We start from the raw sequence: 141,004 nt of genomic DNA on the forward strand, positions 1-141,004 counted from the left end.
CCAGTAGATCTGGAGATAGGACTTAGCCCCCTCTCTCTGAGACAGAGCTGTGCCCTTACACTGTTCTCCCCCATCCTGAGGGTGTGTTTCCCAGGTTTCAAATCCCATCTTGGTTGTCCCCTCCTGCCAGCCAATGGAAGAGCAGCCAGCTCCGGGTAACATGCGGGTGCCTGCCAGACTGTGAGCAGCAATGTGCTGTTCTGGGCTCCCCATCCCTGTCCTCCACTGGCCAGGCAGGCCTCGGGCTACGGCACAGAGGGAGACGGGCTACCAGGAGACCATCCACCCCGACACACTGGCACGGCTTTGGGGGCAGGGAGAGTCAGATCCAGGACGAAGCTTAGAGCTCATCCCATTACAGAGGAGATGACGGGGCCCCAGAGAGGGGAGACACGCTGCTTCAGGTCACACAGCAGGTCTGGAGCAGCCCCAAGCCCCCACAAGCAGGCCACTACACCCCCACTTACCCGTGGTTGGGGATGCCCTCACCTCCCTGAGCAATCCGGGCAGCCTCAGGCGGGCAGCCAGCCAGCCAGCCTGGGCAAGCAGTGCCTGGCTTCTGCAGGCCCCCCTAGGGGGGTCCTCGATCTCTCCCTGCCAGCCGGGGGTCCCCAGCTTCCTTCGCGCTAGGAGCTCCCTGGGAATGAGAGCTGCCGCCGCCGGGGCGCACGCCTGCCTGCCTGCCTGCCTGCCTGGGACTGCGGCCACTCTGGGCCCCGGGTGGGGGAAGAGGGGCGGTTCCAGGGGGCTGGGGGCCTGCCAGGGCGCCTAATGGAACACAGCTGGGCCGGCCTGCCAGGCCCGAGGAGGCGGGAGGCCGGGAGGGGCCTCGGCAGCGGCAGGGGCGGCCGGAGCGCTGGACCCGCCGCCCAGTCCCGCTCCTGGCCTGGCCGGGAGCCCAGGCCCGCCCCTGCCGCTTGGCTGCCAGGTGAGCGAGCAGCGCGGCGCGCTAGGCTCTAGGCGGGACCCTGCGTGCCTGGAGCTGCCCCGGAAGGGGGTTCCTGCGCGGAGCTCCCCCTCTTCCCCTTTCTTGGCTGGGGGAGGCGGATAGGGACCCTCCTCTTCCCCAGGAACCATGGAACTCGTGACGTGGCTGCCAACCGAGGCTCAGTGGTCAGCTTTTTCCAGTTCCTCGGCCTAGCATTCCCGGGCAGCCTGAACCTCTGTCTGCACCAGGGATGGGGGTGGGGGAAAAACTTAAATGGAGCCCTCGTGCTGTGGCCTGCTGCCCAGAGAAGTGTCCCCAAGCAAAGGACTTGACTTTAGAAGGGCTCAAACGTCTGAGCCAGCCTCCAGCCTGTAGCTCTAACTAGCCTTTCTCATCTGTGGACTAGGGTCACCGTGGTCTGGCTGGGCATGAGCAGACAGCGCCTGAGGGTGCCCAGAAGCCGGCTCTGGAAACGCTGGCTGCGAGGTTCATTCTGGTTGTGATCCCAGGTGGGGCGTGGGGAGAGGATGGGGCAGGGCCGGTCTGAGCGGGAGGTTGCCTTCTATTCAGGGTCCAGGTCTGCAAGCATTGGTGCAGGAAGGAAGGGTGGGTTTTCCAGAGAGGAAACTGCAGGTGATCCCCAGAGGCAAGGGCTTGACTGAAGTGACAGCCTGCCCCCACCAGGGCTTCCCCTTTGAAGTCCCCAAGGCTGAGGCACCCCAGCAAAGCTGGAATCAGGGGTCACCAGGGCAGCCACAGAGTGCTATCATTGCCAGGGGGTGGGGCGGGAATGGAGAGGGCAGTGGGGGGGGGGAAGGGGGTTGCTTCCTGTCACCCAGCCCTTTGGCTCCAGTTAACCCAAGTGGGGTCCAGGGGCAGGGCTGGGGTTTCCTCCTCCAGACCCAGAAGCGCTGAGTCAGTGGAAACCCCAACCATGCCACTGCCACGGAGGCGCCCCACTGTGGTCCTTGCTCAGAGCCGACCCAGATGCTGCTGTGGCTGCGGTGGTGGGGCCTGGGAAATGCTGAGCTCAGCAGGCAGGAAGTGCAGGGGGTGGGGCTTTTTGGGCACTTGCGACAAATAGGAGACACGTAGGTCAGGCTGGGTCCTCAAAACTTCACACGTGTGATTTTACATCTTCCACCCGACTCTCACCACAGGAGACAGACTTCCCTGTTTGCCTCCACCTCAGTGGTGGGGAAGCACAGGATGGCACAGTTGCCGTCACACACAGCCCAAGTGTGGTAGCCTCCAGCATGCTTCCACGCACTCACATGTCACAGCAGGGCACTTGGCTGGGCCACAGTAGCCAGAGCCACAGCCACAGGCACCTCAAAGAGGGAGTCCAGGTGCCTGCCCCTAGCACCCAGGGTGAACATGAGAGCAGCCACGCCTAGGACACATGCTCTGTCCAGATGCAATATCACAGACGTAGTCTAGAAAGGAGCCCTTGTCTGTTCCTCCCTCAGCCATACCTGCATTCCCCCAGGAGCCGGTGGCCAAGGGCATTCTAGCTGCATTTGGCTGTGCAGGGTTCCCCTGTACAGAGGCACCCATCTTCACACAGACACACCTGACTCTAAAACCGTTTCCACACAGACACATGCAGTACACACTACTCCCTATGCACACATATACATAACAGGTCACATGTAGGAGCCCGGAGGTGCTGCAAAAGGAAACCTCTCACTCAACTCACTGCAGGTTCTCAAATGTACACACGTGATCACATGAGTATACATACACTCAGACACGCACACAAAGCATAGCCGTGTCCCTGAAGGCATGACTACTCGCTCACAGAAGTGCCTACAGCCACAGGTGGTCACACGCACTCAGCTCTGTGCCCACAATCACAGCGTTACAGGTCCCTGTGCACAGTGAGGCTGGCGCACTTATATGCATTCAGCCTTGGGAAGCCTTACATGCCAGCAAGCTGGGTATCCCGTGGGGCTGGGCTGAATGCCCTCACCCCAGATGGCATCGCCACGAGGTAATCAGCGCTGCTAATCGCCACCAGCTGCCCTGGAGCCTGCCTGCTGCTGCTGGGTGGGGCTACGGGAGCCTCCTGGGCCCGGATAATGTGCCCAGATGTTGGCAGTGCCCAGGGCCTCCCATCACCCTCGCTGCCCACTAGGGAATCCCCATCTGGCAAAAGCAGCCCCTGGGCCCAGGGAGGGCAAGAAACTAAGCCCGATGAGCCAGGATAGGCCCAGGAGCTCCCACACAGGCAAGCCAAGGGGGTAAGTGCTGAAGCCTTGCAGGGTAAACATGGAACCTACACATGTCCACGCACACCCAGGCCCTGGCATGCAAGCACACAGATATGCACACAGAGACAGCACTTGATTCATTATTTTGCACAGATCTGCTCCTCCTGGACTTCCTCGTCCTGCTAAGTGTCACCCTTCCTTATCTAGGTGCTCGGGCCAAGCCCTCAGCTGGACTCCTTGTCCCCACTTTGAGGTGTCCCGTCGATCCTGTCCCCAGTCCACATTTATTCACCTCTCCCCATTCTCCCCCGACCTCCCCAGCCACCACCCTGGTCCAAGCCTGTGTCATCTCCCCCGACCCCTGCTTGTTCCCCACCTGGCAGCCACAGAAGCATTTTTCAGCCTGGATCAGTTTGCATCTCTCCCCTTCTTCAATCCTTCATTTCTTGTTAGACCTAGAATAAAACTCAAAATCTTCCCCTTGACCTTGCCGGGTTCTTCAGAGTCTGGCCTCTGCCTTCCTGTTCAGGTGCCTCACCCCAAAACCTGTGTCTGCCCCTGACTTCATCACGTTGGTTTTCCCCATTTTACATCAACTCTTTCCTCTGCCTGGGAGGATTTGTCCTTTTCAGATCCATGGTCCACCTGCTGAGTCACCTCCTCTGGGGAACCTGCCCTGATCATCTGTCATCTCCCTGGAAACTGGTGTCTCTAATGCTGCCTCCACGTCTCTCTGTGCCTCCCTCATATCTCCAGGTGGCTCCCTCAGTTGGCCCTTTCTCAGACCCTGCATAGCCATTATAGATAGATAGATAGATAGATAGATAGATAGATAGATAGATAGATAGACTTTATTTTTTTATTGGAAAGTTAGATATGCAGAGAGGAGGAGAGACAGAGAGGAAGATCTTCCATCTGCTGGTTCACCCCGCAAGCAGCCATAATGGCCATAGCTGAGCCAATCCGAAGCCAGGAGCCAGGAGCCTCTTCTGGGTCTCCCACGTGGGTGCAGGGTCCCAAGGTTTGGGGCCATTCTTGACTGCTTTCCCAGGCCACAAGCAGGAAGCTGGATGAAAAGCGGGGCTGCCGGGATTAGAACCAGCACCCATATGGGATCCTGGCGCATGCAAGGCAAGGATTTTAGCTGCTAGGCTACTGTGCTGGGCCCCACAGCTGTTATCTTTCTCTGCTAATGAACGCTGAGCTTGACGAGTGAGTTAGTCTACCATGATTATCGCCACCAGCCCACCTGGCACCACACAGGCACCCACCAGGGACTGAGTGGCTGAGTGTGTGTGAGCAACCGCCAGGTTCTGACATGCTGGTATGTACCTGCCAGAGGTATGACAAAGCAGCACACATGTGTACACACATGTACATATCTGCACACACATATGTACACATGCAGCTTCTGCAATGTGAATGGATGGGAGACAGAGACCCCAGGACCGGCTCTCTCTGCCTCCTCTGGCCTCTCTGGGCATCTCCATGCTGTCTGGCTGGGTGTCACATTACTCTGCTTCTCCAGCTCTCTGCCCTTGTTCACAGCACTGCCCTGCTCTCCTCTCTCAATTTTCTCCATCCTGACTCTCCTGTCTCCTTCAGGCTGAGGCTCAGTGGCTCTAACCCTGCACCTGCTGTGTCGCTGGTGCCTAGCTCTGCCTTTTTCACACACTCTCTGCATCTTGATGCTCCTGTCTCTCCTTATCTCTGGCATCCCTGCCACCATTTGGCCTCGCCTTGTCTGTCTCTATTCCTGTTTTGGGTTTTCTCTCTCTCTGACTCTCCATCTTTCCTTCTCTCTCCATCCTCCTCATTGCCCTAAATCAGCCTTGCCTCTACGTCTCCTCGGGCTTCAGCGTCCCTCTGGCAGGGAACTCAATCTTTCACCTCTGGCTGGCAGCTTTATGGCCCTGGCGAGAGGGCCAGCCAGCCACTCTGCTAGGTCTCACTTGCTCTGTGGGGCCCTGGCCAGCTCCTCAGACACATGAGCCTGGCAACTTCCCCCAACACCTATGCCCAGTCAGGACATCCTACTTCAAGCAGCTCGTGTTACCAGGCACTGCTCGGTCTGACCACCCTGGAGCAGCAGGGTGGGTGAGCCCAGCCCGTGCCGGCACAGCTATGGATGCAGCAATGGCCAGGGGGTGGATGTGGGGGGAGGGAGATGCTGGCTCCAGCTCAGGTGCCCCAGCTCTACCCACCTGTTCCGAGCAGTTCACAGAGAGGGGGCAGATTTCAGGCTGGCTGTGTGGTTCTGGAACTGTAAGGTAAGCAGAGAGGTCCCAGCTTATCTCACTGGCCAGCTATGTTGAAGCACCTGGCCAGATCACCCCAGTGGTTCTCAACTAGGGCCAGGTTTGCTCCCCCAGACAACACCTGCAGCCATTTTTTTTTAAAGATTAATTTATTTGAAAATCAATAGGAGATAAAAGAGAAAGATCTTCCATTCACTGGTTCACTCCCCAAATGCCTGCTACAGTCAGGCTAGGTCACACCAAAACCAGCTGCCTGCAATTCCATCAGGTTCTCTCATTTGTGCAGGGGCCCAAGTAGTTGGACTGTCCTCTGCCGCCTCCCCAGGCACATTAGCAGGGAGCTGGATGGAAATGGAACAGCTGGGACTCACACTATGACATGGAATTTGTTTTTTGGGATTTTTTTTTTAGATTTATTTATTTTTATTGGAAAGGCCGATACATACACACACACATACACACACATAGCAAGAAGGAGGGACAGAGAGAAATATCTTATGTCCGATGATTCACTGCCCAAGTGACCACAATGGCTGGTGCTGAGGCAATCCGAAGCCAGGAGCCAGGAGCCAGGAGCCTCTTCTGGGTCTCCCACATGGGTGCAGGGTCCCAAGGCTTTGAGCCATCCTCGACTGCTTTCCCAGGCCACAAGCAGGGAGCTGGATGGAAGTGGAGCTGCCGGGATTAGAACCGGCGACCATATGGGATCCTGACACGTTCAAGGAGAGGACTTTAGCCACCAGGCCATGACACTGGGCCCATGACATGGGATTTGTGTTTTGCAGGCCACAGCTGAACCTGCAGCACTAGAAGGCTTGCTTCTGGGGACATTTTTGATTGACACAAGAGGAGGGCAGTGACTCTAGCATCCAGCAGGTGGAGGCCAGGGGTGTGGCTACACATCATGCAGTACACAAGGTAGTCCCCTCCCAATAGACAGTCATCTGCTGGCAGGTGTCAGTAGTGCTCTGCCCCAGGGGACGGTCTGTTCCTACAAATCCTCTTGCTCATTCCGTGGCCTCCAGCATACCCTCTGATCAGAGCAGAGAATCACCAGAAGACTCAAGACAACACAATTTGATCCTAGCTCCACCTGACCCTGGCCAACAGTAGCCCGTATGGATGGAGCCCATCATCCATGAAGCAACCCATTGTAATTTGAAAACCACAGGAGACCAGACACTATGACACTCCCATTCTAGGGATGGGGACCCAGGCAAAGACAAGGTGAGGAGTCAGCTCAAGGCCACACCATGGGCGCAGCTGGAGCCTAGACTGAAACTGGGCATTTAAGGCAGATCTACAAGATGGAGTTCCCTCCAGAAAAGAGCTTGCAATGACAGGTGCTGGCCAAACCTTTTTCCCATTCTCAGCCTCCTTCTTCTTCATCTGTCAGAGGGTCCACACTCTCACTTACCTTCACAACAGTTCTAGGGGGTGAGGTCCTGGCTTCAACTTTGCTTCACGAGGATACAAGATTAAAGTTTCAGGGCTGGCGCTGTGGTGTGCCAGATCAGGCTGCCACTGCAATGCCAGCATCCCTAAGGGCACCAAATCAAGTCCTGACTGCTACACTTCTGATCCAGCTCCTTGCTAATGAACCTGGGAAAGCAGCAGAGGATGGGCCAAGTGCTTGGGTCCCTGCACCCACATGGGAGACCGGGCTGTTGGGGCCAATTAGGGAGCGAACCAGCAGATGAAAGATCTAACTCTGCCTTCCAAATCTGAAAAAAAAAAAAAAAAACAAAAAAGGCCTGCACGTATGTATGTATGCCGGGATCCCATATGAATTGGGTGCCAATTCATGTCGCAGCTTCTCCACTTCCAATCCAGCTCCTGCTTGTTTCCTGGGAATATAGTAGAGGATGGACCAGGGCCTTGGAACCCTGTATCACATGCGAGACCTGGAAAAATCTCCTGGCTCCTGGCTTCGAGTCAACTCAGCTCCAGCCATTACTGCCACTTGGAGAGTGAATCAGAAGATGGAAGATCTTTGTGTCTCTCCTTCTATCTGTAGACCTGCCTTTCCAATGAAAATAAAATAAATCTTTAAAAATTATATTCAGGTCTTGGTGCTACAGTGCAGGGGAGGAGCAAGCAGATATTTGCATTCAGTTCTGCCTGACCCCAGGCCCAGAATCTCAATCATGTAACCTGCATTCCCCAGGTACCATCAAGCAGGAGGGTGAGAATTCTGAAACTGGGGGAACTTAGCACATGCTGAAGGTGGGGCCCCAGTCCAGAGTTTCTGCTTCCGTGATTTGCTTTTCTAGCAAATTCCTGGGTGCTGCTCTGCTCAGCGCACCCAGAGTGTGCACTGAGGAAACCTATCAGTAGAAGCTATACCTGCACCTGGGTTTGAGTCCTGGCACCTGCTCTCACCCACCTGAGAACATCACTTAACTTCCTGTGAAAGCCCAGGTAAGAGCAATTGTCAGTCAAGTAGAGATGCTGCAAGGACTCAAGGAGATGCTAAGGAAGGGAAAGCCCCTCTCATGATGCTGGTCCTTCATGAACAGCTCCAAGTGTTTGCCAAGGACCAGGACCACCGATTCTCCCAACTGCCCAGTCCCCAGATGCAAAATCTCCCAGACAGTGACTTTTCTTCTACGCACTGGTCATCAGGACTGCACAGAGAGGGCACAGGGAGGATACCTGGAAACCAACACACAGAGACAGCGGGAGGTAGCCCTCCAGCCCCCAGGGTCTCCCCGGGGCCTTCTGGCCCACGGCACAGTACCTTCTGGGGCAGGAGCAAGGGTGGTGCACAGGCAGCACAAGGGAGCTCCACGCTGGCCTGACCTTCCACCTTCCTCCTTGACCTGCCCCATTCCCAGTGACCCCAGCCTTTCAGGGCAAGAGCTGACCTTGCAAGGACTGATGACGTGATTTGTGCCCCCATCCCCACAAGTCACTCTGGCTGCCAGTCCACTCAAGCCAGTCCTGCTGGGCTGTGTTAAGCTCAACTATGGGCATCTTGGAGCTTTATTTTCTTCACCTGCAAAATTCAGTTGCAAGCTTAACCTAGTGATTGGGTGACAGCTCCAGCCCTGGGGTAACTGGGTTCAAATCCTATCTCCACTTCCTAGCTGGGCAAGTCATTTAACAAATTAACTCCACTTTCTGGAGTGAGCTTGTCTGTCTGCTGGTTGTAAAATGGAACTGTCACTGCCCCCCAGGGGCCTCAAGCGTCACCTGAGCAGTGGCTGGGATGTGGCCTAGCGGCCAAGCTGCCAGTTACAATGCTCGCGTCCCATATATCCAAGTGCATGGGTTTGAGTAGCAGCTCCACTCTCAAGTTCAGCTTCCTGTCAGTGCACACACTGGCAGGTAGGTGGGAGTGATGGCTCAAGTAGTTGAGTCCCTGCCACCCATATGGGAGATCTGGATTGAGTTCTGGGCTCCCAGCTTGAGCTATACCCGGCCCCGGCTCCTGCGGTTAATGGGGGACTGAACCAGTGGAGAGGAGCTCTGTCTGCCTCTCAAACCAACGAAGTGCTGAGTAGGGCTTCTGGAACTCCAAAAATGCCAGATTCCAGACATAAAACGAGTATGTGCAATCCTCTCTACCACAAAACAGCCAAGCTTTTGGCTAGCTTCCTGGCCCCTCCTAGTCCCCAGGAGTTAGCTTTGAGGCTATTTGCCCTCCCATTTGGAGCAGGGGAAGCATTCAGGAAGGGTCTCCCCAAAGCAGTGGATCTGAGCAGGTGGAGGAGAAAGGGGGTACACTTGCTTATTTGTTTGAGTATCTTCATGCCATGCTAGAACTGAAACCCCTGAAGAAGCTGCTTTTGCAGCCCTTCCAAGAGCAGGTGTCTTGCAAATCTTCATTTCCTGCACCCAAGAGGGACCCACAGCTGGGCTTCTGTGAGGCTCCATGGAGTCTTCCAGTGGAGACCTGGTGAGGAGAGCGGAGCATTCAAGGACTCCCAGGTCGGTCTGTTGCATGCAAGAACTTCAGCCAGTTGGGCTCATAAATTCTTCGAATCCTGGAACTTCTGGGTGGAGAGAAACTTTGGCTGCTCCACAACTCCACCTCCTCCTGGCAGGAGAGACCAGACAAGCAGGCTAGGAAGAGGCGTGGAGAAGTGGGCTAGGAAGGGAAATCCAGGTGAGAACCTGACTTTTTCACCCAGGTAGAAAATAAGATCTTAAGATCAGGCAGGATTGGACTGCTACTTCCTGGCTTTGTCTTACACACATTCCTGTACCTTGCTGAGTGACAGTTTTCATATCTAGAAAGTGGGGTGAGCATAATCATACTTGACCCCACAGAACTGATGTGGGGATTAAATGAGATAATATATGAGATTGTGCTAAACCCCCAGTAAATACCCAGAGATGATTTATTAATGGGATTGATTCGAGAAGGCGAGTGAATGAGCCAGGACACCTGTGTCCATTCCCCCATTTCACGTAGCTTTAAGAGGTTGGTGTCCAACACCACCACCACCCCTATTGAGCCTGCCGGCTGGTCCAACAAACATACCCACCATTCTCCTGTGTCACTAACCCTCCTCTGTACAACCTGCAGGGAGGCAGCCCGGTGCTGGGGGCAGTAGCCAGGAGTCCTCTGGGCTGTATCACTACCGCTCCCTGAATCATCAGGCGTCATTCATCCGCTTCCATCCTTGACAACAGGAAGCAGTTCCACAGAAGTGAAGCAGGGCTGACCTCTAAATCCAGGGTGGTCCCCTGCACACCTTCTTGTGTGATGGACCTCCGTCCTCTGTTTGGACTTACTTTTCCCATCCACAGAATGGGGGTATAGAACTTGTAAAATCCACGTCGGGGCTTTTGGCTACTCTGAGCTGAGTCTCTGCCCAGAAGTGAGATGGGCGGGGCTCGCCACGGGCAGGTGTGGACGTGACTGTTCCACTAGACACAAAAACAATGGAACAAATCGGGCCAAGGAACTCCTAATCCATCCCGGCTGTGGCTGCTACCGCTCTCCCGGCCGGGGAGGGGGCACAGCCAGCCAAGAGCACAGATGTGGGCCAGCAGACTCCGAGTGATCCTTGGCCATCCGGCCCAAGGGGAATGCCCTCCCAGCAGGGTGACTCAGGCCTCCCTGACCCCCTCCTGGGTGGGCACATTCTGGTGCCTAAGTCTATTTTTAGAGTGGCTGGAGGCCTGGGCACTGAGCTGCAAGCAACTGGGTGGGAGGGGTCTCTTAGGGTCCTAATTGCCTCATCAGCTACCTTTCCCCACCGCATCTTGGGGGCTCCAGCCCCAGGCTCTCCAGCTGCACACCCAGAGAAAGATGAGGGTGCAGGAGTGTGTGGCAGGGACCCAGAGAACGTGTCTCCTCCATTCCCAGCAAGGTCTGGCAGTTCCAGGGATCTGGGCGAGGCCTCCCAAGAAACGACTGCTATTAAGTGCGGCCAGGAGCCTCCCGCAGCTGGATCTGTCTGCCCACTGGATTGTTGCAAGCCAGGGCAGCGGGCCCGGGCTCCCGCGACGCGACTGGCTAGGATGGGAGACCGGACCAAGCTGCCAGGTTTGCAGAGCCCAACGCCACCCAGCCCCAGGCCACGCTGCCCGCCTTGGGTCGCCGCCTCCGGGAGATCCCCGCCCTCTCCCTGGCTCCGCCCAGCCCTTTCCAACCTTCAGCGCTGCCCTACGTCCCAAAGGGCAGCCTGCTTTTGGGAGCTGGGACAGAAGGGGGAAGAGTGGTGACTCCCGCCCCCGCCGCGCATGAGGTCCAGGAGCAGAGTGGCGTGGGCGCCCTTGGCGGACAGCCTCCAGGCTGCAGGAAGCTGTGGGAGGAATGTAGCATTGAAAGAATCCTGCAAAGGTGCGCAGGAAGAGGCCCAAGCGGGTATCCAGCAGTGTATCTAGATTGATGCAACTGCCATTGAGCCCCAGAGGCTGAGACCACGGGCCTGGGGGAGGGAGCAGCACCTTCTGGCCCAAAATCTAGGTGCTATCCTGGCGAGGTTGGAGATGTGGGATTTGGGGAGACCCAAGTCCAGATCCAGGAGTCTAGGGGTGAAGGCGCAGCTGGGTCACCCGGCACCAGCCCTCCATCTAGTGGGAAATTTGGGAATCGCGGGACACAGGGGCTGGGGGAGGGATGGGGACCTGGCTCGAGGAGCTGTTCCTCCCCTGAGCTTCCCGCTGGCGCCTACACAACTCACCCCGCCCAGTGGAAACAGGCATCCCAGGCAACAGGCATCGCCCTAGTGCCTGTCCTTCCCTGTCCCCCATCTCCCAATCCTTTCTTCCTCTCATGAATAGCCCTGGAACCTGGTCCCCGAAACACCTGCCAACAGCTCTCCCTGTCTCCAACGTTATTCCTTCTGCTGCCTAGCCAAGCGGTACTTCTAAAACAGAAATCTGGCTGTGTCACCTATGAGAATATTTCAGTGGCTTCGCACTGCCTAGAGAAACTCCAGACCTTGACTTGGTGCTGACGAGGCTCTTGAGCTACCGGACCCACCTCGGACAGCCCTGGACTCCCTCACTGGCTGTCCACCTTCCATCCGCTTGGGTTGACATGCATTCAGACCTCTGTCAGGACGGCTTTGCCCTGGCCTCCTCCCTGCTGTCTCTGAGGCTCTGTCCCTAAGCCCTCCCTGTACCTGAGTTCCAGGTGCACGGCAGTTACGGCTCAGCCCTGGTACACCCACGTGCCCCTCAGTGCATCCGCAGCCCGGCTCCCTAACCACCTACTCGCTCCGGCAGCAGGACATTTCATTGAGACGTGCTTTTGTGCCCTTGTATTCCCCCTCCCACTTCCAAGCTGGCCGCCAAGCACTTTGATTTTCTCAGCCTCAGGGAACTGGATAGGGCTGTACACAGAAGCTGCTTGAAGTCCAACGGCACAGCTGGACTCATCAAGAAGCTGCTCTTTTGGAAGCAAAGGTGCCCGGGTGCTCCCAGGGGCCCCGAGAGAGGAGAGGACAGAGAAAGGGGAGCTGGCAGCTGCCTGTGGAGGAGGTGGGGGCCTGTCAGGTGTGTACCTGCCGAGCCCCTGCAGAGGATGGGAGCTGGAGGGATGAGGGCCAATACAGCTGGGGAGAGGAGAGCCCAGGACACAGGAACCTCAAGGGACCATGGGGACTGGGGTTAGGTGTCGCTATGTGGCCAATGTGGGAGAGGACAGGAGGCCCCTCCCCCATGCTTAGGTGCAGGGGAGGGGGCCCAGGAATGAGATGGAAAGGGCTTGGAGTGAGTCAGATCAGAGGTGGTTAAAAGAGAATACAGAAACAGGATACTTCCTGTCTCCATGCCAAGAGTCCTACCTGCCACACTTATCTTGGTGCATCTCGGAGACCAAGGGTTCCTCGTTCAGACGTGAAAGCCTCAGGACACCAGCGTGGGGCCTGGCACATGGGTATACGCTAAGAAAGTGTTTGCTGAATTCACTTGTCATCAATCGCTCTGGGAACCTGTCTACAACTCAAGTCTGCTTCAGCGCCTCCTCTGCCTCGCCTAGCCCCGACCTCAGTAAGTAGAATGAAATGCAAGCCCATACCATGGCCCACCATGGCCCACCAGGCCCAGGGTGGTCAGCGCAGGCCTCCCTCCAGCTTCCCCTCTGGAGCCTCTGCTTGCTGCCCTCACCTCTCTCCACGAGCCACACTATTTGTAATTCCTTGAACTTGCCAGGTTGCTTCATGCCTTCTCCCTTGGCTCAGGAGGCACCCTTGCCCAGCATGACCTTTGTCTGTTACTGACCTTCCCATTTTGTCCCCCAAGTTCAGCGCAAGCATGTTCCCGAGTCCTCCCTGAACCCCCCACTCTGAGGCAGAGGCCATGCCCATGTCTGTCTCCTCTCCCCCAGGCCTGGTTTCCTGGACAGCAGCCTTCCCTAGTGTGAGCCGCCACACCCGGCACTGCCCAAAGAACACCAAAGCTACTCCGTATGTGCTTACTGTTCATGGAGCTTCAGCCCTGATCCTCCACGGATTTGTGGCGTGACCTCAAGGGACCTCTACTCTCTGGCCTTCAGTGCTCCTGGCAGCACAATGAAGACGAGGGGACTTCAAGGCTCTCTCATGATCCCTCCCTCGTTCTGCTGAGCTTGAACGTGACAGCAGGTAACACGGCATGTATTTGTTTTGCCCTAAGATCAGCAAAGCACAGAACCCTGCTCAGACACGCAGCTGCACACACCACACCCAGCATGCCCACTTCCCCCTCCCGCAAGCAAGCCCCCGCCTGAACAGCTGCCTGTGTCACTGTCACATGAACATGTGTAGGTGGCCTTCTGGGTATGGAGGCTCTGTCCTCCTCCCTTCCCCCAGTCCCACTCAACCATTGGCCTTGACAGTGAAAAATTCAGCAGCAGTCAGGGCTGCCAGTCCAGCAGCGAGTTAGTATTCAAGGAATGAGCCGTCTGCAATATGCATGCCCCGAGGCTGCTGTCCTCTGGGGCTCTCCCCTTCCCAGGCCTGCCCGCACACCCTCCCCGCCTCACCCCACCCACCCCAGGCAGGAACAGACACAGCCTGCCTATGGCAGAGGACTGAGGGCCAGATCCTCAGCTGGATTCTCTTCCTGGACACCCCTCTCAGTATCTCCTCATCCATTCATTCCCTCATCATTCACCAGTACCCACAGGTACCTATCATGTGCCAGTGTGTCAGTAAAGACAGCCCTGTTCTGCCCTCAGAGGGGACTATGAACCAGTGGGAGAGCCAGCCTAGACACGGCGCGAGGCAATGGGATTTCCAGTTGGGAAAAACACTGGAAGGGGATGTGATAAAAAATAAGCAAAATGGACGAGCAGGCGAGGGATGGTGAAGGAAAGCCTTTCTGAGCAGGTGGTGTCAGAGCTTCCATCTCTACAGGAGGAGTGCACGTGGATAACCCGCTCAGAGCCTTTCAAGTAAAGGGCACAGTGAGTGCAAAGGCCCAGGGAGAAACCATGAAATGTGTTCAAGGCACAGCCAGGAAACAGAGCGGCAGGAGGTATAGACGGAGCAGCTGCAAGGGACAAGGTCACCCCCGTCCCCCTAGGTCAAGGTGGGGAGCCTGAGTTTCATCTAAATAGCCATGGGAGGTCTCTGGAAAGAGAACCCATGCCTCCACCCCTAGCTCCTCAGCCTTGGTATCCTTCTCAGAGATGCCATGTCTTTATATTCACCTTTAAGTTGTCAGTGCCCAGGAGCCAGACCTGGCATGGAGTTGGAACCAGACAGTTTCAACTAGATGAATGAGTGATCCAGTTAAGTTCTCCTGACCCAAGGCTTGGCCAGAGTAGGTTAGCTGGGTCACTGAGGACACCTCAGGGAGCTCGGGTGAGGACCTGCTTGGGCCAGGACCAGCCGTTCAGGTGCCCCTAACCCCTGAGGGATCTAGCATGCCCATACAGAAGTCACAATGGCCATAACCTCAATTCCTATAGTCTCATACTTACATGTATAAGAAAACAACGTGATTTTTAAAAATGATTTTAATGACAAACTCTGGATGCATTCATCAGAACACTCGCTCTACTTACATGGAGCTTGTACCTTGTGTTGTGGTCCTCAGCTGGACTCAGTGTGCCCATCGAGTCACTCAGGACAAGATGCCAGGATTTGCATTTTTTTCTAATGTCCCCGTGTGGGCATATAAAATGAGGAGCACCCAGGCTGTCCCTGTGGCCCAAGCCTCTCTGAGGATGAGCAGTCCCACAGGTGTAATGGGACAGTGGCATCATGCACAGTTTCTTGAGGCCACACCAGGTCTGGCAGCTGCTCAGGGTGAGAACTCCCTGGAACCTTCCCTGCTCTAAATACTATACAAGGTAAGCAAGGTAGCTAACTAAGGCTCAGTTACTTATACCCACGGTTACTGAGCAAGTTGGGGATAGACCCAAGCATGACTTCCCTTGCTGAGGGCATAAGGGCACAGGTGATGAAGAATGCCAAAAGGACAGCCCATCTGCCCCGGGTCTGGAGTCCCAGAACTAACACAGCAGTAGAGCTAGACCCTGTCCCCAGCTTCTTCTCTCACAGTCTCACTGGGCTGGAAGTCCTCAAGTGCTTCCTATTAGCCATTTTCTGGGGCTTAAAGACAGAACCTCAGGACAGGGTCCTTAGCAGGTTGCATGGCATCATATCAGACCCAGACACCAAGGAAGCTTCCAGAAGCCTGGGCCTGCACTGTGCCTGGACTTGGGCTCACACAGGCTCACCTTCCCTCTCACAGGGGTGCATTTTATAAGCTCCGTTCTTTTCTCCCTCACTCAGCCCCCAGCCACCCTGCTCTGGGATGGGCCATGAAGGGAATCAAGAGCCAGTTCCCACCTGGGAAAGAAGTTGCCCTCCCCTTCACACAGTAGGGACAGGGCTTGGAAAACTCAGACAAAGCAGAGTACTGTTCTTGGGGACAAGGTGGGGCAGGGGCGTGGGGGTGCCTGGAAAGCTGTGTGGCTGGGATCAGCACCCCCACATGCAGCCCAATCTTCCCTAGTACCTCCAGACTAAGCTCGGCAGCCTCTGCTGGGTTCCAGCCACACACAGCACCCCCTGATGAGTGGGAAGTGACAAATGAGGCCAGAGATGTAGGGGGAGGGGGCTGGCAATCGATGGCATTAACATGGTGCCCAAATTAAATATTGACTTTTCTGGTTGACACTAGGGATCCTGGATTGATGGCTGGGGCTGTGCCACCACAGGGGATAAGAACATACAAGCCTGGAGCAGGCTCAGTGAGAAGCAGAGACCTCCATGGAGGGCTCACCCCTGCTCCTGCCTGCTCAGGGATAACAGGGTGAGGACTGTGGGGGAGTCCAGAGTGCTATGCCTGCAACTCCAGCTGTGCTCAGGGGGCTTCCCCTTGGAAGGCAGAGCTACCCCCTCCCAGGTCTTAGAAGGCGCCCCCCTTCAGCACCCCATCATACCTGCAGTTGGCCCACAGCCCAACCAGTGAGCAGAATCAATCTCTGAATGATATCCATTCCCAGATCTCAGGACTGAATCCCAGGCTGGTAAGGTGGGTCTGCCATGGCACAGGATCTTGGGGAGAGGGTTAAGAGAGACTCTCCAAAGCCATCAACACCTACTGAGCTCTGAGCTTCCATCCCTTTCAAAGCCCTCAAGGCAAGAACTATCTACACTGCTGGCATTTCCTCACCACCACCCCACCCCTCTCACAACAATCTATTCTAATCTGGCCATGACTGTAGCCTGTCCCTCTCCTGCATTCTAGCCCTGTGCAACCAACCACCTGCCTCCTACTGACCTCTCCCTTTGGCAATCCCAAAGTTTACAGCTTAATGGTCTTTCCCGAGGTTGGTCTCTTCCTGCAACCCTAAGCCAACTTCATGGTCAGCCATCCTTGGCCTCTCTCCCATAGCCCATCCTGCCAGCAGCTGACCGGTCTACCTGCTCCACACACGTGCATTCCTCCTCCCCCAGCACCCTTCTAGTTTCCTTTCTGTGGAAAGCCTCCTTCCTGGTCTCTGCATCCACCCTTATTCCCCAGTGCCCTCCCATCTATTTCCCAGCCACCCAAGGATGTCCTATGGATGTGGAAATTGAATCATGTTTATTTTCTGATGAACACCCTTGACTTCCAACTAGTTAGCTGAAAGGCCAAAAACCTCAACAAAGTCTCCTCTGCCCTAAACACTTAGTGTGTATTTTGAGGGCCCAAATGTCTTCCTGGAGTATGGTAGCCTGGGAGGAAGGAATATCGGAGTGCACTGGATACTAATGTAATAAAAAAAAAAAATGCACTGACAAGGTAGGCAAGAGGAAGCCCAAAAGGCAATGAGTGGAGATGCAGACAGCAGCATCCCACCCCCACGTCCTCTAAAGGCCACCCAGGCCACCCAATTTCCTTTTAATTGCTGTCTAATGAAAGTAAATTAAACCCAATTGAGTTTTAATAAGTTTGTTCAAATGACAGCCTCACCTGCTCCTCTTCTCCCAGGGTTTGAGGCTTCAAGGTGGGCCAGAAGACAGGCTACGTGGGCTGGAGTAGGAACAAGGGCACATCTTTCCCTCGCCCCGCTGAGGTAGGCCTGGCACCTTTACCACCATCCCCACATTCCTTCCCTGTATCCCAGCAATGTCTAGATTCCAGGAACAGTATTGTAAGCCCCTGCAGGAAGCTCTCCCTACAGCTACCCTCCCTCAGCCCCCAGAATCACTTCTCCACAATCCAGGAACTGGGCTGTGGTTGAAGAATCTCCTGTACACAAAGACACTGAGCTGATACGCCCAAGGTTACTGCTCTGTTCTGCTATCCAATATGGGAAGCACTGGCCACAGTGGGTACTCAAGACCCAGGAATGTGGCAAGACCAAACTGAGATATGGCTGAGTCTAAAACACACTCTAGATTCCAAAGATTTACTATGAACAAAGAAATGTAAACCACTTTGGGAATTCTTCATATTGACTGTCCAAATGCTCATTTCTTCACACATACTGGGTTAAATGTATTACTAAAATTCATTTCTCCTTTTAACAGCTTTATGATTTCTCGAAAAACCTAAATTATACATTTTTATACACTGTATTTTTATTGGACATCCTCTGCACACATAAGAACTGCTCCTCAATACCCCAGCCTGCTCTGGAAGGCAAGGACAGGTGGCAGATTAAGTGTCCCAGGGGCCTCTGTCTTGTCTCTCACCTTTGGCAGGAAGGACACATCCCTTTCAGCACCCTGGACAGCAGCCAGGATGGCCTAGAGCTTGGGAGCTTGGCTCCCCAGGCTAGCCTGGAGGCCTGTGAAGGAATCAATGGGACATGGCTCGATAATGTCCACAAAGTGTTCCTGTGACTCCTCAGACAGCCCAGCCACTCCTTGAGGAAGACAGGGTAGGGATTAATGATCAATCCCGTGTTGCAGGTGAAAAGACCAATGAGACCATACATGTCATTTTCACTCAGTGAAGATCGAGAGACATGGTTCCCAGTGGGCCTTGGCTCAACACACACACCTGAACCAAAAAGACACAGCTGACAGGCAGGCTGCATGGTCAGCATGGCAGGCAGTGACAGGGCATGCTAAGGGGTGTGTGTACCTAGCAAATGCTGATTGCTGGACCAGGGGTTCAGGGACGGTCCTCTGAGCTGGACCAGGAAGGATAAAGGTGCTAGCCAATCTGCTTGCCTAGGAAGGAGCAGCAGGCAGGAGGAATGCCAATGCACAGGCAAGGAAGTGAGAGATGGCAGGAATGGAGGCTGGGGCCATGTCATCAAGCCATTTGCCTTCTAGGTTAATGCTAGGATTCCCAGAAACTGGCAGGACAGGGCAGAGGCCTTGCTGGATCTGCATTTTGCCTGGTTCACACTTGGGCCATGTGGATGAAGAACTGGAGACTGGATGCAGAGAAAACAAGGAGAGTTGATGGACTAAGAAGGACAAGTCCAGGGAAGAAAAGGCGGGAGATTGGAAATGAGCCCAAATGGAAGGGTATGAGGCCAAGTCCTCTTACAGATAAGGAAACCCACATCAGACAGCTAGTGCCTGGAAGAGCGGGCAGTGAAGGGCAGGGAGGGACAGAGCACACAAGGTTATAGAAGCCTGGCCTCTGCCCCCAGAATTGGAGGGTCTCGAGGCCACCAGTGTTCCCTGCTGGTGACTAGGCCAGGTCAACAAGGGGCAAAGGAGGAAGGTACTTCACAGCTCAGCCCCGGGGAGTCCCAGAAGTGGTGGCAGGTGGAGCCTGGCGCTGACAGCAGTGTCAAGGGCAGGGAAAAAGATATTAAGGCCTTTAGGTGGGGCTGGGCTGGGGTGTAAGGTAAGGTCTGTTGGCCAAGACCAGAAAGAGTGGCTGTTTCTGTGGACTCTAGCCTAAGAATAGGCCTCCTTTAGGAAGACCTGCTCCCTTTCCCCTGTGGCTCCTGCAGGCACTGTCAATTATACTGCCCTGTCACCTTCACCTGCCTGGGGCCAATAAAACTCCTTCTTTCCTTTGGGTTTTCCAATCGGAATTAAAAAAAAAAAAAAAACCTAGTCTCTTCCCCTCTGGAGGCAGGAAGAAGTGACAGGAGTGGAGGAGGAAGGCTGCTGGTCCCCAGGGGAGGGGAAACCCCCTAAAAGAATGAGCAGAGAGAGCAAGCTTAGGGGGAAGAGCAGGCAGCTCTGGGAGCCCAGGGCCTTTCATCCAAGGCCAGCCCTGCACTTCAGCCTCCTCGCTGCAGCCTGCTCTCTAAGTACACAGTTCTCCTGGCCTCAGCTGGCTGGGGTTGGCTTCTGCCACTCTGGTCCTCAAGTCCCAGTATGGTCACTTAGTGTCCGGGGATGTCATGGCCCACTGGAGCCTCCATTTTCTCACCTGTAGACTGGGAGACACACACTTGCCTTAAAGCATGGCAAGAGCTGGTACACGAGCCAGCACTTGGCATACTTCCATGCAGGGTTGCTAGCAGAGGGGAAGGAGGGGAGACGCAGGTGTCCAGGTGCCACAGACCTTTACCCACACTCCTGCAGGCTGGACTCAAGAGAGCCCCCAGAGGAAGCCTGTGTCTTCAAGAGCGGCCACACCCTGAAGGGGCCACCACCCTTCCTCCACCTCCTTCATCAGCTGGGACACTCCCTGCCCCAAGAGATCAGTCTCTTTTTAACTTCACCTCCATCCAGGCTCCCCTGGCTCCTACCTCTCTCCTCCAGCTCTCCAAGGACCTGGGAGAACTGTTTTTCTCCTGGGTGGGTCTTAGAGCAGCTGGAGGGACCCCCAGAGGCACCCGTGCTCCTAAACAAGCCAGACAGCAGCAGTTCTATATTGCTGCCCCCATAGAAGAGCCACCTAGGCCATGCCAGGGGTCTTCACATGCTGCCCTGTGGCTCTCCTCCTGGGTGACCAGGAGCTGAACCAGGGTCTACTCACTGGAGCCCTGGCGCTGAGTCTCTGGCCCTGAACATGAGGCTCTACCACAACCCAGCTCCTTGCAGTCACAGAGTTCAAATTCCAGCTCAGCCTCTGATTGAGCAAGTCACTTCCCATCTCTGGTTTCATCTCCCTGTGCACAAAACAGACAACTGAACAGCTTTTCCAGAGGGTTGCTGGAAGGGACAGAGATCTTGCCTGAGAAGCTCTGAGTAGTAGATCAGGTGCCAGGGACCATGGTTCTGCAGCCTTTCCTCTGGCTCAGGTGCTTTACACACATGGGTTGGTGCCATCCTCATGGGGATGCCCCATTTCACAGATAAGGAACCAATGTCTTTAAGCTCTGCCCCAATTCTACCCAAGCAGCCTGGCTACTGAGGTCCAGTCAGCGACAATTATGACTACCAAAGCCACTGGGCAAGGCTAGCTGCTAGGAGTTGCCACCTTAGGTTTCCAATTTGTTTTTCCCCAGCCCAGGTAGGGGAGCCAGGGGCAAAGATGAGGTCAGAGCCCAGGCCGCCTCCTCCTAGTCAGGGCAGGCCCAACCCCAACACACAGTGTTGGGACCGAGGCAGGGAGCAACCAAGGGCTAGACTTCCACGATGAAAGGAAACAGCTCAGTGGCCAAGTCCACAGAGTGAAGTTTATTCCCCACAAAGTTCCCTCCCCCCTCCCCAGCCCGGGACAGGGACAGACAGGCTGGGGCAAAGACAGGCTCCAGTGGCAGCGGGGCCTCTGAGAAACATAGAGGGGTCCTGGCCTCCCCTCCACTGCCCCTACCCAGCCATGCCGTGTCTGGCCCCCACCCCAGCCCACCTGAGTCCTCTGCACCTCTTGCCCAGCCCCCGGGAGAGGGGATGGGGGGCGCTGGCTCCTGGGCAGTTCCAAAGTGGAGTGTGAAAATAGAGAGATATATATATTTATATGCAGTGGGCAGTCCAGCGTGGCACTCACACTTCTGTCTGGAAGTCGCCATCTGGCGGTTCTGTGGGTTCCCAGGCTGCTGCCCGGTGCAGGGCCAGTCGTTCTCGGGGTTTGGGGGGCAGCGAGCCCAAGGTCATGGATTTAAAGGTGCTCCAGCTCTGATGTCGCCGCTGTGGGGCCAGGCCTGGATGCTCCCCGGGGCTGGGCTTCTCCTGTGGAGGAAGTATAAGATGTCATGGAAATGGGTCAGTACCTTCTACCCACTGCACTGAAGAGGCCCAGGGAAAGCCAGGGATGCCCAAAATTATAGAGCTAAGGAAAGCAGAGTTGGAGCACAGGCCCTTTTGGCTCCAGAACTGTGGCAGGACCATGTCTGTGTGCCCACCCTCCCAACAGGCCCAGAAATGCTCACTGCACATAGGATCTTCCCCAACTCCCACACAGCCTCGGGGGTTGAGTGAGCTACAAGACTGACTCCTGGCAAATCAGACTCAGGGTGTCACGCAGGAAGGGAAGGTATCCTTCAACAGCCCCTCTCCCTGGCCCACGGGGACAAAGACCACCCTGTGGCAGCCCAGGTTGGACCCGAGGCTTCAGGGCAATGCAGTCAGAGAGGGAGCCCTCACCTTGGCTGAGGACTGACTGCGGTAGCGGTCAAAAGTGTGGAACTTCTGGTTGAGCTCATGGTAGAGTTCCGAGTGCCGTTTCCGCGTGTGCATCACCTTCTGGGAGCCACAGGGCGTCAGAGGACTGGGCCCTGGGGGGCCTGCTAGCCTCCCACCCTCCTGGGACACGCAGCCATGCTGCCTGCCACTGGCCCTCCTGGGGCTAGGGGCTTGGGCAGAGAGAACGGGAAGAAGGGCCCAGGGAATCCACAGGTTCAGCAGCATGGCCTGGGCTGCCTATAAGAGTGGACTGTCCAGGTACTGACCAAACACGCTCCACACCCCCAGAGCGCTTACCTCAAAGTCCAGGTCTGAATATCGTAACTTCTTGCGCTAGGGAAGAGTGGGAGCAGCAAAAGAGAGAAAAGCTTCTTACCAAAGGCAAGGATTTTCCAGAAAGAAAGCCATTCCTCAGGGCCCTGGCTGCTGCACCTGCTCCTAGCCCAGGCCCAGGCCTAGGGAGTCCTTAGGAGATAGCCCTTGGAGTTGGGCGAACAAGACTGATGCCCAGAATGGGCACACACAAGCGGAACCTCTGGGCAGAAGCCTGTGGGAGTGCACATGATGACACCCTGTGTGTGACACAGCTCACATGTCACAGGACAAACTTCCGGCGTGGCTGGGCCACATTCCCACACAGAATGTAGAGCCACGCTCATCCCCTGCACCCGGGGCACGTCCCTGTCTGGCCCTGGCATGCTCCCCACCACCAGCCCATGCCCTGACTCTCCAGACCCTCCCTTCCACCCCTCTCTCACTCCTCCTCCAGGGCCCTGCCCGGGCTTTGCCATGTGAGGCCCTGGAGCATCCCTCCTGGCCTTGACCTGTAGGTGTCCTCTGCATACCAGGTGGCTGCTGGGGGCCCTGCCCTGTGCTCTTGCAGCCCACCCCCCCACTGATACCATACATGTCACTGGCACAGTTCCCCCAACCCTCCATGGCCCCACTCCTCAGCCTCTACTGCCCTAATGCACTTGCCCACATGATTCCAGACATCATCCTTGACCTCTGTGAACACAGCCACATGCCTCACTACCTCCCACTCAATGGGCCCACCCTCGGTGCTCCTCCCTGGTGGCCCAACCATGGGCAGGTGTCCACAGAACAAAGCCTGCCATGACGCTCAGCGTGCCCCTCTCCAACGCAAGTGTCAGATTGTCTGTCTTTGTTATACCTTCCTGTTTGACCATCTGCGACGGGAGCAGGCACCAAATGTTCAAGAAACATTTTTGGAGAAAATTTGAATTTGCAAATCCTCTCACTGCTAACTTGATTTTCTCTGTGCAAAGGATGGGAGCAGGCTTTTGAGGCTTAACAAGAGCCACTAGCTATGCCTGAGCCCTGACTCTGGCCCCCTTTATCCTGATGCACAGCCCCACCATCCACCTAGAGTTCTAAAATACGCTACCATGGGCCACTACCAATGGGTTCTTTCCAGTGATCTGCTGCAGGAGCAGGTCCAAGAGAGAACAAGTAGAAGACAGAACAGCCACAGAATCCACACGGGCTGGGATACACAGGCACTTCCATCCCAGATGGGGCTGGAGGTGAAGGGCAATAATCAGAACACCTGCAGCTATTTCTGGGAGAAAGCAGCAGCAACTCCTAGTTAACCAGACTTCCTACTCACTCCACACAGACATGAATGCTTTCCATCACTCACTTAATGCCCTGGAAACAACCCTATCAAGGGACCATGGGGTCCCTCACTTTCTACCCAAGGAAACTGAAACTCACACGAACAAGGGAGGCACTCCAGGCCTCCCCGTGACCAGCAGCCCTGGGCTATGGCTTCGTCAACAAGACAGCAAGCAAGCACCCAAGGGAGGTGCCAAAGCAAGTGCAAGTGATCTAAGATGAACACACTCCATGCCTGAAGTCCAAGACCACTTGTGCCCACACTCCCAGGGACTCAACTAAGACGCTGCTCTAAGAAGATTGCTTGCTGAACCTGCCCGGTTGCAGCTGGTGGCTTAGTCAGTCTTGGACACACAGCAGTGGCAGCCCTCTCTCCTTCCTTCCCTATGCCCTCTGGTCCCTCACCTCCAGGGAGCCCAGCTTCATGGTGGATCCAGGCACGGTGCGCGGCATTGTCCGGCTGCGCTCCCCGGGCTCGGGCACTTGGCGGGCACTGGGCGTTGGTGGTGGTTGGAAACTCATCCCATAGGGGTTCTGCAGAGATCCATAGGCAGGGCCCAGCCCCAGGCCCGAGTGGTCCACAGACAGGAAACTGGGGTAGCCTTCAGTGTGGGCCACGGTCTTGGCAGCCCGCCGGGGGGTCCCCTCGGGCCGGGTTCTGGGGGCATCCTCGCCACCCCCGCCGCCACCACCGCTACTGCCACCACCAGGTTGCAGGCTCAAAGTCCGCCGGGGCAGCACCATGTAGTCCCCCTCGGAGCCCGGGTCAGCAGGCCGTAGCCACGTGAGGTCCAGCGGCCGCAGACCGCCCTCCCCACACATGTACACGGGGTTGGTCTCCTGTGGGGGTGGTGGCTCCCCCAGGCCTGGCGAGGCGGCCATGGGCATCAGGATATTCCCCGGCAGCGGCGAGAAGCTGAGGCCACCCTCGGGACCCACGAGGCAGGACTTAGGCTCCTCATCCTCATCCAGGGACAGGCGGGAGAGCGTGCCGGTGATGGTAGACGGGTTGCAAGTGTTGACTTCTTTGAACAGAACTGAGGGTGAGGGTGGGCATGAGTCTCATGAAAGAGGAGCCTTGGGCCCGGTGCCTGAGTGGGAACCGGGGAGGACACAGTCCCGGGTGGTTGACCCTCACTTGCATGCCAGGAGGGTTAAGTTGGCAAATGACCCAAGGGTCCACAACAAGGCAAGAACCAAAACCAAGGACCAGCTCCTATAGTGCCCTGGGGCAGGTCTTGACTTCTAACCCCACAGCCCCAAAGCTGTCAAAGGCCTTAGTTTCTCCCCCTCCTGAGGCAGTGAATCCCTAGCACACAGAATCAGGAAGATTCTGGTAAGAATAATGGAAACGCAATGATAACTTGACAGTTAACATGTGCTGGCAACATTCTTGCCAGTCCCCAATTCACCCTTCCCACCATGGGGTTACTAAAGGCCAGGGAGGGAACATGGTGTCCCTGTATCACACAGCAAGTGGCCCTCAGAGCCATACCTCTGCTCAGGGTTGTCTGACCACAAAGCTGACCACCAGCAGGGCCTCCCAGGACGGGCTTACCCACCCCACTTCCTGCCCATCTTGGGCCCGTTCTCAGCTCTGGTCAGCACACTCACCTGTTTGACAAGCCAGATCCACATCCTTTTCAAAGTCTGACTATAGGCGGAGAGAGAAAGAGGGAGCGGGCAGAGGAGGGATCATGTACAGGAGGGAAAGGGACTCTGGACCCTCCCACCCAGCTCTGCTCAGTGTGCTGGTGAGTGGCACTGCCCACAGCACCTGCCTGGTCCAGCATGGACCCTGGGAGTAAAGGGGGAAGGACTTGTCCAGTGCCACCCAACTGTCAGCGGCTGAACCTGAATTACTGGCTCTCTGTCTCCTCCCCAGTGGGAGGGAACAGGCAAGTGGCCTGGGGCAGGAGGATGCAGGGGTGCGGTGCCCAGAATCTGCCCAGGCCCTGCCCTGGCCTCCACACTCACCAGGATCTGTAGCTGCCCGTTCTTACATGAGTCAGGGGAGTCCTCACTCTCATCGGCCCGACATGCGCCCATCTGGCACTTCACTACATCCTGGACCTGGCGGCAGTGGTGTCTGCTAGCTTGATGCCCCCAAAAGGTATCCCCATCACCCATCCTAGACACCCAGGCAAGTGTGGCAGGAGACAGGCGCAGCTTGGGGGAAGGTGAGATAGCAAGAGCAAGACCAGGGAGAGGAAGGAGGCCCAAAAAGCCAAGAGACCAAGGGAAAAGCTTGGCTAGAGCTGCCAATCCCTGCCCCCTTTCCCTATCCCCCACCTCCCGCCCGCCAAGCTGTCAGCAACCCCACCACAGGCTGCCCTGGGCAGGGCTTCAACCCCTCGCACAGCCTGCAGGTGTGGCCGGCCCAGCCCACCTCTCGGCGCAGGAAGCAGTGCACGGCCGTGATGACAAAACCCTGTGCAGAGTTGAAGACGGCGAAGAGGGCCTGGAAGAGGACGGAGCGGCGGTCCGTCATGGCCAGGACGGCGGACATCCAGGTGAGCGCCAGCAAGGGCAGCACCACACACGAGCTCCAGAGGGAGGCCCTGAGGGGGACAGGGGCCCAAAGCTCATCAGGGAGACACTCCAGGTTTGTGGGAGAGGGATGACGCCTCAACCTACACTCAGTGGGGGACCCCGAAGCTGCACCGGCTGTGATCCCAGGCAGAGAAGGGGAGCGGGGCTGAGGAGCAGGAGGTGGAGAAACGCAACAGAGACTCAGCAGAGCAGAACACCACGGGGCCAGGGCTGGGCTCAGTGCGGGGGGAGGAAGGCCGCAGGGATGTAGCCAGCATGAGCTAGAGCCGCAGGCGACATCAGGGGACACAGAAGGTGGGAAGGAAGGGACGGGGAGAGCAGAGGCAGCAGACACAGGCAGAGGCTGCACTTTCAGCTCTAAACTTGCACACATTCACCTGGGGAGCTCAGCAGAGAGGCACGGGTCTGGGCCGCCTCCCCAGAGAGTCTAATTGGGTAGGCCAAGGAGGGGGGGGAAACAAAGAGGCAACAGCCATGGAGAGAAAGAACACAAGACAGACAGAAAGATTACACAGGCAGAGCGTGCGGAGGATGCACAGAGCACAGAGCCCAGGGGAGGTGGGGAGGGGCTGGGGCCCACCGAGCAGGCTCCTCCCCAGTTACTCCAAGAAGATGCCAAGCTCCCAGTGGCTGCTCAGAGCCCCAGGTGGAGGAATTGCAGCTGGGGTACAAGCTGGGGTCAGGGTAAGGGGCAGCTTGCAAATCAGCATATCTCCAGTCCCCTCACTATGGGAGAGCAGGGCAGAAAAAAGCAGGTGGGTCCTGGTGTCCAGGTTTGTCTTGTCCCACATCAGCTATGTGTGAGTCTGGGAGGGACAAGGCCACTATGCCCCACAGGGCCAGATGGCACACCCAACCCCAGCGGGCAAGTCAGGCCTAGCTCTGCAGTGATGGCTCGGGGATGCTGAGGCAGAGACATGGGCAGAGGGCCAAGCCGAGTTCCACGAGAGTGCTTCGGGGCCGTTTAGCCTGACAGGGGCTGGGCGCAGTGAACTGTGCAGCCCCCGGGGGTGGAGCTCAGACGGGGAGAGGGTCTAATCACAGTAATAAGAGCCACCACTGATTAACCGCCGATGCGCTGCCAGGCCTTCTAGCCACACTTTACATACATTATTTCAGATGGTGATCAAAACAACTCCAGCCAACAGGCACGGGGATTATTATCCCAATTTACAGATGAGGAGACTGGAGTGCGCCCAGCTGGGCAGATGGAGAAGAATTGGGACACAGACCCGAGTTGGCTGACCACAATGCCCGCACTATTAACTGCTGGTTCAACAGGCAGGGTCTCAGGCAGCCACCGCCCCGCTTGGTGGGAGCTTACTGCCATTCAACAGCTTCAGGGTGAGGGTGCCAGCTGCCTCTGGTGGCAGCAGGCTCCCTGCCCCTGGAGGCGTGCAAGATGAGGCAGGTAAGGGAGGCCCCCCAGGGGGAGGGGCTTCATTCTGCTCATGTGCGGCTGGGATAATGGGATTCCCAGTGGCTTCGGAGGGCATGGTCAGTGCAATGAAACCCTGCCTTTGTGACTCTCACCCACTGATGCTGAGAGTCAGTGCCTCTGAAACCCCAAGTCCTATGACATGGCTATGACTCACTCATTCTAACAGCCTCGGCTTCTGATTGTCTTATTCCAAGATCCCATCACTCTAATTCTAAGGTTCTACTGCTCAAAAATTCTAGGGGCCTGGGAGTGTGGGTTTGGGACACTGAGGAGAAGGAGGAATCTGCGGCTGCTCCTGGACGAACATTAGCCAGGAGTGGGGGATGGGGCAAAGGTGGGCACAGGAACACAGCACCTGCAGGAGGCACAGATATCCAGACCCCATGGCCCTCTGCCACCTTCTCACTGGGCCCTTGTGAGCATGTGGTAGCTGACAAGGCAGGGCAAGCACTAGGGGCACTGGGTTGCTCTCCCTCCCCGCCCCCAACCACAGACATCGCCCCCAATTCCTCTGCCCCTCCCCTGTCCCCACCGCTCCCCACTCCCAGGGGACATGACTAACATGGCGTTCCTGGCCGAGGCTGAGCTGAGCAGGGGGCTGGGGACCACTCCACACGCTGAGCAGGGGAGGAGCAGGCCGGCCCAGGGGCACCGCTCCGACCTCGGGGGGGTAGCACAGACACGGGAGAAGGGAGGAACACATGGGAAGCCGGGCAGGGGGGACAGAGGCCAAATGAGCCCCAAGTGGAGTGGGATGGGGAGGGCAGATGAGAGAAAGAGAGCTTGGGTTAGGGTGGGCGAGGGGCTGCCGCTGAGCTCTTGGGTGCGCATGTTGGCTGCACCCTTGAGGCACCAAGGTCGGGAAGGCCTGGCCAGGCCCTAAGTCTCCCGGCACCCTTGGGCCTCCCTCCCTGCACAACCACCCCCTGGAAGGCTGTATCACAGAGAATCTCCCCTTACCCAGCCCTCTGTTTCTTGGATTTGTCGGAGATACCATCACGTGCCATGAGCTTGTTGAAGACTATGATTCCGATGAGCATGTTCACCTGGCGACCCCAGGGGTCGAGGAAGGAGACAGGATCACCATGTGCGCTCCTGGCAATGATATCCCACCCACCACCCTCACCCAGGGAACGGGGAGAGTCAGAACCCCGGGAGCAGGTAGGGCGATGGACAGAATCATGAGCAGCAGGCACCTACCAGGACAATGACAGCCGCTGGACCAACGAAGGCGTAGAGCAGGCCACCCTCAAGGGAAAGCCAGCAGCTGGAGTGGGGGAGAAGAGGGGTCCTCAGACACAACCCTTACCCCCCAGTACCGCCCCTCAACCCTCCCAGGCTGCCATGGACAAGCATGAGCCACTGGCTCCTGCCTGGCTCAGTGTCCCCTCCAGCACAGATCAAGAACGTCAGGATGAAACCAGGCTAACTTCCCAGCTATAAGGTTCTTGGAATGTTATCCAATCCCAGCACCCCCTTTAACAAGGAAGCTGGGCCAGAGATGGGGAAGAAATTTGCCCAAAATTGCCAAGTGGCACAGGCCAGGTTGTCAGCCCGAGGGACCTGGGACCTCCAGCCAGATGCACTGATGCCACCCCTGCCACAGGAGGCCCACGTACTAGCTGGATGTACCGTATCCTTTGGTGCGGGTAAAGCCGACGGACACGGCCACCACCAGGGCAGGCAGACCTTGGAGGGAGGCCAGGGAACAGAGAGCCATAGTGAGACAGCTGCCAGGTCATGGAGACCCTCCCAGCTGACCCCAGAGTCCAGAGAACTGGGCCATGCCTGTTGCCCCTGCCAACCCCCACTCCCCACCCAGGCCCAGAGCAGAGGCCAGCACGGGCCCTCTCACCCCAGCCCAGGCAGAGGAAGCGCTTGCGAACCAGGCGGGTACGCATCCGCCCAATAACGGCCAGGTAGGACTGCCAGGCCTCAGTGAGCACCCAGCAAAAAGAGGAGAGGAAGAAGAAGTGTAGGAAGGCTGCCGTCATGGTGCAGACGCCCTGCAGAAAAAGGAGCGGGAGGGAGTAGCCCTGAGCAGCCGCCAAGGCAGGAGGTGCCAGGCTTCCCACGCCCACCTGCCCATTGCCAAGCACTGCCACACATGGCTGGCCGCCCCCCTCCCATGCCAAACCCCACCCCCAATAGAGCCCTGCCAGGCACCCCCACCTTCCTGCACCCACACATAGCACGACACGGGCCTGGTGACATGCACGCAGTGCTTGGCAAGAGGCCGCCCACACACAATAAGGCTGGCAGAGGGGGACAGACAGGAGCACCTGCTACGTCACAGCCAGGCAGGCCCCGTGCCTGACACAAGTGGTGCTGGCACCATGCAGAGGAGGCCAGAGGGTGCAGGGGACAGTTAACACAGATCGTCCTCAGGTAGGAGGCAGAGGGGGCCTCTTAGACACATGGAGGCCCAATGTCACCAGCCAAACATATGCTCCCCTGCCCCAGGCACAGAGCAAACACACAGGTTCACTAATGGACACCAATTCAACACGCACACCTGCCCCACCATCCACATTTACATGTACACGCATGGCATGCATGCACACACATACATACACATCACTGTCACCCACAGATACCCTTCCCCCATTCCCAGCACCCCCAGAAGCCTGCACCTGCCTTGCTCAGCACCCGGGACTGGCCCACAAGGATCAGGATGTTGGATGCCAGGATGGACAGGCAGAAGTTCAGCAAGATGATGGAACGTTCAGATTTTATGAACCTGATGGGCACAGCGGGTAGGAACAATGGCAATGGCTGCCCCCTAACCTGGTATCATTGCACCCCATCAGCCCACCACCTCACCCTGCCCGGTGCCTAACCTACCTCCAGAAGGCAGCATAGATGGCCAACAACGTGAGCAGGGCCATGCAGGACACTGCACAGCCGATCACCAGGGGCACGGAGGGGGAGCCTGCCAGCTCCAGGGTCTGGGGAAGGTGGTGGGTCACTGGCAGTGGGCAGTGGCAGTGTGCCTATCTCCCTGTGCCCTGTAGACTGGTGTACTCAGCATTGTACTCAAGTGTGCACAGAGCAGACTGGTCACACTCAGGTACCTGCATGCCTTCCCTTGCAACCATTTACACAGGTATACACACACACACATGCAACCATCCACTGCCACACCCTCTAGGCAGGTGTCCTAGACACACAGGTGACCATGGGACTCCACAGGTACACCTGCACAGACACACACTCAGACTCTCCCAAGTACCTCCCCACACTGTCACAAAGGACTCTTGGCAACCCAGGGGCCTCCTCTCTTGACTGGCCCAGTACCTCTCTCCCACTCACCAGGTCCTTGGGCGGCTGGGCCAGCACAGCAAAGGTGGACAAGTGCTGGCACTGGCAGCGGGTATGGGCTGCCTGGGTCTCTAGGGTCTGGCAGCTTTCGGTGTCCCAGTCCCCAGAGCTGGCATCTCTTGAGTGGAGAAGAGATGGAGTAAGCCCTGGGCCAAACTCCGCAGCCGTACTCACAGTGCTGGCCACTGCCCAGAGGGGTACAATCCAAGGCAAGTCTGCACCCCAAGGAAACGGGGAGCCACAGTCTGTGTTCTCACCACCCCCAACCTCTGCCCAGACCAAGGAGGAACCCTCTAAGAGCCCTTTCTAACAAGGAGGTCTCGGGGCTGCACCCTTCAACTCACGCTCTGGAGTAGTCCCAGCTGGCGCAGTGAGGATCCGTGGTACCCTGGGAGGTAAGAGACAGGAGTGTGTTCTGGCCACGCTGGGACCACCTCCACACAGGTCAGGGACTCAGCCCACCCCACTTGCCCGTCCCACAGGCCACCAGTCACCCGTGTTGAGATGTGTCCAGGGTGTCCTGCCTGGCCCCTACTCACGTTGATGATGTAGGAGAGCTCCACTGTGATGAGGGGCTCTGCAGGAGGCTGGGTGGGGGGCCGCACCGTCACTGTCATCACTCGAGACGTGACAGCCAGTGGGGGCCTAGGACGATGAGTCCCCCGTCAGCTCTAGCCAGCTTACAGCCAGACCCAGTAGGGAACCCTGAAGTTGCTTTAGCTAGAAGGCAGGGACAGCCTACAGCTTGAGCTTGGGGTTCCAAAGACCTTAGGAGGGTGGATTCTGAAACTGTCTAACACCTCCTAGATACCAATACGGCTTCTGGGAGCCGCCCTGATGTCTTTGAGAAACACCCGTGTTCAGAGCCAGGGAGGGGATCCTTGAATGCGCAGGCAGGTGCACCTCTGTACTCGGGTAACTCACCTGGGAGGTGGCAGGATGAGGCCGATGGTGCGGTAAAGCACAGCACCGATCACAAAATAGGATGACTCATCAGGGTCTGCTGGGAGGAGGCGCTGGTGGGAATGGCCGGGGCCAGGGGGCACAGTTCCAGGGCCCCGGCCCCTGCCAGGGCTGCCCGCTGGCCCAGATGTGGCTGGCTTCCCTGGAGAGGACAGGCTGAGCACCTCCTTGGGTAGGAAGAGGCGGTCCTCCGAGTGCCGCACCCAGTCCTTCATGCCCCGGCGGCCACGCATGGGAAATGTGATGTCACTGGACACGGCAGAGATGGGCTCTCGTTGAATGCTGATTACTATGGGGGGCAGGAGGGTGGGCAGACCCAATGGGCAGGGGTGAGGGGAGACACACACGAAGGCAGATGCAGGCACCGAGGTAGCGGGAATGCACACACAGGGATGGAGGGAGGAGAATAAATATGGAGAGAAAACCAGAATTCCAGGATTAAATGGTGGAAAGGAAGAACCCAAAAAATAAGAGAGTGAGGTGAGAAGGAAGAGACTCCTCAAATCACTTCCTGCCCCCCTGTCCAAATCTGGGGCCCCGCCCCTGCCTTGCCTCCCTTCTTGTACCCAAATTATCGGTGACAATCAGAGAGCTCTGGAAGGCCTTGAGGGCATCGCCCACCAGGTGGATGAAGTCTTCCACAACACGGAGCAGATGCACAGAGCCGGGGGACACCTGTGGACAGAGAGTGTGTAAGGGGTCCAGGTGATGGGGGAGGGGTGCATGGGAGACGTCCATTGGCCGGCTCCCCACCTGCTGAGCATCGTCCCACTTGTCCTTGTTCTCTGCATCCACCATGAAGCTCACCACCTGGAAGAAGCGCTGAGAACAGAGCAGGGAGTGTCAGGGGGCACCCTACAGCCACACTGGCTGCCCACCCACCTTATCGCCACAGACTGTCCCTGGGGTTGGGCCTCCCCTTTGGTTCACAGCTTCTCCATCCTCAGCCCTCCTCCCCCCACAGGCAGAGTGGCACCTGCACATCATCAGCTGAGGGCACATAAGTGGCCCTCTTGAAGGTGTCTGTGACATTCCTCAGGATGTCCACAGAGAAGAGCAGGTCCCCGCTGTAATAGGTACGCCGGGCCAGTAGCTCCTGCAGGCTGCGTACCACCTGTGACATGCCCTCACCCGCCAGCATGCGCTGCCCCTTAGCTAGGTGCTCCCGCAGCTGCAGGCAACATGAGGGGAGGGGCATGTCACAGAAATGCCAGGAAATGGGCACAAGACCCTGGCCCATTCCCACTCCCGTCCACCCACTGCTTGCATTTGGGGTCAGAGGAAACTGCTCGCAGGGGATACAGAGTCCAGGAAAAACAGAACCCCAGAGAGAGAATCCCCAAGGCAGAGAGAAGCTGTTCAAGTGGGCAGGTACAAGATGACAAACCTAGAATGGGCCCAGCTCCCTTCCCATCGCACATCTGGAACGTCACGGGCATGCTCTCACACACACTGTCCTGTGCACACTTGCTCTCTTAAACATAATCTCCAGATGCAAACCCACAACCAACATCCAGTTACCCTGAGACAAACAAGGCAGCCACATCCCGTTAATATCACTCTCACCCTGTGGGAAGCCCTGGGCTGGGCACTGGGCACCAAAGATGATTTCACTTGTACCCCTCCCTCCAGGGACCCGCCAGCCCAGCACTGTGCACAGACATCTGGGTGAGCACCCTGCGCACCCAATGGCCCCCAGGGAAGAAGCCCAAGGCCAGAATACACAGGCAGGTACACGAGAGTCAGGCCTGAAGTCTGGGTAGGAACTTGCCAGCCCAGGAGAGGCACAGCCAGGAGACAGTGTGCATAGTACAGGCCCAAGCTCACAGGAATGGGGGAGACTCGAGTTCTCTCCATCCTGCTGCCCACCCACCCCGGATCTGAGCTGACCCCCACAGAGCCTAGCCCAGCAGGGCATACTCACGGACAGATACAGGTAGCGATACTCATGGGAGATGCAGCGGGCAAAGCTGGGCAGTCCCCAGTATGCCACACCCTGGGCACTGAGCAAACAGCGGCGGCTGGCAGACCCTGCCAGGGGGAATAGGATATAGGGCTTGGCGTGGGAGCTTGGCTCTCTCCCACAACCTTTGCAGCTCAGGCTGGAGGCTTATGGAGGGGTCCTGCAGGGAGAGCCGCCCCACCCTTTACCCGAGGCATTGGGCGGACACTTGTTGTAGATGATCTCGCCAGCTGCTGCCTTCTTCCACGTCATCAACATCACATACTCATCCCTGCACATCTCGTGGAAGGCTGCAGGTGCAAGGCAGGGCTCAGCAGCACCCCACCCTGAGCCCACCCCTCCTCCATGCCTCCGCGGCCCTGGGGCCAACATGCAGGCAGTACCTGGACACCTTTTCTCACTGCAGGGCTTCACTTCCTCTCCGGTGCCCTCACAGGGGTAGCCCTGTGCACCTGAGGCCTGGCACATGCGGAAGCGACGCTGCCAACCTGTGTCACATGTCTTGGAGCACAGGCTCCATGCATTCCATGGTCCCCACTTGCCGTCCATGGCTACAGGCAGGACAGGGACGGGCATGAGCGGCCCCAGGTCCACCCCCTCCCCAGGGAGCAGGGCTGTGTCCCTTGCCACCCTTCTGCGGAGAACTCACCCGGGCACTCAAGGTTGCTGCATTCCCGGGTGTCAGTGAGGGCACCCGTGCAGGTGGCCCAGGCTGGGCCGGCCACACTGCACTTCCGGCTGCGCTGCTGGGTCCCGTTGGCACAGGACGCGGAGCATGGGCCCCAGGGACCCCACTCTAGCCACTGGCCTTCCACTGCATGGGAGATACAAGCAGGGGTGGCTGTTGAGCAGGACGTCAAGAGCTCTAGTGGGGGCAGAGCTCCACAGGAAGGCCGCAGGGCCTGCTGGGCACCGGGACCTGAGGCAGGCCAGACCCATGGGAGCCGGGTGTGGTGGGTGGAGGGGAGGCTGCAGGGAGCAGGTGGTGCCTGTGCTCCATCTTGTCTGCCTCAAGCCAGCTCCAGGACCCCACTGCACGGTGCACCGTGCACCGAGGCACGAATACTCCTCTGGTTCCGGCCATCGGCTGCAGGGCACCTGCAGAGCTGAGTCCTCTCCCAGCTTAGCTGGCCATGGCACCGAAGTGCTATCAGCAGCCCAGGCTTTGGAAGAAGGGGCGCTAGCCAGCAGCCCTCCTTGGTGGGGGTCACAGTTTGCCAACCCCCAGGGAAGACTGAGAGGAGGGTCACCACCCCACGCTGCAGGTTCACCTCTCCAGACTTCCGGGGACTTTGTCCAAGTTCAAGGGTTTCCCCACCCCCAGTCAGAGTACTCGAGCTGACTACCTCCCCGCCCTAGGTCTCCCGACCCCCACCCGGCTGGAAGCCCACGGGCGCTACTGACCCGGGCAAGCAGCCATACTGCAGAGCTTAGTCTGCAGCTCGGGACCCTCGCAGGCCTTGCCGCCGTGCTGGGGGGGCACGCACGTCCGCATCCGGCTCCGGGACCCCCGCCCGCAGCTGCGGGAGCACAGGCTCCAGGAGCCCCACTCCTCCCACACGCCGTGCACTGCAAGGAAGCACGTGGCCGGTGGCTGGGCCGTACCCTGGCCCCGCCCACTGCTGGCGGCTGCCCATCCGCCCACCAATCGGGAGCGCCGCGGCTCTGTGGCGGCTCCTTATTGGCTCTGCCCTGGGAGCTGTTGCCAGGGAGATCTCTCTCAGCTCCACCCCTTCCGCCCTCCTTCTTTCCCCTCCCCACCACCCTTTGACGAAACTTGGAAGACATAGGCTTTTAGTCTAATTCACACAAGCCAGCCCCTGGACACAAGGACAGGGAGACGAGGAGCAACCCAGGAGGGGAAGCAGAGGTCTTCTCCTGGGGGGGCGGGCACAAGAAAACCCAAGGAATGAACCCAAACTCCACCCACACCACCATTTCCCACCTTTCCCCATCCCGGCCCCTGAATCGAACATGGCAGGCCTAGGGCAAACGCGTGGACACACAGACACCTTCACATGGACGCTGACACAACCAATGAGCTCACCCCCAGAACCAAGTAGCCCCAGCCCCCTGCCAGCTCCCGCTACACCCCCCAGGGACCCAGGGCCCTCCCAAATAGGCCTTGCTCTAATTCCACAGCCAGGAGCTGGTGCGCCCCAGAGGGGGTGGCGGCAGGGTAGGAATAGGACCCCACTGGAACTTTCCGGCCCCCCAGTTACCACGTGTCCCATGCGTGCAGATACATGCATTCCCTTAGTATCTGCAGGAACCACTGTGCAAGGTTAGGAGAGTGTCACGAGGCTCCCAGGGCAGTGGGGTGGGGCAGCCAGAGGAGGCAGGGGATGATCAGGGCAGACTACGTGTGGAAAGGAAGTGGCACTGGCCTCCATCTTCAAGGAGAGACTGCAGCTTAACAGGCTAGGTTGGGGTGCACAAGAGGAGCTGGTGAGACCAGAGCGATGCAAATGTAGCAAGTGATGAGGGCAAAAGGATGAGGGGCGTGAGAGGTGTGGGCTCCACATCTTACTCATCTGTGTCCCCTAGTGCCCTGTGCTGGACTGGCATGGTGCACAGGGCTGGCACAGGCTCGAGCACCAGCAGATCTATGGAGTGGCACACTGTGGAAGCTTCATATGCTCCCAGTCCCAGGCAGGACCTAACCCTGCAGGTACAGGGGGCGGGGAGGAGGACCAGCCTACCTGGGCAGGTGGCAGAATTGTTGCAGGGCCGGGTCTCCCGCAGGGGCCCGCTGCACAGGGTCCCATAGGGGGAGGACACGCAGGAGCGGGTCCGCACCTGCAGACCCTGCCCACACGTCAGGGAACACACGCTCCACGGGGACCACTCCTCAGCCGCCGGGTCGCCTACGAGAGAGGGACAGCGTCGGCGGCATGGGGCGGGGCACCTTCCAGGCACTGGGTCTCCTGGGGGGGGGGGCGGGGAGGCTGGAGGAGCGCCAGACGGACCCTCTTACCCTGACCCTGGGCGGCAGGCCTGCCCATGGACCCCCCATGTGACACAGAGACATGAGCGAGTTCCAGGACACAGACGGAGACGGGCACGCGGTAAACACACATGCCAGCAGACGCCACATGGTCGGGCCCCGCCACGCAGGAAGGGAGGCGGGCCCGAGTTACCTGTCTGTGCCATGTATAGCCCAGGCTCATCAGCAGACCTTGGCCACTGGGTTTTCACCTTCGGTTCCTCTTCTGGCTCCTCACCTGGAACATGGAGGTGGTGGCAGGGGCTCAGCAGCAGCCAGCCCCACACCTGCCACGGTGGCACACAGAGGGCAGCCTTGCGTGCCCTTGGTTCAAGGGCCTGCAACTGCAACTGTGGGCAATGGCGAGAGAACATCGCATCCTGGCCCCACCCATCACCCCCATTTCACAGCTATGGAAAATGGGCTCAGAAGGCTGCCTGGGACTCACCCGCAACCATCCTGTCTACTTCCTGCTGGAGCCACACAGGGAAGGGTATGGTTGCTGGCAGAAATGAACTTTGGGAAAGCTGCTGTGCCAAGGCCTGTCTCTAACTCCTAAATAAATCCCCTTGCTGAGAGGGAGAGAGAGGAGACCCAGGAGTAGAGAAGGGAAGTGCCTTGTCCACGCACGGGTACACAGCTCAGCGAGCCCGGTGCCCAGCTTTGTCCCCTGCCTAGTGCTATCTCCTGAGGGCTGATCAGATAAGACAACCAAGCTGGGCCATTATGACTTTGTCCCTGCCTTCTGCCCCAAGCCTGCCCTGTGACTCAACCCATGCCAGGCCATTTCTAGTTCCCCAGCACAGTTCAGGATGTAGCATCTTTGAGACCCACAGGGCCCGAGGCAGGTACTTCCAGGAAGCTCTGGGCAGCCCTGACGACTGTGTGTGGCCCACATTTTTGAGACCCCACCTGAACCCCAGGCACAGAGAGGAGCTCCTCACTGCAGGCAGGTGGTGGCTGAGCACAAACATATGGGGGAGCAAAGGCAACCCAGCCCCTAGAGAGGCTGCTCAGTAGGTGGGTTTAGAACAGCATCCAGGGATCTAGCCCAGCCTTTGCTGCCTCCAAACTGGAGGCTGTCCTTCTTCCCCACCCCGGCCTTCTCTTCTTCCTGAAAAGCCAGGTCATTAAGGGACAGGCACTGGGCATTTGGAAGACCCCAGGGGGCAGTGCCTATCCTTCCCCATGCTGCCAAGCCCAGTCTCAGCACCTAAGAGACGGTGCCTGCCAGGCTTGGAGAGTGGTATTCAGGGGGCCCAAAACTGCCACCCGGCCCACTCCCAGCCTCATCAGCTCAGGGCCTTTTTCCACCCCATCAGCCACCTGTGCCAGGGCCTGAACCACTGCATCTCTGAGACTTCCCCACCGTTTCTACAACTTGAACCCTGCCCCCAACCCGGGGCATCCAGCTATGGAGTCGGGAGACCCTGGGTCCTGACTGCAGTGTGGACATGAGCTGTGTGGCCCTGCGTGTGTCTCCTTGCCGCTCTGGCCCTGCTGTGTCCCTGCAGAACAATTCTCTTGGTTGCCCTGTACCCAAAAACCACCCCCACCCCGCCCACCACAGGAGGCCAGGAACCCCTTCGTTCTACTGGCATGGAAGAAGGTCACGGCCTGGCTTACTTATCCCCTCCCTGGCCACCCTTGCACCCCTCATGCCTCCTCCCTTTGAATAGCACCTGCAGTCTGCACTTCCAGCATCACCCTGGACCCACCTTCGTGGGGACCACAAGGAGGTGGCAGAGCCATACCTGGCAGCCCCATCAACCCCTCACCAGCTCAGCTATCCTGAGCCAGGAGCCTGTGACAAGACTCATCTCAGGCTGCTCAAGAACCCCCAGCTGGGTCTCCAGCATGGTGACAAACACAGAGCCCACATCTGCTGGGCACACAAATGCCTCCACAGCCTTCTGGGCTCCACCTCAGCCATGCCCTTCTCCATCCACCCAGAAACTATGCCATGGCGACCCCAATATCTTGCCCCTGATTCTGCTGCTCCCAGCCTCTCCACAGCCCCTCTCCCCACAAACACCAGCCTCTTGCCTGGTCCTACACCCCACTTTCGCCATCTGAAAATATCTCACCACCCGTCCACCCCCACCCCTGGGCTTGCGATGGCTCCAGGCCCTGTCCGCCCATCTCTGGGAGACACTTCTTGCTCTCTGCTTCCCTCCACGAGTGGCCTCCAGTGGCCGCTCCCATTTCTCACCTGCCACTCACTTCCGGGCTCCGCCAGCTCCTCCCCCGGGAAGCGCTGCAGTCTGGCTGCCGCCCACATCTTCCAGCTGAAACTGTTCTTGACAGAGTCATCAGCGCCCTTCTTGGCGCTAAGTCCCACGGAACCCTGGCAGGCACATCTTGCCTGACCCCTCGGCTGCTTCTGGCCTTGCCAACACTTCCTGCCTTGAAACACCCCAGCTGACCAGCTCCCCTCTGCCTCTCTAGCTACTCTGCCTGGCCTCCCTCCCTGGCAGGATCTCACTCTTCTGCCTCATCCTCTTCTCCTTGCATGTACACCCCCAAGACCGAATGGACTCCCCTGGGTCAAGTTCCCAACCCCACCCTCTCCTGTGCTCTGCAGCCTCTGTCACATGGAACACTCCAGAACAGGATCAGCCACCATTTCCTCTAAACAAGTCTGTTTCTTGGCCTGGAAAACTTCTATTCAACCTTCAAGACCCACCTCAAATGACCACTCACCCAGAAAGCCTTCCATAGGTCTACCACCCACTGCCCCGTCAGAATGAGCTCCTCCACCTTCATCACAGACGGCCCCGTCTCCTGACTCACACCCCCTCCCCACCCTGAGCCCTTGGGGAGAGGCTTACATGAGTCCAACCCCTACCCCAGTGAACACAGCACAGAATGTGGCTCACACAAACACCTAGAAATGTACCCCGCTGAGCACATGGCTCTTAGAATCTCCAGGGCAGGGAGGGGTCCCTGGAAAGGGTTGCCAGCTTGGCCCACTGACAGCCCCTCACTGAAGGCACAGCTAAGGAAAGCTGGATGGCATGGCTCCTGGGCTGTCCATCTAGACTGCCTCAAGCCCTACACCAAGTTATCAACAGACACCCAGCAGCTACCCTTTGCCCTCTGCAGATCTGGGGGTACCCCCACCCCAGCGTCTGTCTCAGCATCTTGTCAGTCACTCAAGCTGTACGCACAGCCCAGGATCCTGGAAACCCACCAAGCAGGGACGTGAGGGATGTGAGCCTAGCCTGCTTGTCCCACGTCCTCCCCTCACTGCTGACCCACCATCTATTACACCATCACCAAATGGGGGCTGGCAGTTTCAGATTCCACCCTATTTAAAAAGTCAGCCCCTGGCTGGGGTCTGGCTTTTGGGTCCCTCTGCCAGCCTCCTGGGGCTGAGCCAGAAAGGATAAAGCAGAAGCCCCAGGCCACACAGCCAAGCTCTATACTGATTGCTTGCCCCTGTACCCCTCCAGGCTAGAAAACCAGCCAGCTTTCCTGGGAAGGAGACAGAACAGACTGGCAGGCCCAGGAAGGGGGCGAGTATCCAATCCAGAGAGCCCTGCAGCCTGCCAGACCAGGTCTTTGGGGCTTGCAGTCCACTCCCTCAGGGCTACACCCTCACCCACCCCAAGACAGTCTGAGTACAGTAACACCTGTTCAGCAATGCGCATGCTACATCACCTTCTTTGATCTTCCTGAAAGTCTGTGTTTTTTTTTTTTTTTTCCTAATACAGAGAGGTTGGGGTGGGACTGGAACCCAGACCTACCAGCCTTTGGAGGCCATGCTCTTCTCGCTACACTGTGCTGCCCTCAACAAGATGTAGCTTGGCCTGGGCAACCTTAGAGTTGTCTTGCCTTGGACCCTCACCTTCGTTGTGGGATCTTGGCACACCTACTCCTTGCTGCCCTCCTCCTTGGGGAGGCCATGCTGACCACCTTCCATGGCTTCCCACTGCTGAGCCTGGGGTACCCCAGCCTCTGCTGACTCTGCCAGCCCTGCTTACCCCTTCCACCAGACAGCAGGGTACACTGGTCCGAAGGACAGGGCCAGATGCTGGAGCCTGGTGGATGGGGAGTGGGTTTCTAGTTCTGCACCATTTTGCTGTGTGCCCTTGGGCAAATCACATTCCCGCTCTGAGCTCCAGAGTCTTGACCTGGAAATAAGGGTGGCACTTCTTACCACATAGGCTCTGTGAGACTTCTCAATGAAATCAGAGACATGGCCAACTCAGCACACAAAGAGCTCTCAGGGAAAAGATGCAGGTCCTTCTGATTTCCCCTTGAATATAAAGTCCTCTGCGTCACTGGATTCTGGTCCCTCCCCTTGGAATCTCCTTCCCTCCGTCTCAATCTGCCAAACTGTTCCTTAATGACAAATGCCACCCCCTCCAGGAAGCCTTCCTAGGCTGACCACACAAGCAGTTTTGGGTGAGCTGGCTCCCTTTTCTGTGTCTCAGGCCACTGCCACCTGCTGTAGTTGTGAGTATTCTGGCCTCATCCCCCCTGGGATCCTGAGCATGGGTCTCATCTCCCATAGCCCTCTGACACAAAGGGCACAGCCAGGCATTCAGTAAGCATGGACTACACATTACTGGGGCGTGGGGAGGGTCCCTCACCCCAACCATACTGTATCGTACTCCCCCAGTACCCATAGACATGTGGGCACAGGTTCCCTGGAAACATCCACTGTGCTGATGCCCCAGCATCTGCCATCTCCCTCCCCAACTCTGCCAGTCCTTTCAGCCTCATATGTCCTGAATGCCGAAAATACAGCCACTGCACCGCACCAGCACCTGCAAGGAGACAGCGTGCCATGTACACACCGTTCTTCCTTCCCAGGGCCACCCGGCTTTTCCTGCAGACTGGCCCAGAGCTCAGAGCAGGCACCAATCCACACACTTGATGCCCAGCTCTCTAACATTCCACTCGCCTCCCCGAGGGCTCCGCAGCCCCCACTGTTTCCTGATCCTCACAGTGCATCCCACAAGGGAGAAGGACACAGCTTTGAAACAGTCAGACTTGGGCCTGGCATAGCAGCCTAGCAGCTAAAGTCCTTGCCTTACAAGCACCAGGGTCCCATGTGGGCATCAGTTCATATCCCAGTGCTCTGCTTCCCATCTAGCTCCCTGCTTGTGGCCTGGGAAGGCAGTAGAGGATGCGCCAGGGCCTTATGACCCTGCGCCCATGTGGGAGACCCAGAAGAAGCTCCTTGCTCCTGGCTTCAGATAGGCTAAGCTCCAGCAGTTGCAGCCACTTGGGGAGTGATTCAGCAGATGGAAGATCTTCTCTGTCTCTCCTCCTCTCTGTATATCTGTCTTTCCAATAAAAATAAATAAATCTTAAAAAAAAAACCTTCCAGACTATCCCAACAGTCCAGTGCCACTGGAGATGGTACCAGGATGCCAGTCCCCTGCAGCAACTCTTCCCCCAGCTTAGCCCAACCTCCCCCATGTGGCCAGAAACTCCAGCAGGGGTGACATCTGGCTCATCCTGTCTCCCCACAAGACACCCCCAGATTCCTGCAGCCTTCGACGGAGACCTGGGCCAGCGGGATGTGCTTACGGTGACCCACAGGCACGCCCCTGTCCCAAGCTCCAGCCCCTGGCATACCTCACATCTGAACACCCTTGCACCTGCCATCTCCCCTACCTCAAACGCCCTTCCCCGAGTGGGATTTCCCAAAGCACAGGGCAGGAGCTGGCTCATCAAGGTGCTGTGAGGTCACCCAGGTCATCAGGAGCTCTCCCTGGTCTATCAGCATCAGGGAGAGCACGTGCCAGCGGGTGTGGACCAGGCTGCCCTGCCCTAGCGTAATTAACAACATCTCCCTCCTCCCCTTTATAACCTCGAAAGTGTCCCACTTTGGATGATAAATTACATAGCCACCTCCCTTCAGTCCTTCCAGCTGTGAGAAGGATCAGCTCCCGCACGTGATCGCTGCTCTTTCTAACAAACCCAGAGAAAGTAAGAGCAGCTCGCGAGAATCTCACCATGCCACGTTGTGTCTTTATTTATGTTCTACTTCAGATGAGTGATACCCCTTCCACATGTGATACAGAATTTCTTTGCAATCTATCAAACTTAAAAAGGGATTCCATTCAAAGAGAAATTTCACAGGCCAGGGAGTTCCTATTCACACCTCAAAACCCAGTTCAGAATCCACCCCTCCCTCACTCCCCTGCTTGTCAGGGGAGTGTACAAACAATGGTCCCTGGCACATGAAACTGTGACACCCCTGAGCTGTGTCCTCTGGCACGATGGACACTGTGCTGTAGCTCTGCCCATCTGACAGGTGCTGAATGGGCATGAGGCCAAGTCAGCACACAGAGGTGGGGTCAGGGCTGTGACACGGACCACCACTGGGTACTGGGGGCTCCCTGGAGGGCATCAAGTACATTTGTCTCTCACTTTATTGGCTCAGCACCAGCCAGAGGCTGGGTAACAAACTGCTCTGATCAAGACCTGAAGATACGTGCAAAGGGGTGCCTGGGGCATGAGCCCTGCTGGGACTTAGGGACCTGGTGTCCTGCTCTCTGTCCTGTGAGCAAGGACAGAGATTGGGGCTTTTGAGCACTCTCCTCCTCCCACCTGGAGGTCCCCAACAGGCAGACAGGCAGGGTCCCCCTTCCTGCTGCCAGAGCAAGCTGGCCAAACAAGCACACTAAGCCTCATTTTGGAAAGGAGTATGGCCACCTGCTTCCTGGGCTGGGCTGGGCTGGTGAGAGGCAGCTTCTGGGTGGGCCCTTAGAGGGCCACATATTGGTGCAGGGTCATCCAGGCAGGGACAGGGACAGCAGTGAGGAGCCCAGCTGAAAGGGGAAAGGAAGATAAGAGGAAAAGTCACACGGGGAATCGCTGCTGGAGGTCACGGTGGTATTTGAATGTCAGTTTGGGCAGCTTGGGCAGCACTGGGCAGGTGCTGGGGGTTGAATCACAGAAATGACATGAGAGAACCAGATATCCTAAGGGCCAGTACAGGCAGCATCTGTTCTAGTCACACAGCCAGCAGTGGCAGAGTGGGGGATGACCTAGTGGCCTCCCAGGAACAGACCCCAGGTTCACCTGATGGCCACAATGGAACGGAGCCTGAATGACGGGGCAGGTGAGCGAGCAACACCATCACACTGCAGGACAGTGCACCTGCAGGAGGCAGGCAGTGGCAGGGGGCAGGAAGGCACCCCATGAGGGGGCTATTTCTCCTGCATGTCACGGCACAGCCACAGCCAGAGCTTCTTTAGGGCGGGCAGCCACTGGGCAGGCACCATGGCAGGCTAGCAGCCAGCCTCAGGCATGGAGCTCTGCAGCTGGCACTGCCTCTGCAACCCACCTTGTAGCAAGCCTCCATGCCTGTCCTCTACCCAGCTCCTTCCTGCCTATCTTCCCGTTCTTCCTCTGCCCCCACTTAACAGATTGCGGCAGCAAGATGGCACAAATTTATGGCTCAACTCACCAAAAATAACAAGAGATCTATCAGAGGCAGTTTGCGTGAAATTAACAGACGCCCAGACCCTCTTGTCAAGTGCACTCAGCTCTGAGGCAGGCCCAGACACCCTGCTCGGTCACTGTCCACCAGTCCCCTGCCTCTCTGCTCTTCTGGTAGTAACCCAGACTGCCTTACTCGACCTCATCCCCAAGAAGATGGACGCCACTGCCTTGCCTCACCCAGCGCCTGGCATGGGGGTCTCTCCCCATTCACCACCATCCCATGCTCCCACTCTGTCAGGGAGCTTCAAGTGCAGCCCACTCTCCAGCAGCCCCAAAGGTTGGGCAAAGATGGTATGGCCACCAGGCACAGACAATGCCAGGGGTCCTCAGCCACACCCGGGCACGTAGAGCAAACAGCTGTGCACCTGGCATCTCTTATACCAGCAAAGTTGGGCAAAAGGGAGGAGGTGGCGAAGCAGAAGAGCCTCTGCCTATGGAGGAGAGAAAGGGGATATGCCAGTACACAGGCACCAGAGAGTGCCATGTGAGCCCACTTATAACAGCTGACGCCACATCGCCTTTGCCAACCCCCCACGGGGCCTGCCCTGCATAGTAAGTGCACAGAGCTAGGTTGAGGAGCACAGGAGTGAGAGCAGAGGTCATGCTAGGGACAGCTGGGAGCTCCAGCCCCAGGTCTCATGCCTGGGTACCAGCAAGGTATCCTACCTCAGGATCAAGAGACCCCTGCAGAGGTTCTAAGGACAGTACCCTTCCTGTCCTCAGCCCCCTCCAACCTCCAAGGATCCCCAGCAGCTACCAACCAACTCTTGCTTCCGGCTTCCACCAAGCCCAGCTGGCCGCTGCTGGCTCTGTGCTCCACATGGCAGCCTGCCCAGATGGTACCCGCCCATGAGGGCAGAGCCTTACTCCATCCCCTGCAGACCACTGGGCCGACAGACCTCAGAGAAAACCAGACAAAAGAACCTGCCCACAGCTGAGCAGGATGGGGGAGGCCCCTGCAGAGTGACAGGCAGCAGTGGCCATGCAGGAAGAACCATAAACCTCCTGATATACGCCCGGCACTCTCCACTGATGTTCGACAAAGAAGCGAAATCCAATTTCTTCCTGCAGGCACTAAATCCCAGGCCAGCCTCCAGGGCCTGTAACCTGCCCACGGCCTGGCTGTCACTCCGACAGCTTCATCGACCACTGGTAGAGGCCAAGATGGCCTGGGAGAGAGGCCATGCAAGGCCACTAGGCACTCACTGTGGATGGGCACCATGCCAGGTGTCTCACAGGAGGGTCCCCCTCCAGAGCCCTAGAAGAGGTTACTGTCCATGGTAGCTGTCACTTGCAATTGGTTCAGAGACAGTTCCCAGGCACACATGGACACACATATATGCAAAGACAGGTAGCTACTCAAGGTAGTAAAGACAAGGTAGCCCCAAGCCCAGGGTTGGAGACAGGTCCTATCCTCCAATATGCTCAACCACCCACAGACCAGTCCCTGCCACCTTGGAATACACTCAGTGAGATCCTGTTGAAACTAGGCAAGTTCCTGACTCCCCACCCAGAAATGATGAGGCCCAGAAAGGGACAGAGGCCTCGCAACTAGGAGCAGAGCTGGGGACCAGAACCAGCAGCTCCCACCACCACGGCCTCGGCCTCCACTGTTTAACTGCAGCCCAGCACCCAGTCCACAGCAGGCATGTGGACCCAACCAAAGGCTTGGGGCCTTGACACTGCAGGAGGCGGGGTCGATGAATGCAGCCAAGGGGGGCTGGGGTGGGAGCGGAGCAGGCAGGACTGGAGGACTCGCAGAGCTTTTTGCCCAGTCAGCAGGAAGCTCTAGCAGCTGGCGAACTCGGTCCCAGAAGACACAGGCCCAGAGGGGGGAGCGGGGAACGCTGGGAGCCCAGCCAGCACAGCCCTGGAGGGCGGCCTTGGAGCTCTTGCACACTCGGCTTTGCCTCCCTCTGACCCTGGGGCCACTGCCAAAATCCCTGACCCGAGTGGGAAGGAACATAGCCCTGCTCACTGCTTCCCTCCGGTCTCCGGCAAACTTGTCAGTATACAGTGCCAGGCCCTGCCACGATAACCCTGGCTTCAGCCTGTCGCTGCTTCCACTGCCTGGAAGGCCCTCACCATTCACTCCTTTGGCTCGCTCACTTCTGCCTGTCCTTCAGGTCCCTTGCTCTGACATCACTTCCTTCTAGGAGCCACTCTGGCTGTGGTCAAAGGGAATGGGTCCTCTCCCTGAGTTGGCACGTCATTCTACACCTCCTCATCTGGGTGACCCCATCCAACCACCCAGTCTGCAAACTCCCCTGGAGAGGGCAATCTCACCCCAACACAACTCAATGACCCCAACATCTGGAGAAGGCCAAGCACAGAGGTGGCAGCACCAAAAGTCCCCAGCCACCACGACCCCCTCCCTCCCCCACCTCCAGGCCCAGCTGGGTCCTGGTCAGACTCACCGTATCTCATCTCGGTGGTGAACAGGTCATTACTGCTCCCAGAGTGCAGATCAGCCTCAGCAGGCGGGGCAGGGCCCCCGGGCACCAGGGCATTGGACAGGGTGTAGGTGGCAGGAGGACCCGGCAGTGTGGTGGTAGTGGTGGTGCTGCCGCTGCCACTGCTGGAGCCAACCCCTGCCTCCCCAGGACAGCTGCAGCCTGGCTGGGCAAAGCCACAGGCCCTGCCAGCTGCCCGGCCGCACTCCTCGCTCCAGCGGCAGAGCACGCCGCAGGTAAACTGGCTGGAGTTGTTGTTGTTGATGAGCAAGACCTCCACAAAGCGGAAGGCCAGGGCGGCGGGTGCCAGCAGGCGTGGGGCCTCAGAGGGCTCTGCTGACAGGCACAACTGTACAAAGTTCTTGTCGAAGTGCAGAAAGGTAAAGGGGCCCGAGCCGCCACACAGCTCCAACCCCGCAGCCTCCTCGTCCGCTGCTGCTGCTGCTGCCGCCACCGCCTCCTCCTCTGGCCGCCCCACCTCTGACTCTTCCTGGGCCACCGCCTGCTCAGAGCTGGGTCGCAGGCAGGTGAAGTTGACCAGGTAGTGGTCCAGGGGCAGCAGGCGGGGGGCGAAGTGGGTGCACACCTGCTCCTGGCGGTTGAAGCGCAGGTAGAGGGAGTACTTGGTAGGGTCGGGGTTCTCCAGGGTCCAGGAGCAGCCCGAGGCGATGGTAGGAAAGAGGTCCTGCAGCGAGAAGGCCCCGTAGAGCACTCCCGAGGCCAGGGCAGAGCAGGCGCTGGGGGCGGGGTCGAAGGCAGCGGCCAGGCGCAGGGACAGAATCACAGACAGTAAGAGGGGACAGGCTGGGGTCATCCTATGTCCCTTGCCCTGTGGAGAGAGACAGAAGTCACGGCCAGCACAGGTAGCAGCAGGTGCTGCCCAACACAGACCTTAGCCTGACGGCTAAGAACATCTTCTTGTCTGCCACCCAGGCCCACCTGTGGGGTCTCAGACCTCTCAGAGCCTCACTTGCTCTCTCTGTAAAACAGAGCAAGCAGAGGATAGAAGGAGCTGGAATGAGGGCACAGGAAGGCACTGGGAATGCAGAAAGCCCATCAGGAATGTCCGCTCTTATCTTAGCCCATCAGTCTATCACACATTCAAATCCAGCCCCGGCCCCGCCACCTGGCTTTATTCCCTACCGGGGCTGCTCTCGTCCCAGTGTGTGACATTAGCTGTGAGGCGTGGCACGTGCCAAGCCCACGGTAATGGTCCAAGCAAGTAGGTTGGACGACAATCAGGGTTAGGCTGGAGTGATGTCATGCTCACTCACTGCACTGAGTAGGCAAGAAAGTGGTGGAGCCACAGCCCTGGGCTGTACCGATGGCAGAACCCTGTGGGCGGTATGCTGAACCTGCCTGGACCAAGACCAAGAAGCACAAGACAAGCTGTGCCAGGCTCGAGCCCCTGGGCAGCCAGTCACCGACTTTCCCTCTTCCCCCTGTGTGGCTTCATCCTGCAAGGTCTGGCTCAGGGCCTTCCAAGCCAGGGGAAGCCACTGGCCTATTGTGACCTTTGCCCTTTGTTAATTCCCCAGGGCTCAATCTTGGGAGTGGGTTTTCAAGGCTCCTAAGAGTGGGCACAGGAGTTGGTTGACTTCTGCCTTCCCTTCAAAAGTGACACTAAGCTGGGCTCCCAGCACGTGCCCATGCACTCCAAGTCGGGGAGGACAGCTAGGCCCTGTGCCCCACCCTGACTTACAGAGCAGTCAGGCCCAAGTGAAGTGGGCTGGGGAGGGGAGAGCGACATGGGTATCCCCACCCTCCAGGCCAGGGGGATGCCGTTGCTTACAGCAGACAACCTCCATTCCAACTCTTTAGGTAAGGGAGCCTGGCCCAGGGTCAGCCCCATGTCCAGTCCTAAGCCTGAAGGGACCCACATGGCCTCGTCTTCCTCCTCCCTCTACTGCACAAGCTCACAGCACTGGCTGGCCCTTAATGCCCAGCTGTTCAGGGACAACAGAACAGACCTCAACACCAGTTCAGGATCACAGGAGAGAAACCCGCTGGGACTGCCCTCTCGCCCACCTGGTCCAGGGTTTTCTCTCCTCCCTCCCTTCGCTAATCACTCGGGATTCAGGCCAGATGGGCAAGCTACTAGCTCTGGGAACAGAATCACAAGCATAGGGGAATTCACAGGTGTGGCTCATTTTTCCCAAGACACAGCTGCTCCCTGGGGACAGATTTCCCCCTTGGCTACTCAGGAATCTCAACAGTGGAGAGGAAGAAGGAGAGGACTGGGATCCCCACGTCCCAGTCCCTGGGCTGCAGCCACGGGACTCCCCAAGCCCTGGAACCCACATTCCCACACCCTGGGCGGCTGAGCCAGGCCAAAGCCGCAGGTGCAAGCAAGCGCCTGGCTTCCCAGCGACACATGCAATGGGGCAGATGATAAGGAAGGGAAGTAAGCTTAAGGCATGCCATTCAACCACTCAGCCACCCTCCCCTCCTCCAGAGGCCCCCTGGAGTTACTCAGCAAGGCTGCATTATGCGCCCCCTTCCTCAGCATTTCCCACCCCACATCACGTCTGTCCCACACTGCTCAGCTTGCCCAGCCTGCTACAGCAGCAGCAGTGAGCAAAGCCAGTGGCTGATGATGAGTGACATCCAATCCCCCCCAGCTGCCCCCAATTATTTTTAAGCAGGCTGCCAAAATTCAGGCCATGGCTGCGGCTCACATCGGGGAGGGGGACTCATTATAACTGGTCTCCCCTTCCCGACTCAGAGCAGAGAACTGCCCTCCCTGACACACACTCACTCTAAGCTATGTACGCCTGAACATCCTGGTGGCCCAAAGACCACCACACCCAAAAGTAGGCATGCGCACAAAGATGTTTACACACGTCCCACATATAGATACCCATGTGCACAGATGGGTGCAGACCACAGGCACGTGACCTCACATGCCCCCGGTGTCTGCACGTCCATGCACACAGGGCTAGAGTCCTGCACACAGATTCCTGAGTGTGAACAAACACGCCTGACCCTCTGAGGCTCAGCACATGACAGCCACCTGTCAGGTGTAATGTGCCCTGCTTGCTCCCTCCTCCACACCCCACCAAGAGGCCCCAATTCCCTGGCTCCTGCAGAACTGAGTCACCCGTAAACCCTGGCCAAGCCCAGGCCCAAGCGCCCTTGGCCAGCCAGCCTCTACCATGCCCCTTCCCTTCTACTCCGGAATTTCCCTCTGAGGACAGTGCCCCTCACAGTTCTGTCACTCAAGGCTCCCTTTTCTTGCACCCATCCACAAAGACCCAAGCAGAGTCTGAACGATCATTCCAAGTCCTCCTGGGTGCATGTGGCCAGTGCCTGTGCCCCTCAGGAAACTGACCCAGAACCTCACTCCCAGCCTCGACCTGGAAAGGCTAACGTGGATGGGGCACCTGCCTCCTAGGTGGCCCATGCGCAACAGCCACAATTAGCCTTCCTGTGCCTCAGTTTCCCTCTCTGAGTCTCCATCCTGCCCTGGGGACTGCTCATTGCTCCTGTGGACACGGAGTGCACTCACTGAGGGTATGTGAGGCCAGAGCCTGTTACACGTGGTCCTGCCCCCGCCCCTCTTCTCTCGTCTCAGACCCTCACCAACACCCCCTCTTGCCTGCTGAGGTCCTCCATGCCTCTGCCTCGGGGAAGTCCCTCTGGGTTAAGCTTCTAAAGGGGCTCGGAAGCTTCAAGCCCACTTGAGACCACAGACTCCTCTATGCACAAGAACCAGAGACAGACAGAGGGCTGCAGCCACAGCAGGCTGATGGGGTCAAGAGGCCAGGCTGTCTCAGGACCTCTCTTCCCTTGGCTCACTGCCCCCAGCATGGATGGAGAAAGGCCTGACCTTGGCCTTGACACACAGCATCACTCACTGAGCACTGCTGTGTGCCATACACTCCACAGCAGCTAATCTCATTCTCTTAACCATCATGTGAAGCAAGGACCCCCACCCACCCACCCATTCTACAGAGGGTCAACTGAGGCATGGAAGGGTTGCATGGCTTGCTCAGTCTGTCGCTGACCACTCCAATCACGCTCACTCCGGGACCCCTTCCCCTCAGACATCACAGGTCTGGGCAGCCTCTGGGCTGCCCATCTGCACCAAAAGAGGAAAAAAAAAAAAAAAAAAGGAAATCAAAGGCTTTCTGAGGGAGGACCCAGCCAAAGCTGGGGGCCTGTGGGAGCACCTCAGAGCCAGGGCCAGATCTCCCGGGTTGACTGCCATCGGTGGTCAGGCCAGCGGTGAGCAGGGACGCAGGGAGCCCAGGCTGCGGGCGGGGGAGGGGCGGTGGGGGAGGGGCGCGGCGACGCGCACATCCGTCGCGTTTATCCACCTGGCAGCTCCAATTCGCCGGCCCGTCACTCACCCTCCGCCTCCTGGGCGCCTGCTGCCGGGCTGAGCCTAGGCCGCCACGCAGGCCCGGACCCCCACGTGGGGCCTCCACGGATTATCGGGCGGTGCACCGATGGAGGAGGAGAACCTTCGCGGACCCCTCTTTCCGGAGCTCGAGCACCCGAGGAGTGTATGCGCTTCCATCGTGTGGGCAAGGGTGGGGGGGCTGGTGGGCGGGGCCGCTGGGAGGGAGCGACCCACTCTGGGGTCCTCCGTCGCTACATGGGCAACTCGGGGGGCTTCTAGCACCCCCCCAAGATGAGAAAGGGGCGGGTAGAAGCGAGAGGGGGCTGAGGGGCAGCCCCCGGCCGCTGGGGGTGGAGCAGTGCGGCCAACAGGGGAGGGGGCGGTGACTCAGCCACCCTCCGCCTGCCTCCCCGGAACTTTGCCGCAGCTGGAGCCGTTGCTACAGGAACCTCATGCTTTTGTTCCTCCGTGTCAGGGCCGTCCGGGGGCATGCGGGTGGCTGGGAGCCTGCCACACCACCGTGAGACCTAGGTCCGACCACACTGCCCGTCAAGGGTTCGAGCCCCATCCCTCCCCATCACCACACCGGCCAGGCTCTGGGGCAAGGTTGCCACCTACCTCTGCCTTGGAACCCAACCTGCCCTACAAAAGTCCTGATACCATCCAACCTTCTAGAAGGGGCTTCTCTGGGCCTCAAGGGACCGATTTCCAGGACCCCCTAACAGGCCACCTACCTTTAGGGGTCTCTGACTTGGGTTTCTTCTCTGTACTAATCCTTCCTCCCCAGCCCCTACACTTAAACCAAGACCTGGGACGGGACCTTGTCCCACCGGTCACTGATACCCCCTGGCCAGACCTGCTCCCACAGCTGCTGGAGGACCCTTGGGAGGTTGGGGGACTAAGCCATCCTGAAGGACTGAAGGGGGGGGGTTGAAGCAAACCCCCCCAGAACATGTTTCTCCTTTCTGTTCTGGGATGAAGTGTGGATGGAGAAGGGCCTGACCTTGGCTTTGACGAGCGGCAGCCGACACAGCATCACTGAGCGCTGCTGGGTGCCAGACGCTCCACACCAGCTAACTTCATTTTCCTAACAACCACGGGAGGCAAGGAGCCCCCCTGTGCCCATCCTACAGATGGTCAGCTGAGGCTTGGAAGGGTTACATGGCTTGCCCAGTCCACAGAGCTCAGGCACCTGCCCCAAAGCGGGGTTTCTAGTGGCCAGCTACATTGCTTAGAAGGTGGAGGGGAGGGTTAGAGGCCAGCTGGATCTCCCTTTGTGTGACAGAGATGTAACCCACAAACACATCACACAAGAGCAATGGGGGAGGGGTGTGCCAGGGGAGGAAGCGAAGGGGGGAAGAGATCTCTTCTGACAATCTTGGTGGATGAGACACCCCCCCACACCCCTCCTGACCACCATCATCGAGGTGACATGCAGAGTGCCCACAGGGGACAGTGTCCCAGGAGGTGGTTACCCCATCCCAGGCTCTGCAAGAGATAGAACTCACCTGGACCCCTACCCTGCTTCGTGGGAAATACCAAGGGGTAGACAGACAGGGGTCCCCTGGGGACACCTGCCTCTGCCTCGAAGAGTCCAAGCAGACTCAGCTGATGCCAGAGGCCAGTGCTGCTGGTCTGTGCCTCACGTCTTCCAGGGCGGGGGTGTCGGGACTTGCTGCTGGGATGACCCCCCCCCCCAGCCGCCCCTCAGAGCATATGGCCTGCCGATCAGGAGTGTCTGGGCACACCTAGCAAGACGGTACCCGTGCTCACCCACCAATCTCCTCTCTCCAGGGACTCCCCAGCGCTCCAGCGCCAATCCTCCAGCTACCGCTCAGGCTCGGGCTGCGGAAACCCGGGGCTGCCGGCGGGAGAAGGGGCGGCGGGTCCCAGACTGCGGCCAGGGGGCGCCAGAGAACGCCCAGGGACCAGGCTGGCAGCTGGCGAGGCGGGCAGGCGGGTGGCATCTCGCGGCCCGGGCACCCCTCCCCCCCACCACGACCGCGGGCAACCGACCCGTCGCCCGCTCCTCACTGGCCGCGGCGCGAAGGACTTCCCGCGGCTGTACCCTCGGACCGACCGACTGCAAGAGTAGCCGCCAACTTCACAGCCTACGACGCCCCAAATCATGCTGGCCCCCAGGGCTGCGGGGAGGGTGCGTATGGAGTCTGGTTCCATGCCCCGGGTGGGTGGGAGGAGAGGGGTGGGGGATGGACACGGAGTCCCTGGCCTGAGAAGGACCCAGGAAGTCAAGGGATGCGGGTCCAGCCGAGATTGGAGCTAGAGGGGAGGGGGCTTGGAGCAGACACGGGGGACGCGGCCCCAATTCTAGGCTGGGGGAGGGGTCTTGCAGCAGAGATGGGCGAGGGAAGGCGGGACTCTGGGCAGATATGGGGGAGGGGGCACTCGGGACAGAAATAGAGGGGAGGCTGGTGCGGGGGTGCTCAATAACTCTGGCTAAGGGGACAACAACGACTCCGGGCAGAGACCAAGTCGGGGAGAGGAGCGGGGCCCGGCATCCGGAGTAGGAGAGATGGGGGCTACAGGGGGTGCACAGCAGAGCCGCAGGTTGGAGAGAAAGGCTCTCCTCAAGGGTGGGAACGGGGAACGCATCGCAGGAATCCAGGGCGAGTTACGGGAGGACTTGAGACGGCGGTGGGTGCACGGCCTGGGTTAGGATTCCGGGGGGAGGGAGGTTTAGCAAGCTGGGTGAAGGGGGTCGGCCCAGGCATGGGGGAGGGGTGGGAAACAGGCTCGTCAGTGTCGAAAATGGCCTCATCTCTCCCCCCTTTCCCGCCCCAGGTTTGGGAGTTCCCTAAAGGATGGGGGCCGGTTGAGCGCTAGCTACACGGAGACTCAGTTCAGGCCGGGGGAGAATTCAGCAGAGAATTCAGCTGGGGGAGCGCCCCAAGTCCCGGCCGGTGCGGAAACTCAGGACGGCGGCGGGAGGACTCAGTGGCGGGGGAGCTGGCTCGGGGCTTGGGGCCCGAGCACTCACCTGGGCGCCGTCAGCAGCAGGAGCGGGGGCCGGCGCTGGCGGGGGCGGCCACGGGGCGCAAGTTTGCCATCCCTAAGGCGGGGGCCGGGCCGGGCGCTGGGCAGCTCGCTGCAGCCGCGCGCAGGGCCGGGGGCTCCCGCCCCGCCGAGCGAAGGGTGCAGAGAAGACGCCGCGGAGCGCGGAGCAGCGCGGGGCCGGGCGGGCGCCGGGCCGGGCCGGGCGCGGGCTCCTGCCGCCGCCGCTGCCACCACCGCCGCCGCCGCCTCCTCCTCGCCGCGCCGCCTCCCGCTCCCCCTCCCCGAGCGCCGCCCGCGCCGCGCGCCGCCTCCTATTCGCGGGCGGTGGCCGCAGCCCCTGGCTGTAAGCGCCGGTGCCGCATCCTCCTCGCTGTCCGAGCGCCGCCGCCGCCTCCACCGCGGCCGCCCCGGGCTCCTCCGGCCGCTCCGGCCGCTGCCCGCAGCGCGCGCCGGGCCGAGTGACGGCCGAGGCGGGACGCGGCGCCTGCGCGGGCCGGGCCCGGGAGGGGGCGCGCGCCAGGCCGGGCGCGGGGAGCCGCGGGAGAAGGGGCGGGGGGCGGGGGCGACGCGCGCCGCCTCCTGTTAAAGGGGGAGCAGCGCCAGCCGAGCCGATCTCGCCCTCCCCCCCGCCCCACTCCTCCTCCCAGCCCTGGGCCCCAGGTAAGCCCCCGCCCCGCCCGCCGCGGCCTCCTGGACCGCAGAATGAGGCGATCCGCGACGCTTCCCCCCCCCCACCCCGCCTCTCCAGCCACACTCCGGGCCCGGAGGCAACGCGCGCGCAACCAGGGTCTCCCGCTCCCCGCCCCCCAGTCCCTCCGGAGACGGAAGCGTTTGCCCCCTCGTTTGCATTGCATATCGCGTGTCGCTGTGGATGCAGGTGCCATTCGTGGGCTCTGAACTTTGCATATGCATACAGGTGCCCTAAGCGTGCCCTGCAGTGCTGCCCGGTTCCCGTACATGAAGAACTACATGCGTTCATAGAAAATTAGCATGTGCCCAGGTCCTGGATGCCTGTGTGCTCATTCCGGTGCTTAGAGATGCTACATGTGTCCCAGCTTACAGGTGCCACACGTGCTGCCGGGAGCTGCTATGTGGGAGCCATGTATGTACACTGCAGTGTGGCATGTTTGGTGCATTCTCTGCAATGTTGCATGTCCCTAGGCACGGGGATGCTACACGTGTGCATGTGTTACATGTATTCCCTGAGTCCCTCTCTAGTCCCACTAGTGCCTTTCCCCGTGCCAGGGGCGCCCCCATGTTGCATCTGTTTGTGTGGAAGCAGCGGAGATGTAGAGACCCACCCCTTCCCCATGCTGGCACTGTGCCCAGGAGCAGTAGGGTGGAGCCTGCGCCTACAGGGTTAGGGTGGTGCCCAGGGAGATGCCCATGGCTCAGAGCCCCTGGTCGGGCGGTTTGTGGCCTGGGCATGCTGCCACCAGCAAGGTGGACAGGCTGGGGACACGCCGCTGTTGCAGCCAAGACAAGTAGATTGGCTAATCGGCCGACTGTGGACCGAGAAGGAGCCGGCAGGGGGCAGCTTTGCCAAGAGGGTGGGATGGGTTCAAGACGGGACTTTCTGAAGGTGCTGTAGCCAGGAGGCTGCCCAACCTGCCACCCAATCCCGGAGAGCCCTAGAGACGGGGCTGGGAGGGGCCGATGAAGCAGAGTCCACCTGTCTCCAGGAGCAGCAGCCAGTGGAGACCAAGAGCCCTACTCCGTGTGCCCTCCCCCGGGCCTCCCCCCAGCAGTGGCGGTGACATTTGTTGTGAGTGATTGTGAGAGATTATCGACTTTAATGGAAGGAGGTAATAAGGGGCAATGAAAGAATCTCACCCGTCGCCTCAAGGGATTTATGAGGCTGTATGAGGCAGGGAGGAGGGATGGGCAACACCTCTCCGCCTCCCCCACAGGGCCTCTGGCCTCCTGGATTCCTGCCAGGCACCCTCTAGCACGCGAGTATCTTGGAGATCTCTGAGTTTGGGGATTCCTGGGTTCCTGCTGGGCACCCTCCTGCACACCCTCGCTTCTCAGAGTTAGCAGGTTCAGGCTTTGCCATCTGCAGAGGGTGCAAAACCACCCTGGACACTGGGAGAACCCACGACCAAGAGGAGTACCCCAAAGTGGGCACAGAGGCTGGGATGTGGCCTGCCCACCAGGATGGGGCCCTCAGACTCCTTTAGTATACCTTCACACACACAATCCCTCCCTCCCTCCGTTGCTTCAGCCCCTTCCCCCCTCCAGGGAGCCTGCCTGCCTCTTGATGAATATTCATGATCATTAGCATACTAGAGACCCAGAGCCCATAGAAAGGCAGGCAGGTCTCCTGCAGATGTGATGCAGCTGGATCCCTTAGGCCTTTTTCCCCTTCCTCCCCCACCCGCTCCCCATGGCAGGAGCCAGCTGGGTGAGGGGGTGCGATAGCAGGGGCTGGCTCCAGAGACACAGCAGTTTTTTTGTCTGTCCCTCTGTTCTTCGGTGGCCCTTGGAGTTCTCAGCCCAGTACACTCAGCCACAGAAATGTGCATCCTGGGAAAGACAGGTGTCAGATAGTTTGAGAGACAGGCAGAGTTGATATCCCAGCCCCCCCTGGGGGGTGCGGAATTCTAGAGACATGGGAGTGGGGGCTCACCGAGGCTGCCAGAGCTAGGGGAGGAGAGCTGGAGCTCCCAGGGTTCCTGTGGAAGGAGGCCAGATCGTGGCCCACCTTGTGGAAGGCTCCCCGCCACATCAGGGCTTCTGTGCCTCCTTTCCCAGGAGCCCCTGCCCTTCCAGACTCACTCCGGTGCTAATGTCGCCCGGGAGGACTTGGAGTAATTACAAATCGTTTCCATATTCAAATCCAGCTGGTTGAAGAAAAATTACTTCTGCTTTGAAAGGCCCAGGCGGGGGTGGGAAGAACCAGTCTTAGCCCCAGGAGGGACCTCCAGGGAACCTGGGACAGAGCCAGGGCATGGGCAGGGCTAGCAGCCAGCCACACAGCATCAAAGGCAGGAGCCACCCCCTCGGCACGGCACGGCACGGCACGGCACTCCTCTCTCCCTGGACAGAAGACAAGGACTCCAACCCATCCACCCCATTATGGAGTGGAGGAGCCCCTCCCAGCAAGAAACTGGATGCAAGCCCTCTGCCTTATTCTTTCCCTAGCACCCCCCAATGGGGAAGGGTGACCTTGGGAAGGCCTCTTCTGCCTCTTGGACCTCCGTTTCCTAATCGGGGATGTGGCATTGGTGGCTGGGCTCCCGTGGGAAAGAAGGTGTGGATTAGCCAGGGCCCTGCCCCCAAATGGGACCTTCTAAATATGATTTTATGGCTGCTTAATGAATACTGTTGTTAGCAATAACCAGCCCTGACGGCCTGGTCGGGAGGAGGCACAGCCCACGAACGAGGCCACAGAGGGGCAGCCCAGTAGGGGATGGTGGGTGGAAGACTGAGAGCTCCTATGGCCTCTGCTGCGTGGCCGCAGCTGCGTGGCCACAGCCTCCCGCTGGGCCAGCCGCTGCCATGCTTCATTGCCCTTTAAACAGATGAGAAAATGTTCGTCTTCCCTTCCCAATGATTTATTTGGCCCAGAGCCTAGGCAGTTTGTCTTCCAGCCGGTGGGATTTAGGGTGCCCCTCATCCCTGGCTACCATTGCCACTTTGCCAGCACCTACATCCACTTGTGGCTCTAGGCACCAAGGTCTCTTTGCAGATACCTGTCAGGTGCTTCTAATGCATCCAAGATACCCCACTCCACATGGCGATTTTCTCAGCAGGATCTGCCCAGAGCTCACAAGACCAACCCTTCATGGCTTTGAACAGTATGCATCCTGCAGGACCAACCCACAAAAGATGGGCAGCATTCTCCAACAATAGGCAATCCCTGCAGAAGGGTCTTGGGTGGTCTTCCCAGGTACATGTCCTACCTGAGGGTGTGTACAGGTGTTTACAAAGCCTGGTATCCAGAGGCGACTTCATTCGGTCATCCACTCATTCAACAGATAAATGTTGAACTTAACTGTGTTGCAGTTCATCAGTTGTTACTATCTCCAAAAGCATCCATTCTCCAAATTCCCCATGCTTCCATGGGAGCCCAGCCACCATGACCATGACTCAGGGCCCATCTTCTCCCTTATTTCTGGGCTCCCATCTCCATATCCCCATTGCCCCTACTCAGTCCAGCCTGCTGGGGTGCACGGACCCTTCATTTATGGAGTGCTCCTCCTTCATCCCCCCCAGCAGCTTCCCACCCCCCCTCAACATGGGACCCTGCCCACCCACCACAGCCTCACCCTTTCTCCAGACTTACTTTGCACTCTCCACCTCCTCCCTACCCCATGCTCGCCTTGCTGTTCTTGGGAAACTCCAAACCCTCCCCACCAGCAAGTCCCAAGCTGACTGCTTCTTACCAGGGAAGTCTCAACTTTGATATCACCTCCTTTACGAGGTCTCCCCTGACTGCTCCATCCCAGGCCCCTACTATATTTCCTTTTGACTACATTTATGACTCTGAAAACAGAGGTTGTTAGTTTATACACACACCACCCATCTCTCTCTGCTCTGATGTGTGAGTTGTATGAAGGCAGACATTTTGCCCATCCATTCATAAATACTACCTCCATGGAAGGATATACCGAGTCCCCTGGCACCTAGCAGCATGACAGGTACAAGGTAGGTTCTTCGTTATCTTAAAAAAATAGATTAGGGCTGAGTCAGTTCAAAGCCAGGAATTCCATCCAGGATCCCACATGGGTAGCAGGAGCCCAAGTGCCTAGGCCATCTTCTGTAGCTTTCCCGGGAAGTTCAGCATGGAGTTGAATTGCAAGCAGAGTAGCTGAGACCCAAACCTACATTTACATGGGCCGTCAGTGCATTACTGCCCCACGATGCTGACCCACAGGTAGGTTCTCAATCCATACTTGTTGCGTGACTGGCTGACAAGAAGCCAACCAGGCACCCTGTCCACATGAGCTTCTCCTTAGCAAATCCAGGTTTCAATTTCCCTTGTGATGCACAAGGAAGAGCCCAGGTTCTGGGGTCCCCGGGCCTGGGAGGCTGCCCCTCTCCTCACTAGTCGTGCCACCCAGGGCAGGGCCTCTGTGCTGTCTGAGCCTCAGTGTTCTGTGAGATGGGGACAATGGCCCCACATTGCAGCACTGATGTGGGTCATGTGGGACGATGAAGGGGATGTCCTCCCACAGGGCCGTGGCCAGAGAGGGTCACTTCCGTGGAGGTGAGCTGCTCTGGAGCTGGCTCGAGGCCAGGGGCTGTGCTGGGTGCTGGGGCCTTGGCCTGGATGCCAGCTCACAGCCACAAGAGGAGCCCAGCTACCACGAGCCACGTTCCTGCCCGTGAGGTCCTGCCTGGGAGCACGGGGATCCCTGAAACCAGCCCCGCCTTCCCGGCAGCCTGCCTCTCCTTACTTGAGAGCCCCCATTCCCTGTTTTCTTGCCTGCATGTACAGGTAAACACATCCCTGTGCACACATTGCATTGGGGTTCACATATAACACACTGACAGGCACACATGTGCACAAACATACACACGTTTTTCTGTTCCAATGGGGACTTGACTGGTTTGTTTCTCATTCTTCTCTCCTGCTCTAAGCTGAAGTTAGACACATTCCCTCCCCTGAAGCAAGCCACGACTGACTGTCCTTTGTAAGTTCTTCCTGAGGTCTAATCCCATCCTCTCCTGCTACAGGCCCTAAGGACAGAGAGCCCTGGCAGTGAGTCCAGAGGGTCGGAGATGACAGCACCATGCCCTGTATCCAAACCCTGCAGCTGAGGTGCCAGAGCAAACTTCCTAACGGGGAGAGGTGGAGAACTCAGCAGGCAGCCAGGAACTGGAGCACTCTTCAGCAGGTATGGGACACACTGGCTGGCGGGGACTGGGATACCCCAGGTCCTCTCACTCCTAGGCTCTGTGCCACCTGGGTCCTGCAGAGCAGGGCTTGTGCCAAGCAGCACACAAAGAGATTCATAGCAGGGGTGGGGTGCCCTGGGCCCAGCCCGTCCATGAAAACAACCCCACCATCCGCTGTACGCCCAACATGGGGCCAGCTGCTTCTCACTTAGTAAGTTAGTCCCCGAACAGCCCTGAAATTGTCATGGGGGGGGGGGCGGCAGATTTAGAGAGAGGCCGAGATAGGATAGAAGCTGTGGCCTCATTTCATTTGCTCCAGACCCTGCCTTAGTCTTTGCTTCCTCCTCCTCATCATCACCACCACACTACAGAGGGCAGCATGAGCACCTACTAGGCAAAAAAAAAAGTATTTTGGGGTTTTGCTCCCCCGCAAGAAGCAGCTAAGGCTGGAAACACAGCTCTGGAGGAAGGAATCGGAATAGAGGAGCAATGCACAGGACCAATGACCCTCCATGCCTCGCTGGCAGGTGCAAGTGCACACCTTCCCCTCGCTTGAATACACAGGACCTCAGGCAAGCTGTAAAGCCAGCACTGCTGCATGTGGAAGGAGGAAGGGCTTGCGATCTCCCCCACCCACCCTGGCACAGTTCTGACCTGGGGTACACCCAGGGCATCGGGCCTGTGGATGGGTGGGTGGGGGAAGGCTCCCATAAGGTGTGGATGATGGAGAGAGCCCCCCTGCTGCAAGTGCCTTGCAGAGCAAGTGTTCTGCGTGTCAGAGTGGGAGTAAGTGGGGCTGAGCCCGGGTACACGTGTGGGCGGCGGCGTGCGTCAGTGTGTAGGGGGGGAGTCTGTGTAGACGTGGTGTGCCTGTGCGCAGTTTTGCTGTGTGTCTGCCTGGGCCTTGGGCGGCAGGAGCCTGGAGCTGGCTCTGGGCTGTCTCCTGAGTGTGTGCTGGTGTCTTTGCCTGCAGGGCATGGGGCGTCTCAGTGCTTTGCTTTTCTATGTTGTGGATGTGCAGCCGCGCGGAATGCACACACGTGTGACGCTTGGGGCATCCTCAGTGCCTGGGTGACTGTGAGGTGTGTGGACAGGGTGGTGCTTGTGTCATAGAAGAGTGTGTGTAGCCAGTGCAGTGTCTCCCTGTGTTAACTGTGGCTTATGCCTCTGTGAATGTGGATGTGTGTTGATGGAGAGGTGTGCGTATGCCTTCTATTGTGTGCGGGCACAGGCAGTGGGATGACCATGTCTTATGTAAATAGTTGGCATGCACATGTGCATCTGTGGTGTGTGCCAGAGGGTGCTGGCAGGCCCTCAATTTCCAATAGGTTCTTATGTGACCCTGCTTGGCAGGTGTGGGGTTGGGCATGGGTGTGGGACAGCCTGTGGCACTGGGATTGGTCTTTAGGGATTCTGGGGATTCATCCTTCAAAGCAAGGTCTCTCGAGCTCCCAGGCTGTGGCCTTGGCAATGACCTCCCTTTCTAACCAGGTTGGCTGGTTCTGGGCCTGGCTTCCTGCTGGTCTCCTTCCTGTGAAAGCCTGGAGATTAACCAGAGCCAACCAAGTCAAGGTCACAAAGCAGGAAAAGACCAGGGGATCGTTCTGCTCTGGTCGCTGAGGCTGGCACACTGCACACAGGGATGCCCCGCAGGAGTCTCCTCTGAAATGAATTTTAATTTCCGTTGGGGGCAGACAGGTGTCAAGGGAAGAGCCCTGAGCTGGGCAGCAACCATCCAGCCCACAGGGCCACTGAACCACAAATCACAAAAGAGATCGGATTTGCATTTCAAAGGCATCCATGTGGCTGACACTGTGTCTGCTGTTTGTGTGCCTGTGTGTGAATGTTTTGTGATTTTCCTCTGTGTGCAAGCTCTCACATGGGTTCTGAGTGTATCAGAAGGCTTGAGGGTTCATGGGTCATTGCCACTGTATAAGCATCTCTGAGAGTAGGGCATGTGCCGGTGTGCTTGGAGGCATGTATTTGCCCCTGTGAGTATTTAAGAAGGAGAATGGGCCAGGATTGGGAAGCAGTGGGTTAAGCCCCAGCCTGCCATAGCAGTACTCCCAAGGAGCATTGGGTCAAGTCATGGCTTTCTCTGCTTCTGACCCAGCTCACTGCTAATGTGCCTGGGAAAGCATCAAAAACAGCCCAAGTGGTTGAGTCCTTGTCGTCCATGTGGGAGACTCAGATGGAGCTTTAGGCCCCTAGCTTTGGCCTGGCCCACCCCCAGCCATTGCAGCCATTTGGGGTATGAACCAATAGGTGGAAGATCTCAACTCTCTCTTTAGCTGACTTTCAAATACATCAATAAAAATGTGTGTGTGTGTGTGTGTGTGTGTGTGTGTATAAAGGAGCGAGACTGCCTGAGCGTGTCTGGGTCTTGTGTGTTGTGTTCCAGACCCTGTGCATGTGTGAGAGTGTGTGGGTGTCAATGTGTGTGTGTCTCCACTGTGTTTGCAAGGGTGGGTGTGTCTGTGGGAGAAACGGCTGTCAGGATGAGCGCGTGCGAGCGTGCGGAGCCAGCTGCTGCCCCCGCTGCTGTGCCGCTCTCTGCACACACCACCTTCCACTCACAAGGACCCCCAGGCCCGTTGCCAGCCCTGGACACTCCCTGACCAGGCCCCAGCAGCCGTGCTCGCAGACCCATGCTCGCCGACCCGCAGGCGCACAATGGGCTCTCCGGAGGCAATGGCTGGAGAGGATGGGCTGTTAGCAAGAAGGGCGGAGCAGCTGGATTTCTCACTGACACTCTGCTGAGGGCAAGGGGGCAGCCCATCCATCTTGGGCAATGGGCCAGCCAGGCTGTGAGATCTTCAACGTCTTGTGGAGATTCAAGCAAAAAGCAGCCCAGCCCCACACAGGCACCTGCACGTAGGTGCCCCAATCCAGGCATCCCTCCTGGTCATATCCTGACATAGGCACGAATGTGGAACAGGTCCTGGTCCACACCCAAAAGTACACACACACACACAATTACGCTGTGCTCACCCACTCAGCCAGTTTGGTGTGTAGTCCTTGCCCTCACTTGAACAACCTCCTTGCCTAAATCCAACCAGGATTCAGAAGTTCCATAGAATCAGGGTGACCCTGACTTCCTCAAGTCCCTTCAATTCTGCCTGGGCCCCCATCAGCCTTGGGAATGTAGAAGTGGTTAACCCCACCCTCACCTCCAAGGTCAAGGGCTGGAGTCAGAAAACAAAGACCCCAAATCTGATCATTCCCAATAGATGTAAACCACAGCCAGGGGCAGGCAAGTGCTAGGAGATGCTTCTTCCTGTCTCCCTCAACCCCCTCCTCCCAGGACCTGGCTGGGCACAAAGGTGAGAGCAGGATGCCTAAAGGACAAGAGCAACCAAGGAGGAAGCCGAGATGGGCCTTGCAGGTGCACCCAGAAGTCAATGAGATTCTGAATGCAGCAGAGCACCCTAAAGGGCTGTGGGCAGGAAAGCAGCGCAGCGGTGACTGTCCTAGAGGCAATGGGAGGTGGGTTTCAGAATTCAGGGGTGCAGAAGAGGACTGGCAATGGGCTCATTCATTTGTTCACTGAACAGGCACTGAGTGCTCACTGAAGCGTCTGCCAGCACGGTCAGAGCTGGGGACCCCCGAGGGACTGCCCAGGCAGGTACTCTGCTTCTTGGGCATTTACCTTCCAGGAGGGCCAGATGAAGGCAGGTGGAGCGTAGGCACCTATACAAGCACAGAGGGGCCAGCAAGGGCTGAGGAAGAGCAAGCAAAGGGGGTCGAAGCAGGTGTCTCTGAGGTGACCTCAGAGCGGACACATGGGGGAGGATGCGTGGAGGAAGATCTGTCCAAACAGGGAGGGGCTGGAGAGGGCAAGGCCCCTGGGGGGAGCGTGCCATTTACTCAGAGGGAGAGACCTGGGAAGTCGATGACTTCTATTTTGGATGTGCTGCACTGAGGTGCCTTCAGGACAGCCAGAGCCGGTGACCGGGAGACAGGATTTGGGTAAAGATGAGGATTAAAGAAAACGGCATCCTGGCACCTGATGTGGGAGATGACTGTGAGGAGCAGCTGGCGGGCTCAGAGGAGACTTGGGGACGCTGGGCTGCTGGGGACAGGTGTCAGGAGGGGCTGTAGAACTACAAGGGCATTCCCCAGGAGGGGGGAACGATTCTTGTCCCAGCTGCCCCTCTGGTCCATCCCAGGCTGCCACCTGAGACAGGCTAGACTGCTGACAGGTGCCTCCTGCAGTCCCTGCCTCCCACCACTATCCCTGCTTTTCCACCATTAGTGCTTCATTCCTTTAGCGCAGGACTGGATCCCTAGTCCCTCCCCTCCCCTCGCTGTGACAAACTCCAGAGAGTGAGGAACCTGGATGAGGTCTGGAGGCCCCTTAGACCTGGTTTCCACTGTTTCAGGATCGGAAGGGTAACATTGAAGCAGCGGGGTCTTCCAGCTCACTCAGAATCAGACTCTCGCGAGTTTTTGCTTTATGTTATCAGATGGGTTCTGTGGGAGTGGAAAGGTGTCACTCTGCCCCACACTATCTGCCATTCCAGTAGTACAAACCCCCTCAAGTGGCCAACTTAAATGAGCAAAGCTAAGTCAACTGGCCAGCCAGTATGATTCCTGAACATTTCCCAATCAGTTGGTCTGAGTGACTCCAGCACCTGCTCCAGAGGCTGCCCAGGGAGATAGGGAGAGGTAGGGCCGAGACAAGGATCCATCTGCTGGTGGGGGGGCAGGGAGGAAGAGCCTTCCCAGCCTCATCAGCTTTGGTCTCAACACCAGTGTCATCACGGATTGAGAGAAGCTCTCCGAACAGCCCTCGCTGCCACAGCCACGAGCATCACCAGCCACCCTAGACACTTTATGTCATTGAATGCATTCTCCCAGACCCCTCGGGATGGCCCAGCTCCTGTGACTGGCCACGCCCTCTCCTGTACACTTTACAACCAGTGACATACCACCTGTGAGCTCCCTTCCATGCCACCCTGAGCCACAGCAAGACCATAGTGTAGTCCCTACAGGCAGGAGCCCTGCACATCTGGCCCACCTCTGCCACCAGTTCCCACAAGGTTCTGTCCTTGGTTTTTCCATCTGTGAGATGGGTGGCAACAGCCTGTCCCCAACAGTCCTTTGAGCCATTGAGAAGCCGCAGTTTCTGCTACACCCTGCCTGGGCCCTGCTATAGCTCAGGGTCTCCTCTCCCAAAACCATCTTCCCTGCCTCCCAGACGCACCCTGCTTCAGCAGGCCCCCCACTGCCTCTGGCTCCCCAGGCTCCCAGATAAGGGGCCCAACTAATTACATTAGGCTTTCATGCCAATTAGCAAATAATTACACGGGCAAATTGGTGCCTAATTCGGAGCAGTAACAGGCCCAGGAAGGATAGCTGTAGAGGGGACTGCTCACCCCTAAGTGGCCCTTGCTGGAGACCCCCGGGGCTGGGAGCTGGCTTCTGACCCGCTTCCTAGGCTGGTTCAGCACCTGCTTGTGCTGGCTGCATGCTCTGCCCCAGAGCCAAAAGAGGGGCAGAGAGGAAAGGAGGCCGAAGGGGAAGTGGAGGCAGAGGGCGTCTGAGGCAGGCAGGACTGATTTTGCTGAGAAAGTGGTAGAAGGACTTGGAGGGACTGGATAGCAGAGAACACCATCAAAGGTTTGGAGGCTGAAATGCGTGACGCAAGGTCAAGGCTAATGAGGAAACCCCACAGGGCCAGAGCAGGGAGGGGGAGCAGAGGCTGCATTGGCCAGTTCCACCTTGGAAACTCAGATTTCTGGGGCTCTGGGAGCCACTGGGGGTTCAGGTGGGGGGAGGAGGAGGCCCTGCTGAGACTCATCTAGGGCTCCTGGAGTAGACCCCAGGGCTCCTTGGTCTCCCCTCTTAGCATCTCTGGAACTCACCTCCCTTTTCAGTACCACAGCAGCTGCCAAGCCTGCCCTTCTCATTTCCAGCCCACCGCCTCCCAACCAAGCAATTGCCTCGGGCACAAACCCCACCAGGCCCGCCCTTTGCTGCCCATGGTTCTGAGTAAGGCTCCAGCTCCCAGCCTCTGCTGCCCTTCACCCTATGCCCTGCAGGCCTCCCAGATTCCTTTCTTTCTCCTGCCTCATCCCCATCATGGCCCCTGAACCTGTGGTCCCATTTGCCACACCTACCAACCCCTAACCGTGCTGCCTAATCTGATTGTACTCTTCCATCTGCCCTCCTTGTCATTGAATGCATCCTCCCAGACCCCTCGGGATGGCCCAGCTCCTGTGACTGACCACGCCCTCTCCTGTGTGCTTTGGGGCCAGCTGACCCACCAGAACTGAAGTGGTTTCACTCCATGCCTGCTGAACCCAGCTCAGAAATGGAAGGACCAGAGAGGACAAAGACTGGGGGCTCAGTGGGGCAAACCATCTCCTGCAGCTAATTCGGGTATCCCACACGTGCACAGGTTCGTGTCTTGTGTCCCAGCTGCTCTACTTCTGATCCAGCTTCCTGCTAATGTGTCTGGGAAAGCAGTGGAAGATGGTCCAAGTACTAGGGCCTCTGAACCATGGGAGAGAACAGAAGAAACACCCTGGCTGTTGTGACCATTTAGGGAGTGAATCAGTGGATGGAAGAAGATTCTTTCTCTCTTTCTCTTCTGCCTCTCTGTAAGTCAGCTTTTGAAATACATAAATAAATCATTTAAAAAGAGAGAGAAGAAAGGAAGGCAGGCAGGCAAGCTGGATCAGTGTTCAGGCTTCTGTTCTTACACCAAACTCCTCCTGTCCTGTCCACCTCTCCCCATCACACACACCTTCACCAGACCTGAGGCAGCCCCCCTCCTCACCCAGGTGCTCCCACCTCCACTCTCCCTAGGGCCAAAGGACATCTCAAGAACGATAACAGAGGTACATCGAAGCACAGCATGAAAGACTGTGGGCAAATTCAAGCAGGAACCTCCTGGCCACCAGGGCCCAGTTTCTAAAGGAATCCCTAAAGGAATGACCAGTGGGGAAGGGAGAGAGGCTGAGCCTGCCTGAACAAGAAGCACAGGACTTCTGGGGAACAGGGGGATGACCTGGCTGACTTTCCTGAAATCTTGCTTCTCCCTGGGGCGGGGGGGGGGGTGCTGTTACTGCACCTCACAGCCCATCACTCATGTTAATTATCTAGAAAAAGCCGATTTCTCCTCATTTCCAGACTCCCAATGACAGTATCATTAGGCCGGTAATGTGCGGGGAAATTGTGCGTGTCTGTCTTGGAACACGTCCTGAGCCAGGATGGGTGAGGGCTTCCCGAGCAGGAGTTTGTCTCCAAGATGCTCCGTGGAGCAGGGGGCCAAGACCTGGAGGAGACGCTGTGCTACAGGGCACAGGCGCACTCCCTCTCTGTTCAATGGCCAGCAATGACAGTGACGAACCCAACAATGATGACGACAGCCACTGCTCACAGCCCTCTCTGGGCCCCTTCCCCTCTCCCTAGTGTTGAGTTCTCATTCAAACCCACTTAGCGCACGTGCCAGCTGACACCTGCACAGCTAGAGCAGTTTGCCCGCGTTTAAGTCTCCGAACTGATGATGCCACTTGACCCAGTGCTCAGGCTGAGGACAGAATCCCTGCTTTGATACATCATGGTCCTCTAAGATCGCATCTCTGTCCCCTTGCCTGCTCCCAAGCTGGCAAGGAAAAGGCAGCAGGTAGATGCATAATTACAGTTCAGCCCAGCCATCCTGCTGGACACAAAAGAGAAGACAGGAAAGGTTTATTCTTACCAGTAATCAAAGAGATGCAAATGAAAACAAGTTAATACAGTTTTGACCTTTTGAAATTAATCCGGGGGTTTTTGTTTTTGTTTTTGTTTGTTCCTTTTTTTTTAAAGATAGCATCTTGTTAATGAGAACCAGAATCTGGGGTGTTCTCAGGCTCCGCTGACAGAAGGTAAATCACAACAAATTTTCTGCAAACCCATTGGCCGATGGTGTCAAGAGCCTCAAACGCCAACAGCCCTGCGGTCCCATTCATCTACTCCGAGGAAATAGCCAAAGATATTAAAACAAACAAAGAAACTCCGAGCAAGGATGCTTCTTTGCTGGTATTTATAACTGTGAAACATCATAGGCAACATAACTGTCTAGCAGTGGAGGTTTGGATGAATAAATGATGACACATCCATATATAAGAATATTGTGCAAACATTAAAAGTCATGTTCTTGAGGAATTTTTAATAACCTGGGGGAATGTTCTCTATACAATGATTAGGCAAACAAAGCAGAATATAGAGCGATATGGATAGGATCGTCTCCGTTTTATGAAAAAAATGTTAGCAAGACGTATAAACAAAGCCTGAAAGGAAATAGAGTTAACAGAAAGGATTAAGTGTGATTGGCTTTTTCATTTCAATTTCTTCCTTTAAGTTTCTTTGAAATTTTCTACAAATTTTCAATGGGGAAAAAAAAGTCATTAAAAACGTGCGTTATGGAGAAGGGGGTAGTCAGGGAAGGCTTCCTGGTGGAGGTGATGCATTGGGGATGCTTCAGCCTAGAAGAGAGACGATTCATGGTATAGGCCTCTTGCAGAAACTGGTGACTTGTGTGATAGGGTTAACAGGCCTCAAGTAGAATACAGGCATTGGGCAGGGAGTGGTCAAGGAGCACCCGAGACCAGGCTGAGTAAAGAGCCAGCACTTTGTCCAGGGTGACAGGACTTGAGCTGGGCCTTACAGAGCCCTTCACAGCCGCAGAACCACAGAACGGAGAAAGGACAGGGACACAGGCAACAGGTGGGGCATGGGCCACAGAAACACCGGGAGTGCCAGGCCCCGGTGGCAGCCCAGACGCAGAGGCAGGGCGACTGGAGGAGGAGTGACAGGCCCGGGTGATTAATTGGAGAGAGGTGTGTGTGGGGTGCCCCTGTGGTGCCTCAAGCCCCAGGGAGCCACATGGGTGGCAGCGCCAGGAGACTCAGAACACACACGGCCCCCACACCCTTCTAAACCGCAGCTCTGGGTCTTATCCGGTGTTTTGCTGCAGCTGGCCTGACCTCTGGCTCCTTCCACCCCTGCACCCTCCTTGCTTGTGACCCTGGAAAACCAGGGCTGGCAGGGTGTGGGGAGAGCTGGCTGAGAGAGGGAAACCACAGGGACGCGCTTGGGGCCCTTCCTCCTGACACAGACACAAGCATGGACACGGATCCCTGGAGAATGCAAGCGGACTCCAGCAGGGAGAGTCAAGTCACAGGCATGGACCTAGCCTGCTTGGCTGCCACTCACATAGCCACACACCCTACAGTGCCACAGCCGGCCCCAGCAGGAGCCTCACACACAGGCCATTGTGCTCGACCCAGCTCCCCCAGGTCCTCCCGCCAGGGCCACGCCAGCCCCCGCCTGCTCAGCCCTCCCCATGAGGACAGATCAGAGGGCTGCTGGCTGGTGTGGAGGGGCCCAGTGCAGGGGACTGGCACAGGGACCAGCAACCAGACGGGGCAGCCCAGCCGGGGGGGAGGGAGGGAGGCCTCGGAGAAGAGGTTGCCAAGGCAACAGGCTCCCGCAGAACCAACCAGAGCCTCCCATCCTCGGCTCTTATTTTTAGAAGTTGGGCCTGGACTGGTTGGGCGGGCCGGGGGCCAGACTCCCCAGGACTGCTGGAGGGCACAGACAGCAGCCTCAAGCCCCTGGTGGGCTTCGTCCACACACTCCCAGCCACCCATCCCAGCTTCTTGCTCCTCGGTCTTCTTCCTGCAGCAGCACCACCAGCCCCTTGCCAGACCCCAGGATGGGGCCATAGCCCGCCCTCCCACTCAGCAGCCTGTTGAGGACTGGCTCTCATTTATAGCGTGCAGGAGGGAGGGGGCACCTGCCAGATTGGTATGGCTGTGTGTGTGTGTAGCGTGTGTGAATGAGTGGGCATGTACCATAGGGCGGCTCACATCCTCAGCTCTCTGTGTGACAGTACAAAATCAGTCTCGTTCCGAGCCCCACTCACCCCATCCCTGTCCCCACCTCACTCCCTTCCAGAATCTTTTCCAAGTGGGGCCAAGGGCAGAGATGGTGACTTGGAGGATAGCAGGTCCCAGAGACCCGCCTTGTCCGGGTCCTTGCTCTATCTGAAGTGAGTAGAAAGGTTGGGGCCAGGAGTGGGCGGAGCCCGACAGACCCCCAGGGGCTGAGGCTAAGCCAGGGGAGCCTGGGGAGAAGCTGGAGTGAGCTGACTTAACGGTGACTCCTCCAGCTGCTAGGGATTTCTCTGTTAATCTGGGACTGCTCTGTTTGCATCTCATTTGCCTATATTTGCATAACAAGGGTCTGGCTGGCACTGGAGACCGAAATTCCTGGCCTGTGTAATTGCGTGGAAAAGTCTCTGGGGACTGAACAGGAATCCTGGGGGCCAGGAAACAGGCTACCCCGATCTCTCCTTCTGCCTAATCCCTGCTGCAGGAGGGGTGGGGGTGGCTGGGGGAACAGAGGGACCCGGTGGCAGGTTAGGAGTCATCCTGGTGAGCAGAGAGGGAATGTCCAGCTCATAACCTGAAGCTGGACACAGAATATTCCCATGGGGCAGAAGGGAGGGGGGAAGTCCAATCCAGCCCCTCCCCTCCTCCAGTCCCTCCCGGAGAGACTTGGATCACTGGACTCTCAGCCCCGGGCACCTGGGCCACGCGCCCAGCCCAGCTCTTCACTCGGGACACACTTTGGTGCTCTTCTTGCACTGGGTAGAAGGTCAAAGGGTCCAAAGGGTCATGTTCACCTGGAGCTCTGCCCCCTTCCAGGCTGTGGACGGCAGACTTGGCTGCCCAGGCAGCCCCAGGCCAGCTTCCAGGGCCTGGGTTTAGCGGGGGAGGGGATGTGTGTGGATCCTTTCCCATGCACAGCTTGCCTTTCCAGGCCCAGAGAGTGGTTTTGCTGGAAGAGGTACTGATGTGTCCATGGCTGCGCATCCTAGGCCCTTGCGTTCTAGGACTGGAGCCCAAGGTGGGAGGAAAAGAGGGGCACAGGATGGGCTAGAGGCCTCCTTTGGAATTCTTGCCCCTTATATCTTGAGGGGTCGGGGGGGGGCTCTGACAAGCTGTTTGACCTTGAGCAAGGAACTTGACCTCCCTGTGCCCACAACCACACAGAGTTGTCTCGGGGAGGCCCCGAGTTAATTCTTGTACAGCGCTTAGAACAGTGCCTGGCGCCGAGTGCGAATGTGTAAGTGTTAGCTATTATTATCTATTATCCTGGGATTTGGCTTTTTTCCCTCCAGCTGCAGAGGAAGCACCTTCTCTTTCATTTCAAGAGACTGAGGAAGACGCAGCGGTGGTACCAGCCCTATGCTCCAGCCACCTCCTCCTCCAGGGTTCTCCGCTCCTTTCCTCAGATGGCAGGTGATCACCGGGAACTAGGGGGCTTCATGTCCTTAACCCCCGAAGTTCCAAGTTGGCAATTCTGTGACTGTTTACTTCAAAGTTGCTGTAAGTGGTCTATTTATCATGCAGTTTGAATCTTTATAGGTGTCTTATATAAGGGATGATAGGACATAATGGATGGTGCCTGAGTGAACAGGTGAACAAATGAATGACTGGAAAAGGAAGGAGGAAATGGAGACAGCAGAGGGCGGCTGACTGCTGATGGCAGGCAGAGGTTTTGCGAGCCCCTCTGCTTGTTTTCCTGAAGGGCATGCTTAGCTGTTCCGGGCTTCACCACATAGGGAGAGGTGGGTGGGCCTGTGAGGGGTCCCTGAAAGGCCAGCCCTAGCTTTGTGAGGGTCCCAAACCCAAGTCCGTGGTGTTGGGAGGTCTCAGCGGGTCCTCACTCAGAGTTTGAGGCCCCGGAGCAGCCCCTTCTGGTTAGAGCAGGGATGGGGCGTGGCAGACGTCAGGGGGTGGGGTGCGCCTCCTGACCTCCTTTGGCCTCTCTGTAGAGCCCTGCCAGCGGATGGGTTAGTGGTGACAGACGGCTCTCCCGGGGCCTGTCAGCCTCCTCAATCTGGCCAGGCTGGGGGAGGAAGAACCTGCCGTAGGATCCCCTCTGCACCCCCTTCCTCGCCCCGCTTTGCTCACCTGCCCCTCACCCACTCCGGGCCCTCAGGCTTGGCACTCATCTAGGAGGCCATGGTGTGTGGACATGTGAGAGGGCTGGGGCTGTGTGTGGTGTCCTGTGTGACACTTTGTTTATATTCACAGCAGTCAGGTTCACACGTCTGCGTCTGCACGATGCAGCTTGGGCTTTGGCACTTTACGGTGTGTGGGTCCCAGGCGGGGGCTGGGGGGGGAGGGCACCAGCACAGGGCCTGAGGCTAGGGCTTTTCCTGGGAAAGTTCAGGGGAATAACAGCTGCAACATTGAATTCCTGGCCTGGTTTTCAATCAGGCCAACTTCACCTGCAGGCCCCTTTCTGAGGAGCCACCAGCCGCGGCCATGAGCAGACCCCTAGCAGGGTGGCCTTGACCCCACCCTGATCCCATCCTCTGGAGGACTCTGGCTTCTGGCGCCAACAGAACCCCCAAGACCCCAGCAAGCATCCTGACCACCACAGGTGGACACAAGCACGTAGACATCCTCCCAGACACACTCGAGCCACAGGGTGGGCAGCATATGCCTATCCACATACGGGAACAGGCCTTTGCATTCCCAGGACACAAGAACACACAGGCCAAGGGCCACTTGCCTGCTGCCACGCTTGCATGCATGTCTACACAGTCCCCACCCGTGTGTTGTATGTGGGTCATCGTGTGTCCCGTAGCCTGCGTGACTCTGGCTCTGTGTAAAACAGGGTGCATTTCTTCGTGACACACGGGAATTGCTCTGTGTGTGTTCAGTGCCTTCCGGGATGGATTTCCGGGTGTCAGTGTTCATTCATCTGTGTGTGCACACAAGGGATACTGTGGGGAGGGGTCATGTCTGGGTGACGGCAGCTGGTGGGTCATCTCTGTGTTGTCCGTGTGTGTCTGTGTGTGGTCCACGTGGACATGCTTGTGACCCCGGGAATCAGGAGCTGGCTGGGCTGCCACTCTGTCACCAGCAGAGGCTGTGACCAAGGGTAGGGCCAGGTGGGATTGGACTGAATCCCCCCGCCGTTGACAGCCGTATTCACAGAACTCTGAGTAGGACGTAATTGCTTCTATTAATCTTTCTCCGGTTGTTAATTGCTCACTTATCGGGTTGTGTATTATGCCGACTGTTGCTCTTAATTCGCCTCCATAGCTGCAGGTGTTTGCCGCCTTATTAACTGTTAATCGGCGCGGCTAGGGATAGAGACTTAATTGGCCCCCAGAGTGGGACGCAGGCGGGCCAGCCGGGCAGTGCCAGGTTCTCAGCCTGTCCCTGGAAGTCTCACCTGAGGAGCACAGGTGGCTCCTGGGGACCAGCTGGCCTGCTGCCATCCACCAGCAGTCAAAGTGATAACCTCAGGATATGGCCCTCCTGCAGTTCCACCTCCTCCAGGAAGCCAATCAATCAGTCAGGGCCCAGCTCCTAGACACCCTCCTCCTGCAGCACCAACAGTCTTCCTTACCCTGAAGGGAGCCAGCCCCATTTATTCTCTTTCTCTGAATCCAACTGAGGACTAGCAGACCAGTGCTGGAACTGAACGGCTCCTTCCACGCCCTCCCAGCCTGCCCTCTGACCCTAGCAGTCAAGGTCATTAAGGTTACAGAGACACTGGGAAATAGGCAGGCCAGAAGGGGCTTCTGCCAGTGGGGAAAAGCTCCACAGGAGGTCCAGGCAGGACTTCCCAGTGTGCAAGGAGGCTGTGTGAAGTGGTCAGATCCAGGACTTGCAGGAGGTCCCACCATGCCTTCAGGGCACCCCACCCCTGCCAAAACACACACCCCAGCTTCTGCTTGCACTGCCCCAAGAACCAGAAACTCCCTCCCTCCATGGCACAGCTGCCAGACAACAGCAAGGACAGGGTCCTGGACGCTGAGCTGCCTCCTGCCCCCAACTCCAAGTGGAAAACAGAGGCATCCCTGTGTTCCACAAAGGGGGACCGAAGCCAGGAAAGGACGAGTGGCCCCAGGCTGCCCTCGGGCTTCTACCAGGGACAAGCAGGACATGTGGCTCCAAAGTGAAGTTTCTGTTCCCAGCCTTGTGGGGAGCCCCACTGTCTCAGTGCTGGGGAACTTGACCAAGCACCGCTACACCCTGGTTCCACACAGAAAGTATCCTACCTCAGGCCTCTGGTCAGCCATGGCTGGGAGGAGGGGGGATGACAGGATGGAAATGAGGAAGGACAGGAGCCCACAGGAAGCCAGACTGACTTCCAGTCTCCAAGGAGAAAAGATAGGGCATCGTGGCTACCTCAGAACTCTGTTCAGAGGTCCAGTGTCTGGCCGCTGCGTCTCGAGCTGCGAAGGCAGCTGCTTTGCTGTGGTTGGGTTCTGAGAGGTCAGCTGGGCTCTCAGCCCAAGGGTGCTACCATTGTGAGCTCACTGTGTGCGGGAAGCAGCAATAAGTGTGTGTACAATCCTATTTAACCCTCCTGAAATCTGATGAGGTGCAGCTCATCCCTAGACATGAAGAAGAAAACTGGCCACTGAGAGGGGTAATTAAACTTCCTTCCATCAGGGTTATCTGGACAGATTTATGCCAACAGTTCAACAAAGATACGTGGGGCCAGCTACCCACCTTCAATCTGGGAACCAAGAGAAGCCAAAGACTCACGCATGCGCAGCCCGTGTGCCCATTAGATGGCAAAGCAAAAAAAAACTGTCCAAGGATAGTTGCCCAAACAAGTTCCGGCTCCGCCTCTATGATAATGATATGCAGATGTATGCAAATCTACACAAGCGACGGCACAAACCTTCGGGAGCTATGGGGTGACAGAGGAGCCGTTGCTATGGAAACCTCAAAGCGACACTCCCCTCCACCACCCGCACAAACGAGCGCAGAGACACAGGCACAAAGACCCCGGGGTTCCTGGCTCCGGCGCCCGGAGGAGCACCGAGCGGCCAAGGGCGTGACCCGGAAGGACCCTTCCAGATAGCTGCCAGCCGGGGCGGCTGGGACCCCGAGGAACACTCCGGGAGAGCATCGGGATGCCCTAAAATTCAGCGAGTTACAGGGCCTTTAAAGTGCTGGGGAATCTAACTCCGGCCTAGCAACGCGAACCCCGCCCAGCGTCGCATAGCAACGTCCCTCGAGCCTAGCAACCACCATCCACTCCCCCTAGCAACGTCAGGCCTCATCCGCCCTCCTGGGGACCAGGGCCAACAGGCAGACGGGGGTCCTCCCACCAGCCTGTCTCGAGACGGGCTGCAGAGTTCTGGGGTCCGCCTCTGCAGGCGAGGTGTGACAGCGTGCTATCAGCTTCATTAGCACAGGGGAAAACTGAAGTTCCTAAGTTCCTGCCCAGATGACAGAGACTGCCCTTCCCTGGGTGCCCTCGCACCTCCCTGCGCGGAAGTCCTGGTCGTCCCCTCCAGCCCCAGCGGCGTTGGGAAAGCCACCCAAGTTGCGGGCTGGAAGGAGCTGCGGGCTTGCATAGTAATGCGCGTCATTTGCATACAGCGCAGAGACTGTGGCGCTCCTTACCCCTTACAGCCTGGAAAGTTCTGAAGGAGCCGTGTCTCCTCCTCTTGCTCACCTGCCCAGCTCCTCCACGCTACCCGTACCTGTTCCCCGCACCACACCCCTACCCTTAATCTCAGTCCCTTCCTACAAGTTCCTGCACCCCGCCCTACCCCCAGCTCAGCCGCTCTCCTGCCAGCCCCGACCTCCATCCCAAAGCCGAGGGCCCCCTCTGCTGTCGGCTGCGGGTAGGGCACCTGCCGAGCTCCTGGGGCAGAGAAGAGGGGCTCCCACTACCATCCATTGCCCTACCCTCTCCAATCCAGCAGAGCCCTGGGATAAGTGCAGCGTGAAGGACCAATGGGCAGCAGGCACATCCTTCCCTTCAGGCCCTGCTTCCTCACACCTGGTGGGCTGCTCAGGGGCAACTGGCTCCCAGGCCAGCTCCCCTGGGACACACCCCATATGGAGCCACTTGAAGATTCCAGCTGCAGCTGCTGTGGGTGTTCACTGCAGATCCAGGGCAAGCAGGCACCCACTAGGCAGAGCACCAGCTGACACAGCACCCTGGCTGCCCTCCCTCCGGGCCCGAGACCCTGCGTGCTGCAGGGCCAGCACCAGGTGCAGCCAGTGTTAGCAGAGATCTGCAATCAGACACGTCCACACTCACAGGGACACACACAAAAGGAATATGGACCAGGATAAGGAGATGTGCCACCCCTCCCTGCTCACCTCTGCCAGAGGGAAAAATTTTACAAACATTCTAGAAACCACTGAACCTCCCCCCCCCCCCATTTACTTCTGCCCAAGTAATCGTTAGGTGTTGGTGCTTTTTTAGAAACCTCTGTCCATTCACCTCGCTTCCATTCAAGTCCTGACTCCTCCCTCCCCACCTCCTCCTCCTTCACAATACTCTTAAAATGCTTCCGGAGGTCACCGGGGCAACATCTGTGTGCCAACCTCAGTCATGGTGCAGGACCTCGGATCAGCAGCTGGTAGAGCTGCACAGCTGGGCTCTGAAACCTGGAGGTGACTCCCCTTCCACTCCCAGCCTCCTCCCCAGAGCCAGCAACCGGAGCCTCAACTTGGACAACTTCTTTATTGAACTAAACATCAACACCAGACTTAAGAACAGGCAACTGGAAGAGGGTAGCTGGGGGAAGGTGACCCACCCTCCCTGGGACTCCCTGAAACAGCTGAGGGTTCAGCACCGGGCAGGGTCACACCTCCCCAGGAAGAGGACGCTCAGAGCCATCCCCTTCTGCTGGACCCAAAGAGGAGTCAGGGGCTGAACCCGGAAGTCCTGCAGCTGTTGGGGGCAGGACCGGAGAGCTAGGAGTGCCAGGGGCAGAAGGGGGCTGCACAGATGCTGCAGGGGAGAGGAGAAAGGCTTCCTGGGCTGGGGGCCACAGTGAGGCTTGTAGCTGGTGACTCATGGACACTAGGGACTCCAGGTGCTGCAGCAGGGCTTGGTGGGGACAAAAAGCCTGATGGAGACTCTGGCCACGGCCAAAACCACGGCCTGCTGGTGCCACTGAGTAGGAGTGCCGGAACTGACACCAGCCTGGTTCTGGGGGCTGTTGTCTTTGCCCGGAACCCTGCCAGGTTTGGGGCTCTGCTAACAGTCTCCCCCTGCCTCTGGGGGCCCTCTGCCAAGCCAAACCTCCCCTTGGGACCAGGCTGCCCTGGCCATGGGCTGGCTGTGGGCAGCCCCTGGGGGCCATAGTCGGTCTCCTGTCCTCCGGCTGGTAGCACTTCATCTCCACTTTCCTGCTGAACGAAACCACCTTGCGGACCCTGCCCCACAGGGGGCTGGACACAGCAGGGTCCGGAAGCCTTTCCTTGGGGAGCAGCACAGCCAGCAAGAGGCTCGAGTGAGTGACTTCCAGACCTGGCACAAAGGCAACGGAAGAGGCACTGCGGCTGCCACAGGGGTGGGGGTTGGATGCAGAGACCCTAACAAGAGCTGGCCTCCAGAGGTGGCAGGAAAGAAAAGTGGAGCTGAGCCTGACCCAGAGCTGTGTGTACCTGCCTGGCAAGGGCATGGCTGGTTCAGTCCCAGGACCTCTACTTGGTGTTCTGGGATATACGGGGGTGGTCTCCATCCATTCCACAAGGCCCTCTCCTGGGGCTATGCTGGGAGGGACACCCATGCACAGGGGCCAAGCCTGGCCCAGCACAGCGGTGGGGAAAATCCCTCCTTGTGTCACTGTTTGTAGGTCCTGCGCCAGGGTCAGATGTGGCTGTTTCGTGAGTTTTTGCGATGGGGCACCTAACTCCAGAGACAGCATGGTGGGAGAATGGGGAGGACTAGGGGCCCAGTCAGGCTGCTTGTAGGTGACATCTAACTCTGCAGTGACAAATCCTGGCCTCTTCCCTACCTCAGTTTCCTCATCATGAAATGGAGACTATGAGAGTACTATTCTATTAGGGATATCTGGACACCAAGAGCCCACTTAGATAAAGCTTTCAGAACAGCGGCTCACATCTAAGGATGAGTTATTGTTACCTCATCCCATCAGCCAGGAGGTCCCTTTTGAGATGTACCAGCTGCCCCTTAAGATGCAGGTGATCCTGTCAGTCTGGTCACCAAGAGAGGGGTGCTGGGGCCAGCGCTGTGGGTGAAGCTGACACCTGCAACACCAGCAATCCATATGGGCGCTGTCAAGTCCTGGCTACTCCATTTCTGATCCGGCTCTCTGCTAGTGATTTGAGGAAAGCAGCAGAGGTTGGCCCAAGTGCTTGGACCCCTACACCCACGTGGGAGGTGTATTAGATGCTGCTGGCTCCTGGCTTGGGCCTGACTCAGCCCCAGCCATTTTGGTTAAATAGTGAACCCATGAATGGAAGTTCTTTCACTCTCTGTGTGATTCTTTCAAATAACTAAATAGCATCCTGAGAGAGAGAGAGAGAGAGAGAGAGAGAGAGAGAGAGAGAAAGGAGGCAAGGTGTGATAAAAACATTGGGAAACTTACCTGGGCCTCCCAGGGGGCGCAGCCTGCTAGGCAGGGGCTGGAAAGCTGGCAGCGGCAGCAGGACCATGCCCACCTGCTGCACGGCTGCCAGGCCATGGCGCTGCTTGTTGTTGAGATAGGAGTAGAGCAGGCGGCAGTTCTGAGTGTCCCGAGCCCCGTGGGGACACAGTCTGAGCACACACATGTCCTGTGGGTTACACGGCAGCAGCCTGAGCAGCCATTGTCCTCTGTCCCTGCGCACATCCCCGGGGCCACCCGAGCCTCTGGGAACCCCAAGGGGAAGTGGGTTCTCCATTTTCCAAAGGAGGAGGAAGAGGGACCTGCACACAGGAAACTAGGCCTCTGCTCCAGAGGAGAGGGTGGCAGGAGAGGGGTGCTCAGGAGGGAGCAGGTACCTTGGCCTTAGCTGGCTCGATGCTGGCCAGAAGGTCCCAGATGGTGTTAGGGGGGATACAGCCGGCTGAGCGGATCACCTCGGGCAGAACCTGTGGCAAACAGGCAGGTCAGTGAGCCCCCAGCCCCCCATGCACTCAGAGCAGGCAGATGTACCCCCAGCCATAGTGGACAGGCAGCATCCCTGGGCCCTGAGTGGCTGGTCCAGTCAGGCTTCTGTACCTCTGGCCCTCTTCTGATAGGTCAGCTGATTGGTCTGTCACTCAATAATCACTTCTCAACCCTCCTATGGCCCAGGGAGGTACCAGCAGCCTTCTCTGTTGGGCCCCTCTTGGGTTACAGGCAGTCCTCCACCCCCGTGTGTCTGTGCAGGAGTGGGGCTACCATCTCGTTTATTCCCATGCCTAGCACAGAGAGGGTGCAATGCCTCTCTGAATCAGCAACAACCAGACAAAGGAAATGTCCAGGACTGGAGAGTAGCTGATGGGCTGCACAGTGAGTTGAGGATAGGGGTTCCCTGGTGATTTGGGCAGGCACACCTGAGCAAGCTGACAGTTATGTCCCAAGACCAGCTGAGCAGTGACACGGAACCGCTTGATGGAGAACATGTCAAGCACACCCTCCCAGAGGGGCTGGTTAGGTAGGGTCTTTGTGGACCCGGCAGGCACCTGGGACCTAGAAAAACAGAGAGAGAGAGAGAGACAGGGCCAGGCAGAACATCAGCACACCCCACCCCAGTTTCTCCTCTCTTTCCTGGGTCCCCACTGCCTGGCCTTGCACAGGGGTCCAGAATGGGAAATTTGTTCCTGCCCACAGTCTGGGGTGATGGGGCACTCAGACAGGAAAGTCCCTCTCTGCTTTGTGCATCTGGCGTCCCAGCTGGTGGCTGCCCCTCCTTGCCGCCAACCTTGCTGGCTCCCAGCCCCACACCTGTCCTGGGGTTTCGTGGATGCTTCTGGAGCAGCCACAGTAGCCGGGCCTGCGATTCTCTGGAAGACACCATTCTTGCCGCTCTTAGTGACTTTGAGGAAGCCTGACAGCTCACTCATGGGATTCCAGGCTGCAGACAGCAGAGGCAGTAACTGAAGCAGGCAGCCAGCACATGGAAGCCATGCTAGGGCTTTGAGAAGGCAGGTTCTTCCTAAGAGGACCTGGGCTGCCCACTCCCACTGCTGCTGCTGAACTGATCCAACTAAGCGCCCCAGCCTGCCCACTGCCCCGATGTGGCACCCGGACCCGTGCAGATGCGGCAGTTGGGGTCTAGGAAGTGGTGTTCGTGCTGCTCCGTGGTGTCTCCTGATGCGGCAGGTGGGGCTGATGGGCTGCTGTGGTCCGGCGACTCCAGGAAGCCCTGGCAGGCAGAGGACAGAGCAGCTCACTGGGAGCACGGCTGGGGAGGCTGAGGGCCTCCCCTGGGAGTGGGCCTTAGGGGCATAGCAGATTCTGCTTTTCTCAATAGTGTTTTTGTTTGTGTTTTGTTTTAATTATGAAGTACCAGGAGGGATGGGGATTTGGCACAGCAGTTAAGCCACCACTTGAGATGCCTGCATCCCACCCTGGGATGCCTGGGTTCAAAGCCTCGCTCTGCTTCCAATTTGAACTTCCTGTTTATGCATACCCTGGGAGGCAGCAGGTGATGGCTCAAGTACTTTGAGTGCAGAAAAAATGATTGGGAATAAGAATAACATTAGTTACCCTCCTCTGCAAAAAAAAAAAAAAAAGTAGATTTGCAACCTACAAATAAAACCTGCAAAACTACTGAGAAATATTGCAAAATCACTCCTTTGTCCCACCAACCAGGGGCAAATGTTGGGGTCTAGGCGTTTCTTTATCATGGTTTTCCCACACTCGGGCCCTGGGTCTGTCACGGAGACAGCTGGGGTGGATACTCAATTTCACTGTCCGGCTTTGTTTATTAGGCACATCAGAGTCGCTTGGAGGTGACACCAGGCCTACCAGGAGAGCTACAGTGCAGGCACCACCTCTCCTGGAGGTCAGCTAGGTCATTTCCAAGTTGTCACCATGACACACAGAGACTAGAACAGAAAGCATGTTGCTAAACCACCGTGTCCACTGAGGACAAGCCCTCAGGAGCTGGTGATGGAACCAAGGAGAAAGAATGTTTGAAGACCGCTGGGGAGGGTTCCTGGCACAGAAAGGATGCCCACATCCCCTAGTTCCTAGACTTGAGTCTCAGGCCCAATTCAATCCAGCTCGTTATTGCACCTGGGAAAGTAACAAAAGATGAGCCAAGTGGGTGGGCCCCAGCCAACCATGTGGGAGATCCAGATGGAATTCCAGCCTGCTGGCTTCAACCCACGCCAGCCCCTGCTATTACGGCCATTTAGGAAGTGAGGTAACGGATGGAAGATCTCTCACTGTTTCTCTGTGTCTCCCCCTCTGTCACCTAGCCTCACAAATACATTTTTAAAAAATTATAATAAGACTCTCAATGCCACTGCCAAATCATTTTTTTACCTAACAGATGTGGCTTCAAGCACAAAACAAGCACTGGTTAGCAAGATTCAGACAACTTTGAAACTCTGCTCCTGCCTCGCAGAGCCTTCCCCAGCAGGTGCCCGCATGTTTCAGAGTTCCAAAGTCAGGTCCTGGTCAACCAGCACACATCAGGTGATGATCATCCTGGAGACTAGAAGTGACAGGAGCTAGCCCATGGGGGCCCATGAGGTCTGAGTGAGGCACTGTTTGTAAAAGGAGCACGCAGGGGCTTGGCCGTGAACTAGCCCCTGACCCCTGCTCTGCTCCCTGTTGTCCACCACGTTTGGTGCGGAGGGCTTTTTTCTGGGTTTCCCCAGATCCTGTCCTCACAGGGAACAGGGATCAGTTTGGGCTGGAGGCAGTCATGCCCCTAGAAGCCCCCTCTACACAGGCCATGGCTCCTCTGGTCACTGGGTATGGGCTGGGAGACTCAAGGACCCACCCTATACCCTTCTGAACATACAGCTTATCAGAATGGGGTGAACACGTGACCCATGCAGTGGCCAACACAGCCAGAGTGCCTTCTTCTAGAGGGATGGTGGGAGCTACAAGAGGCTCAGGCAGGACTGCTGGGTCCAGGGGCTGTTGAGCCACTGTTCTAGGCTCTACGCAAGATGGGGCAGGCTGGAGGGAAGATCTCAGAACAGAGAGAAGAGGCTCAGTGACAAGACAAGACCTGGACTCCAGTCACTCCCACTGGCTTCCAAGACCCAGGATAAGTTCTAAAGGGCCCTCTGGCCCAGCAACCCTGGGCTCTGGGTGGTCCCTGCCTGGAGCACTCCTAAACAGGTCCACTGGAAGGCCTCTGTTCTCCACCTTGGAAAGCTCACTACTTGGACCAATGTTGCCCCTATGCTTTGCAGCCTGTGTCCTGGCCAATGGCTGCAGCTGGCGACAACTGTAGTTGGGGGAACTTGACTTAATGCCACATGTTAGGGACCTGCAGGGGACTGCGTGGCTGGCCACAGGAGGGGCAGGGACCCTGGGTACAGAGTTTGCTAGTCTCAGCTCTGTCTCCCCTTACCACCAGATCCTCCAGGGTCAGCGTCTGATCGTCATCTCGCGGGATCTCGACTTCACCCTTGTGAGTCAGCTTGGAGACCGGAAGTCCACATAGCTCCTGTTGGTGCTGTTCAATGACCTCCAGGACCTGCAGTTACCAAGGCCAGCCCTACCTGAGTCTGTGGCCCCGGGAAGATCCTCAGTCTCTCCTGGGCCTTCTAAGGCTGGGATGGAAAGAGAGGGAGCCCCAATGACAATCACCCTGGACTCCAGATCCTAGCTGCCACCAGGCCCCAGGTCCACACAGCACCTGATCTGCTGCCTTCTTGTAGACACCCCATCTTCCCACATCCCCCGATCCCAAGCCCTTCCATTTCAGCCTCTTCCTACTTTTCTCCAGAATGCACTCCCTGAGCCTCTGTCCCCTCTCCCTGCGCTGTCTCCTATCCCTTTGATCCGGTTCCTGCTGCGTTCTGTGTCTGTCCCCTGTGCTGCCCTGCTTACCTTCTTCTCCTCCTGGTCCCGCCAGCGGGACAGCTCCTGAGGGGCCAGCTGGATGGAGGTCATCCGCACCAGGTCGTGGGGGGTGACTTCACCTTGAATTACTTTGAGAAACAGGTCCTGCAGGGGTGGGAGCCCAAGCTACACCACCTCTTCTGACAGCCCCACCCTAGCCCCGCATCCACAGGAAGGTCTCCAACAAGGGCCCGGCCATACTCACTGGGTTCCTGGGGTCACGCAGGTTGAAGAGCAGGCTGCGGTACTTGCTCTTGTAGCGGCCATTGGTGCCTTGTGTCAGGTCCAGGAGGGCAGCCTCAATGCTGGTAGCGATAGCCTCTACTGCCTCCTCACTCAGTGCCAGGTCGGGCAGCTCAGGAAGGCTGGGGGGCAATGGCAGGGCCGTGGTCGCTGAGCCCACTGGATTAGTGGCGCACCTGGCCCCAGGTGGGGGGGCACCTGGGCACCTGCTGGTCTCTGTTGCCAGGAGGCTGTTAGTTTTTGCCCAGCCTGGGAGAAAGTACCTGCCGTTCTCCATTCGCAGGTGCAGCAGCAAGGCCTGGAGAAGCCCAGGGCTGGCCCAACACCACATCTGCAGTGGCAATGCAAGCCTAGCAGCCAGCTCTAAGCCTCTGTCTCCAGCTTGTGCTCAGGGACTTTGCAAGCTCGGTCTTACCGACTCCTCAGTGCCTCGTGGATGGCACGGACCACGGTGCCTTGGACTGCTGGGTCCAGCGTTGACCTCTCCTGTAGGGACTGGAGCTGGGCTGTGGGGAGACAGTCACAGGCTCTGGGAGGAGGTGCCCAGGGTGGTGAGGTACAGAGCAGTTTGAGGCTGAGGGCTCAGGCAGACAAGGAGGGGGTCCTACTCTTAGAGATCTCCTCCCCCCACCACAAGCTCAGGCAGCCAGAAGCCCCAATTCTTTGGGCAAGGACCACAGGCTTATGGGTGATAGGGAGAGGAACCCCAGGAGGGTGGAGCCAGGAAGCCAGAAGCCAGGAAGCCAGAACCATGTCCACCAACCTTCGCCCGAGACCTCTGTCCTCCTGGGTAGGGCTTCCTCTGCCTCAGCCTCCATCAGGCCACGCTGTGGAGAGAGGTGAGGAACCTCTGGCCCAGGAGACACTGCTTCTGTAGTCACTGCCTCACCCCCACCAGCTCCAGCATGAGGGGATCACAGGGTAGGGGTAGCCGCTGTCACGTCTGGACAGCTGGGCTCTCCAGGACTCGGAGTGCTAGAACAGGTTGGCTGATCCCACCCTCTGGTAAAGCTCTGAAGCCAGAGGGGCTGGACCCAGAGGACCAGAGCCCAGGCTAGCCCATGAGGTAGAGGCTAGCCCATGTCTGGCTATCCTGCTGTGCGACAGTGAGCAAACCATGGCCTCTCTCAGAGCTTCAGGGGTGCCTCTATGCATCAGAGGGGACCCCATCCAGCAAGACCCAGAGACCCCACTTGTTTTGAACCTGGCACTCCGTAGGGCCCTCAACCAGGGGCTCTTTCTTCCTTCTGTGCCTCTTTGTGGATGGGCCTGAGATGATCTCCGTCAAATCCTCCAGAGCTTCCAGCTTGGTTATCGCCTGGCCTCCTGTCGGGCGGTGGCTGATAGCACCCAGGAGATGGACCACTGGCCCAGATCCGAGCTGCAGGAGAGATGAGCCCTTCAGACTGAGCCCTTCCCCTTCAACCTCCTCACCCCGCTCTGGGCTGCAGGCACCACCAGGACAAGGGGACAGGCCTGACACACAGTGGGGATGAGCAGAGCTGTCTGTCTGCTGCCCACGCTTTTGCATTCTTCTCCAATCCCAGCCACAGCCAGAGGCAACTGGAAACCCCCAAGTAGCAGCCCTTCCTCAACCTCCTGACGGGGGATGCCCCCACATCACAGCTCTTCTGGAGATAATGGGCTCACTCGGTGCCCCTCCCCTGAAGCAGCCACTACTCCATAATGCTCTATAAGGCTCCCTCTGACTTCCTGGAGAGAAATTCCTTCATGATTGCAAGGCCTCGGGCCAGCATTTTGGTCTTCTCCTGAGCTACAGGGTCTACCCAACTCCCATTTTTTTCGCTATGGCTGCCAGGGAGCTTGAAGTGCAGGCAGAGCCTTCCAAGACTGACAGAGGGGGAGGAATTGTAGCAAGATTGTCCCTCCCCCTTCCCGGCTTCTTGCTTCCTTCCAACCTTTACCCCACTCCAAGTGTGTGGTGACTCTTTTATTTACTGTAAACCACAGGGAACAGTTTAGAAGGTAGGTTCTGGAATGAAGCATCTTGGTCCTAAGGTTGAGCAGGGAGGTAGACTAGAAGTCTGGGTTTCAGCATCACGGGGGAGCTGGGACCAGGGGATGCCCTGCAACCCAACGGGTCGGGGCACCAAGGCAGCTCCATGGTGTGGGATTCCTTCCTCCCCATCTCACCCAAGGAGGGGGACAAAAAGGGGCAATAAGCAAAGGCGCAAACCTACTAGGTAACATACAAGCTTCACCCCTTGGGGCCTTTCTTCTTTGTCCTTGGAGAGAAAGAGGACCTGAGATTAGGATCAGTTCCTCCACCTCCCTCAGCACACACAGAAGTCAAACTTCCTGTGAGGGACAGTGATGGGTGCTCACTGGCATTTCACGCGCAGAAGTTGGGGCAGAGCCAACATCCATAAAGAGAGATGGCTAGCAAACGGTGACAGCGCTCAGGACACCTTGTGTGAGATCACTCCAAAGGGTAAAGGAATCAGGATAAAAATGGCCAGTCCCAGGGGCTTCCACACATCACACATCATCTGGTCAAGGCCTCACTACAACCATACCCAATTCCAGGTGAGGAAACTGAGGGAGCCTTGCACGGTCCCACGGCTGGGAACCTGCAGAGCTGACAGCATCAGAACCTACTTCTGTGGACCTCAAAGGCCAGGCCCTTGACGGCTAGGCGGTGTGGGGACTCAGGAAGACCCATGTTTCATGGCGTATCATTGGGAGAAGAGGAGAAAAAAAATAGGTTAGGAAGCGGGGTGTGTTGCATAAGCCCATTTATGTAAATACATATTTGTAGATGTATGATGGAGACTCCCTCTGGGGAATGACATTCCAGGGGAACTTGCACTTTTCTGCTTGTAGACACATGGGTATTTGTTCTTCAAAATGAGCATGTATTTCTTTCATAATGAGGAACATATCTTTTTTTTATTAAAAAGCGAGTTCAGAACAATGTGTGTAGTGTGTTCCCATTTGTGTGACAGAGAAAATGAATTTTTAAATTTGCGTTTGCTTGAATGCACATGAAATATGTTAGGGAGGAGCTGTACGGACCTAAACACCCACCCTAGGGCAGGGAGGGACTGGGTGCTAAAAAGGACACCTTCCCTTTTGCGTGCATATTTATGAACCAGGGGTATGAAGTAAACCAAGGGACTGGTGCCATGTCCCGCTTGAAAGCCCCATCACCTCCCATATCACAGTCCTTGGACCAAGCCCTACTCACCCTCCCGCCCTCCCTGCTTCTTTTTAAACTTTATTTTTCTGTTCATTTATTTATTTGAAAGGCAGAGCAACAGAGAGAGAGAGAACGAGGAGACACCTGATTCGCTTCCCAAATGGCTGCAACAACCAGAACTGGGCAGGACTGAAGTCAAGTGCTTGGAACTCTATCCAGGCCTCCACTTGGGCCATCTTTCTGCTGCCTTCTCGAGCACATTAACATAGAATTGGGTCAGAAATGGAGCAACCCTTACTCAAACCAGAGCTCTGATATGGGAGGCTGGCAATGCGAGAGGTGGCTTAACACACTGCATCACCATGTGTGTTCCTTGACAACCACCCCTGTGGTCTGCTGCTGACTGAGCTTCCTCTTCATGCACATAGGAGATGGCAGATCAGATGGCTCAACAACTGAGCCCCTGACACCCACACGGGACACGGCAGGAGTTACTGGTCCTGGCTTTGGCCTGGTCTAACCTCAGTTGTTGCCACTATTTGGGGAATTAATCAGAAAATGGAAATGTTGCTCTCCCTTTTGCTTTTTCTCTCACTTTCCCTCTGTCATTCTGCTTTCCAAATACATCTTCAAACAGCAGTAAATTGAGGAGCGGGGAGGAAAACTGAACACAGAGGATATTGTGGAGGAGGGGGCAGAAACGTCCCAGTGTACAGCCTTGGGACTGGCCCTGGTCGCAGGGACCCCAGGCTAGGCAGCCAAGACTTCAGTCATTGGACTTGGCAAAGCAGAATCCAAAGCACTCGGTAACACACTTACTAAGCGAAAGGGTCCAGCACACATGTGAAGGGCAAAGGCAATAAAACAGGTAGATGTGCTTGGGAATCAGATACAACTTCTGGAAATTTACAAATACTGGAATAATCAACATGAAAAACTCAAATTGTAGGTTTAATAACATATTAGAGCTTAGACAAGTGAGTGCATCGAAGACAGATTTCGAGAAATTTCGAGATGATTCACAGTACAAGGACAGGGTGGCAAGGACTTATCTGTCAACTCAAGTTCCAGAAGGACGGAGGCCAGAGAATGGGGCAGAGGCAGTATCTGAAGAACACACAATTAAGAAATTTTCAGAATTGATCAAAGACAGCAATTCACAGATGTGAAAATCTTGGTGAATTTCCAACAGGATAAATGAAAGGCAACTCACACCTAGCTTCATCAACACTGATGCTAAGGAAATAAGAGAAAACAACAGCTAAGGCTCGGAGCACGGGAAGAGGGCTGCTCCCGCTGGGGACTTTCAGTTTATTCTCACCACAACCCCAGGAGGCAGGCATTGGGACCAGGATTACACTCATGTTACAGAAGAGGAAACTGAGGCACAGTGCAGCATACCAGCTCACACCGTGCCACCTAATCAAACAGCTAGGGACTAAGTACAGGTAAGGTTAATCCAGGGACTACACCAGGGCTCTAGACCACCCCCTGAAAGGGCATCTATCCACCCAGGGACGGCAATTAGACAAACAGCCTTCTCTCCATGGCGATCACGAAAAGTAAAACATGCCAGAGTAATATTTTTGACGTGCTTTTAAAAAGCTGTCCATTGTAGGCTCAAAGTATTTTGTTTTAAATGAGGATGAAATAAAGATATTGTGGAGAAAACAAAGAGTTATTTTTCTTGACAATTTTGCTGTATTCAATAAACAAAAGCACTAAAAGATGAACTTGAGGTAGTAAGAAAGAAAAATTATCTCAGAAAACAGGCGTGAAGAGAAATTCTGAGCAAAGACAATGAGAAACGTGTTGTTCAGTCTAAACAATCTCCACAGGAAACTACGGTAAGAGTATGCAACTTGTACGATTAAGGAAAAACAGACAGGACCCATTCACTGTCTAACAACAGCGCACAAATTGTGTGTGTGATCAGAATTACCCAAATCCTGTATCATCTGCAAAGACAAAGCTTGCAATTACCTTTATATTTTGACAAGCTAGGTATTCTTGTTCAGTTTCTAAGGGAACCGCCCAGAACTACATAAACATATGACTTAGTTATACTATTAACATATAACTATATACATGTTTACTTCAGGCACAGAAAATTTCTGAATTATTAGAGAAACAAAAAGAGGGGTAAAAAATAATCACAAACCAGATAATACGTGGGGAAAAGTAGAGCGATGGAAGAAAATAAATAGTAAACATAAACACAAATAAATCAGAAGTTACAACAAATGTAAACCAACTTCAGATACACACAAAAACAATCAGACCCTTACAACAGAAAATTTAATTATAGGGTATTGGTAATATTCCTTTCTAAAACATAAGATGCAAAAAAGTTTTAAAATAATGAAATGGGAAATATGTAGACAGGCAAATTCCAACCAAAATTAGTCCTGAAGCTATATAAATGTCAAATCAAACAGAAGCTGAAAATAATTACAAGACCTAACCACATACTTTTACTAAACTTGTATCCAATCTAAACTTGTAAGCACCTAAAAACTTGAAAATATCTAAAAAAAAAATTGGTAGAACTACAAGAAAAAAGATCATTGCTGTAAATGCTTATGCATATCTGTGGCTATTGATAAGTCAGGCTGGCAAACTAATCATCAAAAATAGAAAATAATTAATTAAAACACTTAACAAACTTGACCAATTCATAAGCTTGTCTGAATCCAGAAGATTGACTACAATAACCAGAGGATATGTTCTTTCTACATAGATATGAGATTTAAAAATTTATTTGAAAGGCAGAGCAACTGAGAGAGAGGGAGAGACAAAGAGGGAGAGCTCTTTCTTCTGCTGCTTCACTCTCTAAATGGCCACAACAGCCAGCACTGGGTCAAGTCGGAGCCAGGAGCCAGGAACTCCATCCAGGTCTCCCCATGAGTGGCAGGGGCCCAAAGAGTTGGGCTACCTTTCAGTGCTCTCCCACCTGCTGGATGGAAAGCAGAGCAGCCACAATTCAAACCAGGGTGTCAATAAGGAAAGTTGTGTTTGTAAACCACATCTTAACCCACTGTGCCACAACTCCAGTCCTAAACACACGTATTGTTTTCAAACACACATGAAGGACGCATGGAAACTGACCATAGCCTGGACGATACATCAAATAACAACAAACTTCAAAAGACCCCCTTGCTTTAGGTCAGTACTGCCCAACAGGAATAATAAGAATCACAGCATTCGTTTACATTTTCTAGTAGCCATAGCAGAAAAAAGGTAAAAATAACAAATGAAAATAATTCTACATTATTCAATTCAACAGGTCAAAAATATACTCTTTGAACAGGTAATCCATATAAAGTTACTGAGATTGTAACCTGACAGGGAATACTAAGTCTTTGAAACCCAGTGTGTACATTACACTTACAGGACATCTCAGTGTGGACTAACCGAATCCCAAGGTCCAACAGATGCACAGTAGTGAGAGGTCTTCAAAAAGATCACATTCCCAGGGCTGGTGCATTGACTTACCTGGCTAATCCCCCCCTTCAAGTGCCAGCCTCACATATGAGCACCAGTTTGTGTCCCGGCTGCTCCGTTCCCATCCAGCTCTCTGTTTGTTGCCTAGGAAAGCAGTAGAGGGTGGCCCAAAACCTTGAGCCCCTGAAACTATGTGGGAGACCCCAAAGATGCTTTTGGCTCCTGGCTTCGGATTGACACAGCTCCCATTATTGCAGCTATTTGGGGAGTGTACCAGAGGATGAAAGATCTTTCTCTGTAAATCTGCCTTCCCAATAAAAAGAAATGTATAAATAAAAAAAGAAGCAGAAATAAAGAAAACAGTAACACACACACACACACACACAAACTTCTCAAATGCTTGGAAATTAAGGAATGTTTTTTAAATAACACAGAAGTCGAAGAAAATCGTGAGTTATAAAGCAACAGGGAGGGCGCTGTGGTGCAGTGAGTTAAGCTCTGCTGGGCAAGCCAACACGCCATCTCAGAGTGCCGGATGAAGGCAGCAGTGCTGGCTGTACAGGTCAGAGACCGAGACGCAGTGCCAGCCTCCCGGGTTAGCCTGACCCAGTGCTGGCTACTGCGGGCATTCAGGGAGTGAACCAAGGCAACAGAAGATGTCTCCACTATATCACTGCCTATCAGATAAATAAGCTTTTCAAAAAACATAAAATACCGAGACTAAATGATAAAAATGATTTGATTACAGGGGAAAATGTATAAATTAGGCATCCTTTTCAATATGTTATAAAGGAATACATTGAAAGACAGATCTATTGAATGTACAAATACATAAACACAGATGATCGCCAAAACCAGGAACTGGCTCTCTGAAAACAGCAAAACACTGACAGATCTCTGGTCTGGCTGATGAAGAAGAGCAAAGATGCAATGTCTGGAATGAGAGAACAGACGTGAACAAGACAAGAGGACACTGTTCAACACTTCTTCCCAAAACGCCAAGAAATTTGAAAACTCTGAAACAGACACAGAGCTAGAATAATCCAACTTACCAAAATAGACTCAAGGGGGAAAAAATCCAACCCTGTAATCACAGCATAAATGGAATCAACAGAGAAGCAAACATCTTCCCTAAAGAAAACACCAGTTCAGACTGTTCACTGCCAGCCTTTGCATTCCATTTTTTAGCAAAATGTCCCCAAATCATCATTCCGATCTTATTCAGATTTTTACAAACAAAAAGAAAATGTTTCTGCTATTTCTTCTTTCCTTTCCATATTTATTTATTTTATTTGAAATTTATTTCATTTTTATTTGAAAGAAAATGCAGAGACAGAGAAAGGTACAGAGACAGAGATCTTCCACTGGCCCTGTCCCTCACGTGCCGAGCACCCAGAACTCAATGTGAGTCTCAATGGATGCCTAGTAGAGACCTAGTCACTCAAGCCACCACCTCCTAGCTCCCAAGGTGTGCACTAACAGGAAGCTGAGATTGGCAGTACAGCCCGCATTCAAACCCAGACACTCCAACACATGCTGCAGGTGTCCGAAGTGGCATCGTGACAGCTATGTTAAGTGACTGCCACCTGCTAGCCTTCTTTGAGGCTAACACAGTCTGGATGCTAGAGGGGAGAATGAGAGCAAATCAGTTCAGGCCAGTTAACTCATTAGCTGAAACACACAAATCCCAAACAAAATATTGCCAAAAGGAATTACAACAACATAAAAAGGGATCTAATACTTGCAACTTGGGTTTGTTCCAGGAAGGCAAAATTGGTTTAACATGAAAAAGAAATAACTTTCAATGTACTACACTAACGAATGAGAGGGCAATGATTTTCACATTATTTTCTGGGAAAGTGGAGAAAAAATGTTGGATGCAATGCGTGCGCTCAGGACAGGTCATGCATTAGCAATGGCAAGAATGGTCTGAAGATCCCACCGTGAGGCAGTTTCCTTGTGTCAATATCACAGGGTTTGCTCACAACATCACTCCAGGATGTAAGTTCTCTGGGCCCCTACCATGCATACACAGGGGGTCATTGAGAAAAACATCCTTACCAGGCACCGCACTGTAATCAGCAAACCAGGACTAGTCCGGAGCTTCTGACGCCTGACCTAGAGCACCTGTGCAGACCCTGCAAACACCACACTCACTCATGTTTCCTTTACATCACAGAATGAGCAGAGGTTCCCCACTGCCACCACTTCTGTGCCACAGCAGCCATCTTAGCCAGAAGAGCCAGGAAATGGAGGGCAGATGGAAGAATTACCAAGGAGATAACATAGGGCTGGTGTTTGGTGCAACAGTGCATCTTGGGACACCTACATCCTGTATCCCAGTTCCTGAGTTTGAGTAGTGACCCAGCTTCCAACCCAGTTTCCTGTTAACACATCCTGGAAGGCAACAAATGATGGCTCAGGTTCTTGGGTCGCTACCTACCACACACGCGGGGACCTGGATTGAGTTTCTGGCTCCTAGCTTTGGCCTGTTCCAGCCCCAACTGAAGTGAGCAATTAGGGAGTGAACCAATCAATGGGTGGACTCTCTTCTTCTCCGTACCCCATCGTCTTTCCAATAATAACAATGTTTTTTTCAGAAAGTATTGCCAAAAAAAAAAAACCCCACAAGACATATGGAGGGAGAACTTCAAGAGACTTAAAATGCCTATTAAACCACTAAAGTGTGGCTCTTACTTGAATCCCAACTCAGACAGGCTGAGGCCTGTGCAGTGCTATAACACCTTAAGCTGCTGCCTGTGGCACTGGCATCCCATGTAGACAACTGGTTCAAATCTCGGCTGCTCCACTTCCAATCCAGCTCCCTGTTCACGTGCCTGGGAGGGCAACAGAGACTGGTTCAAGTGCTTGGGCCCTTGTACCCACGGGGGAGACCCAGTAGGAGCTCCTGGCTCCTGGTTTCAGACAGACACAGTTCCAGCCATTCTGGCCCACCTGGGAAATGACCCAGTAGATGCACGATCTCTTTCTGTTTCTCCCTCTCTATAATTCCGCCTATCAAATACAATAAGCAAGCCTTTTTACAATAAAGTAACAAACTATAAAACAAATTATTTTTATGAGCATATTGAAAATTTGGACATTGAAACTTGGTGACTGATGGACTTCCCGCTGCCTTTTAGATGAGACGACCCACGGGCCTGAGACTAGGGGTTGTGTGTCTGGGAATTCACTTAGGAGACCACGGTGCCTCTAAGGAAGTGCAAGGGGAAGCACTGGGGGCTCGTGGTGACAAAGCTGCTTTCCTGGACCCACCATCTTACTAGGCTCCTGGGAGCCCCTATCTCAGGCAGGCCACACCTGCCAGCCACGAGACCACACAGTTTCTAAGCTCGTCAGGCCACACACTATTAAGACAACTCTGCTTCAAGTATCTGCTGCAGAAACCTGAGGGTGCCCCAGGGCTACTGCTTAGTCTGGCCAACCCCCGAGGACAGGGCCCTGGCCCCTAGTCACCCCCGGAGAAGAGGCTCTTTGCTTTGAAAACTGCCAGGGAGCTGACAAACGTGGCAGGATCCCATCGTTGCTGACTAACCCTTTGTAATTTTCCACTTCCCTGCATCTCCTGCGTTCCTTCATTCCTCCGGTAAAACACGGGCTCCTTCTGCACAGACCACAGTTGGGCTCGGCTCATGCCCGACGGCCTTCCCTATTGCAATAGTTATTACTGATTAGAATCTGTCCGTAGCACTGGAATCAGTGTCTGGCTTCATTTATTTCTGACAGCAGCTATCTGGTCTCTATCCCAGCAATTCAGCTCTGCCATTGTAACATCTCCTCAGCCTGTGTCAACATACAAAACAAATTACTTGCAAAACTGGCAGAGGTGACCAACTCAAGAACCAGCCTCTGCTTCCAGGTCAGTTTACCTTTATGCCTGTTGGAGATTTTCCATAATATTCCAGATACTAAACACATTATGTAAAACAAGATACAAGTATAACATTTTGGAATAAATCTATGGGGATGATGTCACACTAGAGTGTGTTAAGTTGCTGCCTGCAATGCCAACATCCTTTGTGGGCACTGATTCAAGTGCCAGCTGCTCTACTTTCCATCACGTGCCTGGGAAAGCAGTGGAAGATGGCTCATGTGTGTGAGCCCCTACCACCCTTGTAGGAAATCCAGATGAAGCTCTGGGCTCCTGGCTTCCACCTGGCCCAACCCTGGCTGTTGTAGTCATTTGAGGAGTGAACCGTGGATGGACAATTTCTCCCACTCTTTGTAACTAGACTTGCAAATAAACACATTTTTTTAAAAGGAAACTCTTAAAAAGTGAGAATAAATCTGGAAAGACATTCATGATTATTAGGGCGGACGTGGATATTCAGTTTAGAAGGCGGGACACATCATGTTACAACGCACGGGTTCAAGTCACAGCTCCAGTTCCTCTCTCCAGCTCCCTGTGAAGGCTGACCCTGGAGGCAGCAGTGATGGCTCAAGTAACCGAGTTTGCTGCACCCTCAAGGAGACAGATGTCACACATCCAGTCTTGTTCTGGGACACAGCCGGCACCGTTTTGGGAAACAGTGTTGGGACAACTGAACATCCACACAGAGAAATGACACGGGCTTCTTACTTACATTTTCCAAAACCGAAACAAACAAAAACCTTGGGCAGATTGCAAAACTGAATGTATACACAACACAACCCATGTGAGCACCTTCGGTTCCTTGACATAGGAAAGGACTTCTTTAAAAGCATTTACAAAAACAAGGAGGATACATGAGATCACTGCTAAACTGGGCATTTTGAGTGCAAGGATTCCTGTAGCAGTCTCACTTCTGGGAATCAAGACCAAAGTTTGAACGATGGACAGTTGCTACTCACATGCCGTGTTCTCACCAGGGAAACCGTGTGAACTCTCCATGGGCAGATGAATGAACACAGCACAGGCTAGACAGACCACAGAGTTCATCCTCCAATGGCAACGAGACTCTGACAGATGCATAACACACTGAGCAAAACACACCAGCTACCCGGGCCCTGCAAGCTAGCCTAGTGACTAAAGTCCTTACCTCCAACGTGCCAGGATCCCATATGGGTGCCGGTTCTAATACTGGCTAATACCGCTTCCCATCCAGTTCCCTGTTTGTGGCCTGGGAAAACAGCATGACCCAAAGCCTTGGGACCCTGCACTCGCGTGGGAGACCTGGAAGACCTCTAGGCTCCTGGTTTCAGACTGGCTAAGCTCCAGCCATTGCAGCCACTTAGCGAGTGAACCAGTGGATGGAAGGTCTCTCTTTGTCTCTCTTTCTATTTGCCTTTCCAGTAAAAATAAATAAATCTTTAAAAAAAAAAAAAAAGCAGCTACCAAAGGACAATCACTATGGGACTCCACTTGTATGAGGAGCTTAGAACAGTCCCCTATCCCTGGGACAAAAAAATCTAACAGCAGTATCAAGGGCTGGGAAGGGGGCGGGGGGGCTATTATTTAGTATTCCAGAGTTTCCATTCAGGATGATGGAAAAGTTGTGAAGTTGGACGGTCGCAATTGCCACACAATACTCACTGTCACCAGAACGTGTTGTTTAAAATGATTCGTGCCACCCTAATAAGACCAAGTTTTCTGCTTACCATGACACTACAAGAAAAGCAAAACGACAAGCCACCCTCTGGGACAAGAGATTTGCACAAGACACCGTGGCAGAGCAGTATCCAGAAGACACCAAGAACCCCTAGAAATCCAACACGAAAAGAAAAATAGCAACGAAGATATAACAGGACTGACCAACATACAAAGAGTTTCTCCTTATTATCAAGAAAATAAAACTCAAGGGCCCAGTGTGGTAGCCCAGTGGCTAAAGTTCTCTCCTTGATCATGCTGGGATCCCATATGGGTGCCAGTTCTAATCTCCGCAGCTCCACTTCTCAACCAGCTCCCTGCTTGTGGCTTGGGAAAGCAGTTGAGGACGGCCCAAAGCCTTGGGACCCTGCACCCACATGGGAGACCTGGAAGAGCTCCTGGCTTCGGATCAGCGCAGCTCCAGCTGTTGCAGCCACTTGGGGAGTGAATCATCAGACAGAAGATCTTTCTTTCTTCTCTCCTCTGTGTATATTTGACTTTGCAATTAAAATAAATAAATCTTTAAAAAAAACACAAAAATCAAGACAATATGCAGACATCATAGCATATCTGCACTTTGGCAAAAAGTCAAGTCTGAAAGAATATTTATATACTGTTGGTGGGAGTATAAACTGGCCCAATGACTTCAGAAAACTTAATAGCATTTAAAAAATTTTTTGTTTAAAAATCATTTATTTGAGAGAGTGAGAGACCCAGAGAGATCTTCCATCTGCTGGTTTACTCCCCACAGGACTACAATGACTGGGGTTGGGCCCGGGCCAAGCCAAAGCCAGGGGCACAGGATTCCATCTGGGTCTCCCATGTAAGTGGCAGGGGCTCATGCATCTGTGCCATCCTCAACTGTCTTTCCAGGCATACTAGTAGGAAGCTGGACTGCAGGTGCAGCAGCTGGGCATGAACCAGCACCCACAGGGCATGTCGGCACCACAGGCCAGTTCTGTAGCACTATTTAACTTAAAGACATGTGAGTCCCCCACCCAGCAATCCCATTCACAGATGCTCCCTAGAGACACTCTTAAATGTCCCCCCAAAATACATGTGCAAAACTGTTCATACAGGTACCACATGGAGCAATGAAAAAAAAATATTCTAAATGTCCATGTGAAGTCAACAAACAGAGGCATATTCACAGCTGGGACACTTGCCGCCAACACTCAGGGTCTGTGTGTGCCTCAGTTTCCTCACCAGCAAAGTGGGGAGAAGGCCACGATCTAGCTCATAGTGCTAATGCAGAGATCATGGTTGTTGATCTAGATGCTTACAAAAGTGCCTGGGGTACAGCACGCTCTCTCTGCTAAAGATGCTGTGATGCGGCTTCTGGCCTCCTCGGGACACCTGACCACACAGCAGCTTCTCCACTTTCTTTCAAGCTCCGTTGTCCCACTCCCGGATCAGGACAAGCTGCCCCTTCCTCTGTCTCAGTACCTCTGCCCCTGCGCATGCTCTGCCTGCTGCCTGACACCACTTTCCACTCTCTCTACCCACTGAACACCAACTTCCCAAGCCTGGACCCAGCACAGCAGGGGCGTCCTCCTCCACCTTTCCCTACCTGACTCTGGGCGTCAGTAATCTGCTGGGCTACAGTTTGTCTTTCCATCACCAGGCTCCTCAGCTCCCCCTCCTAGACTGCTGGACCCTGCAGGATCGCCTTCTTTGGTCAGCAGGTTGGATCACAGACTCCGCTACCATACAGGCCAGGATGCAAAGCTTGACTCTACCTTACTAGCTGTGCGCCAGCTGGTGTGTCTCACGGTTCACCAATCCCAGTGATCTTAATCAGGAAAAGGGACTCACTCACACGACTTGGCAATCAGAGATGACACCGGGGAAGCGCCCGCAGCGTGTTCACACTTGAATAAGAAGAGCTGTTCCCAGCCGCCCACCTGACCTCTCCTGCCTCACACCTATGGGTGCCGCGCAGCTGTAGGCAGCCTCCCTCCAGGCCGAGAGTCTGAGTCTGGCCAACCCAGCTGTGTGTCATCCCTATGCCAGCTGTGCTAAGCATACTTGGGGCTGAGCCGCCTTCCTCACGTTCCCTGCTCTTCCATCCACAGAGCAATCCTGGGCTTCCCAGGTCCCTAGGGGGTCAATGGCAGACAAGACAATGGCACCCCATGTCTGCCCACCCCTCTCCAGGCAGAGCACAGCCAGCCCCCTTCCATGAGACGCTGGGCCCAGCAGATGCTCCTTGCTTCAAAGGGGAAGCAGAAAGATGACGGTTCTGATTCAAAGCTGCCCTGGAGTAAGAGGGGCAGAGTCTGACCTTGAAGCCACCTGGCTCCCCTTCCATGGGCCAGGTTACACCAACAAGGCAAGGTGCAAGGGCATAAAGGAGCTGCCGGTCAGCCGAGCACTGTGCCTGTGCTTGCCCACACCCCGCTCACAGCCCCGGCTTCAGCTTCCCATCCGTCCCTGTCACAGCCCAGCCTGGCTCAATTCTTCTCCTGCAGCTGGCACCTGTTGCTATGGCAACGGGTTGTTTGGGAAGCTGTGGGATGATGGGCTGTGCCCGCAGAGTCAAGGCTGGGGCCTGGAGGAGGGAGCAGCCGTGGGCTGCCTCTAGCCAAGCCAGGCGGGGTCCTGGCTCCACTATGGCATTCCAACAATGTTGCCAACCCGGGCAATCCCAAGGCCAGGCGTCAGGCACACACGAACTGCCTGCAGCGGCAGAAGCCGACGCTTGAGGCTGCACATCCCAGGGCTGCTGACACAGGCCAGGACTGTGCCAATCACATGCAGCCTTGCCTGGGAGCAGGCACCGTGTCAAATGCCAGAGTCACATCATCTTGTCTTCGTCACCCGCCCAGGATCCGGACGCTTTCAACACCCACATTTGCAGATAAAGGAATTAGCTGGGGAAAGGTGAAGGCTCTCACCTAGGTCACTCAATCAGTGACAAAGCCAGCCAGGTCTGAGGGCCAATCAGCTGGCCGTGGCTGCCGGGCCGTGCTCACAGTGTGGTTGGGGAATGAAAAAAGGAAGTCCTGGCCCATCCTCTCATCCTGACAGCGCCTGGGGCTGTGAGAAATCCAGCCTCGGACAGCTATGACGCAGGGTTCAGGAACAGCACAAACTGGGCAGCACAGTGTGTACCAACCCGGACAGCCCTGCAAACAAAGGGCCAGTCCCATGGCAACAGGACGCTTGGGAGCTTCTGCTTGCCCAGGGAGCAGAGAGCCGCTTGCTCCCAACAGGGGTCAATGAGGCTGGACGGCCCTGCAAGGGCATTCCTGGGGCTAGTGTGCGGCACAGTGGTCAACATGCTGCCTGGGACCCCTGCAGCTCACACTGGAGTGCCTGGCTCCAGTCCCAGAACCATTCTCCAGTCCAGCTTCCTGCTAGTGCATACCCCGGGAAGTGGCAGGTGACGGGCCAAGTGCTGGGTCTCTGTATCCCTGTGGGAAATCCAGATGGAGTTCCTGGTTCCTGACTTCAGCCTGGCCCAGCCCCAGATGTTGCAGACATCTGGAGGGGAAAATCTAATGGGGACCCTGGATAACATGTTCAAAGGGAAATTTCCTCACTTTGCGCGAGTAAATCTTGCAATCTTTCTAAGTACTAATGATGGAAAGCACAACACTTGCTACATCTGATTCCAGCTGTAGGTGAACAAACATGCAGGTAGGACAAAGCTGGAAGACAGCAGGTGTACCACAAAGCCCACAGGAGCTAGCTCCGAGTGTGGATATTACAGCAGTTTTACTCCATTTTTTTTTTTTAAGATTTGTTTGTTTGTTTGCTTATTGTTTCCATTGGAAAGGCAGATATACAGAGGAGGAGAGAAGGAGAGGAAGATCTTCTGTCTGATGATTCACTCCTTAAGCGGCCACAACAGCCAGGGCTGAGCCGATCCGAAGCCAGGAGCCTCCACTGGTTCTCCCACGCAGGTGCAGGGTCCCAAGGCTTTGGGTCATCCTCAACTGCTTTCCCAGGCCACAAGCAGGGAGCTGATGGGAAGCAGGGCTGCCAGGTTTAGAACTGTGCCCATATGGGATTCCAGCACATGCGAAGCAAGCACTTTAGCCACTAGGCTACTGAGCCAGGTTCTCCTTCTTCATTTTCTATGACAAACATTTATTATTTCTATTTTTTTTTTGTTTTTGCTTGTATTTATTATTTCTAAAAGATCAGTGGGGGTGATGCTATGGCAGTTAAGCTGCCATCGTCAGTGTTGACATCCCATATTAGCACCAGTTCAAGTCCTGGCTGCTTCACTTCCTACCCAGTTACCTGCTAATGAGCCTGAGGAGGTAGGAAAGAATGGTCTAAGTGGGGGCCTGGTACAGCAGCCTAGTAGCTGAAGTCCTCTCCTTGCACATGCTAGCATTCCATACGGGCATCAGTTTGCGTCCCAGCTGTTCCATTTCCCATCCAGCTCGCTGCCTGTGGTCTGGGAAAGCAGATGAGGACGGCCCAAAGTCTTAGGACCCTGCACCTGTGTGGGAGACCCGGAGGAAGCTCCTGGTGCCTGGTTTTGGATCGGCTCAGCTCTGGTCATTGTGGCCACTTGGGGAATGAACCAGTGGACGAAAGACCTTTCTCTGTCTTTCCTTCTCTCTGTAAAACTAAGGCACTCTGTGTGCTCTGGGCTCGATGTGGAGATGAAAGCAAAACACGAAGCACAGAAGAGACAGCCAGACATGTGCTAAAAACTCAACCGCACGACACTGACACACAGCAAACAAGTTGTGTGACCTCATTTCCGCCTTTGGAGTATTGCATCTCAGCTACTAGCACAGGGTGGAGAGGGGGCTTCAAAGATTCATGAAAATGCACATGCTGGAAAAAATAATCACCCATTTCAACTGCTGCACTAAATAACAGAACTTTTTTTTTTTTTTTACCAAGAATACGCAAATTTAACATGAAGCAAGCAATTTACCTGTACCTTCCACGGTGGTAAGCACATTATTTTATACAGTAATTGCACTAAAAACAACTCCATTAACCTGAAATTAGCATGTCCTATTTACAGATGAAGAAACATGGAGAAATGAACAATACCCCAGCATCATTCGGCTAGAAAGTAGACAAAGTCAAAATCTGAACTTGGGACCTTCCAACTCCAAAGGATAAAGAGGAACGGGAATTTAGTACAGCACGTCAGGCGTCCCTTGGACCCCCGTACCCTCTCTCAGTCCCTGGGTTTGAGTGCCAGCTCTGCCTTCCACTCCACCTTCCTGCCTGGCTCAACTCCCACTGTTGTGGCCATATGGGGGGGCGGGGTCAGTCAGCAGATGGAATCTGTCTTTGCTTCTCCATTGCAAATTTTAAAAAACTTTCTTTTCTTTTCTTTTCTTTCTTTTTTTTTTTTTTTTTTTTTTACTAAAAGGATGATGAAATTTCCATAAAACTTAACAGTAATAACCCCTCGCAAGAATTCAGCAAACAGTTTATTTTCTCCTTTCCTACCTTGGGGGCCTCAGTCTGCCCAGCTGATGTTAGGTGGGTATGGGAAGTCATGTTCATTTAAAGCCCATTTGGCTGAAATGCGCAAACACCAAGACAGTGTTGAGAAAGAAGCCTCAGCGCTCCCAGCCCGTGCTCACCCTCAACTCACCCGAGTGGACCAGCTTCCTGTGCCAGATTCCTCTTGCTTGCGCTGGCCGAAGTCAGCTGGCCTTCTGTCCGCATCCTGCTCTTGGGTACCGGGTTCCAGCCCCCTCCTCAGCTTGGATTTTCTCGGCCCCATGAACGGGCCTGAGCAGGCTGTGCTGGCTCCAGGCTCCAGGGGGCAGCTGAGGCTGCCGGGAGGCTCCGCAGAGCGGGCACTTAGGAGAGGAACCAGCTCTCGCCTGAGCCCAGTGCAGGGCACCAATTCAGCGCTGCCCGTCTGCTGCTCCGAGTCCTGGGCAATGACAGGGCCGTGGTCGCCGGCAGCCCCCGCCATGAGCTCAGCTCCTCCTCGCTCCTCTGAAGGCTGTCCTAACTCACCCAAGCCCAGGGCAGAGCTCAGTGGAGGAGCCTGGGTGGCTGGTGGCAGTGCCCTGTCCCCTTCGGCCTCTAGGACACCGGCAGGCCCAGAGAGGCTGCCTGATGGGGTCTGGGCTCCTACAGAGGGTGACTGCTCCCACAAATCAGGTCCTGGGGCACACCCTGCCTGACATCCCCTAGCAGTCCCAGACCTGGACCCCACGTCCTCAGGATAAAAGGGGCTGCAGGTATCTCCCAGGAATGCCAGGTCAGCACCCTGGAGGCAGTGCCCCTCTGACTGGGGACTACTCCCACCGGGGCTGGCATCAAGCTGTAAGAGGCTACCAGCTCCCTCATTCCTCTTGGGACGGGTCCGACCAGTCCTGCAGCTCCTTCTGGCCCTCTTAGGGGCCGGACCCTTTCGAAGGGACTTGTCCCTGCTCAGTGTGGGGGTTCTTCTGTCACACTCTGGAGCCCCCAGCCCTCCACTGCCAGGGTCACTAGCCTTCTCTGCTCCTGCAGACTGCTCCCTGCTCGGCAGGGCTTTCTGGGGAACCGCAGGTTTGCAACAAACACATCGTTCAGCTAAGAAGTCACACAGAGCAACACAGAGCCTCCTGCAGGCCTGGGCCTGCCGCCTGGCGGGCTCTGCAGGCAGCTGCTCGGGGGGCCTGGGGCCAGCTAGGCACTCGGGGCTCTGGCTCCCAGCCACAGGCACGGAGCGCTCCAGGCCAAGCTCTGCAGTGCCACCAGCCTTGGAGCTGGCATTTCCCCGGGTTTTCCCCTTCCAGACCCTCTTCCTGCTGCCAGATCTCAGGGCCCGCCGCAGGTTCCATGCCAGGGACAGCTTCGAGTTGGCCTCTCCAATGTCCTGCTGGGAAAGCCGGCAAGCCCGTACAGGGCTGAGGACAGCGGCCTCCTCTGGGCTGGAGCCCTCTGTCTTCCTGTCCTGGGACATGTCTGCGCCCACAAAGGTCACAAGCTGAGTGCAGGCCCTGGTGGACACAGACAGGAGGGCTGCATCAGCCAGCGCCCAACAAGACGTAGCACCCCAGGGTGAGGGAAGAGGATCCGCCTCCACAACTTCAAGTCCTCTATGGGTCCCCCGGGTGCCCTAAGTGACTTCAGTAACGGTGCGCCTCAGCCCTGCGTGGGCTCACAGCACCCCTTCCCCAACCCAAAGCCCAGCTCTGAGGCACTGGGCGCACAGCACCCACAGCAGCCCCCTGCGGCCTGGCCTCAGGGTGCCACACCTGACTGGCCCTCTCCACAAGCCGCACACCCCCGCAGCCCGCAGGGGCTGCGACCACGTGACGCGCGGGGGCGGCGTCCCCGAGGCTGCGCAGTGGGCGGCTCCCCGCCGCAGGCGTGCCTTCCGCCCCCGGCAGAGGGCGCCCGCGCCTTCCCGGCCGAGGGCTTCTTGGAGGAGGCGCCCAAGGGCAGGCTGACCTGCTGGAGAGGTTCGCGAAGTTCCCGGACGTGCAGAGTTCCCGGAAGTGCCAGGCTCCTGAGTGGATGTCAGCCTTAGAACTACATGTTTTTTTCTTAATGAGTCGTTTTAATATTATTGTCTTCAGTATAATCCATGTAATAGATAATATGTGCGTAGAGCCTACACAAAAGTTGGAAATAAAGTAAAAGATCCCCACTGAGTCCCTAGTCATCCTCCCCCTCATCTCTGGAAATGACTTTTTTTTTGTTTTCTAATCCTGTTTTAGGGTCTTCTGGTGGTTTTGTTTTTTTTGGCTTCCTGGCTGTGGATAACACTTTTATATTACTCACTAATTTTCACAGACTGCAGATGCCCCACTGTGGTGAAGTTCTTACTCCTCCCAGTTTTTCTATTTTTTGTTTGTTTGCTTGTTTGCTTGCTTGTTTTATAATTGTTTTTCAAAAATGCTTTATTATTTTTTTATCAGAAAGATTTACAGAGAGGAGGAGATATAGAGAGAAAAATCTTCTATCCACTGGTTTACTCCCCAAGCGGCTGCAACAGCCAGAGCTGAGCCAATCCGAAGCCAGGAGCCAGGAGCTTCTTTTGAGTCTCCCACACAGGTGCAAGCTGCCAAGGCTTTGGCTCATCCTCTACTGCTTTCCCAGGCCACAAGCAGGGAGCTGGAAGGGAAGTGGAGCAGCTGGGACATGAACTGGTGCCCATATGGATGCCGGCTTTTGCAGGCAGGTGATTAGCTATCTGAGTCATCGCTCTGGCCCCCTATATTGATATTTTCTGATTTTCCCTGATTTCTGTCCTCCCTCCAAGGCATGATCTTCCGCGTCTGGTATGGCCCTTGGTTCTCCCTTGAGTGAAAAGAGCCATTCCCTGAGGTGTCCTCCCCGCACTGCGGCCGGGGAAAGGCAACTGAGTGGCCACGGTGTGTCAGCACCTTGAGTCCTTAAGTTGACAGCTGAGTGACATGGCTTGTATCATGATTATATAAAGATGTGCTGCTGCTGCAGAGTGAAAAGATGCTTTCCGCTCAAGGAACCAGGAACCTACCTGGCTCCACCAAGTGAATCAGCAACACAGAAGTGTCCTGGGGACATCAGCTGGCGAATTGTGAAAGCAACGTGGGTGAGCAGGTTCGCTGGAGTGGGGCATAGGAGGGAGCACCCTGTGTAGATCTTCATGTAAAAGCATTCTGAAAAAAATAATAGTGCATTACTAAATAAATACATAAATAATACAGCAAGTGAGCTTCTGGTGACTGGCTTGAAGTCTGTCACCAACTGGTTGTCAGAGTCCCAAATGAGGCAAGAGCCAAAGTTAGCTGTGATGTCACCATAGCCGTCGTGACTGCGCTGAGATGACCCTCCGCTCGGCGATGTGGTGGTCTTCACGGCAAGGGTTTGACCAAGTCACCTGACTCCCGCTGGCTACACGTGTTCCTCGTGCTAATTCCGTGTCCATCAGCTGTGCTGAGGCACCTGCACCAATCCTTACAGCCAACCTGTGGGGCAAGCACTGTTACCATCCTTACTCTAAATTTCTTTTGAGATTTATTTATGCATTTGAAAGTCAGAGTGACAGACAAGGAGAGAGAGAGAAAATCTTCCATTCTCTAGTTGAGTTCCAGTTGCCTGCAACAGCTGGCTCAAAGCCAGGGACCAGAAACTTTATCTGAGTCTCCTGCATGGATACCAGTGGCTCACGTTACTTGCACCATCTTGCATGGCTTTTGCTAGGTCTCAAGCAGGAAGCTGGAGTGGAGCAGCCAACACTTGAACCAGTGCCCACATGGGATGCCAACAACACAGTCAGTGGCTTTAGCCACTATGTACAGTGCCAGCCCCATCACCCTCATTCTAAAGTACTAAGACCATTAGCGGGGAGCTGGTTTGAAAGAAAAATAGCCTGGACATGAACAGATGCCCATGTGGGATAGAAGCAAAGCAGGTGGCAGTTTTACCCACCATACTGCCACAACAGCCGCAATGTTGATTTTTTTGTTGTTGTTTTGTTTTCCTTTTTGAGTAGTTAGCGAAGATTTCCTTTGGGATACGGCAGAACAGGGCACTTCAAAAAGTTTGCAGAAAAGTAGAATTAAAAGATACTCATTTTGTGGAAACATTTTTGAAATGCATGCATAATTTTTCATTAAACACAGTTCCCGGGACCTTGTGGAGTTCCCTTGTACTGTCAGCTACTGTGAGCATTCCCTGGGAGCTGCCAGGAGGACTGCAGGAGAGGACGCCAAGTGAGACTTCTACATGCCCATGCTGGAGCCCTGCTGGATGGGAAGTGATGCCGCTGAGATAAGAACCAGCACCCATACGGGATCCCGGCATGTACAAGGCGAGGACTTCAACCACTGGGCCATTGTGCCAGGCCCTAGAAAGATATTAAGGTGATTTGAATGTGTATCTGGTGATTTATTTTTCGCTCAATGGTGCTGCTAAATTTCATTCATATTGTTGCATTTACTCTGGCTGCTGTGTCTTATGCCACTGGTTATTTTTCTAGAATTTGTGCCTTTTCTCTTCTCACAGGTTACCTGGATAATTTCCAGGTTTTGGGCTCATAAGAACATTGTAGAATGTTCTGTCTATACAGGAATTTCATTTGCATATGAAACTAAGAGTGCAATGACTGGATGTCTTAGCCTGGCTGTCCCCACCCCACTAAAGCAGAACTTCAGACAGAAATAATTTAGGATACAGATAGTTTAGAAGAGATATCAGGAAGTAGGGGTAAGGCGGGGATGAGACCCAGGTCACCACTGGGGGACTTGAACCCTGAATTGTGGGCCTGAAGAACAGGCAACCACAGCCCTTATCTGCAGGTCCCTGCCCGATCCCCACCCACTGAGAGCTGTCCACAAATGCTAACTTCCCCTTACTCCCAGGCAACACCGGGGCTGTCCCCACCCTTCACCCCAAAGGTACAAAGGAGAACACCTCAGGCAGGAAAAAGAAAGTGCAACTGGTGGCCAAGGGCGCCCTTAGTCCTGGGTGCGGTGCGGTTTCCTGGTGAGCTGGGGGAGGGGACTCTGGCTGCAGAGGCCACTGCCAGATGGGCCAAGTGGCTGTTTGACTTTCCAGATGAATGCCCAACCATGTTTCCAGGTGCCTGTGCCAGCTGCCACTCCCCTTGGCAGGCGACGCAGCCAGCGAGCCCACAGCCTCTGACCGCATGGCCTCATATGGCCTTCCAAGGACCAATTTCCCCCTTCCCCCCACTCCTTTCCTTCTGTCTCGTCGCCCACTTTCCCTCTCCCCTTCTCCCCTACCTACAACACACATGTATTTTTTTTTTTTTTTTGGCCTGTGTTTCAGTTAGGAAGTTGAAAACATCCTGTCTTCCTGAGCATATTTATCTATGGAAAGATAAACTTTTCCATTGCCACAAAAAGGCCTCAAAACTCAGAGTCTTAGCACCCATGGGAGCAGAGAGGAGAGCCGTAGGCTGTTGAGGCGTGGCAGGGAGTGTGAAATCCCAGCGGGATCAGGAGTGGGATGACAGGGATGTGACAGGGAGCACGTGGCCTGGCCTGGCCTGCCCTGCCCACTGGGGCCAGCTTTGCTGCAGCCTGGAAGCATGCCTGGCAAGTGGTTGCAAGCCACTGGGTCCCCTGGGAGTCTGTCCCGGTGTCCTGGTCCATGCACTGAGGCCTCCTGTCAGCTGAAATCAGGTCGGCCAGCTCCGCTTCTCACTGGTAACCCCAGAGAGCTTCCTGTGTACCCCCACAGCACTCAGAGGCTGGGGCCTCACTGCTCACAACGCAGAGTTGCCTTCTGTAGAGAATCTGATGGTTGTCAATTAGCCTCTGAAGCTGCTGGGAAGGTCAAAATTTCATTTTCCCTTGCTGCCTTTGCATCTCCAGCTATCCATGTGGGGGCACAGGGGAGAGAGGGGACGATCCGCGTGATGCTGAGCAGCCAGGTGAGGGGCAAGGAGGGGGAACAGCCTGGCTTTGCAGAGGCGTCCCCTCCCCCAGCTCATGTCACTGGCGGCCCTGCTGTGCACCTGCTCCTTCAGCAGAAATTAGTGTTGCTGCTCGGCCTGAGCCTTGCCTGCAGGCAGTGCTGCCCAGTCCCAGCCTCAACACGCAGCTGCCCCCTGTCACACTGCCTCCTGGGTGCCCTGGTGGCCTTCAGGACCTGGTCAGGAACTGGCCAACTGGAAACCAGCCCTTCAGGTCTCAGCCATGAGGTTCCAGAATACAGGGCTGGTAGCTCCCTCTGCAAAGGCTCAGTCCTTGTCCAAAGGACACTATGCTACCCTGTTGGGCTACCAAGGACTTCAGTGGGTCTCCCGTGGACACCCAAGGCATCCGACGTCATTGCACCTGCTGGCCCTGCGCTGAGCACCTCTGCCTAGTTCACTGGACTTTGTTTCTGCCCCCTACAGAAATCATGGAGACACCATTCAGTGTTGCAGCCCTTCTAAGTCCTCGGCCATGGCCAAGGGAAGTGGATTTCCTGTGTTTTGGAGGAAAGGATCAGGCACTCACACACGCCATTCTCACACTGCAGGCACGAGGACAGGGGCCTCCTGGAGCTACAGCTGCTAAGGGTGGAATTGACTGTGCGTGAGAAAGCTGGCCCTTTTTAATTTTTAAAAAGTTGATATTCATTTTACTTGCAAAGCAGAGAACCTGTGAGAGAAAGAGAGGGAGAGACTCTTCCATCTGTTGGTTCCTTCCTCAAATGCCTGCAGCAGTCAGGGCTGAAAGCCAGAAGTCAGGCCTCCCATAGGGATGGTAGAGACCCAAGGACTTGAGGCAGTCCCTGCTGCCATCCAACATGTGTATTGGCAGGAAGCTGGTGTTGGAAGCAGAGCAGGAACTCCAAGCTGGGATACAGGCATCCTCTTCATTGATGCAGGAAACTCTGGCCTTGATTGGCCCATTTCTCAGGATCCCAGGTTAAGGATACTGATGGGGGCCCATGATGCCAACATGCCTTCTCACTCCTCCTGTTGGCACCGATCCCCTGGAAGGTGAAGTGCTTCTCGGTCTTGACCCCTCATAAGGTCCCCCCTCCCTCACCCCTAGCCCCCCACAGCATCACTGGGAAGGAGGCTGTTATGCTCTGCCAGCTCCCCAGCAGGAGCACCTCTCTACCGCCTCCTTGAGCAGGGAGGATCCACACAGAGCGTTTGGAATTCTGCCTGCAAGATTTGTCCCCTCTGCATCATTTATTTATGTCATTTATTCAATCATTTATTTATATCAGTACAGATTCATGCATATTTATTTTATACTTGGGTTGTAATCCAATGCTACTTCGTTTATTTCGCTGCTCAAACTGTTTCAGCACGGGCCATGGGGAGCTTTTAGTTGGCTCCTGTCTCCTTGACATTCTTTAAATTTTTATTTATTTATTTATTGAAGAAGCAGAAAGACAGGCAAAAAGAGCTCAGCTCCCATCCCAAATGCCCCAAATGGTTGAAGCAGGGACACAGCCAAAGCCCTGAGCCAGAAACTCAGTCCAAATCTCCCAGGAGGGTTGCAGGGGCTCAGTCTCGTGAGCCATCACTGCGGCTCCCAGGGTCTGCGCTGCGAGGAAGCGCGAGTGAGCAGGATCTGGGGTGCTGACGTAGCACAGAGGTGCCTTAAGCATGAGGCTAAGTGCACATTGCCTTTGACACTGTCAAAAGCTTCTTGTGAGGGTGTGCACCCATGTCTGCGCAACGGGTTTCTAACTTCCCTGGAGAAACTGATGCTGTGATGTGAAATAGTGTAGACACACACAGACTCCCCGCTTCTTCACTCACCCCTGCCCAACACCATGTGCTACTGGGCCCTCACCCCTTACTCCCACAATTGAGCTCTAGCTGCCCCTCTGACGAATTAGGAGACCCTCAGGGCTGCTGGACACGCTGGACTTCAGACTCCCCTTCCCTCCCCCAGCCGTTGCAGTGTGGCAGCTATGCCTTGGCTTCCGGTTGAATCTGTCCTCCAGCCCTAGCCCCAGAAAGGTTGTGGGACTTGAGGACAGAATGGCCATGTTCTGTGCATGAATAAGCTTATCTACACGTCAACATTTTGTTTATTTATTTTCATTTATTGGAAAGAGAGAGAGAGTGAGAGAGAGACCAAGACACAGAGAGATTTTCCATCTACTGGTTTCACTTTCCAGGCCTAGCCCAGAGCTCCACGTGGGTCTTATATCTGACAGAGCTAGCCCAGGCCAAAGCCATGAGCCCAGGCCATGTGGTCTCATATTGGGGGGGAGGAGCAGGGACCCAACTACTTGACCCATCTCCAGCTCACACCCAAGGTCTATGTTAGCAGGAAGCTGGAATTGAGAATGGAGCTGACACGCAAACCCAGGCACTCCAATATGGGATGCAGGTATCTTGAACATTTGGCCAAACTAATTTCACAAACTTAATTAAAGGAGAAAGCAAAATTAATTAAAAGTCTTCACGGAGACCTGGAAGAAGCTCCAGGCTCCTGGCTTCAGATCAGCTCAGCTCTGGCTGTTGTGGCCCTTTGGGAAGTGGTGGATGGGAGATCTTTCACCCTGTCTCTATTTCCTTCTCTTTACAATTCTACTTTTCATAGAAAAAATAAAATAAACATTAAAAAACAAAACAATATGAAAAGTCTGAAACCTGCAGGGTTTTATCCATTCCTTGACTTCAAGTTAATCTATTTTTTTAGTAGATGTATTGATCGACTGATTGGTTTACTTGACAGGTAGAGCAATACAGAGACCAAGAGATCTTCCATCCACCTGTTCACTGCTCACATGGCCCCAACAGCCAATTCTGGAGTAGGTTGAAGGTAGGAGCCAGGAACTCCATCCTCAGTGGTCGGGCCAAGGGCTTGGGCCATCTTCCACTGCCATTCCGGGTGCTTTAGCAGGAAACTGGATCAGAAATGGAGCAGCCAGGTTTGGATTAGCCGTCCACTCTGGGATACTGGCACCACAAATGGCAGCTTAAACCCCTGCATTGCAATGCCTACCCCATGATCGGTGTCCTTTCAGAGACATCCTTCCATCTGGCCAGAGGAGGATCGTGGTCTCTGGAATCAAGCAGATTTGAATTCCAATTCTCATGATCCCGAGCAGTCATTTATTTGTCAAACTTCAGTTTCCTCATCTGTAAAAGGGAGATGACAACAGTCTCCAAACGGCAGCCACAGGTGGAGTAGCAGAGGATAACCTAGATCCAGCTGTTGCTTCACACCTGGAAGCTCTTATGCTGGGAGGACATCTGTCTGTTCCCTCTCAGCTCCATGTTTTACACTCACTCTAAAGACACAATAAAAGCACCCTTCCATTCACCAAACGTTCAGAGTCCTCCTTGGATCCAAGAGCTCCCAGGATCTTTTTTTTTTTTTTAAGAGTTATTTATTTTTATTTGGAAGTCAGATTTATGAGAGGAAAGACAAGTGGCTACAATGGCCAGAGCTGATCCAAAGCCAGGAGCCAAGAGCTTCTTCTGGGTCTTCCAAGTGGGTACAGGGTCCCAAGGCTTTGGGCCATACTCGACTGCTTTCCCAGGCCACAAACAGGGAGCCGGATGGGAAGTGAAGCTGTGGGGACACAAACTGGTGCCCCTATGGGATCCCGGCATGTGCTACGTGAGGATTTAGCCACTAGGCCATTGTGCCATACCCCCAGCTCCTGGAATCTTGCTATTGGCCTCATCTTCCTTCTCTCTGAGCCCTGGCTTGCACTGTGCTCTCTGCCCTTTTAGCCTCCCCCACCTGGACTCCGAGGTCACGTCCGCCTCAGTGACCTCATTCCTACACAACAGGCTCAGGGCATCTCCCCAGTGTGGTGACTCTGCTGACCGAATGCCCCACCCCCATCACTGGCTAGGCTACCCAAGGGTCAAGGTTGTGACTTTCTAGAGCCCAGGCTAAGGAATAAAGGGCAAGATCTTAGAGGCCCACAAACCTAACCCCCTTACCCCTCAGAGCTTCCTTTTGCTTGCTTATGTAATGATGATTAGCTCAGTAGTTATTTTACAGGGATGTTGTGCAGATTTAAGCAGATAATCTATGCACAGCTCTTGGCGTAATACCCAGCACACAGAACGTGCTTCATAAATGGTCCCTTGCTCTCTTCTTAATGTCAGGCAGCCAGGAGTTGCCTTCCTTGCCAGGCTCCATTTATTGATGGATTCCAGACTAAAAATAGAAGTGCAGCCTTGGGGAGTCAGTCCTTCCGGAGCTGGGAGTTGCCACCCTTGGTACCGTGCGGGAGGGCAGGTCTGCTTCCACCTCCAGGGACCCTCTCAGATGCACACAGATCAGGATGCCTCAGGCCTCTCTCCCATTGATTCCACGCCCTCCGCTCCCCCCTTCCTCACCCCCCCCCCCGTCTGCCATTGCCCATTTCCCGGCTCCATGTGACCTTGGAGGATCCTCAATGCCTCCCCCACCCCTCAGCCTGAGAAATTGGCAATGTTGCTATGATAACAAACAGCTGACACTTGAAGAGGCCCAGAGCGCCCCGCCCCCCAGTAGCTCTGGGCTCAAGGATAACAGGGTTTCCCCTCTCTGAGTCTCAGCCTCTTGAATGAGGCTTCAAAGCCCCGACTTCCCCAGCTACCGCTGAGGATCCAGCACGATGGGCAACAGGGCTGCTGGGGGCAGGAACTCCTGAAGGGAAGCAGCGTTCCCTGCCTGAGCATCTCCCCAGCCGAGGCTGTGAGGAGCAGAGACAGACATTTGAGCTGTTTGTAGCTATTGATCCACCAGCCTGGGAAAATGCAAAGCATTGCATCCAACAGAAACAGCATCTTGCATCTTGAGCTGCTCACAGGCCAGCCCTATTGCTGGATACAGCACTACTCCAGCACAGTCGCCCTCTCTGCCAGCGACTCAGTGCTCCTGGAAGGTTCTTTTGTCTCCCAGGACAAGAGGCTGATTTAATTAGAACAGATTCTGAATTGTAAGAGTCTTCATCTCTCTACTGCAACTAGTCATGCTGTTTGGTTTTGTTTTAATTTAAAAGGCAAAACTGACAGAGAAAAGGAGAGACAGAGAGAGAGATTGAGTCTGCTAGTTCACTTCCCCAAAGGCTCACAACTGCCAGTCTGAGCCAGGACAGAGCCAAGAGCCAGAAACCCCATCCAGGTCTCCCACGGGTGTGGCTGGCCCCATCGCTGACCACCCCCCAGGCACCGCCTATGAAGCTGCATTGGAAGGCGAGGCAGAGGTGTGACTTACTCCCAGGCATTCTGAAGTGGGAGGCAGGCATTCCACCATCGAATGGGCATCCTCATAGAAAATCATTTTAATGGTGGGGCAGTATGGGACAATTGGTTTGGAGTATAGTTCCTGTCTAGACTGTACGCTCCAGGCAGGCAGGGTCTTACACGTCCCACTCACTGTATTCCACACATAATGTGAAGCCCAGGATGACAAACCAGGTTAACACAGCGTGGGCTGCTGCAGGACCAGCAGCCCCCTGAGTTCATCTTACTTTCCCCTGCCTCCTCCTAGAGCTGCTTCTCTTTTGGTTCTCTGACTCACCTCCCCCTGAAGGCCTTCCTGGACTATCACTATTGTTGTCACCTACAAAGAGACATCCTGACCCTGGAAAGTTGGTTCAGTGTGATGGTTAGAGGACAGACATAAAAATAGAGAAGTGCGACCCGGCGTGGTAACCTAGTGGCTAAAGTGCTTGTCGTGCATGCGCTGGGATCCCATATCGATGCTGGTTTGTGTCCTGGCAGCTTCACTTCCCATCCAGCTCCCTGCTTCTGGCCTGGGAAAACAGTAGAGGATGGACTAAGGTCTTGGGACTCTGCACCTGCGTGGGAGACCTTGAGGAGAGGCCTGGCTTCAGATAGGCTCAACTCCAGCCATTGCAGATACTTGGGAGTGAACCAGTGGACAGAAGACCTTTCTCTCTCTCCTTCTTTCTGTAAATCTGTCTCTACAATAAATATAAATAAATCTTTAAAAGAAACAGAGGAGCCGGTACTGTGGCATAGAGTTAAACTGCCATCTGGGTGCCAGATCCTTCCCACATGGGCACCAAGTTGAGTCCCAGCTACTCCTCTTCCAATCCAGCTCCCTGCTGATGTGCCTGGGGAAGCAGCAGAAGATGGCTCACTTGCTTGTGTCCCTGAATCCACATGGAAGAACTGGAAGCAGCTTGTGACTCCTGGTTCAACCTGGTCCAGCCCCAGGCATTGTGGACATTTGACGGGAGAAACCAAGGATAGAAGATCTCTCTCTCTCTCCCTGTAATTTTGCCTTTCAAATAAATAACTCTTTAACAAAACTAGCAGCTAAGTCACAGGCTGTTTAAATGAGATGTTGTCTACATGTTCTTAGAAGTGGGCCTGGCGGGCCCGGCACGGTGGCGCGGTGGCGCAAGTGGTTAAGGTCCTCGCCTTGCATGCCCGGGATCCCATATGGGTGCCAGTTCTAATCCCGGCGGCCCCGCTTCCCTTCCAGCTCCCTGCCTGTGGCCCGGGAAAGCAGTCGAGGACGGCCCAAAGCTTTGGGACCCTGCACCCGCGTGGGAGACCCGGAAGAGTCTCCTGGCTTCGGATTGGCATAGTATCGGCCGTTGTGCTCACTTGGGGAGTGAATCATCAGACGGAAGCTCTTCCTCTCTGTCTCTCCTCTCTGTATATCTGCCTTTCCAATAAAAAAATAATAATATTAATAAATCTTAAAAAAAAAAAAAAGAAGTGAGCCTGGCATAACGAGAGCACTGGAGGAAGAGCAGCTTCTGCTTTAGGGTTTGTGCTGCTCTGGCGCCATGGAGAGCGACCTGATGGCAGGTTTTGCACCTGCACCCTGGCTTAACTTGGGCCTTCCGGAAACAAAGAACCCCGCTGTCCTCTGCCCTCAGGATCTCTCCATGCACCTGCTCAACAAGCCAGATGTTCACACCACACGTGTTGAATCCATTCAGTCGGAGACATCACAATCGCAAAGATGAGAGACACGGCCCTGAAAGCTTAATAATACCCAAAACCGGTTAACATGAAAATGTCACCTGACAGTGTGAATGTGGTAAACAGTTAATGTGAAGATTTCATACACACAATAAAAAAGTAGCTGAGTTGTTATGAGCTATCTGCATAAAGGTCACGAGCAGACAATTCCAGGGAGGAAACAGAAATGGCAAATAAACATGGGCGAACAGTCAACCTCCACCGAGAAACTACAGATGAGCTACCAATGAAAGCCACAGTAACCCAGAATACCCAGAATACAGAATTCAGTGCAGTTATTTTTAACGGTTAAAAAAAAATGCCCAATAATGGAAGAATGGTTCCATAAATAATGGTATATTGGTCCGATGGCACAGTGTCTCACCATTAAATAATTAGGAAAACGTCGAAAACAAGTGCTTGAGGTAAGTTGGCTTATAAGCAGGCTGCAAAATTAAATTTCAAGCATGATCATGGTGTGCAAAGTATTCATCTAGACTTGATGAAGGCTTGGCAGGAAAATGCAAGAAAAAGCAAACAGTTGCTTTGATAAAAGGGGGAAACATTACTGCGAGCCCACCGCATGCCAGATGCCACGCCAAGAGCTCACACACGCGTCATCTCACTTCATTCTGCAGCTTGCCCCAGGGCCCTGTGGAGGTAGGAGCGGCTCCTGGTTCCAGACTGGGCGGCGGGGGGCAGCAAGGAGGCGGCCAAAGCTGCCTGAGGGGGTGTGACAGTCTCTGGCAGCCAGGCCACCCGCCCTGGCGTGTGCAGCTCCAAGTGCAGAGAGCTTTCCAATGCGTCAGATGTGTCAGATGGACGCGGGCCAGTGGCGTTGCTTTCTCTTTAAACATTGCCTTTAGTGCTTTTTAAATGTCATCTGCACAATTAAAACACAATTAAAAGACAAACCCAAGCTGTCTCCAGAAGGCAGTCTCGCTGGTCCCTGTTCCTCCAGAGAGTTTCACAGGGCCACGGACCCACCCTGCTGTTGGCTGACGTCCACGGTTTTTGCTCAAACAATACCAGGAAACAGTCTTGCCGAATCTTCTGTCCCTTCATCATAGGGGGGCATTTCCTGCACGCTCATCGCCGGGGACTCCTTCCTCTTGGGCCACCCTGGGACGCTCTGGGTACCTCTGCAATAGGGTCCCAGGACTGTGGCCAGTATTGCAAAAAGACACGTGGACACTGGGCTTTTGTCTTGGGTAGGAATTTGTGGGCAGATGAAATCCCCAGGGGGGCTGATCCTCAGATGGAGTTGGGGCATCACAGGGAGAGGTTATGGGTCCTGGGAAACAGGTCCCGGGAGCCCTGGCCTGAGTTGCCTCTTCTGGGAGGGTGTCTGAGTGGGCTCCCTGGGGAGGCGACCTTCTCAGCTGACATGTAGACAGAGGGAAAGAGTTAGCCTGGCCAGGAGCACGAGGAAAGGGGAGTCTCCCCGGGTACAAGCCCTGAGGCAGGGAAGCTCTCCGGCTTGCTAGGACCTGCTGAGGTCAGCAGAGGCCAACCTGTCCCACCACAGATGGTGAGACCCTGGGAAGTCAGTGGATGGGTTCCTCAGAGTTGGAACTTCTCATTTGAAAAGATTGAAACTGATGGCTTCCCCCAGGCCTCCTCTCCAAAAGCAACCAGAAAAGGAAGACCCTCTGACATTGAGAAAAGCAAGCATTATAACTAGATGAAAGGGCAGGGAGGTCCGGAATGGAATGCGGGAAGACACCGAGAATCCACGTCTCGGAGCAGGTGCACTGGAGGGTGTGTGGTGTACAGGCCAGCCACAGTGATGACCCTGACCTATTTCAATCTCATGAAACACAGGCTTTGAGGCTGACTTACCAGCTACATTCAGGGTAGGTGTCTGACATGCTGATTAAATCGCTGCTTGGGATACCCTCACCCCATATGAGAATGCTGGTTGGAATCCCAGCTACTGCTCTTTTGATTCAGCTTCCTGCTAATGCACCCTGCCAAATAACAGATGGCTCAAGAATTTGCACCCATGCCACCCAGGTGGGAGTTTCAAATAGAGTTCCTGGCTCCTGGCTTCAGCATGATCCAGCCAGATATCGTGGGCGTTTGAGGAGCGACCCAGCAGATAGAAGATCTTTTGTGGGCTGTCCTTCTGCCTTTCAAATAAAATGAAAATAAATAAGCAAGTATAATTTTTTTGTTTTTTAAAGGATTTATTTATTTGAAAGACAGAATTACAGAAAGAGAGGAAACAGAAAATTTCCATTTGTGCATTCATTTCCCCAGTGGCCGTAATGGCTGGGGATGGGCCAGGAGCCTGGAACTCCATCCAGGTCTCCCATATAGATGGCAGGAGCCCAAGCATTTGGGCCATTCTCCACTGCCTTCCCAAGCACATTAGTAGAAAACTGGATCAGAAGTGTAGCAGCTGGGAATCAAACCGTTGTTCATGTGGAATGCTGGCATGGCAGCTGACAGCTTAACTCACTGTGCCACAGTGCTGGCCTCCAGTAAGAAAAGAGTTAAAAAAAAAAAAAAAAAGAGCGGGGGAAACAATTAGTACAGTCCAAGAAAATTGATTCTGAATGATCAATACCAAGATAAACGCTAATGAAAAGGTATTGTATAGTGAGATGGAGAAAGAATCCTTTGTATACAGGACAGGACTAGGCAAGGCTGGCTTCTGGTTCCTTTGTGGAAGCCTACAAGACCAGAACACAATCGAACAACACTTACAAAGTCATCCAGCGAACAAGGTGGGACTCAAGACTTTCATTTTCAGCCAAACTGCTCTTCAAGTACAAAGACAAAAGACAACATTTTTGAATGTGTGTGGGAAGCTGAAGGCTGAGGCAGCAGTATGGTCTGGATTGTTGGAAGAAAAGAATTTTTGACTTGGCTCGGTAGCCTAGTGGCTAAAGTCCTCGCCTTGAACACACCAGGATCCCATATGGGTGCCAGTTCTAATCCTGGTGGCTCCATTTCCCATGCAGCTCCCTGCTTGTGGCCTGGGAAAGCAGTCAAGGACAGTCCAAGGTCTTGGGCCCCTGCACCTGCGTGGGAGACCTGGAAGAGGCTTCTGGCTTCGGATCAGCTCAGTTCCAGTTGTTGCAGCCACTTGGGGAGGTGAACCAACAAACGGAAGATCTTTTTCTCTGTCTCTCCTCCTCTCTGTCTACCTGCCCTTCCAATAAAAATAAATAAATAATTTGAAAAAAAAAGAATCTTTTCCTTACGGTAACCTCGAGTGTACATTCTTATTCAACAAAGACTTCAAGACTGTGTATTGAGGGAGTGTCGAGTCTGACACCAAAGCTACAGAGGGCAAGAAGACAGTGCCCCCGGAAGAGGTGAGTTGGCACTGGCGGATGAACATTGTGGCACAGTGAGTTAAACCCGTGCCTGCATCACCAGGACCCCCTATCAGAGTGCCAGCTGCTCTGCTTCTGACTCAGCTTCCTGCTAATGTGCCTGGGAAGATAGCTCAGGATGGTGCAAGTGGTTGGGTTCCTGACACCCACATAGGTGTCAGAGGAAGCTCCTGACTGCTGGCTTTGGCCTGGTCCAGCCCTCGCCTTGCAGCCATTCGGTGCATGGATCAGCTGATAGGTCTCTCTTTGTTATTCTGACTTTCAAGTAAATCAATGAATCTGACAGCATGCAGGGTGTTCCAGGACAAGCAAAGTATAGCTGCCAAGGCAGGCAGCTGTGACTTGTAAAACACCTAGGGTGTGATTCCAACCTTCCGGGTGTTTGGGATGGGCTGAGCAGGTGCGTTGGGGTGGGAAATGGACAGGAAACCTTAGCACTGAGCTTGCCAAAGGTCGTGGAGTGACTGAAGCAAGACGATTCCCATTTCATTGCAAGGGTCCGGATTGTACCATTGCCACGGTGACTTCACCCAGAGACCATGCTTGACGGAGCTCGTTACAGTCACTCGCCATAAAGTCAGAAACTGGCAAGGCCGCCCACGCTTGCTGCTTTTGTCCAATGTTATATTGCAACCCAAGAAAGAAATAGACAGCCTCAGGGCTGTTGTCAGGGTGGACACTTGGCAGTGGTTAAGTTGCTACCTGGATTGCCCACATGCTATTTTGGAGTTCCTGGCCCCAGCTCCACTTCCGACCCAGCTTACTATTAAGGCACAGTCTGGGAGACAGTGCGTGATGACCCAAGCACTTAGGTCCCTGTCACTTACCTGAGAGACCCATACAGAATTCCTGGCTCCAGGTTTCATCCTAATCCTGTCCTGGCTATTGTGAGCATTGAAGGAGTGAACCAACCAGAGACCTCTCTCTCTTGCTCTTGCTTACACTCTCGCTGTCTGTCTTTCACTGTTTTTGACCTTCAAATAATAAAGATTTTACAGGGATCACTGTGGCATTTACCTTTGTTTCATAGCTGAGACAAGAACTGTGCTTGTATATTTCCTTCCTTGTGCATCTTTATAGATTTCCTGGAGTTGCCCATTGCCTTTCCTTTGTTCTTATCCTATTTGCCGTTATTATCCAGGGTAGACTCCTCCTGAAAACCCAGCAAGGATGTTATTCTCATTCTATAGATGGAGAAGGAGGCTAAGCCTGATAAAAATCCACAAGCAATACTCAGTGGTGCCAAGATTCTTTTAAAACAGTGAGTTTGTTTATTTGAAAGCCAGAGAGACAGGCATACAGACCAAAAGAGAAAAAGATCTCCCATCCACTGGGTCACTCCCCCAGTGACCTTAAGAGCCAGAGCTGGGCCAGGTGAAAGTCGGGAGCTAGGAGCTCCATGTGGTTGTCCACATGGGTGCAAGGGCCCAGGCACTTGGGCTCATCTTCCGGTACTTTCCCAAATGCATTTACAAGGAGCTGAAACAGAAGCAGAGCAGCCAGGACTTCAGCCTGCAACACTGACCCCAGGATCCAACCTATGTCATAGGACAAGTATCAACTGCGAAGCTGGTACATACAAAAGGAAATTGCCTGTATTGAGGGGGTCAGAGCTGTGGTTGGAACATTCCTCTTATTTGAACTTGAAGTTTGAGGTGAGCAGGCCAGCAGAGGGAGGCTCCAAAGGGCACCTGATGGGCGCAGCACTATGGCTTAATGGCTAAATCCTCATCTTACAAATGCCAGGATCCCACCTGGGCTCTGGTTCATGTCTCAGATGCCCCATGTCCCATCCAGCTCCCTGCTTGTGCCCTGGCTCCTGGTTTCAGATTGGCTCAGCTCCGGTCATCATGGCCATTTGGGGAGTGAACCAGTAGATGCAGGATCTTTCTCCTGTCTCTCCTTCTCTCTGTAAATCTGACAGGGAAGCACCTGACCAGCAAAGCTCTCTGAAGCAGCACATGGAGGGCCAGCCACATGTCTTCATCCAACTTCTCAGGGGACTTATCACCTCCATCCCACCGCAGGACACTTATACACTCGCTCCCTGGCCTTGAACACGCTTCTCATCCTTCAGGCCCCCATGCCCTGCCTTCATCACCCCTTCCCCGGGGGGTGTCCACTGAGGCTCTGCTGGGAAGTTAGGGTCCACCTGCCCAGGATACCTCCTGGGAGCTCTCCAACCTTTTATAGCTGTGGGGGACATCCTGCCCCTTCAGCAGGCCAGCCTCTTCCTGTGTGTCCTCAGCCAGGCTGGTGGGGTACTCCCTCCTGGGCCTCTGGAGACATAGGTGAACTGAAGAGCCTGGAAAATTCCATGCTATTCTGCACCTAGAAGCAGAAGCCTTCTTCCTGAACCCTCAGGAGCTCCCCAAAATATCTTCTGTCTCTCTAAATCTTATACCTATCTGGCTGTTTATTCAATGTATTTTTTAAAGATATATTTATTTTTATTGGAAAAGCAGATTTACAGAGAGAAGAAACACAGAAAGATCATCTATCTGCTAGTTCACTCCTCAAGTGGCCTCAATGGCCAGAGCTGAGCCAATCTGAAACTAGGAGCCAGGAGCTTCCTATGGTCTCCCACATGGGCACAGGGTCCCAAGGCTTTAAGCCATCCTTCACTGACTCCCCAGACCGCAACCAGGGAGCTAGATAGGAAGTAGAGCAACTGGGAAATGAACCAATGCCCTTGTGGGATCCTGGTGTGTTTGGAGATGGAGAATTAACCATTGAGCTGTCAAGCCAGCAGAAATCCCCCCGATTTCTTTATTTATTGTACACACACACACACACACAGTGTGAGCCCCCCATCCACTGCATCACTTCTCAAATGTCCTGACTGTGACTAGGCCAGGGCCAAAATCAAGAGCTACAAAGTGACTCCAGATCTCCCACGTGGATGGCAGGGACCTGGTGGTTTGAAGAATTATAGCCACCTCCCAGCGTCTGTATTAGCAGAAACAGAGTCAGGAGCTGGAGCCAGGGCTCAAATCCAGCTAATCCGACATGGTATTCCAACAGCATCTTAACTGCCAGGCCAAACACCTGCCCCTCAGTGCATTTCATGAGCTTGGGCTAAGCCCTGGGTACAGATGTCAGGGCAGGCTACTGGTACACAAGCATGCTGGCCCACGGAAGGCCCACGCTCCTCCCCCAGTCTCACAGGGCTGTGACTGCCCAAAAGAGTATCCTACTCTTATGCCACACAGTACTGCCTGGACAGGCAGCATCCCTGCACATGGATGGGTAAAGCCCACGTGATCCTTGCCCTCAGGGCTTGTCTCTGCAATGGGAGACAGACAAGTAATTAACAGCGGGACCTATCATTAGAATTCAGCCCTATTTGGTTAGCGAGGTCGCTGAGTCTCTGGGAAGTTAAGTACTTGGTGAGTGACAGGGTCAGTGTTCAAGTGCAGAGCCCTACAGCGTGAAATGGGTGTCCTTAGCTGTGTGGGCCCTGATGCTCAGCCCCAGCGCCCTCTCCAGCATCTGTGTCTGCCTCCTTTTGACTCCTTTAGTGACAAACTCAGGGTTCTGTGACCATGAAGTCCCCTCCTGTTGGCCTTGCTGGCTCCTTCAGCTCTGTTCCACCTATGCCCTCTCTCTGACTGCCAAACCTCCTGCCCGCCCCAGCCCCTGCTGCCTGTCGCCAAGTGACACCTGCAGTTGGTGCTTCCTTCTCTGGGAGTGGGTCATGCATCCTGGGGCACAAACCTGAGTGAGTCACGCATCCTTGGGGGCAAGCAGGGCACAGACCTGAGTGATAAGCTCTGTGCCAGCCTCAGCATTCCATTCCCAGCAGCACTTACCCAGGAACAAGCTGAGGACAATAGGAACGCACTGCTGAAGCCCCAACTGGAGTTCAGAGTGAAAGGGAAGCAGGGCAAGGACTCAGAACTCCAAAGAGGTGTGCACTCCCCAGGTGATCCACAAAGTTTATGCAACTCTGACCAAAGCATCCAAAATATGTATTCATCTGAAAGGCAGAGTATGAGCAAGAATGTGGGATGGAGGAGCAGTGGGGAGAGAGAGAGAGAGAGAGAGAGAGAGAGAATTTTGCATCTGCTTGATTCATTCCCCACACAGCCAGGGGTGGGCCAAGATAAGCCTATGATCTTAGAACTCCATCCAGGACTCTCCCATAGGTGGTGGAGACCCACACACCTGAGCCATCACCTGCTGTCTCCCAGGTGAGCGTTCACAGAAAGCTGGAATGGAGAGCAGAAAAGCCAAGATCTCCAGGCTCAGCAAGGTGGCCTAGTGGCTAAAGTCCTCACCTTGCACGTGCCGGGATTCCATATGGGCGCCAGTTCGTATCCCTGCGGCTCCACTTCCCATCCAGCTCCCTGCCTGTGGTTTGGGAAAGCAGTCCAGGACCGCCCTAAGACTTGGGACCCTGTACCTGCGTGGGAGACCTGGAGGAAGATCCTGGCTCCTGGCCTTGGATCGGCTCAGCCCTGGCCATTGCAGCCACTTGTGGAGTGAATCAATGAACAGAAGATCTTCCTCTCTGTCTCTTCTCTGTATATCTGACTTTCCAATAAAAATAAATCAATATTTTTTTAAAAAGCCAAACCCTCCAACAGAGGACTCGGGCAGCCCATGCTGAGCCTTTATTACTCCTTGAAGGCATTTTGGGTGGAAGCTGACGAATGATTCTCAAGCCAATCTAGAAGGGGAAAAAATGCAAAAACAGAATATTCAAAACAATTAGTGTTTTTTATTGTACTAAAATACACAGAACCCAGTACTTACCATTCTAGCCCCTGGTGAGTCCAGTGGCATCATTCAGGTAGCGTGCAACCAGTACCACCTGCTGAACTTCCACAGCTTCCTTGTTGGAAATGCCAACCACCAAACAGTACCTCCCCACTCCGCCTGCTGCAAGAAGCATTTTAAATGAGCAAAAACAAGGGACTTGTCAAACCAGAAATAAAATTGTGCTGTAAAATAAGATAAATATTACTTATCTAGTTGTATCTGTAACCGAGTAGCATCTTTCTTTCTATCTTTTATCTATCTCTATCATCCCTCTGCACATATCCATCTAGCTAACTAGTGCAGCATTTTAAACCTGTGAAGAACAGACAGGCGATCAGACACACAGCGTTAGGATAACAGATCTCCAATTTGAAAAATATAAAATTCAGACTCTGTCTTACAGCAAACCCACACACAAAAGAGGCTTTGAGTTAAAGAACTAACTGTGAAAAAAAAAAATTCTGTAAAAGCCTCAGATAAATCAAAAAAATAAATAAATAAAAAACAGGAAAGATGGCTCGATTTAACTTCATCAAAACATTGAACTGCTGAGTGGCAGAAGATTCTGAACCAAGTGAAAAGACAACGGAGTGAGAAAACAAGCCGCGCAGACATACAGGAAAGGCAACAAGAACTTATCTTGCAATAATAACAATTTTGCTTTCATTTTCCCCACATCTGCCGTCAATCAGAGGTTCCACTTTAGAGCCCGGAGAATTAGTGCTTTTATAACAGAAATATAAAGAGAGAGAAACAGCCGGTGTTTAGATGCCATTGTTTTTTCAACTTCCCAGATAGACTGACTGAAGCCCACATCAGACAGAGGCCATGCCTTTGATTGGTGAGAGGCTGCTTTTGCCCAGAGAAGAAAATGCTCTTGAAAATCAAAGGGGACAGTCCTGGAGGAGGCTGCAGATAAAATGGATGTCTCCGCCTCAGATTTGAAAAGGACCTGGAGCTGCCAGAGACCCTGGCTCCCCCGCGGAGGTGAATGGGCTCCCCCCCACCAAGACAAAAAAAAAAGGGGGAGAGAAAGTAAGGCTTGACCTTGAAGAAGAAAGGAATAGGGCCTTCAGGACCACAGGCGGGGGAGGGGAGCGAGCGTCCAGAGACAGTCCAGCCCCCTCTGCCACCACTGCCGAGAGCTTCCTGGTGGGGCTGCCACCATAGCACACCCTCCGCAACCACTCCCATCACACAGGCCATGTCGATGAAAGGGCCACAGTGACCGTCGGCTCTTCATTGCCTGGAAGGCTCTGCGCTGTGACGCCCACACACATCTGGAAGCTTTGCTGTGGACTCCCACCCACACTTACCCAGCATGCGTTTCCTTTTCCTAGGGCTCAGGCCACCCATCAGCCTCCCAAAGAAGACCAAGCGATTCCTGACTCTCACAGAAGAGCTAAGAGTTCAGAGGTGATGACCTCCCTCAACTTGTGCTGAATAGAACTAGATCATGGTCCAGTGTACCCTGGCTAAAGAGGTCCACCATACATAAAAAGCTTCTACAAATGAACATAAGACAACAATAATCAAATAGAAAAATGGTCAAAAGATACTAAAAAAGAGAGAAAGGATTCACAGAAATATAAACATCTAATAAGTTTATGACAAGAAGTTGAGTGCTGATTAGAAAAATCTAAAGTGTGATACATTTTATGATTAATTTGAAAAGTAGAGAGACAAAAACAGAGATCTCCACTGTTGTGCTGGTTTATTCCTGAAAGGTCCACAATAGACTGTGCAAGGTTAGAGCCAGCAGCTGGGAGCTCTGAGTCTTCCACGTGGGTGGCAGGAGCCCAACAACTTGGGCCATCACCTAGTGCCTCCCAGGATGCCCATCAGCAGGATGGACTTGGGAGTAGTGCTGGGACTCAAACGCAGACACTTAGGTACAGGACACAGGTGTCCCAGGCAGTAGCAATATTATTGCTACACCAAATGCCTTTCCCAACAAGGCATTTTTTGATTAGCAATTTGGTAAAAATGCTCCCTGTATCCTGGGCCCAAGTGTCAGAGCCAGGCAGCTGAGAGGCAGCCCATCCCCTACCCCTGCATCTTTTGGGGGCTGGAGACTTAGGAATCAAGGGCAGCTGCTTGAATGGCCTTAAGTGGGTAAGTGACGCGGTCGAACTCGGGTGTTCATTTAGCCCACATCTGCAAGAAGGAAATGGGTTTGGCCCCGGCTAAACCGCATTATGAGACACCTGAGACTTGGAGGAACAACCTAGGGCTGCAGGGTGCTCCTGTAGCTCTCTCTCTCACACACACACACACGTGCACATGCACATACATACACATATGCACACACAAGTGCAGACTTAGTGCAGCCTCCACTGAGACATGCCTGTACCTGGTGGGGGTACCGCTGCAGGGACCCAGCTGGGTGCTTGGGAGCTGCAGCCCACAGCAGGAAGTGGTATTTGAGTCCTTGTGAGAACCTGCCAGGACACCATGCAGATGCTGGGGCCTTCCCACGACCCAGCTGACTCAGGGCTGCTGACAGATAGTTGCCTGCTCCTCAGGTCACCCACTGCCAACGTGCCCAGAATTCTGCTCAGTTTTCCCACCTTGGGTCTTCTTTCTTAGCCAGGGAGCAGGTGCCCAGGTGTCAGTCATCTAAAGGACACTGGAGTGCCAGCTGAACGTCTCACCTTGCTAGCCTTACAACCACAGGAGATTTGCTCACGCCGCTGAGAGGTGCCTGGGACAGGTTGCCACCTGCAGGAAGGCCCCCCGCCCCTTCTGAGTCTGCTACCCAAAGGTGCTCTGTGATCCCTGAGAGCAGCCTTTGGCTGATGCAGGGGAGTAATCCATGGCTGAAGACCCATCCTCCCTTCCCAGCTGGCGAAGGCTTTTGACATGTCCTGCACAGTGTCTCAGAGGGTCCCCAAAGGAAGTAAGCCCCATTGCCTCAGTAGTGGCCCACTTATTAATTTGTTTTTTAAGTTCATTGTTCAGGACCAGCACTGAGGCATAGCAGGTAAAGCCACTGCCTGTGGCACTGACATCTCATGTGGTCCTGGCTGCTGGACTTTCAATCCTCCTCATGTCAAATGCACCTAGCAACGCAGCAGAGGGTGGCCCAGGTGCTTGGGCCCAGCATCTACTTGGGAGATCCAGAGGATGCTCCAGTCTACTGGTTTCAGCCTGGCTCATCTTTAGCCACTGTGAACACTTGGAGAGTGAACCAGCAGGTAGAAGATCTCTCTCTTTCTCTTCCTTTCTCTCTCTCTCTCCCCACCCCCCATCTCTGTGCCTTGCAGAGTAAGCATTAGCATGAAGCTGGATTAAAAGTGCAGGCAGGGCCTGGCACAATGGCTCAACTGACTAATCCTTGCAAGTACCAGGATCCCATACAGGCGCCAGTTTGTGTCCCAGCTGCTCCACTTCCCATCCAGCTCCCTGCTCATGGCCTGGGAAAGCAGTCAAAAATGGCCCAAAGGCTTGGAACCCTGCACCATCGTGGGAGAGCCTGAAGAAGCTCCTGGCTTTGGATCAGCTCAGCTCCAAGTGTTGCAGCCACTTGGGGAGTGAAGCAGCAGATGGAAGAATTTTCTGTTTCTGTTTCTCTGTGTAGATCTGCCTTTGCAATAAAAACAAATCTTGAAAGAAAGAAAGAAAGAGGGAGAGAGAAAGAAAGAAAGAAAGAGAGAAAGGAAGGAGGGAAGAAAGAAAAAGAAAGGAAGGAAGAAAGAAAGGAAGAAAAGATTAGAAAAAAGGAGAGAGGAAAAAAAGAAAGTGGAGGTGGGACTCCAACCCAGGCACTCCAATGCACAATGCAGATGTCCACGTATTGTCTCAACCACTGCACTAAAGGCTGACTTGCCTCGAATTCATGTTTTATTGACTCTCCTTTCTGCCTTTCCTCCCTACTCTCTTACAAGTACTTTCTGCAATCACCTCCCAGATGGACTACGTACACCCAGACCCCTTTTCTCAGGACCTGGTGTTTTGGGGAATCCAACTTGAGGTAGAAATGGGCCGTGTCCCTCACTCCACAAGACACAGGGCACACTCGGTAGGGGGTTCGCCAGGGTCTCAGGTGGCCACTATCTGATCCCTCTATTATGAAATTCCTCACCAACCTTTCCTATTAATAATCTCACCCACTGGTGCTTGGTGCATGAGCCTATTATTTCATTAAGAGTTATAAAAACGTTGGCTTTCTAATCCTACCAATCCTTGTACATTTATTAGTTTTTTTTTTAATAAAGAACTTGTCTTCATAAACCAGGGGGTTTAGGTGACATGAATTCATGGGAAAAGGACAGGATAAAGGCCTAATTCTTTCCTTGGCAATGCTAATTTTCAGGAGAAGGAATTGGGCTTAGTTCCCTCCAGCGGTATTTGGTGATGTTTGTCTGAACTGAGATCTGTTCTCTACACACAATACAAGATGGCGTGCTACATGGTCAGTGTATGTTAACCACCTGCCAGCATTATTCTTCCTGATGTTTACATTTTCTCCCTGAAGGCACCGAAAGCCTTCGGATGTTACCCTGACAGCATCCTTCCTGCCTGCCTCACTCAGCAGCAACATGGAGGGCACAAACTGGGCACCAGGTATGTTCCTTACAGTGGGGCTTGTATTACATTTGAGAAAGATAGAGGATGGAGCACTGGCATCAGCTGGTTTACTATCCACATGCCCACAACAGCTGGAGCTAGGCTTGGGCCATAGCCAGGAGCCAGGAACTCACCTCAGGTCCCCCGTGTGGGCGGTAAGAACCTACAGACTGGAGCCATCGCTGCCTTAGCAGCAAGCTGCAGTCAGGAGATGAAGCACTGTGGGATGCTGGCATGGTAACTGCTGGGCCGAGAGCCCACGCTGGGTTGCTCCTGCTTCTAGACTTTTTCAGTGGACAGAGCTGGGAAAGACAGGTTCCAAAACAGGAACAACAAATGGATTAGGTACTTGTGCTGATTTTGTCAGTTCAAACATACCACCTTGGGGTTTTACTTAAACTCCTTGGTCTTCCCCTCATATCTCTCTTCTCACAGGAAGATCTCAGACTATATGTTACCATGACCTATTGATTTGCATCACACTGTGTCTTTCATTATACAGCTTCAGAAACACATCAATGTTTCAACTAGCAATGAAGCTTCCTTCCAAGTGATGTTTTGAAATTCAGTTCAAGTTTTTCTGTCCTTAAAAAAAAAAAAAAATGTCTCAGGGCTGGTGTTGTGGCATGCAGATTAAATCACTGGGTGGGTTCAAGTCCTCGATCTACTTCCAGTTCAACTTCTGGCTGTTGCACACCCTGAGAGCAGCAGGTGTTGGCTCAAGTGTTTACATTGCTGCAACCCACGTGGGAATTCCCGATTGAGTTTCCAGCCCTGGCTTTGCCAGGACTGCAGAGTAGACCACCTAATCTCTCGCTCCTCTATCTCTGCCAGTCTTTCAAATAAATGAATCATTTTAATAAGCTGAAAATGAGTGAATTAAATATATAACTTTAAAACCTAGAAAGAGATCAAGATACACAAAGTAGAAAAATAATGAAGATAATATTTTAAGTCTTTCCTTTTTTATTATTTTAATATGTATTACCCAGGTAAACAGGTTGCACACCCATATAGGTCTCCGATTAGGATGGAGAAGGTTGGGAAAAAAGGTGGGTGAGATAAATGATTCCGTCTTCCCTCCTATGTCTGTAGGGGCATGGCAGGGAGGGGTGGAAATGCCTGCTTCTCATTGTCACACTCTAGCAGCGCCCAGGATGGAGACAGTCCATTGACATCACCTCAGAGACCCCCGAGGGGGTTAAAGAATGTTCTCAGAGAATTAACTGAGAGGTTGATCTTGATTGTTCTAAGAAGTTGTCAGCTTTCTTATACTAGAGGTGAGAAGTTGTAAGGCCTGTTGGCTGTCCTCGGCTACCTCATGGTGCCCTCAGACCTACATTCCTGTTGTAGAACCTGGCCTGGAGTGTTGTTCAAATTGTCCTGCTTTTCATCATTTGAAGTGATACTTGAAGTCCTCTGTTAGCTTAGATGAGCCGGCTTTTTTTTTTAAGATTTATTTATATATTTAGTTTATTTATATATTGCCCATACAAAATATGCGAAAGGTAGATCAGATTTTGCAGAGATGAGAAACAGAGGGAAAGACCTTCCATGCTGGCTCACTCCCCAAGTGGCCACAATGGCCAGAGCTGAGCTACTCTGAAGCCCCAAGTCTTGGACACTGGCACCCACATGGGGGACCTGGGAGAAGCTCCTGGCTTTGGATCGGCTCAGCTCCAGCTATCATGGCCACTTAGGAAGTGAACCAACAGATGGAAGATCTTTTTCTCTGTCACTCCTTCTCTCTGTAAACCTGCCCTTCCAATAAAAATAAATATTAAAAAAAAACATTAAAACAAGTCCCAGTTCTCTTTTTCTCTTCACTTTCCTCCTTCTTGTCTCCTTCATTATCCTTTTTTTTTTTTGAAAGGCAGAGTTACAGAGGGAGAGAGAAAGAGTGAGAGATATCTCCCACCTGCTCATTCCCTGCCCATATGTCAGCAATAGCTGAAGCTGGGCCACTCTGAAATCAGGTGTCAAGAGCTTCTTCCTGGTCTCCCACGTGAGTGCAGAGACCCAGGCTTCAGCCACCCTCCCCCCTCCCCTGTTTAGCAGGGAGCTGGATTAGAAGTGGAACAGCTTGGACACTAGCTGGCCTCTGTACAGAATGCAGACACCACAGGCAGAAGCTTAAAAACACTACGCCACAGTGCTGGCTGCTCTGAATCCTTGTGTCTGGGCTCCACTTGTGGCTTTAGTGTCTTACTGTGTGTTCCCCCAAAACTTCTTCCTGTAGGAACTTAAGACCCTACGTGACTGCTGAGCTCAGCAGCAGATTAACACTGCCCCCCAACCCCTTGTCCAGCCCTCTGAGGACCCGCCTTCATGCCCTGACACCATCTTGGAGGCAGAGCCCGGGGCCTCACTGGACCCGAGCTTGGCAGCACCTTGAGCTAAGCCCTCCAGGCTGCAGGACTGCGAGAAGGAAATTCCTATCTACATCACCCTGGAGATGCTGCGCGTGTGACTCAGGAGACCAACGCCCCTGCAGCCTCACTGCCATTCACCCCCTTCCCTGGGGGAGCCTGCGGAGGACAGCCAGCCCTCCCACGGCTTCTGCCAGTCATGGTGGGGACAGCCAGCTCACTGTGCATGCAGCTGTGGGTTCCGTGAGCCCTAACATCTGAGGAAGACAATGGCAGGGCTGGCGCCTGGCCGGCTGAGGTGACTGGACCCAAGGCACGTGGAACCATGGAGGTAGCTGTGCACGAAGCTATGAGCCCTGGGGGGGGGGGCCGCACTCCTGCGAGGGCAACAGAGAACACAGAAGAGCAGGTGGAGGAGTCTGGGATGGAAAATGGCGTGATGAACTCTGACTTCAAGTCCAGCTAAGCAGAGGAGAAAACTCTGTCCACCACGATACTGCTCGATGCTGTCACACACCATTGCAGAAAAGCAGGTGGATCCCTGGGGAATGAGGATGGAGCGGGCGGTTTCCAAGACCCCCCGCGCGCTGGTGGCGCTTATCTTCCATCCACAGAGCTGTGACACAAAAGGAGGACACTACAGCGCGAAAGATCCCATCCAGCGCAGAGGGCTTTCTTGTAAAAGTGGAACATGAGGCATGCAGAACTTCTGAGACTAGGAAAGGCCAATACAGCCCTGGCCCCAGTGAGCTGCAGCCATCCTCGGGTGAAGAGTGACAAATCCGCAGAGGAACTACATGCCTTGCACGCAAGCGCAGCTTCAAAGCAGCAGTGGGAATAAAGAGTTAAGCAAGTAGATCCTCAGCTTGTAACTCTCTTGCTTATTGGCCGGGTGCTTACCTTCTTTGTACCTCAGTTTTCCCATCTGTAAAACGGAGCTAGAAATAGTCTTTCTCCTGTGGGTCTAGGCAATGATGTTAAACTTCCTGCAGGAATGCTGGTTCCATTTCTAGCTGCTCTACTTCCCGTCCACCTCTCTGCTTAATGATGCCATTTGGGGACTGAGACAGCGATGGGAGATCTCTCTCTCCCTCTGTAAAATCTGCCTTTCAAAAAAATTAATTTTAAAAATAGTCCTTTCATATCAAAAGTGTTGAGTGCTTCCACCTGTCAGGCTTTATAGTGAGCAAGTAAATACATGATATATATTTTCATTAAAAAAAAGATTTATTTTGAGGGGGCTGGCGCAGTAGCCTAGCAGCTAAAATCCTCGTCTTGCAAGGGCCAGGATCCCATATGGGTGCTGGTTCTAAACCCGGCAGCCCTACTTCCCATCCAGCTCCCTGCTTGTGACCTGGGAAAGCAGTCAAGGACGGCCCAAAGCCTTGGGACCCTGCACCTGCGTGGGAGACTGGAGGAGGCTGCTGGCTTTGGATCAACTTAGCTCTGGCTGTCATGACCACTTGGGGAGTGAATCAACAGACAGAAGATCTTCGTCTCTGTCTCTCCTCCTCTGTGCATATCTGACTTTCCAATAACAATTTTTTAAAAGTTAAAAAGACTTATTTGTTTTTATTAGAGGATTTACAGAGAGGCGAGACAGAGAGAAAGATCTTCCGTCCACTATCTCGCTCCCCAAGTGGTTGCAACCAGCTGAGGACATCTGAAGCCAGGAGCCAGGAGCCTCCTCTGGGAATCCTGTGATGGGTGCAGTGTCCCAAGACTTTGGGCCACCCTCTGCTGCTTTCTCAGGCCACAAGCAGGGAGCTGGATGGAAAGTGAAGCAGCCAAGACATGAACCAGTATCCACTTAGGATCCTAGTGGTTACAAGGCAAGAACTTTGGCCACCAGGCTACAGCTCCAGGCCTAACACATTATCTGAGGTAACATAAGCTGTGGAGAAAGGAGAGCAAAGCAGTGTCAGCAGGAGAAGCCTCTGCTAAGTGGGGTTGCCAGACGTGGCTTCATGGCTGTGGTGAAATTTGCATGAAGATCTGAAGGAATCAAGTACATTAGACTACATGTTCGCAGAAAAAGCTTTCTGGGCAGGGAGGGAGCAGCTGGTGCAAAGGCCCTGTGGCAGGTACCTTCCTGAAAGTGTTGGGGAATATCCGGCAGGTCAGTGCAGGGCAGGCATCGAGGCACAGTAGGTCAAGTTGTTGCCTGGGACACCCACACTCCAAATGAGAGGGTCTGTCTTGAGTCCTCCCTGCTCCACTTTTAATCCAGCCTCCTGCTAATGTGCCTGGTACGCAGCATCTGATGGCTCGGGTACTTGAAAATTCTGTCACCTATATAGGAGACCCAGGTACAGTTTCAGTTTCCTGGTTTTGACCTGAAAGTTGAGGTTTGGTGTGGTGAGTAAACCGGTGTGTGTGTGTGTGTGTGTGTGTGTGTGTGTGTGTGTGTGCGCGCGCGCGCGCGCACGCGCACACACGTGCACGCAGTTGGAGCTGAGCAGGAGAGGAAGGAGTAGGGAGATCCTGAGCTCATGGCAGGCCTGGTGGTCCCCGCAGGACTGGCCACCAAGGTTTGGGGCACAGTGCTGGCATGCTCTCTTCCCATATTAAAGGGATCCCTGCTGATACTACATTGAGAATAACGTAAAGATGGGCTTGGTAAAAATAAGGAGACCAGACAGAAGGCTACTTAATACAAGGCAGTGGAGGCACAGACACAGGCAGGAGCGGAGGAGGTGGTTAAAAAAAAATTCGACACATTTGGGCCTGGTGCAGTAGCCTAGTGGCTTAAGACCTCACCTTGAACGCACTGGGATGCCATATGGGCGCCGGTTCTAATCCCAGCAGTTCCACTTCCCATCCAGCTCCCTGCTTGTGACATGGGAAAGCAGTCGAGGATGGCCCAAAGCCTTACAACCCTGCACCTGCATGGGAGACCCTGAAGAGGCTCCAGGCTCCTGGCTTTGGATTGGCTTAGCTCTGGCCATTGCAGCCGCACACGAGAGTGAATCAACAGACAGAAGATCTTCCTCTCTGTCTCTCCTCCTTTCTGTGTGTCAGACTTTCCAATAAAAATAAGTAAATCTTTAATAAGGCAAAATAAAAAATATAAAGGAAGGAAGAGAAAGAAAGAAAGAAAGAAACAAACAAACAGACAGATTCAGGGGGCTGGTGCAATGGCTCATTTGGGTAATCCTCAGCCTGCCAGTACTGGCATCCCATTTGAGAGCCAGTTCATATTCCAGCTGCTTCACTTTCCTTTCCTTGTCTTCTTATGTCCTAGCAAAGCAGGGGAGAATGGCCCAAGGTCTATTGGAGACCTGGAAGAAGCTTCTGGCTCATTGTAGCATTTGGGGAGTGAGCCAGCCAGCTGGCTTACTCTCCTCTCTGTGAATCTTCCTTTCCAATTTTTTTTAAAAAGCAAACAAATCCTTAAAATAAATAAATATTAAGAAGAAACGGGCAAATTCTGGTTGTATTTTGATGGCAGAGTCAACAGAATTTCCCAACTGGAATATGGGTCAAGAGAGGGAAGGGCCAGTCAGCATCCAGCGCCCTGGGAGTGGGATGCAGACCCAGCATTCAGTTGGACTGCGTTGGGGCTGAGGTGCGACTAGACTTCCAAGTAGAGAGGTTGCAATAGGTTGGATACTTGAGTGTGGAGCTAAGTAAGGACTTCCAGGCTGATGACAAGAATTGGGAAAATTGTGGACAGGTGTTGTGGCACAGTGGATTAAGCCAGCGCTTGGAATCTGCACCCTGTGTCAGTGCCTGGGCCTGAATCCTGACTCTGCTTCCAATCCAGCTTCTTGCCAACGCTTACCCTGAGAGGTAGCAGGTGTTGGCTCAAGTGCTTGAACACCTGCCACCCACACAGGAGTTCATAGCTCCTGGTTTCAGTCTCGCTCAACCTGCATGTTTTGGACATTTGTAGAATAAACCACCAGATGAAAGACCTTTCTCCTCTTTATCTCTCCTTCTGTCACTTTGCATGTAAATAAATCGCTTTTTTTAAATTGGGGAAATCTTAAGTGTAGAAGAAAATGTATTGAAGTGCATGGGGCTGGGTGAGCAACAGGAACCAAGCCGATGGGAAGAACTACCCCCAGGGACCATGGCCACAGCCCAGCACATCTCACGTGAAGAACAGAGAGAAGACAACCCCGCAGGAAGCAGGGCTGGTGCAGCCAATGGGGAAAGGCGAGGAGGTGAGGGTCTGGGCGCGGTGTCTCTGAGAATGCTACTTCTGCATCAGATGGAGTAAGACCCAAAAATACAGAGCAGAGAGGAGAGCAGACAGGAGGACTCCTTGGGGGCAGGTTTGGAAGAGTCTGGAAAGAAGGAGTGAGAAGTAAAATCATCTCTTGTGAGGCCCTTTGCTGCCAGCTGCAGATCAGTGAAGACCAGCAGGTGGGCCCAGCAGGGAAATCGCATCCTTACTTCTGGGTTGTTTGGCTCCAGGGCAACTCCTGGCAGGTTTCCTGCTGGGAATGACCCAGTAGATCATGGGGAGGCAGGGTAATGGCTGGGCAGAAAGAGGAAAGGTTGCCGGGGGTTACCAAGGGGACCAGGTGGGTTCCTGAGGCACAAGGGAGAGGCGAGGGGCCAGGGGCTGGGGGGTCAATTGCCAGGCAGCCTGCAGGGCCCACTGGAGGATGGTGGGCAGCGAACTGATTTGAATACACATGAAACATTTCAATAAGTCTCTGCAACATGGAAAATCATGCAGAAATCTTAGCCATCACGATTTTTAATCAAGTCTGGAAAAGTCTTGGACAGTCCAAACCACAGTGTTAGTAATTTTGTGCTAAGGAGGGGGGAAAAAACCCTCACGTGAGGTATTTTATGCATTTGCAAAGCTTGAGAGTACTTGGCCCAATAGAATGGCAACTCTGCCGCTCCAACTTGAATGGGTAATGAAGGAAATTGATGAAAACTTACGATGTCAAGTTGAAATCTTACTAAAGTAATGCACGATATTGGAACATCTAAGTGTGTTATAGGCTCACTATGTTTATTAGTTTAATCTTCCAGATTGATAGACATTATTTTGTACTTAGGAAAGCTCTGTTTGTTATGTAAGAACACTTAAAATAGTTAGAAAAGAAATCAAATGTATTTCAATTTATCAGCGCAGTTTTACAATGGTGAAGGTGTTTAATTAACTAAGTTCATAAATGGGACTAAACATTATTCAAGATCTCCTTTAAAATTATTGTTAACATTTATTAGGCTGATAAATAGAATAATAAGATTTGTCACTGAACATAAAAGCCTAAGGAGGAACCATGCTTGTAGAATTTGTAATTTTAATAAACTGACTCCATTTCTAAAACCAAAAATAATCCTTCTTCATCGTTTTGTCTGCAGACGGAAATCACCCTCAGGGCAACAACACACAGCGTGGGCGGGTTCTTGCGGGGGAAGGATCAGCCCGGAGGCTGACTCGCTGATGCAGGTTCCCAAAGCAGGCACCACGTGGAGAAGTGAGGGAATGGCCTGAGAGGAATGAGAGGGCTGGGGGCAGAGACAGGATGGTCCTCCAGCAGGAGTGGAAGTTGAAAGTGAAGGGTGCAGGGGTGGCTAGACAGAAAGGTAACCTGCCAGTAGGTGTATGGGCTGGATAATAGGTTGGTTGGGTTGAACTAGGCTTCAATGTCCATTGATGTGTGCGAGAGCTAAATGGGATGTGGGACAGACTGGACAAGCCTGCGGTACATACTGGCAAGCATGGGAACCAGGGTAGGGGGCAGAACTGGTAGGGGTTTTGGGGAGTCGCCCCAACTAGGCTGCAGCTCTAACTGGTTGGCATGAAGACCGAGTATGAAGTGGGTAGGATCGAGCTGGACTTCAACACCCGTTGGTTCATGAGGAAGACGGGGCTGGAAACCAAACGGACCCGGCGATCGCAACGACCAGCATGTGCATAAGCTGATTGGTGTAACAAACGGTGTTGGAGCCTGTACTAGCAAACTCATGCAAGAATCAGATCTGGGATCAACTCAGATGAGGTTTCTTTGGATATCCCTCCAACTGAACTGCTGATCTTGGAACCCCAACCATCAAGAGACTGTCAGCCAGTGGACTCTGAATAGGTTTCATTGTGGTTGGGACGGTGAGATTGGCAGCAATCCAGAACTGATGAACTATCAAAACTGTTTGAGCAGGACCCTTGGAGCGTGCCTCATGTTGGGGATCTGGGATGGGTGGGAGGTTGGATGGGGCTTTTCCCTTTGTTACTCCCCTAACCCCAGATACAGGGAAAAATGATTATATTAGTGTGGAAACAATGATATTACCCACTTTCACCCTGTAGCCCTTGACCCTTTGTACCCTAATCAACTAAGATTAAAATTAAAAAAAAAAAAAAAAGTGAAGGGTTGAAGTTCCAGGCAATGGGAAGGAGTGATTGAGCTAAATTGGAAGGAAAGGAAGCAAGTTCAGGAATGAATACTCTTACTGTCCTATCTGCATTCATCAGAGTTCTCCAGAAAAGCAGAAACAGTAGGATGGATGAACAGAAAGATGATGATGATAGATACATAGATAGATAGATAGATAGATAGGGCAGATGATTGGTAGATAGATACAAATAGAAAATAGATGAGGGGGTGGTATTTATTAAGGGAATTAACTCACATGACTATGGAGTCTGAGAAATCCCATGACGTGCCATCTGTAAACTGGAAATCTAGGAAGCTGACCAAAGGCATGAGATCAGGGGAGCCCGTAGTGGGCCCTGTCCAAGATCCAAGACCTGAGAGGCTATGGGGCTGCTGGGGCAATGCTGAGGGCAAAGGGCCTGGGGAAGGATGGGTGTCCCAGATCTCAGAATTTGCTTTTCCTCTGTCTTTACGCTCTCTCTAAACTCTCAGACTTGTCAGAGGGCGTCCACCCACAAATGGGATGGCAGGGAGGGAGAGAGCTCTTCCTCACTCAGTCTCCATTCAAATGCCTACCTCTTCTGAAAATATGGTTAGACACACCCAACAACGATGGTTACAAGCTCGGTTGACCCCCCTAAGCTCTTCAAGTAGACACCTGAAGTTAGCCATCACCTAAAACGTGCCAGGAAATCTATGAATTGGCTTCGCTTGGACTGCTCAACGCTTTTTTCCTCTGCTACAACCCCAGGCCAGGATGGACCATGTCGAACCCTGGTTTAAGAGCACCTGGGCCTCCAGGCTGAAAGCTGGCCATTGAAGTGGTCTCTGCATCTCTGCCCAGGGAAAGGGGCTGCATCCAGAAAGTCCATGTGGTATGTGTTCCATAGAGGGGGTGCCGCCACCAGCAGTGTGTCTGAGACTTTTTCTGAGCCTAGCAGGTGCCATCCCTGGGACGGCTCCTCTCCCTCAGCCCGATTCCCAGTTCACCAAGCAACCTTCTGGAGTTTGGCTCCTTTGAATTTTCATCTTGTGTCTGTGTAGTGTTTGCTGTGTGCCTGTCATTGCTGTCAGCTCTATAAGCAGTCTGCTTGTGAAATCCTCATCAGATCTCCCAAGGGGACTCTCCTAACTCCTCCCCTGAAGACTTCTGCTGTGTTGACTTGTCCCTGCCCCTCAACTTCCTAACCCCTGCTATAGACTAATGGTTTATTCCTCCAAAACCCACGTGTCGGCACTTGAACTCCACAACAAGGGCACGAAGCAGGAAGCCCTTGAGGTGATTGAGTCATGAGGGCGTGGTCCTCAAGAAAAGGATTAGTAATAGAAAAAGGGGCACTGGGGAGCTAACTAGGCCTCTCTGCCCTTCCCCTGTACGCCACACAAGAATGCCACGTGTGAAGACAACATTGAAGGAGCAGGTCCTCTCTCCAGCACGAAGCCGGTTAGTACTTTGGTCTGAGACGCACCAGACTCTAGAATGGTGAGAAAGTGCACTTCTGGTCTTTATAAAGTACCCAGGGTCCAGTCCTCTGGTAGAGCCGCCACCAGGCCCGCATGACCTGTCAGTGCTGCAGGGTGAACAGGGGCTCCCCAGCTCCTTGTGGCCTCAAGAAAACATGGGAAGGGTGCATTCCGTGCGTCAGGAGTGGCATCGACAGGGCCAACCGTCCGAGGGCACCGAGAGAAGAGCAGCTATTCTTGGTTTTCTCCCACATCAGTGAGGAGAGTGCACAAAAGGACAGAGAAAGAAACTGAGCAACCTCTCCTACTCACAGGGATGCAAAATTCCCAAGGAAATCGTGGCAGACAAGAAATGTGGTATTTCTTACACAACTGGGTTTGTAACATGAGTTCATATTCTTCAAAAAATATTCACAAAGGGCATCTGACAGTGTGTTAGGAAATACACCATGATCAAGTGGTGTTTATTATAGGAATGTTAGGATGGCTCAATATTAATAAACCTATTAATGTAATTTATCATTGGAAATAGATTACAATAATGCCTTAAGAGACCAATATACCATGACCATGTGGTATTTATTATAGGAATAGAAAGATAGATCAATATTAGAACATCTATTAATATAATTTATCTTATTAATAAGTAGAAAGGAAAAAACCACATATTTAAAAAGATAATGAAAATGCATTTGATAAATATAACATCCATACCTAACTTTCAAAAATCTCAGTAAACTAAAAATAAGGTACTGTCTTATGATTATTTTTTAAAATATCTCAAGCCAGCTCTAAACATCATGTTTCACAATAAAACTCTAGAAATGCTTCCCACAGGTAAGGAATAATCAAACAGACCTACCATCACTACGGATGAACAATGTTGTCAAAGTTCTGGCTGGGATTTAATTAGGGAAACCCATGAACATGGCTACAGATTCCAGACAGGAAGCCAAGTAAATATGACCATAAATACACACACATATTGATGTATATATACACACATATACATACACACAATAAATAGATACACACAATACTTATACATAAACACATACACACATATATACATATGCACATAAATACACCTAGAGAGAGGGTGCTGCCCCTTTTTAATATAAAGATGCATTAAAAACGTTGAGTAAGCCAGAAATATGATCCGACAGAATAGATACACAAAAAGCAATGGCATCTTCACCAAACGACAAAAACTAGCTAGGGACCAGTGTTCAGGCAAGCTGTCAGGGCTCCCATGTTCCACATCAGAATCCTAGAGCCAGTGCCCAGCCCAGCTCCTGTTCCAGCTTCCCACCAACACACACAGGCTCAGTGTGTGAGGCAGCAGTGGAGGTGTCAGTAACACTGGGTTCCCACTGTCCACTTGGGACACCTCCATTGTGTCCCTGATTCCTGGCTTCTGCCTCAGCCCAGCCATGGTGGGCACTTGGGGAGCAAATCAGCAGCGAGACAGCTCTGTCTATTTCTTTCCAGCTCTCAGAAAAAAAAAAAATCATTAGGACATATAATGGGGAAGATTCTATTCATACTTTTAGTAAAAACATCAAGTAAATAGAAATAAACTTACAAAAAGTGTGTAAAACCTTTCTAGGGAAAGTTCATGGAGAGATAGAAGATTTGGAGAGGGGCATGTGTATGTTGTAAAGTATTTGGAAAAAGGAAACTAAGAAATGTTTGTTTTGGTGTAGAAAGAATTTGAAAGTCATGCACATTTTTTTCCATGATATACATTGGGTGGGAGCCTTTGGAGACCCCTCATATAGCTTGAAGAGAAGCACACACTATGCAAAACCCACCTATCTTCAAATTAACATAAAAATGTACATATTCCAACTCAAAATTGCTGAAGCACTTAGCAAAATCATACTAAAGTTAATGGAAGAATAAAGTTATAAGGATAAGCAGGGGAAAAAAATTGAAAAATGAGAATGAGAAAGAACTTGTCCAATGATTGAAATGTATTCCACAGTTTTACAAATTAAAATAACATAGTATTGGTACTACTGTTATTTTTGAAGGTTTATTTATTTATTGGAAAAACAGGTAGGTAGGGACAGTGCGTGCGTGCGGTCTTCCATCTGCTGATGTATTCAGATGGCCACAATAGGCAGCACCTAGGCCAGACCAAAGCCAGGAGCCAGGGTCTTCTTCTGAGTCTCCCACATGGGCGGCAGGGGCCCAAACAGGTAGGTCACCCTCTGTTGCTTTCTCAGGTGCATTAGCAGGGAGCCAAGAATTGAACCAGCACCCATACAGGATGCACCCATCACAGGCAGCAGCGTTAGCCACTCTGCCACAGCACCGGCCCCGGCATTACTATTTTTAAATAAACTTGGGAATTTGTGTTAATCAGGTGTGACAAGGTGACAGATCAGAGACAACTACCTTTGAAAGATGAACATTTTATTGGCAGGCTCCAAGAGGGGTCACCCAAATAGAGCCAGGGGGGAGGCGTCAAGGTTGATCAGGAAGTAAAAGGCAGGAGGCAGGAGAAAAAAAGGACAAGGGAAGCAAAAGCTCCTATTGTGATTTCCTGGAAGAACCGGGGAGGCAGGGTCAGAAGCCTAGCAGGCTGAGGAGAGAGTTAGAAGTGGATTAGATAGATGGCCCAGAGACAGGGAAGTGGTTCTTACTTAATACACAACCCTGCAGAGAGTTAGAGCAGGGGGAGTTTTGGCTTAGTGTATGGGAGTTGGACAAAGGAGATGAATGTGGTAGGGCTTTGGGTGGGTTGGTTTGTACTTGAAAGGCAAGTTGAGGTTGGGCATTTGGCTCAGCCGTGAAGACACGCCTTGAAACACTCACATCATTTTATATATGGGATTGCCTGGTTCAAGTCCCGGCTCCTGCTTGTAACATGCAACCTGGAAAGCAATGGAAGAGGATGGCTCAAGTACTTAGATCCCTGCCACCTATATGGAAGACCTGGAGAGAGTTCCAGAATCCTAGCTTCAGCCCGGCCTCAGTCCAGCTGCTGTGACCATTTGGGGAATGAATCAGAGGACAAAGATGCTCTCTCTCTCTCTCTCTCTCTCCGTCTCCCTCTTGCTGCCTCTCAGACAAAATTGTAAACTTGGCATGGCGGGGAGGATTGCCAGAGAGGATGCGATATACTCCATGTAGGTACCTGTGCTTTAAGGCATTGCTTATTTGAAATTCAGACTTCATGGGTATCCCATATTTTTATTTACTAAATCTAATAACCCTGGAAAGGGACAGTTTTTTGCTTTGTTTTGTGTTGTTCCTCAGAAAATTAAATGAGCAATCTGCTGGAGTCCGTGTGATGGGGGTGGAAGACAGGAAGGTGTGAAGAGCGTGGCTCCATTGCAGGCAAGGTTGCAAGGAACTTCCCGCTGTGTGGCAAGGCCTGGCGGATGTCTCTACAACACCTGAATGCGGCTCTGCCTCCCTTTGCATGGACACCAGACAACCCCACTGAGAATTCTGTAATCTATTTAGGCATTGCCTGCCTCTGCGGAGTTACTGTTAAACGTCAATAGGAACTTAGAAGCTAATGTTGCTAGTGCCGTTTTTAGCCAAAGAGCTATTATCGCTGTTAGGGCTGCATCCTGTGGCGATATGCTAACCAAGGGTACTAACTCCCCTTTTGATCCTATGCTAATCAAGGGAGTTCTGCCTTCAGGTGTAGTGGGAATCTATTCTTTCCTTCTTCTTTGATCTTTTAGGCCCCTTCCTCCCTTGACTATCTCAAGACCAATTGTGGTAGGAATGTGCTACTAACTGATATGCATCATCTGTTGAAAACCTTTTCCTAGCCAGGCTCCAGATGCCAGATGAACAGCAACCTAGCCTTAGGTGAAACAAATGGCAGAGTTATCTTTAGAAACCCCCGCTTGAGCGTGACGTAAAAAGCCTGAGCCAGAGTTTGACTGATTTTGTATAAATAAAGCGGACAGCTTTTGTGCGTGGTCCATTATGATGATGAAGAGTTACTAGTGGTCCGTCTCTTTCTTTGCGCCTCATCCATGCACCCTTCGCGAGTTCCGAACTCAGCTGGAGCTGGACTCCGGCAAGTGGCGCCTGAACAGGGACTCGACGAAGGTAGGTCTTTTCTTTCTCTTTGCGGCGTGGATAGGACTTCACCCAGGGTGCTGCAGGCCCCCTGACAGAAGGTCAGGTTAGGAGGGGTGAATAGTCAGAACTTATATTGAGAAGTTGTGTACCCTCTGTGCTGTAAAAATGGGCCAGAGCGATTCTAGTGAAAGAAGTTTATATGCTGATATTATTAAACATACCTTACATAGGAAGTGCATTAAAGTTAGCAAGAAGCAATTATTAGAATTTTTACAATTTGTACAAAAAGTTAGCCCATGGTTTATTGAGCAGGGCACTTTAGAATTAAACACGTGGGACCAGGTAGGAAATGATATGAGAAGGTGGTATCGGAGTAATGGACGAGTGGGCATGCCATCCTCTGCATATGCCATTTGGAACGTTTTACGGCAGGCACTAGATGCGGGTCCTGAGCCTTATCCCGCGCCTTCAGCTCAGCAGGGAGAACATACTCCCCTTCTTGATCCTCAGAAGGGAGGCTTAGGCCTTAGCTATAGCTCAATGGAAAGTGTCTGTCCTGAAGATAATGTAAAATATTGTAAAACTGATCATGGAAGTTTAACAGATGAGGAAGAAGATTTTTTAAAACCAGAAATATTTAGATCAGGAGTTAGAGATTGTGAAAAGGGGCAAATGGCTGAGTTACATGATAATAGGTCTCCTGCTGTTGATGATAAGCCTTCAAGGTATTCTGCTAAGCCTTGTGAGCCCCTTCCACCTAGACCAGATCCAGCAAAGATTGGCTTTAGTGGGGCAATGCAGCA

General features: G+C 54.2%; 2 protein-coding genes and 1 long non-coding RNA gene across 8 annotated transcripts; all 3 read right to left on the reverse strand.

The window, feature by feature from the left end:
• Nucleotides 1–20,809: 20,809 nt before the first annotated feature.
• Nucleotides 20,810–54,374, reverse strand: ADGRB2 (adhesion G protein-coupled receptor B2). Of its 6 annotated transcripts, XM_040974103.1 has the most exons (30): nt 53,898–54,374; nt 46,519–47,383; nt 36,789–36,872; nt 36,351–36,515; nt 35,053–35,217; nt 34,298–34,462; nt 34,032–34,199; nt 33,837–33,938; nt 33,610–33,716; nt 32,662–32,856; nt 32,439–32,507; nt 32,252–32,360; nt 31,647–31,974; nt 31,262–31,367; nt 31,067–31,110; nt 30,714–30,840; nt 30,246–30,349; nt 30,039–30,141; nt 29,257–29,407; nt 29,021–29,090; nt 28,602–28,668; nt 28,362–28,447; nt 27,964–28,062; nt 25,797–25,968; nt 25,385–25,480; nt 25,022–25,061; nt 23,813–24,444; nt 22,067–22,102; nt 21,731–21,829; nt 20,810–21,316 (listed from the first exon to the last, which is right to left on the reverse strand). In XM_040974103.1, exons 2-30 carry the CDS (start codon nt 47,366–47,368, stop codon nt 21,131–21,133), a joined length of 4,725 nt encoding a protein of 1,574 aa, XP_040830037.1. In that variant the 5' UTR covers nt 47,369–47,383; nt 53,898–54,374; the 3' UTR covers nt 20,810–21,130. The 6 variants fall into 6 exon arrangements, with proteins under 6 accessions (XP_040830037.1, XP_040830039.1, XP_040830038.1 ...); XM_040974105.1 differs by lacking the exon at nt 36,351–36,515; XM_040974104.1 differs by lacking the exon at nt 27,964–28,062.
• On the reverse strand, nt 53,970–101,766 carry SPOCD1 (SPOC domain containing 1). Its single transcript, XM_040974037.1, has 17 exons — nt 101,724–101,766; nt 101,432–101,668; nt 100,578–101,020; nt 85,007–85,051; nt 84,010–84,186; nt 83,575–83,632; nt 83,221–83,311; nt 82,768–82,927; nt 82,551–82,667; nt 82,069–82,194; nt 79,776–79,896; nt 79,476–79,605; nt 79,085–79,220; nt 78,548–78,637; nt 78,153–78,339; nt 76,472–77,068; nt 53,970–54,493 (listed from the first exon to the last, which is right to left on the reverse strand). Exons 1-17 carry the CDS (start codon nt 101,764–101,766, stop codon nt 53,970–53,972), a joined length of 3,282 nt encoding a protein of 1,093 aa, XP_040829971.1.
• A 16,322-nt stretch (nt 101,767–118,088) lies between these two features.
• On the reverse strand, nt 118,089–122,413 carry LOC121152340. Its single transcript, XR_005883259.1, has 3 exons — nt 121,397–122,413; nt 120,451–120,617; nt 118,089–118,117 (listed from the first exon to the last, which is right to left on the reverse strand). It is a non-coding gene; the product is annotated as an uncharacterized LOC121152340 (long non-coding RNA).
• Between the last annotated feature and the right edge of the window lie 18,591 nt (nt 122,414–141,004).

Source organism: Ochotona curzoniae, unplaced genomic scaffold (genome assembly GCF_017591425.1).
Source record: "Ochotona curzoniae isolate NIBS_2020 unplaced genomic scaffold, NIBS_Ocur_1.0 contig_2404, whole genome shotgun sequence".
Taxonomy (NCBI): Eukaryota; Metazoa; Chordata; class Mammalia; order Lagomorpha; family Ochotonidae; genus Ochotona; species Ochotona curzoniae.

What these genes read in the sequence shown, in the direction of transcription:
- ADGRB2 (XM_040974103.1), bottom strand. Translation starts at nt 47,368, where the DNA reads ATGACCCCAGCCTGTCCCCTCTTACTGTCTGTGATTCTGTCCCTGCGC. An exon ending in ACGGGCAGCTACAGATCCTG is followed by an intron (nt 25,062 to 25,384) that starts GTGAGTGTGGAG and finishes CTCCGCCTATAG; the next exon opens with TCAGACTTTGAAAAGGATGT. An exon ending in ATTCAGACCTGGACTTTGAG is followed by an intron (nt 21,830 to 22,066) that starts GTAAGCGCTCTG and finishes TGTGGCTCCCAG; the next exon opens with AAGGTGATGCACACGCGGAA.
- SPOCD1 (XM_040974037.1), bottom strand. Translation starts at nt 101,766, where the DNA reads ATGGAACCTGCGGCGGGCCCTGAGATCTGGCAGCAGGAAGAGG. An exon ending in GATCTGGCAGCAGGAAGAGG is followed by an intron (nt 101,669 to 101,723) that starts GTCTGGAAGGGG and finishes GTGGCACTGCAG; the next exon opens with AGCTTGGCCTGGAGCGCTCC. An exon ending in GGGACCAGGAGGAGAAGAAG is followed by an intron (nt 82,195 to 82,550) that starts GTAAGCAGGGCA and finishes TGGTAACTGCAG; the next exon opens with GTCCTGGAGGTCATTGAACA.